The sequence below is a fragment of the Podarcis tiliguerta genome (assembly GCF_965153285.1).
Source record: "Podarcis tiliguerta genome assembly, chromosome: 6".
Classification (NCBI taxonomy): domain Eukaryota; kingdom Metazoa; phylum Chordata; class Lepidosauria; order Squamata; family Lacertidae; genus Podarcis; species Podarcis tiliguerta.
The window spans coordinates 64,664,067-64,808,245 of NC_139539.1; the positions used below are offsets into that span (position 1 = coordinate 64,664,067).

General features: G+C 40.6%; 4 protein-coding genes and 1 long non-coding RNA gene across 59 annotated transcripts; 3 read left to right on the forward strand and 2 right to left on the reverse strand.

Annotated features, from left to right (window-relative positions):
* The first annotated feature begins 2,975 nt into the window (after positions 1–2,975).
* Positions 2,976–31,039, forward strand: NEXN (nexilin F-actin binding protein). Of its 14 annotated transcripts, none has more exons than XM_083444718.1 (14): positions 3,054–3,192; positions 14,090–14,175; positions 14,937–15,128; positions 15,345–15,420; positions 16,050–16,198; positions 19,331–19,375; positions 21,961–22,158; positions 22,353–22,532; positions 22,934–23,122; positions 25,297–25,494; positions 26,163–26,384; positions 27,927–28,112; positions 29,375–29,735; positions 29,831–31,039. In XM_083444718.1, the coding sequence occupies exons 2-14, from the start codon at positions 14,149–14,151 to the stop codon at positions 29,842–29,844; spliced, it is 2,037 nt and encodes a 678-aa protein (XP_083300844.1). In that variant the 5' UTR covers positions 3,054–3,192; positions 14,090–14,148; the 3' UTR covers positions 29,845–31,039. The 14 variants fall into 14 exon arrangements, with proteins under 14 accessions (XP_083300852.1, XP_083300844.1, XP_083300857.1 ...); XM_083444728.1 differs by lacking the exon at positions 3,054–3,192 and adding an exon at positions 3,852–4,163; XM_083444724.1 differs by lacking the exon at positions 3,054–3,192 and adding an exon at positions 4,500–4,988.
* A 125-nt stretch (positions 31,040–31,164) lies between these two features.
* FUBP1 (far upstream element binding protein 1) lies at positions 31,165–66,281 on the reverse strand. 37 transcript variants are annotated; one of them, XR_014512298.1, is made up of 24 exons: positions 65,871–66,281; positions 61,990–62,080; positions 61,162–61,224; positions 60,313–60,354; positions 49,780–49,819; positions 48,382–48,431; positions 48,222–48,293; positions 47,903–47,960; positions 47,256–47,418; positions 47,071–47,169; positions 46,877–46,978; positions 46,087–46,189; positions 45,894–45,994; positions 44,378–44,519; positions 43,805–43,965; positions 43,150–43,301; positions 42,530–42,609; positions 41,959–42,084; positions 39,949–40,023; positions 36,146–36,205; positions 35,915–36,060; positions 34,364–34,456; positions 33,487–33,532; positions 31,165–32,665 (listed from the first exon to the last, which is right to left on the reverse strand). XR_014512298.1 is itself a non-coding variant. In XM_083444699.1 (23 exons), exons 1-23 carry the CDS (start codon positions 66,159–66,161, stop codon positions 32,628–32,630), a joined length of 2,301 nt encoding a protein of 766 aa, XP_083300825.1. In that variant the 5' UTR covers positions 66,162–66,281; the 3' UTR covers positions 31,165–32,627. The 37 variants fall into 37 exon arrangements, 22 of the variants coding, with proteins under 22 accessions (XP_083300825.1, XP_083300820.1, XP_083300837.1 ...); XR_014512299.1 differs by having other exon boundaries at positions 34,364–34,461; XR_014512303.1 differs by having other exon boundaries at positions 65,967–66,110.
* A 164-nt stretch (positions 66,282–66,445) lies between these two features.
* DNAJB4 (DnaJ heat shock protein family (Hsp40) member B4) lies at positions 66,446–83,801 on the forward strand. Of its 5 annotated transcripts, XM_083444736.1 has the most exons (5): positions 66,533–66,576; positions 67,220–67,314; positions 75,472–75,748; positions 78,265–78,839; positions 81,427–83,801. In XM_083444736.1, the coding sequence occupies exons 3-5, from the start codon at positions 75,538–75,540 to the stop codon at positions 81,658–81,660; spliced, it is 1,020 nt and encodes a 339-aa protein (XP_083300862.1). In that variant the 5' UTR covers positions 66,533–66,576; positions 67,220–67,314; positions 75,472–75,537; the 3' UTR covers positions 81,661–83,801. The 5 variants fall into 5 exon arrangements, with proteins under 5 accessions (XP_083300861.1, XP_083300862.1, XP_083300864.1 ...); XM_083444735.1 differs by lacking the exon at positions 67,220–67,314 and having other exon boundaries at positions 66,446–66,576; XM_083444738.1 differs by lacking the exons at positions 66,533–66,576; positions 67,220–67,314 and adding an exon at positions 66,673–66,788.
* LOC310679489 lies at positions 72,921–90,918 on the reverse strand. Its single transcript, XR_014512305.1, has 4 exons — positions 90,819–90,918; positions 79,717–79,786; positions 73,190–73,257; positions 72,921–72,987 (listed from the first exon to the last, which is right to left on the reverse strand). It is a non-coding gene; the product is annotated as an uncharacterized lncRNA (long non-coding RNA).
* Positions 90,919–90,932: 14 nt separating this feature from the next.
* GIPC2 (GIPC PDZ domain containing family member 2) lies at positions 90,933–111,708 on the forward strand. Of its 2 annotated transcripts, none has more exons than XM_083444732.1 (6): positions 90,933–91,530; positions 99,650–99,835; positions 101,812–101,992; positions 104,741–104,850; positions 105,513–105,594; positions 110,077–111,708. In XM_083444732.1, exons 1-6 carry the CDS (start codon positions 91,207–91,209, stop codon positions 110,226–110,228), a joined length of 1,035 nt encoding a protein of 344 aa, XP_083300858.1. In that variant the 5' UTR covers positions 90,933–91,206; the 3' UTR covers positions 110,229–111,708. The 2 variants fall into 2 exon arrangements, with proteins under 2 accessions (XP_083300858.1, XP_083300859.1); XM_083444733.1 differs by lacking the exon at positions 90,933–91,530 and adding an exon at positions 91,682–91,800.
* The last annotated feature ends 32,471 nt before the right edge of the window (positions 111,709–144,179 follow it).

Genomic DNA, 144,179 nt, shown 5'->3' on the forward strand with positions numbered 1-144,179 from the left:
ATCATGAATAGCTTCCCTTTTAATTTTAATTTGGATTTTTAAAAAATTATTGTACACTACGTCATGGGCCCCTTTTGGGAAAATGTAGGGCTGGTATTATACAGTATTGAGATTCCACTTTTTCTCTATTCAGGCTGCCTGAATAATCAATTTCTCGTTCCGTCAAGGAGGAAACCTAGAGGATTTGTAGTCACTGTTCTGAAATAAGAGTTGTGACAGACTTTCTGCATCAACATTCTTATGTTTAGGTTGATTCCAGTTACAAGCTGGTTAACTTACAGTGTGCATGTATGCAGCATGGCATGGTCATCTGTATTCATCTTAATAAATGGCTTGGATGTATCATGGAAGTTGAGGCCAGTAGTGACAGTCAAGGGGCGAGGAAGTCAACATGATACAGAATTAGCTGGCAGCTGTTTCTCTGAACTGCCTAGTTCATGCTGCTACTAATATGTGGGGAACTATATCTGCATACAGCAAGGGGGAAACAAGACCGTTTTTCAATCTAGGGGCCATGTTTCATCATGAGGACTTTGCTGGGGGCTGCCTATCAGTGGTGATTGTGGCAAAACAGCATCTGTGGAGCAATGGTTGTGATCCTTGCCTTTGTACAGCAGGCTACATTCAAGCTATGCTCAATTCGTGTGTGTTTTTACACAGGTACATCTCCATCCAAGCAAGTAAATGTGATGTAACCGCCCCCCCCCCCCGTAAAGGTAAAGGGACCCCTAACCATTAGGTACGGTTTTGGCTGACTCTGGGGTTGTGGCGCTCATCTCACTTTATTGGCCGAGGGAGCCGGCGTACAGCTTCCGGGTCATGTGGCCAGCATGACTAAGCTGCTTCTAGTGAACCAGAGCATTGCACGGAAACACCGTTTACCTTCCCGCTGGAGCAGTACCTATTTATCTACTTGCACTGTGTGCTTTCGAACTGCTAGGTTGGCAGGAGCAGGGACTGAGCAACGGGAGCTCACCCCATCGCGGGGATTCGAACCACCGACCTTCTGATAGGCAAGTCCTAGGCTCTGTTGTTTAACCCACAGCACCGCCCCCCCCCCTTACAGGGGCACAATTCCAGCCAGGCAAAAGTATACATGGGGACGGGGATGGAACCAGAGTCAGCAAGGGGAGCAGCATGGCCTGGATATGGACTGCATGTGTGGACTCAAGGGTCAGATAGGCTTGGAGGGCTGCATTCGGCCCCCAGACCTAAGGTTCCCCACCCCCCAGCACACATGAATCAAATAGGTTTATCCATCTCCCTGTCCAATGTTTCATGAGTGAGGACGGGAAAGTGCACCAGTGCCGGTACGATGAGCCGACAGCAGTAGGCAACACATAGGTGAACATTGGAAGTTGCCTTATACAGTATTGAGTCAGACCACTGGTTCATCTAGCTCGGTCTTGCTTCCACTGAATGGCAGACGCTGTCCAAGGTTTCAGCCAAAGAGTTGCTCTCAGCCCTACCTGAGATGCTGTCTCAGCCCTACCTTGACGCTCTTACCACTGAGCTACTTCCTTCTCTACAGCCGCACCCTCATTCCATTCACAAAAACTGGCGCTGCAGAATGCTATCTGTGACTGACAACAGCTATAAAGTGGGAGTCAGAAGTCAGTGAACAGAGGTAATGATGGATGGAAGAAAGCAAGTACAGTAATCCTCCAACTTACGCACATATAACTTGTGTGCATTCAGCTTTACATGCTTGGCAAAAAAAAAAAAAAGGATTCAAAAAAGTAAAATGGGTTTGGTGGGTGTCAAGGGGAAAAAAGGCCTTGGCGATCCCACCCACCACTGAACCCAATGTGTTTTGGCTATACGCAATTTTGACTTCAGGCGCAATCCCCAGAATGTAGCTCCCCTTGTTAAGTTGCAGGGTTACTGTGGTCTAAACAAAAGATAAGGAGGGAGGAAGGGAGGGACAAGGGAAAGAAGGAGAAAGCAAGGGACCAAGGAGAAAATAGAACTCGTGGAAGCTGAGGTCGATGGAGAGGAAGATGGGTCAAAGTCAGCTTGCAGCAGGAAAGGGAAGCGGAGGTTGTTAATTTCAACTATAGCACATTTATGGCACTGCTGCTGTTCAGTCAGCATCTCTCAGCTGGGAATTGGTTAGAAGTGTGGAATATGCAGTGGAATCAGGGTTAAATGCCACAATCAGTAATGCAACACACAGAAGGTTCCTCCTCCTCTTTTCATACAGATAAAGGAGCAAGAGTCGTGGATGTGCCCCACTACAGTTTAGTAGTTTTCACTGCAGCCTGGAGTTATGCTTTTAACCTTGTGTTTAGCCCTGCCCACATAGTAACTGGAAGAATATTGACTATTTTTTTGTCCATCTTGCATTCTCAAGGAATCAAATATTATTGAACAAATAAGTAAATAAAATTCCTCTTTATTTCTATAGAATAAGATATTCATAGCTGCCCCCAGTGTATTGTCTTGTGTGAGAAAAACAGAATGGAAAGGAAGGGAAAGAACAGCAGAGTCCCATTATGTGTCCAGGAAAAAAAGCAATCAAATCTCTCTGCTGCCATCTACTCTGCAAAGTAACTCAGGAACAGAAGTAACTGGCTCTGGGTGTTCAAGCATTAATTTTAACAATTGCATTTTTGCAAGTGTGAAAGGATTTAAAATGTGCCTGTGGGAGGAGGGGTTTATTGGTTTGTTTTGCTTTTGTTTTATTACAAATTTTGTGTTTTCATTTTGTTTTTTTATGCTGTGAACTACTCTGTGATCTTCAGATGAAGAGTGACATTCAAATTTAACCAATAAATAAATAAATGCTGATGTTTATAGTGGGCTGATCCTATATTCTGAACACTAGCAAAATATTCAGAACACACAAATACTTTAGTCATAAAGACCCATTGAAAAGAAACATATTTATTTCAGTGGGTCTACTCTGAGTATGAGTAATGCTGGCTATCACCCATATAGATAGGGTACTGAGTGGACTTCAGGCTGCTACAATTATCTGGTAAGTTACTATTATTAGTTACTTGCTCTCAGTCAGTTTAGAGCTATAAAAAAGCCACCAGGATCTCAGAGTCAGAACAGTTTTTTTCTAATATACAAAAGTGAAGCTTGTCAGGAGTTGATCCACTGCCCTAAAGTACTGTCATCAACTGGACCAGAAATACTTGTGTGCGTGAAGGGAGAAGGGGGAAAATACATTTTCAAGTCTTGATAGTAAGTATTTTTCTAACTGCTAAGTAATGACTGCATGAATGCCTTTTAGTTCTAACTGATCTGTTTTGAATGACACACTGAAATTTTTGGGGGCGGGATGCCTGTTTACGTGGACTTCTTTGTTGAAGGATGGTGGTGACCCTACGGAGTCTAGTATATAGGGCATGGTGGAAACTGAGAGTTAATTGGGTCTGTGTTTTTGGAGAATAAACGAGTTTTCCATGTTGGACCTCAGCAGAGGAACTCCCCCCCCCCCAAAAAAAATCGATGGGCATTGCCATTCAAATAGTGTGTGTGGTGTCGTGTCATGTGATCGATAGTGCGGGTTGGGACTTACCTGCCCCCTCCCAGTATTTTATTCCGGAGCAACCAGTCCTTGGAGGAAATGCACTCTGCACCTGCTCAAGGACACTTTTGCAGCGCAGAATGAGCGCCGGCAGGGATGCCGGCTCAGAATGAGAGCCTGGTCTCTTCCCCTCATCTCCATTACCCCCGCTTTTCATTTTGCCAGAGCCCCCCCACCCCTCCAGGACGGCCGGGGAATTCTCCAGTTTCCCCGAGTCCCTGGGTGTATTTATAGCTTGACGGCGCTTCCAGCCTAAAATAACCCGGCTGGGCCAGAGAGAGGGGCCCAGGCGGCGCGGCCAGGGCGCTGAGAGAGGAGAAGGAGGAGGGGGCGGCCAGGGCGCGCGTGTGCTGCGTCGGGACAGCTGCAGCCGGGCCGGGGCTCGCTTGGAATGCGGGAGCGGGCTGCGCACCGGGACTTTTATGGAAACTTGCAGAGCCCGGCGCTGCTGAAGCCGCAGCCAAGGGGCGCGCGGCGGCGGCGGCGGCAACAGCAGCAGCAGCACCACCAGCAGACGGTAGCAGCAGCAGCAGCAGAAGCAGAGCAGCTTCCCAGCTTCCCTCCCGCCCACCCAGCCGCTGGGATTATCTGGAGACGCAGAGCGAAGCGCGCAGAGGGCTCTCAGGTACGGGAGGCTGCCTTCGGGGGCACGAGAGAGTGTTTGGTTTTGTTTTGGCGCGAAGGTCGGCCTGAGAGGCGGGCGTTTTGGCGCGCAATGAGGCGAGGGAGCCCCAGGGGGGACGGTCGCGAGGGACAGCTCTCTCCCTCTACAAACAAGAGGTTCCCTTTGGCTTGACCTTGTCCAACTTGACTTGTGTTTTGTCCTTAATTCGGTCTTCCTGTGACAGGAGAGAGGGAGGGCTAGCAACCCCTCTCCGTCCCCCATGGATTTAAAAAAAAAATAAAAAAAATTGGGCACAGTGAAAATTCCTTTTTCTACCCCCTCTTCTCTCCACCAGTCAGCGCGATCTGTTTCATGTCTCCTCAGACGGTCGAATTTCTCTGTCGTTCTTCTCTCGCTCCCCCCACCCAGCCACCCGTCGCAGGGCTTTAGTTTCCCTTGACGTCCGAAGAGCAACAGTTGGCGCACATTCGTGTCTAGACTAGAAACGGGTTTTATTTGGAAGAACATTCTGGGGGCTTCGCTGTGGGTCCCTTTGCAGCTTCTGAGTTGGTCGGGCTTGTTGTGCATTTGCAGCCCTGAAGAAGTAGGCTGTTGCTTGTGTGGCACCGCTGGAACAGCCTAATAAATCCATTTCCAACGAGGGCCCTCTTCTATTCTGAAACAAAACTCCCTTGGACGTACCGCAAGCGCTGAAAATTCAGAGCCAACAGCTCTCACTTTTTTTTTTAATGGAATGGCAATTGAATGCAACTTTCCCAGGGCGAGGGGTGGGTTGTGGAAGGGAGTTGAACTAAGTCCTGGAGAGAACATCTTGGATTAATGCAGGTGCCTTTTCTGCTTTCCAGAGGTCAGAAACCTTTTGCTGAAAGGTGTGGAACTGATCAGTGGCTAAGGAGATGACAACTAGGAATAAGGTGCTGAGCTAATATTAGAGCAAGGGGGTGGCGGCAGCAGCAGCAGTAGCAGCGATAGTGTCGCCAGATAAGTGGGTGGGTGATCTCTAAACCCGGCTCAGCAAACCTTTCTTGCTCTTGACATTTGTTCGTCTTGTAGTAGTGATTTCACCTTGCTTTGTGCTTATGAGATGTGAGAAAGCTGGTCTGGGTGACATTGATAATCTTCATAATTCATTAAAAGTTGCTCCTCAAAGTTTCAATTGTTTTAGCTGCTTGTATCCGCTGCATAGCCTTATTCCATGCTGAAATGTACAGAGAAAGATATAACAATAAATGGAGAGGCAAAAGGTTAATTGGTCAGTGTAACCAAAGGAAACCTAAACTACAAAGCCCCAAGCTTCTTGTTTAGGAGATATATCTTTTACAAGTGAATCAGGAGTGTGAGGTTTGTGCATAAAATGTCAGCTGATTTTAGGTAGAATATTTTGAATTTAAGACTTTTTGAATAAGAGGGGTGTGCTACGAGTGTATGCACCTTTATGAATGCTTAACAGACTGCTTTCAGAAATATTTTTTGTAGTTGCATTAAAAAATATACTAGATGTGGTGCTAAATAGAAATATTCATTTTGTTTTGTGTGCCGAGATATCTTCAACCATACGTTCTATTAAACGAGGTGGGGGAGCAAGCGTGGTTGCCTTTTATTTTATATCATGTAGCTGATCTATTTTACTAAATGAAACCTATTTTTCATTGTGACACTTCTCAAAGCTCTGGTGGTATTTTATCGCAAGGAGGTCTGTGTGAATGCCAGCCCAACTGGAGCAGTTTCTCTGTAAAACCCTAAATGTATATACCGTATATGCAAGTAATGGTCAGTACTATTATGTGAATGGCAAAGTGCACAATCAGATCTGACCTCTGCAATGAACCTACTAGATTAGCCTTTCCCAACCAGCTGCCCTCTAGATGTTTTGGACTACAATTCCCATCATGTAGGGTTCACCTGAGACATTTTGACATCAGAGGCGAATCACAAATTGGCATGAGAAGGAGTGAGTTGAAATCTACGTCAAGAACAAGGAAGGAATAAAGATCTACATCAGGATCTGATGCCCCTGTGGATCCTGCCACCTGAGGCAGTTGCCTCATCTTTCCTCTTGGGTGGAACAGCCCTGCCACCATTGGCTGTTCTGTCTGGGACTGGTGGAAACAGTGGTCTAAAACATCTGCACTGTATTTCAGTACTGTCCATGCTGACTAGAGATGACTTTCCAGGGTTTCAGACAGGGTTTTCTCCCAGCTCTACCTAGAGACCCTGAGGATTGAATTTGAGACCTTTTGCACATAAATAACATGTTCTGCCACTGAGCTATGGCTCTCCCTCATGTAGCCTGCCTGATATCTGGTTTCTGTGCAGGCCCAACTGTCATCGACATCTTACACACTTACAGGTTCCTGATAGGCAGTTTTGGGATTTAAAGGAAAATGCCATTTTATTTTAATTAGTGTGTTTTTATGTGTACCTAGAATATCTTCCAAGTATGTAGAAGCCATTACCTTATTTTTGGCTTCCCCATTTCAGTTCCACACTGATAAGTGCTCAACCACATAAGGGAACCTGCAACAAAATGTTTCAGTGTACAGTGGTACCTCGGGTTAAGTACTTAATTTGTTCCGTAGCTCCGTACTTAACCTGAAACTGTTCTTAACCTGAAGCACTACTTTAGCTAATGGGGCCTCCTGCTTTAGCCGCGCCGCCGGAGCACAATTTCTGTTCTCATCCTGAAGCAAAGTTCTTAACCTGAAGCACTATTTCTGGGTTAGCAGAGTCTGTAACCTGAAGCGTATGTAACCCGAGGTACCACTGTATCTTCACCTCCATGTCACCAAGGTTAGCTGGCCCTCAAGTGACAAAGCTGGATCCAGGACTCCCCAAAGACCTCATCCAGAACAGACTGCATACTCACTTCCTGAACATGGGAACCACCTACCTGCAGTACATCTGTCTTGTCAGGATTCAGTCTTGGTTTATTGACCTTCATTGAGCCCATTACCAAACCCAGGCACCAGTCCAGCACCTACGTAGCCTCACATGACTCAGATGACAAACAGACCTGTGTTTCAATGATACACTGATGACAGCTCACTCCAAATCTTCTGATGACCTTACTTAGCAGTTTCATCCACATGTTGAAGAGCATGGGAGTCACGATGAATAATACCTTGCAGGACTTCACAGCACAGCTGTTGGGGCCCAAGCAGAAGTCCCCCAATGTTACTTTCTAAAAATGACTCAGGAAGTAGGAATTATGGCATCATATCACCATGCCTGCAACTCCCATTCCACAGAATCGATCCAGCAAGATACCATGATTTATAGCATCAAAAACCTTGGAGAGATCCAGGAGAATCAGCAGATTTTGTTCTCCCTATCTCTCTCCATACACCATCAGAGGACCAAGGGTTGTTTCAGTTCCAGCCAGCCCTGAACATGGATGAAACAGGCCACCCTCTTCTCAGGCACCTTGTCCCTAAAAGGGGATATCAGTGACTAGGTGATAGTTGTTAGTCTCATGAATCCAAATAGGACTTCTTAAGGAACAGCTGTGCTACAGCTCCCGGTACCTTCAAAGAAGAACCCATGACCACATGAACCCATCCAGTCAATTCCCTCCAGATATAGTTCTGATCAAGAGCAATCCTGTTTTGAACTAGGTAAAATAGTTTATTATAACAGTTTATTTGCAGTTGTTATGTGAATGTTTAAATTGAATGTATTCTGGTTTAACTGCAATAAGGCACCAGGACTAGGGTGGTAATCTGAAATCCAAGTTTCGAGGAGGGACTGAAAAGGAAATCAAGAATAGTAGTTGCATTCCAAGAATAAGGGGCAACAAGGAAAAATGGCTAGCATCACTTAAGGGAAATGGAGACCTTTGGACAGCTGCTGGTGGGTATAAATGTATAGGACTGCTTGTACTATTTATTTTATTTTTAAGAAAGCAGTGCTCCCATGCCATATGCCATATTGCTTTTTAAACTGAAGGGAATGATAACAACCAGCTTTTTTATTATGATGCAGAGTTCAAAGGCAAAAAAGAGAGTATAACATTCTTCTGACTGCAGAAACTCTCTTGTATGACCCAAGCAGCTCTTTGAATCCTGGCCTAAGATTTATTTTTTTAATAGGACTACTCAAAGCAGATACGAAGTGGTGTTTCTAAAAATGTTATAAAGTGACCCAGAAATTTAGGGTGGGGGTGCCGAGGAAGTTAATGTTGTTCTTCAGTACCTTGGAGCACGTTGTTTCCGACGCCTGTTCCAAATTGTTGGTATCCTGGGAATCATCCTTTGATCCCAGTGGTGGCAGCTATTGGTTAACTTGACATCTGCAAATCACTACTGGAACGAAAACTGCTAGGCTTTGGACATTCATATTTTGTTCATATGCTAGGCAATGAAGCTGGTTTCATTGTTTTCTGTGTTTGCGGTTTTACTGGTAGCAGTGGATGAGCATTTTTGTCCTTTGTGCAGCCTCCTCTTCTTGCCATCATAAAATAATGCAACATCACTGTTTGTAGATTTTGATGGGAAAATAAAAAGAGGTAAGATGATGTGGTGTATGTGTGATGACTTCCACATATGGATGTGGAAAAAGTAATTCAGTTAACAAGATCAAGGAAGATGTTTTGGAACAATGTGCTCCTTTTTCTAATTTATGTGCTGCAAGTTGCAGTGAAATGGAAACTGGCAGCTATTGTCCAGGACATGCTGTTAAGGACTTTTTTTCTTTCTTTTTTTAAAAAGTAGACATATGTATAATGACTGGACAATTACCACAAAACCCTAAAACCCTGAAATAAAGCAAAACTCATTGAGAAATGTAATGTTGAATATAAAATTCAGCTCTGCGAAGCCTTTGAAAAGTTCAAGAGAGCACATGGGAATTGTATAAAGCAGCTAGCAAGCTTTAAAAAAAAAAGTGACCAGAGTGGTGGAGTGATGGGGAATTAATGATTTTGAGGCAACTTTGTCTACTTGCTGACAGAAGCTTTATTTCTACAGCCTTGCATGGTATAATGCAAGGATCAGGAACATGTGGTCCTCCAGATGTTGCTGGATTAAATTTTCCAGCATCCTTGATCATTAGGCTGAGGACTGGATTCCAACAGGTTCCCCTTCAACAAAATGTCAGTCACGCTCAGTAACTCCCTAGTCTACCCTGTCTGGTGGTTTTCTTCTTAGATGTATCTTTGACTGTTTGTCTAAAATGCCATTTTCTCGTTGGTTCATATGGATCTGCCATATTTATGGCTTGAAGATAATACCTGGTGTCCAAGGTCTTTGTTCTAGAGCAGGCATGCCCAACATGTAGATCGTGATCTACTGGTAGATTGCGGGGTGTTCTTGGTAGATCCTGGCAGATCTTTGGCCCCCTCAGTGATCTCCTCCCTCCCCCCAAGAAGGGGGAAAACAACAACTGTGGGTTTCTAAAAAGCTCAGCAACTTTGGTCCATTCAACGACAATGGATAGATCACTGCCAGTTTTTTTATACTGTAAGTAGATTGCAGCCTATTGGGAGTTGGACGTCCCTGCTCTAGAGAATATCCCCCCCCCCCCCAATATATTTTGATCCCATCCCTATTCCCACATAAGATCAACAACATTCTGTAGCTTGACTGTGGATTAGACATGAGCTACTCGTGAATTGTGGAGGATTACAACTTTTTACTCTGGTCAACAGAGTGTTGTTTGCCTGACTATAATATGTGTGTGTGTGTGAGAGAGAGAGAGAGAGAGAGAGGGAGAGAGAGAGAGAGAGAGAGAGAGAGAGATTTAAAAAGAGCCAGCAGGCTGAACTTCAATGTGCTTTAAGAATAAAGTGATTTTGAAAAGTGAAAGAAAGAAATGAGGAAACGGGGTAGGGTTCCTAATTAAGTAACTATCCTTGCCTTTTTTTTTACAAACTTGTAATTCAGGTCTTGTTATATCTGCACATGTTGCCAGGTGTTCAGGCAGTATTATTTGCCAGAAGTGCTTGTTTTCACTTGTGTTGAAACAAGTATACCGGTACGTTTTGTTTCGCATGTCGATCCTTTCTGTGAAGATCTATTTCTGTTATTGGTGTGCTATTGAACTGTTGCAATAGGCTTCAAGTTAACATTACTTCCTACAGGATGACCATTTGACTGCATCTTGATGTTATTATGTATAGCTGACATGTCCTCTTCCCCCTGAAGTACTATGCAAGCTATAGCTTGAGAAACAACCCACAAGAAGGGTTAAAATGGTAAATCAAGAGAAGGAGAGCACCCAAGGCATGCATTTTGCAAATGTCAGAGCACCTAGTCGCTTACTTTTTAAAGACTGTGCAGAAAAATAGCTTATGATTATTAAGTTTATGATTAAAATAATATATATTTGGTTATATCCTTCATGTGCACACATGCAGAATGTTATGATTTTATTTTCCTTTTTTTTTAAAAAAGGTTATGATTAAAATAATATATATTTGGTTATATCCTCCATGTGCACACATGCAGAATGTTATGTTTTTATTTTCCTGTCAAAATCTTCAGCAAGAAGTATGTAGCCCTGTTTTTTGTTTTTGTTTTACAATAAACTGCATTAGCACAATGATGTGTTTATGTGCATGCAAACACATCCATGCAAGGGCACCCAACTAGCACCCAACAGCAGCAATTGTATTAGTGTTGCCTCTGTCCCTCTAGTTGTACATACAGGCATTACATCAGCACACCTGTTCTGTAAGGGGAAGTTTTGCCAGCTGTCCTCTCATCACTTAGAACAGGGGTCAGCAATTTTTTTCAGCAGGGGGCGGGTCCACTGTCCCTCAGACCTTGTGGGGGTCCGGACCATATTTTGAAAGGGGGGGGGGGAATGAACACATTCCTATGCCCCACAAATAACCCAGAGATGCATTTTAAATAGAAGGGCATATTCTATTCATGTAAAAACACGCTGATTTTCGGACCATCCACGGGCCAGATTTAGAAGGCGATTGGGCAGGATCCGGCCCCCGGGCCTTAGTTTGCCTACCCATGACTTAGAATCTCTAAGTATTAATCTTACTGAGTCTGGCAGAGGGGGCAAGAGCAGCCTCAGCTGCTGAGAGACCTTCTGCTATTGTATGGTAAATGATAGCTCCATTAGCTTATTGAGCTGCCATAAGTCTTTTTAGCAGCTAGAAGACCCTACATCTATTTGTCACCTATGTAACATATACATGACAAATTTGAAATGTTGGATCAAATAATAGACTCTTCATAAATCAGATTATTAATGTCTAGTGAATCTACCATCTCCTATACTGAAGGGGTTATCCATATTGTCAAATTGCCCCTGCCTTCTTTCAGGCATGTACTATTTGGACAGGCCTTCACAATATGAATTTCCCCCAGCTATTATTTAAAAGCAAAGTTGCTATCATAGAAATGGCTGTCAGCACCTTACATGCATAGCCTGCTCATATATCATGTTGAGTAGTTGAGATGTATGGCCAGAAAATGGTGAAGAGGTTATTCCAGCAAAACATATAAAATTCAAATACTCCCCTCCTTTTTTTTTGGAAAAAAGAAGAAGTATGTGCTATAGAATTGTCAGAAAAGAGATAAATGTTCAAAATGCTTCTATTGTATAGAAAAGATATATTTGGAGACAGTGCGAATAGAGAACAAATGTTAACTTTGAATAGTAAAATAATGCAACAGCTCGCATGTGGCACTTCTTAAACTCTGACTCCTGGCTACTTATCTGTTTAAGAGTGGAACTCATCATGTGCCCCTTTTCCAATGGGTAATGATGTTAACAAAATAATAGTGCTTAAATGCCATAAACATTGCTTCTGGACTTTTTATGGTTGCCATGACAGTGCAATTGGAATGCTAGTCCTTACCCCCAATTTTCTTCCAAAATGGGTTTTGATGGAGTATACTCTCCATAGTACTCTGGCTGCAGCCCATATAAAGCTGTTTCTGTATATTACTGGCATAAAACTGTGGTCATGTACCTTGGCCTAGGAAGCAAGACAGGATTGGAAAAACTTGTTTTCTACATAGGGTTGGATTAAGGGAGTGCCTGCCTGCATACCTGCCTTCAAACTTCTGTCCCTTTAAGAGAAGCAAACTGCATATGTATAAATATGCATTATTTAAAATCCAATGGATAGTTTCCTAATGGATAAACAACTTTGGGGGCTGGCAATGGAGTGGGGGAAAGATGAAAGGAGTTTAACTCCTTCTATCCCTACCCACTATTATCTTCCCAAGCAGCTTGTATCTCACATCACCACCTGTATTTTGGACCAGCAGCATTTTCTGGATGGTCTTCATGGGCAGCCCCATGTTGACCACACCATAGCAGCCTAATCTGGAGCATGAAATGCTGGTCTGGTTTCTCCTCCCATGTGTGCAGCTAGTGTATAAGGCAAAACTGGTAAAAAGCGTTCCTTGGCAACTGTTGCAATCTAGCCATTTAGAACTTGGGCTGGATCCAGATTGCAAACAGGCTGTTGCAGGAAGTCCAACCCTGCCCAGAACATGCTGTACACATGCTGTACACCTTATTCCTGTCCAAAAGAGTCTCTCTCTTGTCTGGATTTAGCTTCTTAGTAAGTGAAATGATAAATAATTGCAAGCCACCATGTGCTAACACTCCACATCTGCTAGCAAGTGACTCTCCCAAGGCAAAATTACTTCATTCAAGCCAGGGAAGTAATTTCAACTACAAGAATGTGGGAATCAGAGGCCATTAGCTTGGTCCCTTGTAGCAGATATTAGGCTTCTTTGAAGCTTTTGCAGATGACCAATCTCTTCGCATTTTCCCTCTTTACAGTTTATGTGAAGGCTTAATCAGGACGCAGATTTTACTGTGGTGATATAATGGGCTAGAAGGAGGAATGGGGGAAATATTAGAAGAATCTGAGATTGAGCTCATCTGCATATGCGTGGTTCGTTCCAGAGCTAATGTGGTTTAGTGGTTAGAGGTTTGAACAGGACTGAACAGGCCAAGCCACTTCATATCTCTCAGCCTAACTTACATAGCAGGTTTGTTGTGGGGATAAAACAGGGAAATGTATCATGCATGATGCCTTGTTTTCCTTGGAGGAAAGATGTGATATACCGTATTTTTCGCCCTATAGGACGCACCGTCCCATAAGGCGCACCTAGTTTTTTGGGGGGGAAATAAAGGAAAAAAATTATTTCCCCCCCAGGCGCGGGGTTGGGGAAGCCCGAGCTTCCCCCGACCCCAGCCCCCAAACAGGCAGCTCTCTGCAAGCCGTGGGAGCCCAGTGCTGGCTCCCGCTGCTAGCGGAGAGGTCCGCGAAGCCTGGACGCGCTGAGCTCAGCGCGCGCAGGCTTCAGCATGCAGGCACCCCTCCGCCAGCAGCGGGAGCGCTCCCGCTGCTGGCGGAGAGGTCCGCGAAGCCTGGACGCGCTGAGCTCAGCGCGCGCAGGCTTCAGCATGCAGGCACCCCTCCGCCAGCAGCGGGAGCGCTCCCGCTGCTAGCGGAGAGGTCCGCGAAGCCTGGACGCGCTGAGCTCAGCGCGCGCAGGCTTCAGCATGCAGGCACCTCTCCGCAAGCAGCGGGAGCGCTCCTGCTGTTTGCGGAGAGGTCCGCGATGCCTGCATTCGCCCCATAGGACGCACCCAGATTTCCCCTTCATTTTTGGAGGGGAAAAAGTGCGTCCTATAGGACGAAAAATACGGTAACCATAATAACACTTCTATGTGGATATGAGGCCTTAATGTTTTATAAGACATGTTTACAGGCCTCCAACCTCACTGGAAATGTAAATGCACAGTTTGAATTTACTGAGAGGCAAGGGACTCAAGGACCCCACTTTATTCTCTACTGGGATAGATACTGCAGGGACTTGGTTCTTGAGTACTCAGAGAGGGAGAAGGAGGGGGGGGGAGAGAGAGAGAACCACCACCACTCTCCTTAGTAATGTTTTTATATATATCAAGCAAGTGACATCATATCTCTTTTTTTCCTTACAAAGGTAAACCCTGGACACATCCATTTTTGCACACTGCTGCTACTAGGTCACAGAAAGTAGCCATGAATGACGTTGCACAGAAGGCAGAGGTATGTATGGTGGTATGAAGGGGGAAGTACAAACAATAAACTCTGGCTTTATTATAGTAGCCTAAATTAAATAATATAATATAACCAAGAGTCTTAGATCCTTGATTCTCAACATGTGAAGTGGTGACGGGATGGTTGTCAGGGAATGCACACGTCTTAGGGCTCTGCATATTTTCACTCTGTCCAGAAAACAGTGTGAGTTCACATGCGCAAGGGAAAAAGGCATGCACAGATCATTATCTACTGCTACTGAACTGTCCCTAAGATGTACATTTGACTTCTAGCCCAATAATCATGTGTGTGTGTGTGTGTGTGTGTGTAATCCTGAAGCAAAAATTGTAGAGTATTTCAGTTTAAAACAGTACAATTGTCAAACTGTGAAGTTGTTCTGTGGCATTAAAATAAATGGAAAGTAAAGAGAGGGAAAATCTACACTATCCAGGCAAAAAGTCTGGTTCAATTAGCAATTGTGTTGTTTTTTAAATAACAAGTTTTTCTAGACATGACTGTGATCCATCTGTTACTGGAAGCTTTAAGTTTAGGTTTAATACAAAAGCAACTTCACGAGAGCTTCCTATACCTGTGCAAAAGAAAGAGTCTGTTTTTCTCTTTAAAAACAAACATTGTAAATGCAGCTCAGGTTCCAATTTATTGCCTGTCTCTTCAAAAGTCTCACATTCTGTCTAATATTCCATGCAATTTCTCTTCATCTGCTTCTACCATCTTTCTCTTGTCTTTGCCTTCTCCCTGTCTTCACAAAGATTCTGCTTTCTTCGTCTAAACCTGTCCCAAAGTCCTATGTGCCCAAACTTCGAAAGGGTGATGTAAAGGATAAATTCGAAGCCATGCAGAAAGCAAGGGAAGAAAGAAATCAAAGGCGATCTAGAGATGAGAAGCAAAGAAGAAAAGAACAGTATGTTAGAGAAAGAGAATGGAACAGGCGGAAGCAGGAGGTCAATTCCTTTGCAAAAATTCATTTCTGTTACTTTTATTTCCTTTCAAGCTTTTAAAAATAACTTGCCAACTTCTACACTGCAGTACAAATAAATATACTTTGATCCAGCTATATAAAATATATTATAACCTTGCAGAAACTCTCTAGATTTATTTACGTTTTAAATCCTTCAAAAAACCAAGTGAAAATTGATGTTTCTCATTCATTATTTCAGATGATAGAACTGCTTGCTTCTGATGACGAGGAAGAAAAGTCTAAAGTTGAGAAAGCTTATGTTCCAAAACTAACAGGTAAGAATTAAGAGTTAAAGTCTATTTTGCAAGAGATTGGACCTCTGTCACCTATCCTTTGGTAACAGCTCATGTTGATTACTGCAACACTCTGTGGGGCTGCCAAATTTTAAGAAGTTTGGCAATTGTGGTTAGTACAGAATGCTGTGGCTTACCTCCTGACAGGGATAGGAGGGCACAAAGAATGTATCTGACCAACTGCATTGGCTGTCTTCATGCTTCCTTCCAGGACCAATAAGAAAATGCTGGCGATCATCTCTAAAGCTTTCTATAGTCTACGGCCTTGAGGAACTCCATTAAGCCCCCAGTCAACACATTACTGCCTCCTTCCTTAGGAGGTGTTTTGCTCTGCATTCTATCTCTTAGATAAATCTACAAAAGCAAGTGGTGCTTTCTGTGTGCCATCCCATTTCTCAACCACATGAAAATTAGGCCAAGGGCAGTAGCATGTCCCCCACAAGCTGCAAGCTCCCTATCCAAGCTCTAGACTATGCTTCTGTTCAACTTGCTACCTCCTCCTTCGCATTTCTAAACAAATATATTTATGCTAATGAAAACTAGTGTTTTACGAATGATGGATTGTCAGGTGATAAACTGAGCTGTTCGTTTTTCCCTTTTGTTTTTCATAGGGACTGTCAAAGGGAAGTTTGCAGAAATGGAAAAGCAGAGGCAGGAGGAAGAAAGGAAAAGAATGGAAGAGGAAAGGAAGCGGAGGATTGAACAAGACATGATAGAGAAAAGGAAAATTCAGAGAGAACTAGCAAAGAAAGCACAAGAGGTAGGCTTATAGTAATTTACAATATCCCATTCAAATGTTAAAATAAAAAACCCTAGCCATTTAAATTATAAACAGTAGTCTTCCACTTCTTACTTCCAAGACAAACAGTGCATTTGAAGCATCAGGTGGTATATGGAGCTTTTCCTACCACATCAGTATTTTATTTACTATAACTATGTATTCTTCCATTCAATTACGTTGGGCATTTGAAACATTTTGTTTGTTTCCCTATATAGTCACAGAGTGTCATATTCCGCAATGAAGGAGATACAATGTTCTGATGTTTTAAATTGCTGAAAATACAATTTGACTGCAGCAACAAATGTTTATTTGCAAAATGGAAGAGTTGCATTTGAATGTTAAGAGACTAACTGAACCTGGCTTGGCTGCACTTGGTCCTCTCTGCAGAAAATGGGTAAAACCAGGGCAAGTTATAAAGTCTCTTACCTACTGTACTGACACTGAATATCAATTCTGTAGCCATTTGTGAATGCAACATAGCCACATTCTTCCTTGGGGAGTGTCATATTTGGTGTGTTGCCTGCATTCTTGGCATTCAGTATTAAAGCGCCATTTTCTTTATGAGAATTGGGTGCTAGGATCAGGTGTCTCATGCTTTAATTTCCAAATGTGTGTATATGTATGAATGACTGGTTGCTGTCAATAGAAAGATGTCCTGTGCTGTGCCGGTACAACCACACTAATCAAGTCAATTTGCCAGTAATGCTCATATACCTTTCAGGCTTATAAGATGCAACATGTCGCAAGATGTTGAAATATATGTTTTCTGATATTTGAAGAATGAGAGAAATAGAGAAAAGGTTATATAAGGCAGTTTTTTACTGGTTTGAATAAGCTAAGAAATAAAATGCTCTTCTATTTGCATACGGAGGGAGAACAGTATGGTATGTTATAAGGTGAATTGCACTCGGAGTTTCTGTAAAGGATCTGTATGACTTATTAAAGTGTTTTTGTATTTTGAAATTGATAATCGATCAGTTCAAAAGCAGTTCTGAGGCCGGTATTTTGTATGAAAAATGATTTGCTTGTTTCATGGGATGAAATGTACAGAAGCAATTAAGATGCTTGTGATCTAACACTAATTTTGGGACACGGCTGTTGTCCAGATCTTGTACTACAAGCCACTGCTCACAACTAGAAAGTAAATACCATTAGAAGTCCCAGTGTTCCTCAAAGCCACCCTTTACAGTATTGAGGAAGGTTGGGGATTTTTTGCCCCATGGGCCCAAATAGCTGCTTGGGTTAACTTGTCTACTGTGCTACTGAAAGCTTCTTGCAAACAGGATAATTTGTGCAGCCATGCTTTCTTTAAAGCATTCCTTTCCAGCTTAACTCCTAAGAGCTGCTTTAAACATTATGGTCAGAAGCCACCAGAAAGCCCATGCAGTGTTCCCTGCTGATTGCATGCTTCACCTTTATACTTCTGTGGAGCTGGCAGTTCCAGAAGTACAGATACTACATATGACAGGAGAGGCAAGATGTTAGCTTTACATGCTGCAGAGCCGTAGCTGCAGGGGGGTGGCTAGCTAGGCTTTTTGCCCCAGGTGAAGCCTCCATTGGGGTGCCATTGAGGTTACCTGCCTGTGTGTGTGTATGCAAATACACATGAGGAGTGCCAAACTGGGTCTTTGACCTGGGTAAAATAAAGCCTAGTTTTGCCTCTGCTTGCTGTGCGTTGTGTTGGATGTTGACCTCCACACTGTGTGGGTGACCTCCACACAGACACTGTAGCATTTAAATTTACCCATAACTTTTGATCACCAGAAAGGTGGCCTTTTAGAGTTCTTTCTCTTGTTTTACAATGCAACAAACATTCATTGTTGCTGTAGACAGTAACTAAGCCACCCTCAGCCTGCCAGAAATTCCGGTATTCTCAGTATCATAATGAAAGGTGAAGCACGAGTAATAAAGGTCTAACTGAACAGTTAGCCTTACGGACTGTGGCAATAGTGGTTGCCAAATATTTAATTGAATCAGAGAATGCATGTCTACTGTGGGAACTAATATGTAAAGGATGGTTTTACACATTAGGTATTCACACTAGATGTTATAGGCACCCTTAAGTAACAATGTACTCCACACCCTGTCAAATGAATACAGTGGGTGAAATTCAGGAAAGCTACCATGCACTGCTCTGGTTTCGCCAGAAGCAGCTTAGTCATGCTGGCCACATGACCCAGAAAAACTGTCTGCAGACAAACGTTAGCTCCCTCAGCCAGTAAAGCGAGATGAGCGCCGCAACCCAGTCATTCGTGACTGGACTTAACTGTCAGGGGTCCTTTACCTTTACCTTTAATTGTTATAATTATATTTATATTTATATCCTGCCTTTCCCCCCAGTCCTAACCCAATCTCATTCCCGGACATTAACCAGGAAGCAAGAGCTTGATCCACTCTGATCACATTTGAGTATTTTTAAAGGGATATATGCAAAATTTTACATGTGGCTCATAGCTGAAGGACCTATGTATCCATAAACGAGCACAAAATAGGGTTGTGTGAAGGAATCGCCACATAGATTAAGGCCTTGGACAGACATTGTTCTCCAGGGAAAAATCTCAACCCAGTAAGCATGTTAGGCTGTGGAGAAAGATACAAAATTAAGTGCGCTGTTCTGTGCATAGGTGAATGCAGGATATCCCTGCAGCAGTAGCAAGGATTTTAAAGGCTTTCCAGATCACAGGGACAGGGAGACTGTGCTTTTCCAGTGAATGTGCTTCAGCTCAGTTCACTTGTTACCAACCCTTCACCAGCCATCTACTCCAGGTCTCCTGGGGCCTGCTGGTTTTGCTGCTTGTCCAGCACATCACAGGCCATGGTACAAAATTAGTGGGTTGTGTTCAGCGTGGGAGCTTTCTAGCTGCTGAACATGGTGTACGATGGAGGAGGTCATGCTAAAGTCTGAACCTCTTGCGCAGTTGAGGTAAATACATCTGGAGAGCAATGTCTGACCAGCGGCAGCTTAGATCAGATGTACACACTGGAAGTGCACCTTTTAATGCCACATTTCGATTTGTTATTCGGCACAATATTTTCATTTTTTAAAATGTTTTTGCAAGGGGGAGCCAAAGAGTCAAAGTAACATTATTGTGTGAAATTCTTATTTAATAGATTGATGAGCAGTTAAACAATTCGGGAAGCGAATCGGCATCGGAGGTAATCAGACTTCTTTACCATGAAACATTCACCTATTTGTGACTCACTGTTTATTACATATCTAGTAATGGCCGGGTTAAACAAAAACACTTGGGAAAGACACGAAAGCACACTTTGCTAGCAGAGACAGTATACTATCAGACTGATCAGTGCTTTCGGCACTCGCCATGAGGTAAATGTGACCAGAATTACAATGACTTTTGCTTCTTTACACTGTGACTTTTCTGGGCTCTTTGCCATTTGCCAGTAATCGTTGATGACATGGACGCCTGCACATTATTTTACAATGCTGTTTCTTAATGTTTACTTAATCTGCTTCTGGCCAGGGCTGAAGAGAATGGTAGCATAATACAATTGGAAGGCACCATGTTGCTTAGCTCTATTCTTACAGTAATGTGAAGTGCATTCTGAAATGAGGTCAGTAGCCCCAAGGTAAATGTTGAGGTCTCATAAACCCTAAGGCGGCTACTATATTTACTGATTGAATTGATGTAATGCCATTACAGACACATTGTATGTGGCCTGTGGGCTATCTGCAGACAGCGCTATCTTGATTCCACTATGGCAGTTGCAATACATCTACATACAGTAATTAACAGAATTAGGATTTTTTTCCAAAAGTTGTGGAACAAGTTAATAGCCAAATGATTAACTAGACACAAGAGTGTCTTAATTAAAGCCAGCTTAGGCTTTCAGAGGTGTTCACTTTCCAAGATTGTCTTTATGAAGTCCTTTGAATTTTTTATGTTATTTGCCTTGGCAATATCTTTTAAAATTTAAGATCCCTCAAGAAACTGGCTACATTTTAAATGACTAAGATTTAGGTAGTCCCAGATGGGAAAGGACTCTTGCTTGAAGCTAAGCCGATCTGCATCTGGTCAGTACTTGAGTGTGGGATTGCTTGAGAATCCTAGTCTTAAATTCTATAATGGGAGAAAACATTAGGCAAGTCCCTCTTAGCTTCTCCATGAGCAATCTAGTGAATAAGAATGACATTGCTGTGGTTTCTGAACTCCCCACACCCCATGGACCACTTGAAAATTTCTGATGGACTTGGCAGGCCACTTAATGGTTTTCCTGCCTGTTGTAGCAATTTTAACAGCTGTGGTAGATGCTGTGTGATTTTTCATTGTATTTTAATTGCTATTTGTTGTGTTGTATTTTAACGCTGCAATCTGAATTTTATAGATGGTAGTAGAATAAAATACAAGAAACAAAAGAAGCAATGAAAAGCAATATGAGTATTTAATATCAACATGCCTTGGACCACCTCAACAAAAGTTAATGGGTCATTGAAAGTCTATGAATCATAGTTTGGGTACTCCTGTTCTAATGTATTTACCAGAAATTAGGCTAACCAAACGTTTTCAGATATCCTACCATGATTTCATGGAGTGTAACTACCACCTACTGACATTCATCAAAATAGCTGTTCCTGCATGAAAGTGAATTCTTTTGCATAGTGGATGAGGAGCATAGAATCTGACACAAGGATTACTACACTGCTGCATGGTCCCACAATTTTACGATGCCCTTTGTGTGGTACCATCAGTTCGTAACATCATGGTGTTTTTCTGTATTGTTTTGGTTTTTTTGGCGTGGAAAGTAGGTTTGAGGACAGAAGAGGGTGCCATCCCAGGGCTGTGTGTATGTGTGTGTGTGATCTTCTTTTCTTAGCAAGTGTTGTAATCGGAATTTTAATACTGATGTGTGGTAGATCTGTGCCTGTATTAGTAGCACTGCACTTCCCACATATTCATTTATATCACATTCACTGAAGTGGCACAAATAGGAGTGCCCTGCCCGCTAGATATGGTCCAGATAAACATGGACCTTCTATAGTTTTATTTGAGCATATGCCCCAGGCATTTAATAACCATATCTGCTCTATTTATTCAAGAGCATCCTTTCACACCTCACAACATCTACCTATATCAGATTAGAAAATGGTATTTACTACATTTGGAGCTAATCTCCTGTACCCCCCACCCATCGTTTAATGCTTGAAAAGTACAAGCAAAGCTCAGTTTAATAGATGTAGTTGTCTTGAGATAACTCTTATCAACTTAAGGACCTGGTAAAGCAGGATATCAGTGTCAAATTAGGTGCTCATCTTCTATCCGGACTGGGTTTTTACCTGAATGACCTGAACTTTTGAGAAAAAGATAAATGGAGTTACAATACGTTGGAGTCTCTCATTTGTCACGGACTTACTAGCTGGTTTAGGCAAGTCCCTCTTAGCTTCTCCATGAGCAATATAGAAATAATACTGACCTACCTTACAGGGTTGTTGTAAGGACTACAAACAGCTTCATAGATATATATTATTCTGCTGAATGTTCAGAAGTGCTAAACTGATGGCACGATTCAAGTATTCACAAATGATTGACAGCAGCTGTGCCCAGAGCTGGAGCAGCATCTCCTCCTGATGCCATTTTGCTACCCTAAAGACAGTCAGCTGTGGCCACAGATTTTGTCCAGACATCCTCCAAGAAATTGAACATTTTGGCAGAAGCGTAATTCTTCACAGGCAGTGGTAGTTGCACAGTCCAAATGTTCACGGTGACATTTGTTTTTAACAACAGGAAGGTGATGATTCTTTGCTAGTGACAGTAGTTCCCGTAAAACCTAGCAAAACACCTGGGAAGATGAAAATAAGTTTTGAGGACCTAGAGAGAGAGAGAGAAGAACAAGAAAGGCGAAAGCTTGAAGAAGAAAAGCGATTGAGATACGAGCAAGAAAAGCAAGCTCTCAGGGAAGTCAAATATTTCTCACCAGATGTGGTAAGCAAGATTGCGGGGGGAACCCCTTGCATGTTGACCCTAAGCATGCTTCATTGGAAAAAGGCTCCCGCTATTACAGCAAAACTTGCTTCCAACTAAGTGGATTCAGGAGTGCAGGGAAACCTGGGATTTTAAGACTGCATGCATTAAGTATCATGAGGATTTAAGTCGGAATAACAAACTTTTGTATACAGGATGAAGATGAAATGCTTGACAGCGAAAGAAAAGAATCACCCAGCCCTGGCAAGGTGAAACTAACATTTGAAGAATTGGAAAGACAGAGACAAGAAAATCAGAAAAGGCAAGCAGAGGAAGAGGCAAGGCAACGTCTGGAAGAGGAAAAACGTGCATTTGAGGAGGCAAGGCAGCAAATGGTAAGCATATGGAGCAAAATATGGTCTTAGTGGAGGATGGATGGACTTGGGAGACATGTATGCCTGACCATAAAATTCAAAGCAGGGGGACACATGCAACCCTACCTCAATATTCTCTCACCCACATCATGTCCTGCGTGAATCCTTATGTTGTGCAGCGTACTTCCACTTGCATTTGCTTGAATATTACTTGAATTACTGTGCTATTTAATTATATCTATTTTAGCTTCCATGCATGACCTTTGGTATATTTTAGTGGGAAGGGGGTGGGAATCTATATACATTATTTTAATACTAAAACTTTTTCTTGGTTATTTTTAAAAGTTCAATACCTCCCAAATTTGCTGCACCTTTCATCATCATTATTACTATTTACATGGTTTTTCTCTCTCTCCTGAAAGCTAAATGAAGATTATGATGATCAGGAAAATGAAAATTCCGTCAAGGAGTTCCGTCCTGGGAAACTGATACTTACCTTTGAAGAAATAGAAAGGCAGAGGCAAGAAGAAGAAAAGAAGAGAACAGAAGAGGAAGCCAGAAGGCGCATAGAAGAAGAGAAAAAGGCATTCGCTGAAGCAAGAAAAAGCATGGTGGGTCATTTATTTATTCATAAAAATACTTGTATACCACTATTTCACACAAAAATACAGAGTAGTTTGCCAGTTATATCTATACAATAAAAACTATGTAAGACTTTTAAACCACAGAGCATCAACAAACTATCCCCGAAGTATTCCTAGTTGCTTGGATAAGCCTGGCAGCATAGAAACATTTTTAGCAAACGCTTTAAGGTCAAGGTCAAGGGGAGGTGCCTACTAAATCTCTCTTGGAAGAGCATCACATAGGACTGGGCTGATGACACTATATGCACCATTTCATGTCAATGTCAAATGAGCCTCAACAACTTGCACATCTTAGTCACTTTGGTGGCATCTCTCTTTCTCTGTACACACAAGAGAAGGAATCCAACAGCTTAGTGGGTCACAGATAGTTCAAGGCAAACTGTAGCAGGAAAACCAACTAGTCCATAGGCTTCAACCAACTTTCTCTTCCATGGACTTAGATCCAGCAGTCTCTACAACAGGCATTTCCCACCAAATTTCCCTTGCAGTGCCCATGTCTTCCTCTTTCTGTTGCAAGAGCTCCCCCACCATATTTGCAGAGGCACCCAAGGGTCCAAGCGTAAATCACCTCCCTCTCATCTCCTATGGGTGCAAGTTATGCTCATGGGATTATACAGTGGTACCTCGGGTTAAGAACTTAATTCGTTCTGGAGGTCTGTTCTTAACCTGAAGCAGCACTTTAGCTAATGGGGCCTCCTCCTGCTGCTGCTGCGACGCCGCTGCACGATTTCTGTTCTCATCCTGAAGCAAAGTTCTTAACCCGAGGTACTATTTCTGGGTTAGTGGAGTCTGTAACCTGAAGCATATGTAACCTGAAGAGTATGTAACCTGGGGTATCACTGTAATGTGCAGAAGATCGGAAACACACTGTTCTGTTTCAATTTACTGAAATTAACACATGTAAATACAAAGCATGTCCTTCAAGAACTTGTTTCCATTAACTGGTCCCTGTGCCATAACTCTGTTTCATGTGAGCTTGGCAAAGGAAAAGGCTAGCAGTTTAAGAAGTTAGGATAAAAATTGCAATCCTCTAATTTAGCACAGAGAAAGAGCACTTCCCATTATGGTCTTGGAGCAACTAGTAAGTAAATAGGGATTGCAACCATTGTGCAGAGGGTAAGGATTGCATCTGGTGAGGAAATGGAGCATGTGGTGTTTTGTTTTAAATGTGGGAACATCACGGAGCATTTGGTTTCAATTTCCTATTTGGAAGAACTGATTAGTGCCCAGATCCTGTGTCAGTGTTCTGCTGGCAGTGTTTGTAGGGTTGGTTTTATTTAGTATTTCACTTTTCACAATCCTTTAATACATTAATGTGCTTTCGTACATTAACATCTTACCTTTCCCCGTCAAGCTGTAACTTCCATATACATAACTGCCCTGTAGAGTGAAGGTATAGGTCTCTGTGTGTGTGTGTGTGTGAGAGAGAGAGAGAGAGAGAGAGAGAGAGAGAAAGAGAGAGAGAGATTATCATTGTTCATTATGAGAAAGTTGATCACCTTAATTTCAATGGAGATTTTATCCAAGTAAGAAGTGATGTTTTATATCAAACCCTTAGTGTAGAGTTACAAATAAGCAAACATATCACAACTATCATTAAGCATAGCTGCACCTTAGACCAAAAAAACCCTGTACATATAAATATTATAGTTTTGGAGCAAGAGAAAAGCCTGCAAAGAATGCCTAGCTGAAGCTGATTTTCTTAGTTCTTTCTTCCAAAAAGGCCCTGGCGTCACCCCTGAAAAGCTTTTCCAAAGGCTTTTGTTGAATTGAGAAGGGGGGATAACATGGGCGTAGCCAGGATTTTTTTTGGGGGGGCAGGATTTTTGTTAGGGGGGCAGAACTGATGTGATTGGTCAGTTAGTTAAGTATTTCTATTGTTTTACTTGATCTGGGGGAGAAACTGCCCCCCCTGGCTACGCCCATGGGGGTAAAGAAGGGATACTCAAAAATCATATAGAAGCACTTTTTGTGAGTGCCAGAGGTTTGTTGGGGGCTCTCTCCTTCTCTCTTGAGGAGGAGAGACTCTTTCAGGGTCTCTCTAGATCCAAATCATTTTGTGGATCTAAATTATAATATAATGGGATGCTCAACACAAATGTAATCTTTCATCAGTGCAATGATAAAACTATTTCAAACAGAGTCCAGATGATGAGCTTTCGCCAATGTCTAAAACTGTATCCCAAGAATCTCTCACACCTGGAAAACTGGAAATTAACTTTGAGGAGCTACTGAGACAAAAAATGGAAGAAGAAAAGAGGCGTACAGAAGAGGAGCGCCGACAAAAACTGGAAATGGAAAAGCAGGAATTTGAGCAACTCAGACAAGAAATGGGAGAGGTCTGTCAATTCTTAACATGAATTGCTGTGACAAGTGCATGCAGAATTTTCTGCTTCTTGAATTAATATGAGGGGCGAGAAAAGCATGCAGTTTAAAAGCTTGTTGTGAAAATTATAGTAAGGTAAAGGGACCCTGACCATTAGGTCCAGTCGTGACTGACTCTGGGGTTGCGGCGCTCATCTTGCTTTATTGACCGAGGGAGCTGGCGTACAGCTTCCGGGTCATGTGGCCAGCATGACCAAGCCGCTTCTGGCGAACCAGAGCAGCGCACGGAAACGCCGTTTACCTTCCCGCCGGAGCGGTCCCTATTTATCTACTTGCACTTTTGACGTGCTTTCAAACTGCTAGGTTGGCAGGAGCTGGGACTGAGCAGCGGGAGCTCACCCCGTCGCAGGGATTCGAACCACCAACCTTCTGATCGGCAAGTCCTAGGCTCTGCGGTTTAACCCACAGCGCCACCCGCGTCCCATGAAAATTATAGTTAGTAGCTAACTGGACTTCAAAATAAGCAGCAGGCAGGGTGTTGCGGACCCAGGCAATTCAATGCCACTGCTCAAAGCAATGTAAATTACATAATTAGCAGTGCGTTATTTAAGCACTGCACATTTAGGGTTTTTTTGTGTTATTTGATTGTCAATAACCTTGTGGCATATTTTCCTTTAAATAGGAAGAGGAGGAGTGTGAAACCTTTGAGCTAAGCAGGGAATATGAGGAGCTAATAAGGTTAAAAAGAAGTGGTTCTATTCAAGCGAAGAGCTTGAAGAAAAAGTTTGAGAAAATTGGGCAGCTCTCCGAAGAAGAAATACAGAAAAAAATTGAAGAAGAGAGAGCAAGGAGAAGAGCTATGGATCAGGAAATAAAAGAAAGGGAAGCAGAGAAATTCCAAGAGGTAGGTCCCATTTTCAATTCAGTGGCTGCCTTGCACTAGCTTCTGCGAGGGATTGTGTGACTGCCACAAGACTTGAAGACTTACTGATAGTACTGTTTGTGTAAACCTGTCTCCACATGGTTACTACTTTGCATAACTGGATCCTCTGGGACGGTGGGAATGTTTCAATCTAGTAACTGCAGGTAGGAAGGTCACATATGGTTACGAAATTTATACGTTGCTGCATTGTGTGATCCACCCATGGGAAACTTGCAACCACAATACAGACAAGTACTGTTATCAACCAAAGGAACAGTATTCTGAATCTGCCTCGTGATAACGTATGAGCACCACTGGCTTGGCTGAACAGGTCTTGTGTTTTTTTAAAACCATTTTGAAAAAATGTGAAAGTGCTTTTTTAAAAAAAAAATCGCATAGTGTGCACAGGACAATATATATAATAATTATCAACAATATACAGATAAAAATCAGAAAAATTTAAAAGCAAATGCTTATCTGGATAGGCTTGTTGGAAGTAAAAATGTTTTTGCAGTCATCCAAATGGTGGATTCACATCCACTTCTTGGGCTACTAGCTGATACCTATAACTAGTTGTGTAAAATTACAGCTTGATTAAATCTGTAGTATGTCAATTTCGCAGTGTCTGTGTGGCTAAATAGAAACTATGATGATCCCGTTCAGGCATGACTCTGTTCTCCAGATATTTTGGGACTACAACTCCCATCATCCCTGATCACTGGTCCTGTTAGCTAGAGATTATGGGACTTGTAGTCCCAAAACATCTGGAGGGCTGAGTTTGCCTATGCCTGCAGCAGTTATTTAACCAGTTTTTCCAAAGATCTACTCAATTTAAGAGGACAAAGAGAGTCCTCTGTGGTCAAAACGACCACATTCTGTCTTCTTTCCCTGCCTTCTGAAATGGATTTGGGCAAAAAGGAAGATCTAACTCCAGGAACTTATTAAATATGACGCTTATCTTCAGCATGCCATGTCTAGTCTGAGTCCTACCATATGTCACAGTGCTAATGCCGTATGTCTGATTGCTACTGCATAGTGACAATGATGAAATTTTGTTTGCCCTGCATCTTGTTTTGATCATGAGCTGTGCTATTTTACCTCTAGCGAGGTAGATGAAAATTCCTTTCCAGATTTCATACGTATTATTTATCTTCACAAAATGGAAAAATCAAGTAGGTTTAAAGGCAGTAGTATTTATGATCCAAGTTTCCTGTAAATCATGTAGCAAACACCACCCTCTCAGGATTATAAAGCTTAGAATTATGTTTAATTGTGACAGCGCACTGTAATTTCTTCTCCTTGAAGCATTAAATTATGGCGATACTACAGGATATGCTTTATGTCACTAGAAGAAACTTGTTTTTTTGCCTACAGCTTAACATCTTGTGGTAACAAACTATATATATTCAATTTATGGAGTAGTGAGCTTTCTGCCTGTTTTCCATATCCAGTAATAACAGCTCTCCCCCCCCCCCACTTTTTCCAAAAACTTGGTGCCATCTCATAATGTTTTTATTATTCCAGGAAGATGAAGTAGATGTAAAGCCAGCCACAAAATCTGAAGCTCCATTTACACACAAGATAGACATGAAGGCCCGATTTGAACAAATGGCAAAGGCAAGAGAAGAGGAGGAGCAGAGAAGAATTGAAGAACAAAAAATGCTACGCATGCAATTTGAACAGAAGGAAATTGATGCTGCATTGCAAAAGGTGATGCAGGTGGTTTTCGCATGCCCAAACTAGTTTGAGCCATTACCAAAGTGTCAAGTGAGATCAGGGATTTGCTCCGTGGAGTCAGGAACCCCCAAAAGTGACTGGGTTTAGTTGGGGCGGGGAAGGGAAAGTAAAACAAAGGAAATGCCCTAATCTTGAAGGGGTGGGAAAGTGGGGCTCCACCCCCCCCGGGTGCAAGAGAGAATGCCCAGGGAGAAACTGCATCCTTTCTCTTTTGTTAGGATAAGAGAATCCTTGCTGTGTGACATTTCCCCTACCCCAGTCCTCCTTTGGGGCTCATTCTTCTTTTCCCACCTTAAAATTCATGTTAGCCACCCCAAAGTAATTAACTCTTCCCTTGCAGCAGAACCCCTGCAGCCATAACACCAACATTGGGGAGGCCTCATCCCCTCAAAACGGGAGATCATGCCTGCAAGTGCGCCCACGTCTGTCAGGCAGTAATATACTTTTAAGGTGCTCTGCATGAAAAGCCTTGGGTGCAACTGCTTACAATTTGGCAGGGTTTATCAATTCTGGAGGGGCTCCTATGCCTGCAAATGTTATCTACCGCTGTGAAAACAGAAAGCGTATTCTCGTTTAGTGAATAGAAGGAAAGCAGAGGTTTTAAGAGGAAAAAAAAAAGCTTCTAAATACGTCAATTGGAAAGAGTGCTTCGATAAGGCTGAAGCCTGTTGCTACATCCGCAAATTTAATCTTTGAGTCAATGCACATCCCTAAAAAGTTGAGCTCTTAAAAATTGAAAGCCTATCCACGTGGTTCGTTAGAGTAAGAGATGATCTATTATCTAGCAGAAGCTCTAGGTACATGCAGTGGAACCAAGGCTTGAGCGGGCAAGGATTACTATTGCATTTTTCTACAAGGCCTAGAAATCACAAAACAAAGGCTAAAAAGACAATCTCCTGGTTATCCCACTGACTTGTTTTTGAGACTTAGGCCTGCTTTGCTTTGCAGAACTCCATCCTTGCATTGTTTCAGTTGTCACATTAGTGTGGTTAGACTAGTGTGAGGATAGATCTTGAGAACAGCTGTACCTATAATAGAAAAAATAGAAGGGACCCAGAGGATATTTGTCCAAACCTCTGCAATGGAGGAATACGTAGGGATCAAACCTGCAATCTTGAGCGTTATCAGCGCCACACACTAACTAACTGAGCTATCCAAGCTGACCATACTGGTACTGTTCAATGTGATGTATAATGTTCAGCATTTGTTGTTGCAATTTATATTTCCAAATGCAGAAAAAGGAAGAGGAGGAGGAAGAGGATGGCAGCATTGTTAACGGCTCAGTCTATGAGGATGAAGAACAGCAAGCACGGTCTGGTGCTCCATGGTTCAAAAAGCCTCTTAAAAATGTGTCTGTTGTGGATAGCGAACCAGTAAGGTTTACTGTTAAAATAACTGGAGAACCCAAGCCAGAGGTTACATGGTGGTTTGAAGGCGAAATGTTGCAGGACTGCGAGGACTATCAATATATTGAGAGAGGAGAAACCTACTGCCTTTACTTACCAGAAACTTTCCCGGAAGATGAAGGAGAATATATGTGTAAAGCAGTAAACAGCAGAGGAACAGCAGCTAGCACCTGTATTCTCACTATTGAGAGTAAGAGTTAGCATTCTTTAAAAGTTCTCAGATCTTTAGTTCTTGTTCATGTCTGTTGATCTTTTCTTAACTTTCTTTTCTTTTCTCTTCTCTAGCTGATGACTATTAATATCCTACTTTTTCTGGAGCCTTCCTTCCCTAAATTCACTACATCCATCTTTCTTTCTCTCTCCTGTGGTGGGGCCAACAAGAAGTTGTCTATCATTCCTCAAATAAGATACCCAATTGCCAGATTTATCTCTTGGTTTCAGACTGAAGTTTGGCAACAGAAGTTTGGTTCATTTGACAAACAATGGCTCAATTTCCACTTGTAAACAGCACTGTGGCTGCTTGTTAATGCCACTGAATTGCTTCTGTGACAAGGAGATTCTTATCAGGAAAGCCAAGCTGTTCATATGAAACAGCTTGTCATATGATCCCATCAAGTCTTCACCATGTTAATCAAAATGCACGATTGTCTTGAATGTGATCGGCTACTTCATGTAAGGTTACCCTAAGTAGCAGACTACTTAATGTTTGTTTTCATATAGAAAATTCAGCCAAAACCATATACAAACACAGTATTAAATTAAATCAAATCCAAAGACCACTTAATTCGTACTACATAAAAAATGATCTTTATTTCTTTGGTCCTGGAAGCTTTGAGAGCAAAAAGTATATTTTTTTGGTTAAACTATTAAGTAGCCAAAAATAATGTAGTGGTTTATTTAAGTTATGCCTTTGTTTAATGCAACTTTTCCTTTAATATGCTTTAATAAAATTAAACCAAGATTATATTGGCTTGAAAGCAGGATTATGTAACTAAATGTGTACACACAGTTGTATGTCATGTTCTTTGAAATAAAACATTTGCATTTGTTTTGTATTAGATGGTAGGCATTGTCCAGCATCTTGCTTGGAATACTGAACCAAATTTGTATCTTTCAGGTTGGAAGTGTTAGAATCATAGTGAATGATGTTTCAACTTACATCTCATATTGTATAATTATTTACTGAATCATCTCACTCAGTATATACCAGACACAATACAGAAATATGTATGTATAACAAGATATTACAGCCATGCTTTTTGCTACATGAGAAACAACCAACAGAACTCCAATATAGACTAAAATGTGTGCTGGAATGGAGAGATATGGAAGAAATTTGCATAATCTTCCATGGGATTTTGGCTTGCTTTTATTGATCAGGACAACTGATTTACATTTTATGCAGGAGTTAACTGGGTCTCTTCCTTATGTTGTACCAAATGACTTATTCTGTACCTGAACTGGAAGGTTAATAAATATGTTCAGTTCCTAAAATTGAGTATGTTCTTTATTTAATACTTGCACAGCTGCAAATACTGGAAGAAACGGTAACACTTCATCTTCCACTTGAAAGCTTTAAGTACCTGCCCCTTACCCCCAAAAAACCCACAGGAGACAAATTACCCATTAGTTTACATTTATTGAGAACTTATACAAAAACATTACAATTAATGTGTATTCATGAGTACATACAGTGTCAATATTGCAAGCTCAACACAACATACTGTAAAGCATTTGATTTACCTCACGTCCAAGCTGCATGTCCCTAAGATACTTCCCATCACAGTAGCCTTTAAAAGACAATCTTCTTTTTTTTACACGGGTAGTTTCTGTAGAGAACACTATCTTAGGACGAAAATGCATCTTGCATGCATATAAGATAAAGGTTGCATAAACACAGGACTTTCATAGGGTACTACCAGTAGGAAAGGAGTAGCTACTGTTTGCATTGTGTAGGGCCGAATGTTTTGCCTTATGAACTGCTAGTACACACAACAAAAATCGAAAAGTTCTTTCTACTGCCTAGATTATGAAAAGAAAGATTTCTCAGCAGCTGATGTAATATTTTCAGAAAGATGAATGATATAGCCTACCTAGTTACTAAAAATAACTGCAATTTACACGAATCTAAAGATCACTTTTTTAAACTAGCAAAGCATATCCTATACAGCACACATACTGAAGGGTGATCTGTAAACATTGTTATTAGTTGAAATTAAGATCATCTTTCCAAACATTCATTACTCTCACTGCCTAACATTCTGTGACTGGGAAATTTGCACTTATTTTCCCCCTGCCATAGCACAAGAACTGCTCAAGGAAAACGAGGCAACTATGTATATAAAGGTTCGAACTCAATGAATGGAATGGAACCTTTTGATTCAATGCAAGGTTTCTGACAGAAATCAGACAAAACTGAATACCAAAACTACACTTGGTGCAAGAAGATGCCTGTAGGTCCACCAGCAAATTGATAATGAAAATAAAAAAATGCTTAGTATAAAGGTTATCAAAGCAAATGCATAATCCCCTATGCCAACAATTTCATTCTAGTTTCTATTACATCCCTTGCCTTGAAATTTGAAGCTATGTTTATATTAAAAACTGAGCAGTGAAAACAAGCTGTTTTAAAATGGGGAAACAAAATCCAACAGAGATGAAGCTCTTCAGCACGTATCTAGTTCTCATATAATAATGAAATCTGACATGTTGAACTACAACAAAATATGAAGTGGCTCGAGGGAATTCAAGTACAACTATTAATTTAGTTGTGAAATGCAAAACATTATCTATGCTTGACTATTCAGCAAAGTGTAACTTGATAGATGGTTTGTATTATTACCACATAACAAATTATGGAACATTTATGGTCAAGCAAATAGCACTTTAAAGAATGAGAAGCGATTAAAACAGGCAAATTATACCCTACACCATTAAGTATGGGATACATTTAAAATCGGTATTGTTTTGCCAATTTTACCTTCTACATGGAGCCCTTCTATGGTCCATGCTCATCGGCTCATCATGGCCATACACTCAAAGGAATCCTCTTTATTGGAAGTAACTATCTCAGGACCTGATTTTATGAGCTATGATTTGGTGCTTGCAGCATCTTCAGCACTGTGTGTGAAAATGAAGGCAGGGTTTTTTGAATATTTTTCTTTGATGCAGAGAAAAGCAGGACTTTTGATAAAATCAAAGCATTTTATTAAGTGACAAACAAAAAACTGATGGTACTGCCTTAGCATCGTCTATCTAAACTGAAAAAAATGCACCAGTTAAGCTATCTAAATAAGCCATATACAAAACATTTAAACTGGCAAAAATATACAGCGATTCAGCTGAAATAGCAAAGTAGGAAGGAGTTTCCTATAAAAAGGAAAGATTTGCTGAACTGTTAACATTTCACTGGTAATACATGCTTTCTACAACTATTCTGCAAAATTCAAGTCTAAATTTCCCTTCTTTATCAAATAAGCAAGCTAGGTTATGTTTTATGGTGTATAACTTAAAATTCGTTATTGCCTTGGGAATGAAATACACAGTATGCTTGAATAAGTAGTATTGGGTATAACATCCTTTGAACATTATAAAAGCATTTGTGAAGGCTGTTGAAATTCTGACCAATATTTCCTGTATCTTGAAAAAATATTTTATATTCATTTGTAACAACTCTGTTATTGAGGGAAAAATAGTAAAAGTGACTTACTCAAAAATTATTGCAGCAATCCACTTATCTTTTAAAAATAAAGATACACATTTACCCAGAAATGTAAATAATTGTTTCAGACTTTCCATTGGAATGAAACCATGAAGAGCAGAATACATTTGGGGAAGATACTGGCAGATTGCTTTTGAATACACAAGCACAAAAAATTCTCACAGGGACAACATTAATAAACTGAAATATGTATTTATACACTTCCTTAGGTTGTGCTTACCTGTGCTTTTTGCAGCAGAACCTAAGGTGGAAGGTCTGGGAAGGCACTGTGAAGTATAAATAATTGCACTGTTTGCAATTAATAAAGATTTTATACTTTAAATGAATCAAAATCAACAGCCTCCATTTGGTGAATGATAAAAGAATCTGGTGAATTGTTGCTCTGTTTAGTTAGTAACTACACCATTTTCGAATAAGCTACAGACTAATCATGCAAAATATTTGATCTAGAGACTTTACAGCCTACACTAAATATATTTAATAACTTCCTAGTAGTCTTTTCAAAATTTAAATCCTAACCTAAATTGGGATAAAAATAATTCCCTCCTGATTCTACAGTACAACAAAATGCATTTCTAATTATCTGTGCAGTAAAACTACTTCATTTCTGATCTCATTTTGTTCTTTTCTTGCAGCCATCCTAAGAGTATACTCCAAAACAACAAAATAGTTTCCCAAAAATAAGGCTAATAAAGGTTTAGAAATTAACATATACTTCTATCACCAAATAAATGCAGACAACTGAAGACAATACAACCTCTTCCTGACAAGCATTTCAAACTTTTGTTTTTAACAATGCACAAGTTTTTATCTGAATATATCTCATGTTTGAACCCTAATGAACAATTATTACTCAGGTAAATGACAATTTCTTTTGCTAAAGCTAAATAGCTCAAGAATACTTACCATTAAGCTCATACACATACATTTATGAACACCTAGGTTTCTGAATTAAGAAGCAATTATGATTTGCTAAAATATCAGCACTGTCTTTTATTCCAACATAATATTCACACAGGTATGGCATTTGCATTATGTGGAACAGTGACAAAAAGATACTGTTGCAGTTCATCATTTTGTCATTCTGATGTACTTACAGTGCAATGCTCCTTGAAGGAACAATCAAGGATGATACACAGCACAGTCCTCCTCACCCCTACAGAGCTAGTTCTATACTGGCTGGATCAAACCTGCACTTCAACAGACAATGGCAAGACAGACTGTATTGCATGTAATCTAATAGATGCAAAAAAAGCAAACAGTGGATTTTAACAGTATACCAATTTTCAGTATGAATTAGTAAAAGTAAAAAAGTTTTATGGAGATTTTTCAAAATATAACTTAATGACTAGTCTTCAGCATTTTAAAACAGAGCTCATCTGCAAGACGTTTTTCTGTTAAGCACTCCCAGACTCCAAATGGCATATTTCTAACACAAATGCAGTTTTAGTAACTAAAAAGCATATAATCCTTACTACACTGAATTCTTAAGCAAAGTGCTGCAAACCGATTGCTTAGCACATATTGCCTTTTAGAACGATTCAATAACAAGCCTGAAAAAATATACTAAAGAATTAAACCATGTATAAAAACAAATGTTAACTATAGCAGCTATATGGGTCTGAGACAGTGGTCATGGATAAAAAAGAAAATGCAACTGTTAATGCAGTAGAAGTATGTCAAGGAACATCTTCATGTACATGCAATTTTAAATCAAGTAGAAAGAGGAGGATATCAAGATGCTAAACAGCAAAATACAGTAATGAAAAAGATCCTTCTATAACTATTCTGCAAAGGGAGAATACCAATGTAAAGCTCAAACTTTCAAGGAAAAAAACCTTAATTGTGTACATGTACAGCATTACTAAGAAACCCTTGAATTCTCCGAGTACCCACATATCCAACTTACCGACACAGGAGGTTTCATATTATTTATTGTAAAGCACAAAACAGGCATTTAAAAGTGATCAAGTATACATTGAAAAAGTACATTTATATCACAAAGCATTGACCACATAATAGTTGCAAATACATTTGCTGGAATGTGTACATCTACACTAATGTACTAAAAACAAACCAATTTCCATTTCTACACAGAAATATTACCTCCTATCAGTAGTGATAGATATTTTGTACATTTTCAAAAACACTATTTTTAAACCAAACAAAATTATGATCTTCAAGAAGGCGTCTGCATCCATACATTTAACAAAGGTTTTTTTCCCCCACATAATGAAGCAAATACTGTATTGTCCACTTCTTATTATTGGCCCTGTGCGAAGAAATACATAAGAGATACACAAAAAGTTAAAGAAAATCATTTTTAAATGGTGCTAACTCAGGAGTGAAGCCTTTAAGAAAGAAAAATTGGTTAATGTAATGGTGGTGGCTTCCTGCATGGCTTCAAAAACCCTGGGAGGAGAAATTTTTTGATCAAAAACATCGAATGTATGCAAAGAAAGACACAGAACTCCAGTTAACAGAGCATAAATCAATTTACGGATTATCTTTTACCAGGATAAATAATGCATACTCCAGGTAAGATATCAAAGTGGGAGACATGCAAAAAAACAAAAAACACCCCACAAGATAAAGGTTAAAAAAAAATATAACTAAAATATCAGCCAAATAAGTCAAGATTGTTATACCTGTGGTGCTGGAGGATGTTGTGGCATTCCTTGTGGACTTGTCTGGGCATAATAGGCTGCCTGCTGTCTATAGTATTCAGCCCACGCTGCACTATAATCTGGCTGACCCGCTGGTGGGGCTCCGGCTGGAGCTGGAACTGCCTGACCTAGAACAAACATACATTACACAACTCTGGTGCCATAAAAGGGACAAAAGAAGCTCAAAATAATCTCGTTTCTAACAAACATTACCTTGCTTCTTGTAATATTCCTCCCAAGCCTTTGAATAATCTTGTGGCTGCCCTTGTTGACCTGCAAAACCCCCCACATTTTAATGTAAACACAGCTCCCAGGTACACCAAAATTACAGACAAGAATACAGTGGAAGAGTTCTTTGCTGTTTTATTTGAAGTTTAGTGCAAACAAAGAGAGAGATAATATTAAATCTCTAATTTGTATATTTTCTTCTACACATTGTTCCACAGTTTAAAATTAAGATTTAAGCACTGTATGCCTACATTTGAGCTCAGCATTTGTAGAATGGCTCATAGCCTCACCCCTCAAAAGTTTACGGCAGAAGTGTGTGTGTGGGAAATCTATAGCTGAGATGCCCCACTCCATATTAAGTATATTGTTACATACATAAACTATCCCACCCGATCCATGTTATTGCCCCCTCTGTGAGAATTGTATTGCTGGGGGGCGGGGGGATGTACAGCACGTATACACAATATTCTACAAAGTGGGCACACAGGAGTCACTGCCGTGTTCCTACAAGGTGAACCAGCCCTGAAGTGTATCAAACTGAGAAAGTTTGAACATTACTTCTCCCAACACTGCTTCAAAAATTAAGAATGCATTTCCTGTCAAATCACGTTTAACACACATTTAACGACATTAGATTTTTCAATTGCTGCCTATGCAGAACATAGAGGAGTCAGGCTGGTCAATTCCTAGTGACCACATGGGTTCCTTTAAATTAGCTCACTGATTAATTGTGAATGTTTTAATTAATTAATAAAAAATAGATTTTCAAAGCATATTATATATTTATACTGAATGAAGCAAGATCATTAGTCTTAAAGTTGCAAGTGTCAGCAATTTTGAAACAGGAAAGGGTCACAATAAAAACTAAAAGAAATCAAGCCTGTCCTTGATGTTTTCCCCACGCCTTCTGAGTGAGTTGGCATGTAATGGTGGGAGAAGGAACTCAAGGGATTTAGAAGCACCACATCCTGTCATTCCTCCAAAGAATTATCAGATATATGGAGTTAAACTTTTAGCATCACAAGGAATCTTATGAAGTTGCTTAACCTATGAGATAGAGGTCATCTACTGAGCTTCATATATAGTATCATGAGCCCCCAATTTCAGGTAATAACATACATATTAAATTACAAGTTCTGTAACTGGCTCATATATTACTTTGGAATCAGACAATTCCAACTATAAGGACATCCATACTGATAAAAATGGCTGAAGGTAAAGTACTGCTCTACTGATGTGACTTTTCCGCAAGTTGTAATTTATCAGACCAAAAAGTGGCCTCCAGGTGTCTACTGTTAATTCTATTTCTGAAATAATCAAGGTGGCTCAGACAGGATAATGTTCAGGAATCTTTTAAGTACTTAACACCTTAGGAAAATGGCAGAATAGAAATATTGAAGTAATGTTTAACATTAATGTGATATTTAAAGTATAGAATCTTGTTTCAATTTATTGATGCATGCTTTAATATCTTACTATAAACAAGATATTAACTTGATCCATGAAAGGATTAATTCTACATAATTTTTAAATACATCACTGTATAGTCAAAGGGAGTTGAGGGGACTCGTGAACAAGAAATGCACGCAAAAAACTAGTGCCAAGTTGTAGTAAAACTTTTGCCAAAATGGAAATTGTTATACCAACAGAACAACTTGCTTGGATACTGCTCTTAGTGCACAGTAGCAAATGTATTATTTTTTATTTTCTGACATTTAACTTAAGGTGATATACATGGTTCCCAGATAGTTGCCCATATAAACACCATAGCTGCTTAGCTTCAGCAAGATGCTGACATTGTTAGACGCATACACTGGGACTTAAAAGTCTTTGACTCTGAAGCTATGCAACATTCAGGAGTGGAGGACATAGATATTTCCTGCAGTGATGCTAGTAAGTTACTTTTACAAATATGTCACAGTCATAAAATAATAGCCTTGGATATGATTACCAGAATCTTTGAATGGATCCAAAGATCCCACTGCACCATGTAAAGCATTTCTGCTTGTTCACAGGAGTCTATTATTGACTCAACCACCCTCTGTTCTCAAGAGCCATTCTAGAGAGTCTAACTACCTGAAACCAGGTTATAGGGGTGAAATACTTCTTTCAATATGCCCCTCCACCTGAGGGAAGCACTTTCTACTCAAACAGTTGGGTCTCTGGATCCAAACTTCTATTTTGCTCTAGCAAGGTTTGAATCAATTTGTAGCAGAGTAAGCAGTAGAAAACCACAAACAAGGGTGTTACTGTGAATTAATTCATACTAGAACTACTGGTAAAGTTGTAAATATTGAGAAAGCAGTACTAGGGTCTTAGCAGTTTCTTAAGAGAATCATCATATGGAATTGCTGTAGAAGAAGAAGAGGAGTTTGGATTTGATATCCCGCCTTTCACTCCCTTTAAGGAGTCTCAAAGCGGCTAACATTCTCCTTTCCCTTCCTCCCCCACAACAAACACTCTGTGAGGTGAGTTGGGCTGAGAGACTTCAAAGAAGTGTGACTAGCCCAAGGTCACCCAGCAGCTGCATGTGGAGGAGCAGAGACGCGAACCCGGTTCCCCAGATTACGAGACTACCACTCTTAACCACCACACCACACTGGCTCTCAATTTTGTATTGTATTTGAACTACTCTGTAGATCACATATACCAGGCTGATTAAAAACATTTGGAAGAACTCTAAACTCAAGAAAATGCCTACCTTTATCTGCTAACAAGGCTATTATGCCCTCAAGAGCTAATTTGGCATTCCTTGAAATCTAACTGAAAAAACTAGTCCTGCATATACTCTATTTTAAAATCTCTGCTCCACAACTCAGATTCAGTCATGCTTTTAATGAAAAACATGGCAATACCAAGAGAAGGGCAGAATAGTCGTGACAATCACTATTCTCTTCCCCCCGCTCTGCCACACACACAATCAAATGAATCCAGGAGTAATGATTAACATAATTTTAATTTATGGGCACACCCAAGCAAAAATACCAGAATGAGGCTGGTCTATGTTAAGAGATTTAGCATCCTGTCAGACCTGCATATATTTCCCTGATTAAGAATACCTGGCTAACCTTATGTCTGAAATACATGGGATTTATTGTAAATTTCTGAATTATGCTCATTAAAAACAACAACCAAGATGTGATAATTCTATAAGAATGGTTAATGTCCCTTGAAATTCCAAAAGGGCTCAAGTCTCTCTCAATCACATTTTTGTTGTTCCTGCCTCAACCTAACTCACATGGTACAGCTTCACCTTTCCTCTCTGCTCTTTGCAGGCACAGTGACACTGAATTCTGGTGTGTCCCTACATTAGAGGAGAAAGAACTACATGGGTCTTGTCATGACACACATCTGGCATGAATGGAAATGATAGAACTGTGAGATGGTGTCTATTAAGTGTGGCAGACTTTTCCATTTAGCTAGCTAGAGATATGCTCGTTACTGGCAGCATACATCATCTGATATGATGATGGTCATTAAGTGTAATGGCTGTTGTTATCAAGCACTGATAACTCCACAAGGTAGGGAGAAAGATGGTGAGATGTTTTAGGTTACAAAATCTAAGTTACTCTACACTTCATGCAAAATAGCTATCCTTGCAATTCCCTGAGAACCCACTTTTCTTGATACATAATGAAGAGGTATTCATAAGACTCCCAATTCTTAATTTCAGGAGCAACCGAGTAAATTGTCTTGCTACTTAAAAAAAGCATATGAAACAGCAAAGCTTTTTAGAGAAGTAAATAATAAAAGCCTCCTTTTTACATAAATAAAAATGTAAAACATACCCATTTTTTTATAGTACTCTTCCCATGCCTTGGTGTAATCTACCTGCCCTGCTGGTGCTGGATTTGGCTGATCTCCTACATGAAAAGAAAGTTGAAAGAAAAAGTTTTTTTGTGCGAACATGGATAGAAATACTGGCAGAGATAGTTCTGCATTTAAATTTACACACATTATGCGAAGTCAACAGCTGACAAGAGACCAAAAAACCCAAAGGTCAACTGGAAGGTATCTCACAGCACAATGAGCAAAATTACATTATGGGTGAGTGTCAGTCACTTATTTAGGAACTGCAGAGGATACCAACACTGAAATGTAGAAGCATACAGCTGATGCAAAATACAACATACACATTTTCCAAGTAGTTTAAAGCAATGATTCTGAAACTGGTATTTTTTACAGTCAAAGACTCAAGGCATAGGACATACATGATGACTGTTGGTGGGCACCCCACATCCATCAATGTCCTTTCTTCAAAAAGTCAGTAACAAAAAATCCCTTCCACTGATTATTATTTGTACCCCGCCCATCTGGCTGGGTTTCCCCAGCCACTCCTTTGCTCTACCAAGGCTCCCTCAGATTCCAATTTGACAAAGTCTGGTCTATATACCATGATGGCCACATGTGTCTGAAAATGTGTATGCATTGCAGGTTTTTTTTTTGCAAGAGTTGTTTGATAGTTGGCTGTAGTACCAGATAAAAGCACTACAGTAGAATATATTATGTATATCAAAAGGCTAGTATTTTGATCTATTAACGGTATCAACAAGCACACCAGTGATGAAATCTAGACAAAATTTGGGCACCCTACAGTTGTCATGCACCAAGTTGTTCAGGCCAAATTTCTACCCAAATGCACAGATTAGTATATGGTATCTGGAGCACTGGCTTCTTTTCTATTTGGCACTTCCAAGCAGGAGCTGAGTATGTATGGCTGTGTGTGACACTAGCCTTATCCTATCTCTGTATAGAAGGAACAGTGGAAGAAACAGGTGTGTGATTCACACAATGCCACATCAATGCTCTGGCACTATAGGAATAAGCCATGAACAGTTTCAGGCTCACGTTATTCTTCTTGCTGCTTATCCAGAGATCTAGGAATTTCAATCCAGGACTTGCCAACACATGATTTGCATTTGCCAAGCTTAATGCAGCTGTCTGAATAATATGACAAACTATAGTTTATTGCCAAATCAGGACTAGAATCCTGAACTGCAATGGTGAACAGGTGACAGCATGTCAGCCTCTGACATAATGTTCGCCACACTATCATAGTGAAAAGAATGAGAAAAAAGGATAAGAGATCAAATGCAAAGGAAACTGGATGGAGAAGGGTAGAAAGAAAGGTGACAGATAGAGCAGCAATCCAGTGGTAGCCAAGACCTTGACAATGCCCTGGGCACTTTTGCTGAAGTAAGATGATAGGGCCAGAAAAAGGAAAAACTCGAGGTAGAGATGGCCACTGACTTGGAAAACAAAGACGATTGGACATGATTCAGCAGGCACTTCCTAGGTTATGCTGATTCCCCTTGCAGAAGCTGGTAATCTCTAGTCTCAATGCACCAGCATGCCACATAGTGCTCAACACAATTTTCAATTCTAGTCTTAGAAAACCAACATTCATTTTTGCAACAGATCATTTTTGTTATACCATCAGAATTTCAGGTGGAATTTGTGAGGCAAGACTGTGTGTCTCAGATTATATGAGACTGTCTGGTCAAAACAATGCCCTGGATTCGAAGTTTGAAGGAACTCAAGGAAGTTCATGAAATGAAATTTTGCCCTCCCACCGACTTGTGCCTCCCTGAAAAGCCTCTTCTGCGGACTGGAGATTCTTTAATGGACAATGTGGGATGGGATAATCACTCCAAATTGAGCAGACCTTTCCCCACATTATTCAGGAGAGGTCCCTGAAGAGCTTTTTCGAAGAGTCAAACCTTCCTTCAGTGAACCTCCTTAAAGTTCTTAGGATCCAAGCCTCCAAATACAATGATCTTACAAAACTGATTGGGTACCTTGTCCATTGGTCTGAGTGGCTGGTGGTGCACTAGGCGGAGCTGCAGGTGGTGGCTGTGCTTGCTGCTGATAGTAGTGAGCATAATAAGCTGCCCATGCTGCTGAATTAGGGTCTGTTGGCTTACCTAGGAAATTAAACATTACTTTAGGTTCAACATATCTTTGGTAGGCTTCCTTTATTTTCCATATAGGCTATAGTTTAGTCACACAGTTCCTGTCTAATTGGCCGTATACAAACCATATTTTGGTTCAAGGCTGCAATCCTAAATACACATATCTTTTAACATTATGGCATGCACAGGATTTTGCTTTAAGTCAAAGTAGCCCAGGTCAATTTCTTAAACTTTCAACAATATTTAGTCACGTAACTCAAATTGCAATCCTATGCAAACATCCTTGGGAGTGAATGTCAATAAATCAGTAGGATTTGTTTCAGAGTCAACATATTTAGGAATTTTAAAAATAATGTACCATGTTATCTCTCATTTTAAACATGGAACTCAATGCAATCGAACACTATCTTGGCTGGACACGACAATACATGTAGTTTCTTAAACTGTTTCTCCTTACCAGGATCTGGAGGATTCGGTGGCTGCCAGTGTGGATAAGCATTACCCCATCCTTGCGGAGCATATGGTGCTGGAGGGCCACTAAGGAGGAAGCGTATGTGCAATCATTATTAATTAGAAATGGAAAGCAACAAAACACAGCAGCTGCAGCTACTTCAGACTTCTAAACAAGTCACGTGCTTGCCACTGGTGCTTGGAGGGGCAGAATCCCCAATTTACAGCACTTTCCCCACCCAGTGCTGGAACACCCTATTTCTGGGGAAAGCTCTAATTAGCTATTTGAAGCTGCAACTACTGTAGCAAATGCATTAAAAGCAATCCTGGAAATGGGTTGAAACCAAAGGATTATGCAATAATGTTTCTGGTTACTTGGTGAATAAAAATGTTAATTTACTAGCACTTAGAAAATGTGTTATTAGGCAGCAAAAACAAGTTCTGGCCTGTGTTCTACTGATGTAGCCCAGTGGTCAGGGGTGGGGAGAGTGAAGGTGGAGAAGGGGTCTGCTCAGTTTTGTGGTTAAGTAGTTATCAAAACAAAACAAAACCCATCCCAGTAGCAAAAGGGTTTGTGATTTCTATAGGATACCTTTGCCAATTTATTTATAAGAGTAAGTTACTTACTGAGGTGCAGGACCAGGAGGGCCAGGTGTATAGGGAGCTGGATTGTAAGGTCCCATTGGAGCCCCAGGAGGCGGCCCAGGGGGCCCATGTGGCCCAGGGACAACACCATGAGGTCCATGTGGCACAGGTGGCCCCAAAGGATTTACTGGACCCTGAAAGCAAAGAGAAATGACACGGATGACGTTGCTATCAACCAACTGTAAGAACAAGCTTGTTCCAATATCCAACTAATGCTCCTCTTCTCTAAATATTTCCTTCAGGGAAGGAATTCCAGCTCTCCATCCCTCCAGAAATCCTTTGCTCTAAAAAGATTCTGCAGCCACACTAATTTTTACAGAACTCACATTATTTGGTTCTCATGTAGCTTCTTGCAGTAATCAGTGGACTAAGAAGACATTCAAACTTAGAAGTACTAGCTCCTTGACTGCTAACAACTCACGGGGTAAACAGCAATTGTACTAAGGCAAACAGCTTGACATATTCGCTACTCAAATAGTTCTATGATGTGTGAGACAATGCATCAAGAATGCAAGGTATATTTTGTGTATTTCCCCCCAAAAGCTGCCAATTACTACTAGAATCATGAGGCAACTTGCACTGGTTTCCTCTTACTTTACATAACAATTAAAGCAATATAGTTTTCCAGAATACTTACTCCAATCTTTTCTTCTATGAGCTGCCGAGCATAGTCAATCTGCTGTGGTGTCCCCCGGATGGTAAACAATTTCATATTTGGATCTGCATTTGGTGGTGGGTTTCTTTGCAGTTCTATTCTAGCACCAGATTGCTGGCTAATGCTCTTGATAGTTTCACCACCTGAAATTTTAAGTACAAATTATTGCACTGAATTTGTTGCTAGTTCCTAAAGAAACAGAGTAGGGAAATTTTAAAGAAGTCTCTGCTCCTCTGCCTGAAGAAATATTATCAGTCTAAAACAGAGCAAGACATCTTGAACAGATTCACTTCAGGCTACATTTGAATTTGTGGTGGGAAACCTTTTTGTTCCATTGTTTTACTGGCCCTATTCAGGAGGAGGAGGAGTAACACATTCTTTAGCCCCTCAAGGAAAAGTGACACTTCCACCACCTTAGTCCCAGTGCCTAATCGATGACAGTAAGATGTTGTCACACATTACTCAGCACTGAATACAGCTACCCCATTTAGAAAATCTCAGTTTAAATGTAACAGAAGATAGAAAGCAATCTGCCAAATAAATCAAGTTTATTACCTTTCCCAATAATTAATCCAGTTTTTCCAGTCGGGACAATGAAATTAAATTCTTGCAATCCACCAGGTGGTCCCATATTCCAATTGCCCTGACCTCTACCTCGCCCACGACCACCAGGTCCTGGACCACCAGGATTGCCAGCCTAGATTGAGATGAATAAAACAAAACAAAATCAGAAATAAGTCAAGATTACTGCAACCTAAAATGACTAGCAATTTTCCCTGTCAAAATTACAAAAATACGATGCATATTGTATATATGCCAATGTCTTAAAAAAGAGGAACAATATTTTTGCAGACGTTGGAGAATCTATTTTACCTTTTTCTGATCCTTCCGATGCATCAAAGTCAGCTGAATGAAAAGCATTTGGGCCAAGGAACCATGAGGATGGGTAAGGAAGGGATAGGGGTTTAGCTAAAACATGGCATACATTTTATGTGCACCTGGGGCAGAGATGTGAAACAAAAATCACAGCTACCACTAGCAAATGTCTGCCCAGGGTATACTGTTTTTCAAACTGACATGACATGAGTATTGCTCTATATAGTGAGGTAGGAGAGCTGAAAGAAATGCTGATATATTTCACAACTGGCAACCAAAGGAGTGCATTTACCTCCATACCAAATAAATGGCATGGAATAGGGTCCACACTTAGCCCTTCTTTGAAATGCTATTTTTCTATATACAGTCTTTTTTTTTTTTTTTTTGTATGAGCCTCTACCTGCAATCTGAAGTAACTCAGTGCAGACATAGTTTTAGGGATACAAGAGGCACCCTGATGGACTAGACCAATGGCCCATCTTATTAAGCATCCTGTTCTCCCAAGGATCAACCAGATGCCTATGGGAAGATAGCAAGCAGGATGAGCACAACCACTTAGTGAAAACCATGTCTTTAACAAACAACCTTACCTATCAATGTTGTCTGTATTTCCCCAGAATGACAGCTTTCAGTCAACAATCTTTCTATGTACGCTGCTAATCAGCAACACCATGCTTGGCAAACACAGTGTTGGCTAACCCACACTGAGGTGAGGCTCAGCATTTATCTTTCCCACTGAAAACCATCATTTGCCACAAAGCTTAGAAGGACAAAGTTCCATTAATCCTAGAATCAAAGTGTCTCATGCCAGCAGTTTTACATATGAAAGCACACCCCAGAAACTGATGAGAACTTATTTCATACCATTAAATTATTTTGCAAAATATTTTTTCCTGAACTGCGGGTTTCTGTAGCCTTGCAGTGAACAAGAATCACAAACAGGGACTGACAATTTGCAGAGTTGAGGTCTTCTTTTAACCCAGAATGACTATCATAGGTAGGCTGGTGGATATTTTTGGTTTCAAGGCTAGAAATTTGTTAACACAGCTATTTAAGTAACTATCACATACTAAAGCTCCCATTAGCCCACGTCCTTTGAAGTTGAGAAATGTATTCAAATACATTTTAAAAGAAACCCAGTAATATTTTATAAACCACTTGATTTCATAAACATTCCTAGCAGCTATGAACCAACCTGAACACTTCGAAGAAGATCCGTAATTATTTCTGCTGCATGTTGGCATCTGTCTGGAGGTCCTGTGATTTGGGCTATTCTGTCTGGAGTTGTTCCATCATCTGGAAGAGGAATGGAATATTAAAACAAATTTCCTTTAAAAATTAAGGAGAAAACCTCTGAATTTTATGTCATGTACATATAGGCATTTCACCTGGTTTGAACTGTATCCTCACACCAGCATCATTCTGTATCTTTTTAATCATTTCTCCATTTCTTCCAATTACAATACCAACTGCAAATCTTGGAATTGGTACCTGAAGAAACAAAACAAATTTTCAGCAAATGTTTCAAAGCAATCAAAAGTATTTATCTAGGTTTAGGTCACTACTTTTGACACATCTCAAACATACAAGCAACCCACAATAAAGCTGCCGTGAAGAGGATTAAGTTAACAAAAGGTCAGAGAACAGTAGGAAAATTAATAGCTGTACACCAGGCTTCCTCAACCTCGGCCCTCCAAATGTTTTTGGCCTACAACTCCCATCAGCAGGACTAGTGGTAAGGGATGATGGGAACTGTAGTCTCAAAACATCTGGAGGGCCAAGGTTGAGGAAGCCTGCTGTAAACCTTTCCAAGCTATTTTTCTAACAAAATATTTAATACAACCCGTAAGTATAATAACCATTACATTTTAGAGAAAGGGTTCAATAATTGCCAAGAAGTTCATCACTAAGTTTATAAGGGCCAAAAAACGAAATTAAAATCTTTTATTATTCTTTTTATTTATATCCTGTCCTTTCTCCTGGAAGAATCAAGGCTGCTTACAGCTAAAACAGAAACAGCTAAAAACATAGGGGGGAAAGCAATAACTAAAAAACAACAATACATTAATAGTATATACAAGAATACCATTATATACGTTCCTGCCCTTTATTCTCATTTGAAGAAAAAGAAGTGCTCTGAAAAAACCACATTTCATAAAATGTTCTCATTATACTCACATCTAATCCTTCATTTCCTCCTATTCTTGAGCCATATTCATTGCGCACCTCTCTAAAACCACCTTGATCACGAATTAGGTCCAAAACCATTTCCTTGGCTTGCTAGAAAGAATGAGGTACAATTCAGATGCAACAATCTTAAAATTAATTCATATAAAGGAACATTATTTTTTAAAATTAAAATATCATCTTACTTGAACTTTATAAGGATCTCCTGTGATTCTAAGAGGTTTGTCTGCTCCAGTGTTCTGTGGTCCATCTTGAATCATTACCATTTTTACACCAGCTCTCTCCTATATTCAACAAAATTAAGCTGTACAGATCATGCAAATTTAGTACTTTAATGCATTTGCCCACAAATTAATTTTTTCCAGCTTACCTGAAGTTGCTTTATTGTCTCTCCACCTTTTCCAATAACTAATCCTGCTTTGCTAGCTGGAATCATAATTTCCTGGACTGCATTTCCTGGACCATCCCCATGATGGAATCCTGGCGTAGGCCTTCCTTTTTCAACTATCTGATCAAGTAATCTCTTTGCAGACCTTGAAAAATATACAATTTATAATAGTGGCAAGACTGGGGGAAAACATAACAGGAACAAACAGCAGAGTCAAATGGGTGATGGCTAACTAGAAAAGCAAGTAATCTGCTTAACAGCAAATGAAAATCTGTGACTCTTTACAGTGCCCACAGCCCTTCCATTTAGGAAGGAGGACAAGAAAAATGTCACTGAGTATAAGCAGCATGGATGTGAAAAGAAAAAGGCAGGGCATGCAGACGATCGAAAACACAGAACATGAAGATCTGCAGAATAGTGCAGATAAGAGAAAGGTAGGTTAAAATGTACTGGATATACCTGGGGGGAAACCTCAAACTATACAAAAGTTTTGTCATGCCTAAACAATGATCATTCTTCACCTAGGACACCAGAAAGTAATTTCTGACATAGTACACTATGTTCTTTAACATACAGAACCATCATTAAAAACACATCAGCCTATTTGAAAATTTTAAGCGAACACTTACTGTACTGACTCTGGGGTTCCAGTTAACATGCAAGATCTTTCAGGCATGCCACCACTATCTATAAAATGGAAATAGTACAGAATTAATACTATTAAAGAAAGAAATCAGTAGCTAACAGTTATGCATTAAAACTGAATTACACATTCAAAAGGTACTCAAAATCAATTGTCCAAAATGTATCCAAATTTTAACCCATTACTTGTTCCCAAAATAGTTTCTCCTAAAGAGTGGAAAATAATTAAAAACATTGGTTTGGTTGTAACATTACTTGCTTGTGTTCCATACTTTTCATTAATAGAACAGGAAATGAAATAGTTACCAGGTGCAATCTGTATTTTGCATCCAGATTCTTGCTGTATGCGAGAAATCTGTTCTCCTCCTCTGCCAATTACTTGAAAAATGGACAAACAAACCAGAATTATTGCATGAATTGCATTCAGTATATTTTAATTACTTTATAGCAAGGTTACACTACTTACTGAATCCAACCATTCCATCAGGAACTTTGTATTCTTCTGTCATTACAGACCTGAAAAAAATAACAAAAACTATATTGCACCTTGTTTGGAATTCTCTAAATAAACTTCAGAATTATATTGTATTATCTAGTTCCTATTAGTTTTTTTTCTTTGCCAGATTTGTAGTTTTGCAATCCTACAAATAAATGATAGTAATTTTATCAGGAGCCAATTATTTTAAATGAATAGGTACAATAATATCAATACTTTGAATAGATTTGAATTTCATAATCACTACATGTGATTTAAGGCAGAGGTTTGCACAAGAGAACTTCCACTTATGCAACAGGATTTTACCTTGATCTTCTCCATCCTGCATCCCCCTACATGCCTCTAAAATTTACTCTGGTTTCCCCCAACATGCAAGAGCAGATTTGGGGGCATGTAGGAGGAAGGAGAGGTTAAACCCCACTGTGCTATTCTGCTCACACAAGAACAGCAACAGACAATTTGCGACCATTTGCTGGGGATGCAGGAAAAAACATGGTCAGGCGGAGATGCCTCCGAGTCCACATAAATAGAAAATAGCCCTGTCTACTTTTAATTTAAATACAGAAGTCACAAATAACAGCAAATATATGAAAAACATATGTAAAGAGAAATAAATCTATCCTACAATGAAGGAGGAAATTCACTAATGAAAAGGTTCTTTTTATTTACCTTATCAAGCTGATTTAAGCCTTATTTCTTGTCCTTAAACATAGTAACACCCTTACTGGTCCAAGCTATTTTGAAAGAGGCAATGGTTTCTCTGTCATGCTGAACTGACTGGCATCTTATTTTCAAAGAGATTTGAGTAGCAATGATAGATTTGCTTACATTGCCATCAAATTAATGAATAACATCCTGATTCAATTTTAGCTGAAGGCAGTAAGAGAACATTGCTTTAATATGGATGGCATATTTGTAAAAATACTTTTTGGAAAGTGGCATGGTTACTCTAAGAAACCACACACACATGCTACATTATTAATCAGTTGCCTGTTTCTAAAATGTGCCTTGAAGGCTCAGATTTGTAGCTCACACAGCTAGGCATCCATGCCTGTACAATGCTTGCTTAGAGGTATGTAATAAGCACAAATATACCAACTGTAAGTGAGTAATACTATACAGATTAGCTGAAGTAAAGCAAGCTGATGAAAGTTAAACCGGTGTAAAGTTACACCAGATCCAAATTTCCTGGCAGTTTTAAGGTCTATTCACAAGGGACAAATTAAAATTGCCAAGTAGATGAATTAACATACTGGAGTCATTCCTGCTTGGGATTGTTATATGCAATTTTGAAGTACTTTTATAAATTCTTGGGAGAAGTCAATATGAACAGTTACATCTTAGAAGAATCAGAAAAAAGTATCCTACCTCTGTTGCTGATGCATGGGTGGCATCTGATTTCCAAAGGCTAAAATAAATATATATGGTAAATATTTTAATTCCATTAAATGCTCTGGAATAAATGACAATGGGTGCAACACAGCCTACCATATGAACAATTTGCATATATATTAACTTTTTTCATCTCTCCCATTCAACCCAAAGTATCACAACTACAATTACAATCCTAAACCCATGTACTGGGAGTAATCCTCACTGAACTCAATGGATAGAGGTGGATAAGACTGCACTATAATTATCTCACACGGGGAAAGACAGAACTGGGTACAATAAACTGAGGTCAGACAGAGCACCAAACCATGAATTGATGATTGAACAAGCCTAGAATGAGACATAGGCTTAGATTTTTGTCCTGTCGTATGCCCAGTGTAACCATTTCCTTCCAACTTTGCTGATAGCTCAGAACAAGCAAACTATGACTGAGGCTTCACAAGGTATATCTGGATTGCTAATCAATATCAAACCCTGGTATGCATGGAAAATAGACATAATCTGCCAGCCAGAAAGACAAGACAAATTATAGATTGCTGAAAACTGAGAAGAAATGAATTAGGTCAAGAATACAAGGATAGGAAAGCAAGGACCAAGCTCACTGTTTTTCCTACTCTTATGCACAACTTCCTCTTTCTCTCCCTACCCTTATACAGTGAATTATTATGAAGTAATATCAATGGAACTTGACTCTTCAGTGGGCAGAACATTTTTGCCTTCACCTTTAATGTGATTACCTCTCAGATTTCTTCTCCTATCCCAATGAATAAATAAATAGTCAGTAAACACGCATTAGGATTTTCTTTGTGTTGGGATAGCACACTGTATGTACAGTACTTAGGTATGAACAATCACCAACCCAAAGTCCTATCTCCCACTCTCTTTTGAAGCAAGGGGTAGGATTTGCATGTGGCTTCCCATTTTAGTAACAGAGTATCACTGGCTCTATCCAACACTGCAGCTTCACTAGCACAAGATATTGCAGTGTTAGCAAGAAAACCTCCCTCTCCTGTTCCCTTCCACAAAATCAGCTCCAGAGTTTGGGGGACCCACTAGAGCAGATGGATGGGGCAGGAGAGAGAAAACCTAAGTTGTGTTATGCCAGTGGAACCCTGATGCCACTGCATTGGATAGAATTACCTTCCCTCTTTTTTTTCTTTACAGCAGCTGATACCTCCTGTAATAGCAGCATTGGATTTAATCTGTTATTGTTAGCCTTTCCAACTGTAATACTTTGGCTTGTATTTAATGCTGCTAGTTCACTCTCACAATGGCACTCCTCCCTTGTAGTCCACAATGCACCCTAAAAACCTTCTTCAGAAGGTTGGAGAACACTCCAGAACAGATTGTAGGGCACAGGTGGGAGAAGAGGCAGGGGAAGTCAGTTGCGCAAGCAGAACTCTGCTGGCGTAGTGTTGGATACAAACCATTATTATTTTGTATTTTGCTCCTTACCAATAGTAACTTTTTTTGTTAAGCATATTATTGATAGGGTCCATATTCAGCTGTTTAAAATGTAGGGCTCCAAAAAAGGTAAAATGAGATCCTATATGCCTTGAAAGATAACAGCAAACATTCAGTATATCGAGTTTTCAATTATTTCCCTTCCTGACTCCCAAAATCTGTTCTAGAGGATTGTGGCACCTGTCCACTACTGTATGGAAGGTGAATTTCTGAGGAATAAATGGGATGGTTCTATAAAGTGTGGTCTCCCAAGGATGAATCCTGGGACTTGCACTTTATACTTGTTCATAAATGACCTGGAGAAGTGAGGTGGCCAGGTTTGCATGATATCAAATTGTTGACCCCAGTCTGTGAAAAAGGCAAGCTCCATTCTAGAAATCATTACCAGTCCACATCGTAATGCCTTCAATTCAAATGCACTTGGAATAATGTGTACCTGTGCACCTTTCTTGATGCCAGAGGTGAGATGCACTGTGGGGTTTTTATTGTTCCTGCTGCTGTTTGTATGTTTTTATGACAATCTAAAGTGTTAACTGTTTTGTTTTTATATGCTTGTTGTGGTAATAATGCATATGTATGCCATATATCATTTGGCTGAAAGGCAGGCTATAAAATTTCAAAAGAAAGTTCTGATCATCACAACTACAAAGGGGTATTGTAGAGCTGGAAGTTTCAAGAAAGGGCAACCAAGATGATCATGGGGCCGAAACAACTGTCTTATGAGGGAACTTACAACATTTGAGAATTTATAGCAGGCATAGGGATGATGGGAGTTGTAGTTCCAAAACATCTGGAGGGCTGAGTTTGCCTATGCCTGATTTATAGTTTTGAATGCCCTGCCCTTGCCTCTCTCCACCTGGCTTGGACGGGGCCTGACAGGCTTCACAAGGACTGTGGCTGTGTTGCTTTAAATAAGACCACCTTGGCTGTCAGCCCTGGAAGACCTGCACCCTGCCTTGCTGGCCTTTTCCCATCTGGCCTGGGAGAGTGGAGTGCTGACTGACTCCAGCTACAAAAACTGAGGCTCTTGAACAGATTCTGGGCTGGAATATCACTGTTGTGTCTTTAGTTTTAGATCTTATGATTTACGTGCAAACTGTTTCCATTTGATTGTATAGTTTTTGATGTGTTTTATTTATTGTTTATGACTTCTGTGATGCTTGTACTTATGTAAATCTTGTTTTGTTGTAAGCAGCCTTGAGCATAGTTTGAACTATGGAAAGGAGGCATACAAATAAAATGATGATGATGAAAGATGGTAAGTGGTTCATAAAATGGATGAGATTCCCCCCCCCCCCAGGTACTTTCGAAGATTCTGAACAGAAAGAATTTCTTCACATAGCACATAACTAAACTATGAAATTCACAACCACAAGATATAGTATTTGCCACCAACTTCTACGGCCTGAAAAGGTTTTAGACAAATTCTTGGAGAATAAGGCTATCAATTACTAGTAGCTATTATCTCTAGCTTGCAGAACCAGTGGTCAGGGCTGACACCAGTTGGGGACCCAAGTATGAGTAACACTGTACTAAAAGCAAGTTTCTCAACACTTTTACATTAGGCTGCTTTTACTTCTGTGTATTTCACAATATTAACCAACAGATAGAGACGCCTTGATGAATGACTAATTAATGTGCTTATCAGGCTTCCAGACTGTGTTTCTCACACAGCAAAAGATGTGCTGCTCTAGACAATAATTGCAACTATGGGTTGGAACAATGAACTATTAACAATAGGAAAATATAAACTAATGCCTTTCCACCAATACGTCTGTAAATGCTAGCTTAAGAGTTTGCACAAGATATAAATTAAGGGTTTATATGAGTTATCACTGCTTGTGTAAGAACAGTTGTTTCACTTTTCTTACAGAGCTCTTTGGAACGACGTATAAAACAGTCCTCCAGTGAGCAAAAGACATCTTCCACACAAGGAAGGAAGCCTTTGGATCTAACAAAATATTTCCAAAGTCACTATCTGGTCTTTCAGAAGGCAAAAATAGAAGGAAAAATGGTTTTTAGTAAATTCACCACAACCCTCTCCTTCATAATGCTACACATATGAGAAACCAGCTCTAAATTCCACAGCACAGTGGCAAATCAAAGACCTACTGTGCATACACAAATTCAAACTGATGCAAACCATACTCTGAACCTATGTCCTGCCCCAACTAGATACTGTGCTCAATCCTTTTATGCTGCAGCTATATATTGCTACCTGTCTCCCAAGTACCATTATAGAACCTAGCTGCTCAATAAGCTTTAATATCTCTATTCTCCATTATAAGAAGCAGACAACAAGGCAAGGCATGGGATTATACTACAATGCATTTTAACAACTTGTCTCATTGGGTACATTGCTACTTAAGTTCAGCATAGTGTTAACCAATTAATATGGGAGGTATTTCTAAACATGATGGGAAGCACACATTTCAAATGCATTGAAAGAACATGCTGCAGTATCCACAACATTAAAAATGTAACCTTACTTAACCAGTTCAGATTTTTATAACAGAACTCTAAACAAGTCTGCGGACTTATAATGAATCCAATTATGCAGTAAGAAATTTCCTGTTGAAATTTTTACACATTTTTCTATTTTGGGTTTTCCATTAAAAGCAGTAGCATATTTAAAAACAGAACTCAGATAGTCTCCTTCCAAATCCATGTAAGTAGCCAACCCACTGCTTTTGACCAAACATTGCAGAAGCTGCCCACAAAAAAGGGCTTTCAATCCCTTCCCTCTTACAGGTCCCTGCATCTCCTCAAAAAAACCTTTCCTAGGAGAAAAGTGTGATGTGAGAATATGTGAAAATCATGCAGAGGCACCTTGTGCAAACAAACTTCTGATGCAACACTGAATCCAACCTGCTGTCTAATTTTACTTTTAACCTTTTTACACTGGATATTTGGGCCCAACAAGATATAAAACATGATTAGAAGATAGGATTGAGCAAGAAAATATCCTCAAGAGGGATAACAGAAAACTATAGAATGTCCTTTGTACACTTTGGAACTCCCTGTCTATTGAGATCAAGAAGGCGTCTTCATTGTATTCTTTTCATAAGTTCCTTACTCATAAGTTTAAGGCATTGATTTAAGAAGAATCTGCAATGAGAAGAGCCAAAAGACTCAGGTGTCTTGATACAGAAACTGACGCAGAGCCCTCTGGTTTTAAACAGAGTAATCTAGATAATTATCTGCTACCTCAAAAACAGCACATATCTCCTCCCAAAACCTTCCTCAACTCTTTACATGGAAAGACAGTTGAAGAGATATCCCTAGGAATAAACGAGGATAAGGCTACTACTCCCATAACCGAGGCACAAGTACTAATTGATAGAAAGGTGGAGCTGCTGGAGGAATGCTGCCTACTGACTGCTCAAACAATTCAAAAAATCTTTGAACAATTACAAAACATCTTCAAGAAACTGGATAACCCAGATGAAAGGAGGCAACTCATTCCCCTTTTGCCATCCTTAACAAGCCCTGGAGATAAACAGAATAAACACAAATTTATACCTCTAAACCAGCCAAAAATCAGAGGAAGCCCCCCTCACTCAGTCAACCTGATACTGAGGCCATGTGAGATTGTTCTCCACATCTTTCCATACAGAGGGCCCCTACCTTACTGGGAGTCATCCTTTTGGGCCAGACATCATCTAAATCTGCTCCTAGGCCTTGAGGGGGGAAGGACTGACTTAAAAGCAGTCAAGAGGCTCACTAATGATGGATATTCCAAAAAAGTACTACTAAGATTTGGTAGTCATAGAATTCCAACCAAAATCCTAAGGGAAAAGGCTCATTTAGCCCAGAAAGGAATTATTCCACGTCGACACTTTGAAGATATATCACTCAGACCATTGATTGCATCCAAAAGACAGAACAAGATGAACAAGGCCATTCCACCAGAAGCCGATATCTGCCCTACTCCCGTGGAAGAACCCAGTAGATGGGAGAAACCGCAGCCAGCTACCCGGGAAATCACGCAAGAAAAATCCAAGCTCCCAAACCATGCGATTGTAGCATCAAATAACAGCCTCGCCCTTGACACAACAGACTGGACAGTCCCAGAAGAAGAAGATCTGCTGAGTAACTTTACCAACCTACCAGATAAAGAACAAATAAACATACTCAGTAAACTGACGAAACTACAGGCCAGATTGACCGAAATTCACCAACAAGGTCAACAAAATGCAGTAGAAACAATACACAATCAAACTCCACACTTACCAGCCCTCTCCCCAAAATGCATAGTCAAAAAGAGAGCTACTAATGGAACTTTCAGATGCATAGATGCAGAGCTTCAAATCCAGCCTCCTTTAAAATATGAAATGACAAGGAAAAACTCCAGCAATGAGACTACAAATTCCTGGCTGAGATATCAAATACTAGCTCCAAACGAAATAGGTACCCCTTATTTAAGTACTACAAAGGATTCTAATATTGTCGAACAAAAGATGACCTCTAACAGACCTGACACACTGAGCTCAACATCAAATGAGACTAAAGAAATGGAAGTAGAGACTGAAAACAGTCCTACTGTCCATAATAGTCCACCAGCCACAGAAATTTCTCAGGAACAAGGAACAGCTAAGGAAGAAAATCAAGAAAGGGAGGAAATTTTAATTTCCCGCACTCCAAAAAAGAATCTAAAAGATCCACCATTATGTCCCCCACCGAAAGCAACGACAAATGGCTGTATTGGCACAAGACAAAATCCCTCGCTGGACTCAATAACAGAACTAGAATGACTAAATGCCATCAACCAGCCACCAACTCAAAAACGGATCCTACGTTTGCTGTCCTGGAATATTGCAGGGTGGGGAAACAAAGATGGAGACCCAGACCTAATGAACTTCTTTAAAGATTTTGAATTAATACTTCTACAAGAAACATGGTCAACTAGAGATATTAAAATCAATGGATTCTCCTCCTATACGAAACCCGCATTGAAAACAAACATGAAGGGCCGGCCGAAAGCAGGGTTCTGTTGTATGATCAAAGATAACTTAGGGTTTGAAATCAAGCAGCTAGAAAAATGCTTACCACTTGCACAAGCTCTACTTTTAACCCAAAAAGACGATACTTTGCTACTTGTAAATGTCTATATCCCCCCATCCAAAAACAACAGCAACAGTGATAATTGGTCACAACTAACCTTTTATATAGAAAATTTGACCGACAAATACCCAAATGCCTCATTGATAATAGCAGGTGATTTTAATGCCAGAGTGGGAACCAACAATGAACAACTATGTAGCAAACTAAACTGGAACACTGATAATGATATCGCACATGCCCTGAAAATAGGACGATTCTCCAGAGATAGGGTTGTAAACAACGAAGGCTTACGCCTACTAGAATTATGTAACAACTTTAATTTGCAGATTGTGAACGGTACAACAAAAGGCGATAGAAGCGGGGAGTTTACATACTTCTCCCCCCGAGGATGCAGTGTCACCGACTATATTCTTGTCCCTTATAATATTATAAATTCGATCATAGACCTCAAAATTGGAACGCGTACTGAAAGCGACCATCAGCCATTATTGTTGTCTATTAACTTAAAGGATGAAACCAAAATAACCAAGCACAATATCATAGAACCCTCTCAATACAAACAAATGACCCAATTAAAATGGTCCCAGGAAATGAGCGCAGCAGTGGGGCAAAAACTTACAGCCAACCTGAGAAAGCAAGTATTATCCAACTTAAAGACCGCTAATTCCTACAGCGATATTCCGAAAATTTATAATGAAATCTTCCAAATGTTCGTAGAACTCGGTACTCCACCTAAAGCTTGGGTACTTAAATATAGCGCTAGCCCTTGGTTTGATGATGAATGTTTCCAGCTAAAAAGAAAACTGCGCCAAACATTTAAAAATAATCGCACTAAACTAGAGCCCTCTTATCTTGATGAAAAAAGAAAATATCATTACATTCTGGCCGAAAAGAAACAGAAATATGCAACCCAAAAATGGCTACAATTACTCGACTCAATTCAGAGTAAAAACAACAAAGCGCTCTGGAACCTAGTGTACGGAGGATTGAAAGCCGAAAATCAACTAACTCTACCACCAATTGCAGAATCCAAATGGTCCCAATATTTTACATCTGTATTTAACAATCTACACAGTGAACTTAAAGGAAATGAAACCACTAAAAATAAAATCAATAAACTCCAGGAGTGGCCAAGGGTAGAAGAAGAGGAAATTAGAGAGATAGTTAAAAATTTCAAATCGGGGAAATCTCCTGGGCCAGACGGTCTACCAATAGAATTATTTAAGACCTATATAGATTGGTGGGCAGAACCCTTAGCTCACTTGTTTACTCTCATAGATAAATATGGGATCATACCTGAGATATGGTTAAGATCAATAATTATCCCAATCTTTAAAAATGGCGACCCAAAAGAACCAGGGAATTATAGACCGATAAGCCTATTATCAGTGATAGGGAAAATCTACGCTAAGCACCTTTTATCTAAACTCCTCACCTGGATGAAAAATCTAAATTTACCAGGGAAAGAACAAATAGGTTTCTCCAAAGGTTGCTCTACATTAGACCACTGTCTTATACTTATGCATTTGGTTGAAAAATACAGATCTCAAAGGCAATCTAAGATATATGCTGCTTTTGTAGATTTTCGTGGTGCATTCGACTCAATTGACCGCCCAAAGCTGTGGAGGAAACTCGCAGAATTAAAAATTGACCAGCGCTTATTGATTCTAATACAAAATTTATACTCTTCCAATATCTGTCAAGTCAAACTTAACACCAAAGGTCACCTTTCATCAGACATCCCAAACTCGAAAGGGGTAAAACAAGGGTGTATTCTTGCCCCCTTTCTATTTAATTTATTTTTATCAGACTTGCCAGATCACCTTCAAAAAATAGAATCACATGCCCCTAAACTTAATCAGAAACCAGTTCCTCTGTTATTATACGCAGACGATGCTGTTCTACTATCATTAACGAGCTTGGGTCTGAAACGTCTTATATCTTCTCTGATCCTTTACTGCGAATGTAACAAACTCTCTATAAATTACGAGAAGACAAAAATTTTGGTCTTCTCGAATGGTTGGAAATTAGAGAAATGGAAAATAAGAGGGCAAGAAATCCAACAAGTGAAAATCTATAGGTATCTGGGAATCTTATTCCAGAGCAATTTAGGGTGGGCAAATCATCGCACAAATGCCATAAAACAGGCAAAGTGCACCTCATCAGCAGTTGCCCGTTTTTATTATCAGAAAGGCAATCAATTTATTCCTGCGGCCAATCAGATATTCCAAGCAAAAGTGCAATCCCAGATATTCTATGGAATCCCGCTATGGGTCCAAGCATATAATAGTGATTTAAAAAAGATTCACTCCAGCTTTTTGAGACGTATTCTTGGACTCCCAGCTGCGATTAAATATGAAACAATGTGTGCAGAAATAGGCATACACACAATGGAATACTGGGCCTGGTCCACCTCAATAAAGTACTGGGTACGCTGCCATTTTCGCTGCCCTCCATCAAGTCTGCTCGCAGATTTGCTCAAAGACTCCTACAAATCAAGATGGTATCAGTACCTCGAAAAAAAGATTGAATCTTTAGGCATCGAGCTGGAGCCCCTGTACAATTCTAATGAGCAATACATTTTCCATAATATCCTAACTAGACTAAAGGATGTCGAGAGGCAAAATATTATGGCAGCTGTAAACAAAATTTGCTCTCCCATATTCTATGGTTTAAATATCTTAGCTGGCAGAGCCAATTACGTCACTAAATTAATAATCCCAGCCCAACGTAGGGCTTTTATGCTGGCCCGTTTGAATGTTTTTCCCTCAGCATTTGTCAGGGGAAGATATCAAAACATTCCCAGAAACAAGAGATTCTGCAGATGTTCTATGAATGTCCCGGACACCGTAGAGCATATTCTCTTTCATTGCCCATTGTACCGTACGCTCCGTCAACGCGTGCTGTCCCCTCTTTTGGGTGGTCTGGAACCCCAGCAAGGTGAATGTGTGGGATTCTGCCTATCCGACGTTGACCAAAGGGTAACGGCGGGGGTAGCCGAGTTTTTGGTAGCAGTTCTCCAAGGAGCAGGTTAACAAGGAAAACCACTGACTCTATATGCATATATATATATATGTATGTAGCCAACTGCTGCCTTTTTATATATATTTCAAGGCTTTTATATCTTATTTTCTCTTTTATGGTTTTATTTGTATAATGCCTAATAAAGGTTTGATAAGTGTATTCTTTTCAGTGCTTGCTAAAAACATTCCTGTTTAGAGACGTTCACCCAGATGCTTAGAAATCTGAGGTAGTTTTATTCTGTTTCAGTATTTTAACTTTCATATGTTTTAAAGTAAGGTGGTATATTTTTCTTGATTTTACTGTTTTAGCTTTTGTAAACTGTTTTTACGAGTTTTCTAAACAATCAAATGGTGTATAGATTTTATTAAATAAATACATAGTGATATATATATATATATAAAAATAAAAGAGAGGTAAGGGCCAAAGCTCAGCAGCAGACCCAAGGTATCTCATAGTAGGAAAAAACCCCTGCCTAAAGCCTTGGGGGCAGCCACTGACAGTTACTAAAGACAATACTGCTCTGTGGATACATGTTCTGACTCAATACAGCATATCTTCCTGAATAAAAAACCCTGCCAACTACCACTTTTAAACTATCTAACTTTTGGCTCATTTCAAAACTATATTCCTTTTATTAATATGAATATTCTGTTTTAAAAAAGCAAATACTGACTGATTCTGAAAGACTCCTTCCACTCCTATTTAAGATAGCCCTCCCACAAACAGAATCCCTACATACAACACATGTGGTGCAGTTTCAAAAGTGGTTTGTATTGCAGATCTAATTACTGTTTCTAGGGATAGAGGCACAAGACCACCCAGCAACTCTGCCACATGCACTCAACTACTATGTGCACATAAACACTGGTATATCATAATTATGTACAGAATAGAATACTAAACACTTGCTTTGACAAGTACACTTAAGAGCTGACCACAAGGTAAAAACATACTTACAATCATTATTTGGAGGAGCAACTTTCTTAGGCTCTGGTTGATCTGCAAAAGTAAGATTTTTTTAAATGTTTTTTGTCACAAAGATAGGCAATTTAAATAAATGGTTGTTCCAGAAGTGCAAAATGCAACTTGTCCAATGCATTTTAGCATGTTTTTGAAATTTCAGGGAATAGGTCATCTAAACAAGGAAAAATCTTATATGTTTAACACTTGGTTAGTATAGTCAGGTGGGAAAAATGCAAAGTACTTCCATTTATCAGATAAACTGTTCAAGGTTTAATAAGGCACGCAGGTTTAAACACACTATTACGGATGTCCAGGTCACTAAAACATAACTAATAAACATTTAGCTGTATTATTAGTAATTTGACACTAAAGCTAATGATGCTTCTGTAACAAAAACTGAAAAGACCACCATTGTGAGAAATAATCATTTTACAATTATATCTGACAACGACCACAATACTAAATAGAAAATCAAAATTTAAGATTCAACCAACACATAGCAATACAATCTCAATCTGGGAACTGTCATACAGACTTCCTAACCAAATACTGAAAATTTCACGGCATAAGACGTCAAAACAGCAGATTCAAAGCCACTACCATCACTACCATCCAAATTCGTTTAGTATGAGTGAAAGTCGTAGATAACTGATATCTGATAAAAATTACCTCAAATGTTTCCGTCCCACCCCATATTCAGGAATATATGATGAACCACCATTATTAAGTGCAGTAAAAGTCAGACACATATTCCAAGAAATATTTGTGTCATCCATTTCAAAAGATCCACTAGTTCATTTCACGTTTACATACTAAACACAGGTAATAAATAAAAATTCCTGCCTTTAAAAGGAGAGGGCATTCCCTCCCAGTGTGTTGTACTGCTCGGACTTGTCCAAGAGCCATCTACACATAAAATAAAAAGAATACATTACATACATCATTTGAAGCATCATTAGCTCATTTTTGAATATTAAAAACCTCACTAATAATAAAAGGCACTTTAATAAAGTACACAAGTACTCCTTGTCAAGAGCCTTAGAAATTTTCTGTAAACAAAATAATAATCCTTCAAAACCTACATTCTCCTCAAAGGTCAGAAACTGTCTACATGAATTAAAAAAAATATTACACAATGCTTTGCTTTTAGAAGATAAACATATTAAACCCTGTTAAGCCCACAAAAGCTTTTTAAAATTAAAAAATGCTACACATTTCAGTAACATGTTTTAAAAACAAAAGGTTCAAGCAAGTTAGAGGAAGACATTTCTCCAAATATTTCAATGCTTGTCTTTTTAATGAAATAACTACATATTAAAATGTTGTGCCTGCACAATGCAACTTATATACCAAACCACCAGGTTTGAAAAAGATTAACAAACGAGCATTCTCCGTATAAATTAGAGGAGCTGTTAATCCTCTGTCACAAATATTTCAACACTGTGCTTCTGATGCATTTTAAATAATACATATTTTACCTACCTTAGGCTTTTAGTTATGTCTAAAAGATCATATCCATGTTGAAGATGGACTACTCTATCTTCTAACCAATAACCATGATTAAAGTAATGCAGAAAAGCTAAACTAACTCATGCACTCACACACACACTATCAGTTTATAATTTTTAGAATTGAATATATTAGCGTCTTATATACTGATTGACAGCATACCTCCATCTTCAAGAGGTCTTTTTTGTCCTCCATAACTGTAATCATTTGAATTCACAGATGTTCCAGATTCATTTCCAATTTTTGCTGCAATCTGAAAGAAAAGCAAAGGCAAGCATATCAAGTCTTTTATTTTTTTTTACTATGTTGTAAAAAGTAATGTGTCAAAGAATCATTTTTTTACACTTCCTGTAACACATACCTTACATCATACAATATGTTGTCAAGCATTAATTACACTAAACACAAGTTGTCTAACTATGATTTTTGCTCTGGGAGACCACCACTTGAAGATAAGGGCAAACCTTTATATTAAGATGTCATCTTAACTGGAAGAATCAGACATGCAAGTGTTGAAATACAACAGCAACCAATTATGGTATCAGAAGTTAGTGTGCTTGCTTGTGACAGGCACAGACACGCAAGCAATTTCTTATAAAACCTCATACCATATAGAAACTAACAATGAATTGCTTGCTATTTTGCCCAAATGATTAATTTTAAAGCAATATAGTGAGGGTGTCTGCCTAAAGTCAAAGTCCTCCAAGGTGTAAACTGGCCCCAAGCCAGTGTATAGATACTTCATATAGTAACTGCAGTAAATTTCCCAAAGGTTAATGTCAGTGAAGATCATTTTGAAATCTCAAGCAGTGCATGTGCTTAGACCAGTGCTTGGATTTAGTATGGGATTGGTGGCAGCTAATAAACCGCAGCTGAACACTGACAAGATAAAACTCTGATTTGTACATGCCCATGTGTGGAGACTTGGGTATACAGCCTGTGCTACATTCTCCTTGAAAGAAGGGGTGCAATTTCAGGGTATTCTTTGATCTAGCGTTGTCATGAGGCACAGGTAGCATGAGTGACACAAAGTGTTTTTTGAAAAGCTATAACTGTTCCTGGACATGGATGACCATAGTGACCCATGCTCAGGTGACCTACTGACTGGGTTACTGTAATGTGCCATGCATGATTCTATCCCTTGAAGACAATCCAGAAACTTAAGTTAGGGCAGAATGTAGCTGCTCTCTCTCTCTTTACTGGGCAGACGGAATGGCATCACAGTGATTCTAAGAGTTACATTAGCGGTTTATTCACTTCAAAACACAATTCAAAGTGCTGATGCCTATCTTTTCAACTCTAAGCAGCTCACCACCAAAATACCTAAAGGAACATATCCGCCAATGCCACGCTGCCAGGGTGTTTAGATCCTCCAAGGTGGGTTTTCAGTTCCATAACCAGGGGAATTTCCACTATGTGGTGCCATACCTTAATTGTGCTGCGGTAAAGCCTTTGCTGTGGTGGCACTGCATACGTGGAATGCTCTCCTAAGACTTATGATTGGAGCCCAAGCAATCATGATTTCAGCACCTGGTCAAAACATACCTATTTGCGTCCAGGTATTTTAATAAGTTGGTAATTGATCATCTCACCCTATTTTAACTGCCTTTATTTGGTTTGCCGTTTTATTGTTGTATGGTGGATTGTTTATTTTTTGTTCTCTACTCTACCTGAGAATCAATAGATAAAAGGTAGATAATTAGCATTTTTAATGACTAAAATTAAATTAATTTATGATCCTGTAAATTTGGGTTCTCCTGTTTTAAAAACAAGAGCCTACATCATATTTATTCACAAGTAAATGTGTTCAGTGGAACTTTCCCCCCATCTAGTAGACCCCATTTCAGGAGAACTTACTTTTGAGTGTGTTTAGAATTGCATTATTTAATATCACAGCCGAAATGAACTACAACCTAATTGGCTCAGGCTTACATTTGAATGTTCCCTTCATCTCCCTCTTCCCTATGATTCTCTTTTTTTTAGTTTGAAAAAAACAACAACCAAAAACAAGCCTGACAGTTCAAATCCTGTCTCAAAGCAGAAAGAAATTACAGTACAAGGTGAAAGACAAGCAGGGAGTGTGCAAACCCAAGAGTTTTGACAGTCATTTATGTAACTCTGAATTATGGCATGTTGCTGTATCTGAGCCACCTCAGTGTGGCAGATTTGGAATAGGAATGAGTTACAGATTATACTACTCCTAGCTGCCCTTAGTCAAGAATTTTGTTGTTGTTGTAAGCATGTATTAAAAGCACCCCCACAACCTTATTTGTTCTTAAAATGTACCAACACCTCATTTTCAAGATTTTCTCTTCAGCCACTAAGAATGGAAACTAATTTAAAATTATTTCCCCTTGTTCAATGTTCAAACAGCCATTCTGCATCTAAAAAAAAAGGTGTAGAATGGTTCATCTATTAGTGTATGTGAAAGAGTGCAGCTATAAAGAATCCACGTCTTTCTCTTTTTATAGACGAGTATATTCAGTCATCTATGAGGTAAGGTGGTAGTGTTGGGCCTTGAAAATTTAGCTTTATACTACAGTTTATAAATTATTTTGCCACTTCCTCTCCATTTACAAAACTACAACAATTTACTGGATTCTGTACTATCCTCCTTGCCTTACCTCACCCACTTGCAAGGAAGAGGACTGTGATCCTGTCTTGCTGGAGCTTTCAGTTTGTATGAAACGTTTGAACAAAGATATTGGCAACTGCTGAAGGCAAAGAACTCTTAACCAAATGCTTTCTTAATTCTCTTTGCTTTTATAAATTAATAAGAGATGTGGTTCCTAGATCAAACTTTTCTGAATTTGGGCTGGTTGTTACATCTAACGTCTAAGTAAGTTGCTAGGAAACAAGAAAGCTTAAGGCAACTAAATAAATGGAAGGGAAGCATTACTGCTAAAAATGGCGGCAATTATCTTCAACAGTAGGAAGCCAATTCTTTTTCCCGACTGCCCCAAACCACACAACCAGGACAGAGACACTTCGGTCAGGACTAGTTGACAACTACAGTATTTCCTATAACCTCTTACAGAATCGAACGGGAGTCTTTTTCTGATTTAGAAAATGCTCTTATCTCACCTATACAGCAGGCGACTGAAAAAAATTAATCTAAAAACTTACGGGGTCTTATAAAGTGATATAGAAACAACACCTTCTAATTATTATGTGAACAAGAGAAAAGGAAAGATTGGACCAGCTACCTTATAAGACAACAATTTCTATTTTATAAAAGCGGTGTTTCGGATTTCTCCGTGTTGTGCGACTGTGTAAAAAAAATTAGGGAAACCCTGAACTGTGAGTAAAAGGCAGGGAAAAAATATCCCAAGTAAGGAGGCGGAAACTCAAATAAAGGGTGCCTCGGCCATACAAGAGGCTAACCCCCCCCCCCCCCGCCTTGAGGACGAGCGCTAATTCCTCCCTCATCTTGTGCAGTGGAAACTATTCACCAAACGACGAAAATCGCTACAAGTACAGGTATTGTATGTGGGGAAGGGAGGAGACGGTCCTCGTGGACGAAGAGCGAGCGAGGTGGAAGTTGGGGGAAAGCAGAAATGCCGACCCACCCGCCTCTTTCTCTCTGGGCTGGTGGTGCACGTAGAGAGGACGCCGCCATTACGGGAAGGCGGCTTGAGAGGGGGGAACAGGACCCCAAGGAAGAAATTCCCTCCTAATCCGAGGGATGGTGTCTCTCGAATCTCACTTCCCTCCCTCGGTCCCGTGAGGAGCGAATGTAACCGAGGCGCCACAGGACTTTCTCTTTCCACCCCCCATTTTCTAGTCACGGAGGGAACTACGGCGCCCCTGCCCGAAAAGTCCTCCCAAAGGCCCACGGAACAAAAAACCGCCTCAGCTCCTAACGGAGGGAGCGCCTCTGGCGGCCTACGGGACGGCGGTGGTGGTGGTGGGGCGTGCCCCGCTCGCCCTTGCGCAGGACGCCGAGCGACGGAGGGGCGAATTGGGCGGCCTGCTTGAAAAAGCCTGCCGGGCCAGGCCGGCCTGGGAAGCGGCACCCATTGCCCGGTGCCGACGATACACACCTGCCTAGCCCGTTGCAGCGCGTCTTTAAAAGCATCATTGACTGCCCCGCCACCTCCTCCGCCTCCCCCGGGCGCGCCCGAAGAAGGAGGGGGTACCGTAGAGTAATCCGCCATGTCCGCTTCGCCGCTTCCTACCGCGCTCTCTGCCTGCCAAGAAAGAAAGAAAATGGCGGCGGGCGGGAGCCTTTCACATTCCTGCGTCGCATCGTGTTCCACGAGAGGAGGGCGGGGGGTTGGGGAGGGGGAGGAGGCGCGCGGCAAGAGCTCGCGAGACGTCCATGAAAAGGGCATGAGATTTCAAGGCGGGAAGGTAAAAAAAGGGAGGGGGGGAAAGCTTTTGAAGAGGGAAAAGGGAGGAGATTATCGCGAGATGGGACGAATTACAGGCCGAGATTTGCAAATGTGGAAAGGGGAGGGGTTGCGTACTCCCTTAGGGGGCGTGAGAGGCTCGCGCGATTTCTTCGCGAGCGAGCTGGCGTGGTGACGTTTTAAGCGGGGTGGGCGGCATTACATCTCGCGATAGGTTATCCCCAAAAGCCCTCCCTCTCGCGCTCTTTTTTTAAAACCCCCTCCCCCGGGCGTTTTGACGTTTCTCCAGAGCCGGCGTGTTCGGACAATAGCGGAGGGGAGGAGGCGCCTCTGAGGGAGTTGCCGTCGTGTCTCTCGAGGAGCGCCGTCGTCGCGGCCTTAGCCTCTGGGCCTGCGAGTGAGTCTGTCAGGGCGGGTGGAGTGAGCGCGACGAGGGCCTGCCTCTCTCAGGGGGCAAGGCGCGTAAAGTAACCGTCTCGGGCCGCCGTTCGCGGTCGCCTTATATATAGCGACAAACCCAAGCAAAATTGGTGGGCCTGCGAAGCGCAGCTAAAGTTTTGATAAACGTTGTTAAAACGAAAGAGAAGCACACGCCCCTGAAACAAGCATGTAAGGTCCCGGAGAAAACCATGAATGCTGATTTCGTATCTGCCCATAACGTTTATATTAAAGCTTTTCCACCTGCTGTTCCCAAAAAACAAACACGTGTTTTTTTCCTCCAGGCGGTGATGTCTTAAATTTGGATGTGGCGGGGAGGGGAGGGGCAAATGTCTCGTGGGTTTCTGGTATTGATGCATAGGCCTCAGAAACACTCCAGGGACTAGATGCTATCTGTAAGTAATAACATGCCCTAAGGGGCTTGCATCCGATTCCCACCCCCAAATTCTGGGAACAGTAGCCTGTGGGTGCTAGAAACCGTAGTTCTGCAAGAGGGTGAACTGCAGTTCCCAGGATTCTTAAGAGGTGGGGATGTGCTTTTAAGTATATGGTGTGTATTTTCCATGCACCATCTAATCTAATCCTTTCTAAATGCATTACAGTTATAGCATCTTGGACATTTTGGATCAGACAAACTCCTTGGGCTGTATCCAACTGGAATCCATACTCTCCCCCCCCCCTTTGTGCTGGACTGAGGGTGGGGAACACATGTTTTGGGCGTGGTTTCTGCCTGCACAGTGATGCTGTGAAACTCCACTTTCAGGCTTTCAAATGTGCAGGTGGATTGAAGTGCCACTGGCAGAATCTCAGCAGTACCGAGCCCACACAAGCTGACCCTATCGCTGCCACATAACAGCAAGCCCAATTTTGGCTTGAGCAGCTCCAGGCCAGTGCAGCAATCTGCCTGACTCGCTACCCTGGCTACCAAGTGTGTAGCAGGGCTGCAGGTACAACAGGGTTCTTGCTGCTCTGTAAAGTCCCACACTTACCTTTGTTCCACATTTCTTACCACACTTACTACTACTACTACTACTACTAATCATAATAATAACCTTTGTTCCACATTTCTAGGCACAGGTCCAGGCTTTCTAGGTCTTTTTTTCTTTTTGCTCCAGTGCCTACTCCAAAACTCCCTGCTCTTTGCTGCTAAATCAGATCAAACAGCAATCTGCAGAAAACTCATATTGCCATTTACTCCAATTTGGCAGTAAAGATCAGCTTTTCCTGGGGAAAGTGGCAGGTGGACCTGTGCCTAGAAAGTATGGAGCAAAAGGTAAGTGTGGATGAGCTCATACTTGGAAGTAAATTTAAAGGTAAAGGTAAAGGTACCCCTGCCCGTATGGGCCAGTCTTGACAGACTCTAGGGTTGTGCGCTCATCTCACTCTATAGGCCGGGAGCGAGCGCTGTCCGCAGACACTTCCGGGTCACGTGGCCAGCGTGACAAGCTGCATCTGGCAAGCCAGGGCAGCACATGGAATGCCGTTTACCTTCCCGCTAGTAAGCGGTCCCTATTTATCTACTTGCACCCGGGGGTGCTTTCGAACTGCTAGGTTGGCAGGCGCTGGGACCGAGCGACGGGAGCACACCCCGCCGCGGGGATTCAAACCACCAACCTATCGATCGGCAAGTCCTAGGCGCTGAGGCTTTTACCCACAGCGCCACACAAGGGCTCTATTCTGAGTATGACTTAATTGGAGACAATCCTTTATCTTAATCTGTGATCTTAAACTTGCATGTAGTTTAGTGTAGTGTTTTTAGACTGTTCTGTAGAATCTTGAGGTTGATTGGAAACTTAATGATTCCTCAATAAGTTCAGTAATTGTGTACAACCTTTGCTGAAACACAGCTTGTCTGCTGTTGTTGATGTTCCTTTGCAATGTATGACTGCAGGGAAGTGTGACACTGGTTCACAGATGACAACTGTGGGTCCCAAAGATACTGCTATGTGGAAAGTGCTTCTTCAGGATAGAAAAGTTTGAAAACCAAAATCCCATTGGCGTCAAAAACTTTCCAAAAAAGTCTATATAGGATTAGGTTATATTATGTGTTAAGCAGGGAGAAATATATCCCAAAGTGCAGGGTCCATAGAAGAAGCGGTAACTTGCATGTTAGATTTATATTTTTTTGTAAGACATACAGATATGCTGCTTTCCTTTTTATCTGAAAGATTTACGTAGGGTTCACTAGGCAAGATTTAGCAAGTTAAGGGACTTAGTGTTGACACTTTAGCCTTGATATACGGTAAGTTGCACAATTCTCTCTTAATTCCTTGAACATAGTGATTGGTGGAAACAATGATATGGGGGTATTGTGCAGCTTTTTCTGCCTTCAAGCAGAGGAGACAGGCTCAATGCAACAGACATCCTAAAAATAATTCATAATGTGTTTTTTCTGGAATCCACTGCTCATCATAACATCTATTTTGAAGCTGTGAGCTTGCGGCGGGGGGCAAGAAATAGGAATGATCATGGGACAGTCAGAGAAGTTTCATTATCAGGAGTACGCCACAAATTGAAATTTGTAAGCTAGTCATTGACCTAGGTTTAAATTGCTGCTTGATATGAAAATAACATTGACCCTGGGCCAACCACTACCTCAGCTGTATACCTACAACACATGATTAAGACTAAAGAGCAAGTGGCAAAGAAACTACACTGGACAAATGGCGAGTTTAATGTAACAAAAACAACTACAGTACTTATTTTCCATAATGTTTCTAAACTGAAAACCTTGGGATGGTAAGATTTCTAGTATCTGTAAAGATTAATATTTGTTTAGTGACCTCTAGTGGGCATAGTCAGATGGTGCTCATATAAAACATCCAAAGAGTTTAAAACACAGTTTTTCAAAATGTACTAATAAAATAGCTTGCAAGCGTTTATCCACAATAAGAAGTTGATTACATTTCATGCAATTTTCCCTGAAGCATAAACATGCTGGCAGTAACTGATGAGAGTTGTAATTCAGCAACATCTAGAGTTCCATGCGTTCTTGATCCTGCTTTACAGCTTAACTTAGAGGAGGAGGAGCACTAGATTGCGCACTAACTCATGAACTGCATGTAATCACATGAAGTTCATTATTTCGTGAAAGTGTTCTTGCCCCCCAACAAAGGGGACTAGACTCTTGGAGTGGAGAGCTGCTTGGCTTTTTCCCTGCTATAACAACATAACCCATGCTAGGCCTTCGTTTAATATTCCTGCATTCCACAGGAGGTTTTTTCGGGGGGAAGAATGAGAAGAAAAGCCTTTTGGAAAGAGCAACCATTGAATTATTTATAGTCGGATCTAGGCAGGATTTTGTGGTAGCTGAACGGATGTTTCTGAGGCGAATCATCGGCAGTGCTTAAATCATTCTCTATTTTTGTAAATAGATTTAACCAAGGTAAAATCTTGAGGGAAGCAATATAGTTGTACAATTTGTAAATCTTTTTGAGGATTTGCAGTCAGGTGTGGTACAACTTGCAGTACCTTGGGCAAAGGGCTTCTTGCTGACTGTATCTAAATGGCTCATTTAATAAGCTGCTGTCAAGTAGAATGGGGGTAGGCAACACCCCTCACTACTTGTTTGCAAGGGAAAACACATTCTTGAGTTATGAATACAAATACTGAATATGGTAGTTCTGGGTTGTTATTTGTAACATGCCATATTATTTGTAACAGGTTCGAAGAAGGGCCTCTTGTGAGATAGGAGTGGCACAGGAATATTAAAACTCAAAGACTTAAGCAACCACCTTTAGTTGTTTCTGATCTGAATAGACAAATTATACTCAGAGCTATGCAGCTTTCTCTTTCTGTAGAGCTCCTAATGTGTGACATCATCTGGGAATTTTAGTTCAAAACATTTGTCGCTTCTGTCACCCAATTACCTGCCATGGATCTTCCTGCTGGTTAGGTTTAAGGAATCAAATCCAGTCTTTTCTTACTGGATTTCACAGCGCAAGAGAATTGGACTTCTAAGTCTTCTGTAAACTTTAACTTTAGCACTGTGAGTCATACTCCAATGTGTGGGTGGAGAAAAGCCCTTGAGAGTAAGTCTCTGGCATGGATACTTGGAAACACACTCCACCCCCCTGAAATACATTGCATGTCTACAGCTGAAATTTGTGCTGTTCCTTTTTTGGTAAAGTTTTGATAGGAATAATTTTCTTATGCTCTACTTGGGATTAAATAGTGGGATAGACACTAAGTCATGTTTTAAAGTACTTCTAGAAAGTAAATGAGAAGAGCTCTAATTATTCACTGGTATATTTTTGAGGATGTTTACCTTTTTCTCAACCCCATTACCCATGACATATTTTAATCTGCTGGACATGCATTGGCTGAATTTTGATGAAATGCTAAACTGGTTCAGTACTTGTAGTATGGCTATAAGGTGGAGTTTTTGAGCTTTCATTCCAGATTAAAGCAGAGTTTAGTGTCGCCGCCCCTTAGATACTGGTTAATCTTAACTATGATTAGTTGAAACAAGTCAGCTTCATAAACTACTGTATGAAGCTGGCTTGTTTCAACAAACCATAATTAGGATAACTATGGTTTGCCTGTGTTCAGATGACATGGGTAGCTGGAGGAAAAGTGTGGGAGCCTGAAGGCTGATGAGGCTTGTTCTCATAATGCTAAATGAAGTAGTTTCAAAATGTTGGTTTGCTTCCTTAAAAGTACCTGGCAAAAGATAGGCCAGGAAGAGGAAACTTTCTTAGAAGTATTTTACAGTATGTCAAGCAGGAACCTGGAGAAAATGAGAGGAAATTCTTTGCTTTCAGAACAGAACCCTTGCACTCTGATCATGGATTCCATGCAGTTGTTGTGTCATGTTAATTTTCAGCTGCTTAGTGTTCAATATCCTTTGTGTGACATTGAACTGAGTGTCTGAGTAAAATTCTCCACTGATGTACAGTACACAAATAGCATGAGCAACAGCAGAACAGACACTTTTTCTATAAGCTTCAGTGCTCTTCTGTCTTTGCTCTCTATTAAGCCCATCACAAAAGTTGGTTTCTATGTTGGTCTTGCCAAAAACAAAGCCAGTGAAAGAATCTGACTAGAGCTTTTACTTGGCAACTGAAAGACAAGGAGAGGATGTTTACACAAAATATTCCCTGCTCAGTTCCAGAACATGATATCCTGAGTTCCTTTCTCACAAAAATAAACTGAGCAGATCAGGATCAGAGGAAACTTCACGTATTGCTGTGTGTAAGGATTGTGGTCAGGTAAGGTCCTGTTTTCCTTTACGAGAGTTATTTACCTTTTAAGTTAGGTGGACACAACATAGCCCCAGAAACAGCTGTCCAATATGTATCCGTTTCTGCCATAACCTTAAAATTGCCAGACTGTATGTAGGATGACAACAGCCACCATTTGTGCTGTGGAAGCTGCTCATCCCAACTCCTTCCTGCTCTGGTCATGCAGAGAAGTGTATAGGAAGAAGACTGTACTAGGATATGTTGAAGGCAGAAGAATGGGGCAGGATGATAGAACAGAGGGAAGCACCCATTAACTTTTATTTACATAGATTGGCAAAGTAAGATAATAGTTTTTTTGTAAAATAAGTTCTTGTTGCCTCTCTCTTTGCATACAAAAGCTATTCCTATCAATTCTTTACAGCAAGTTACAGCATGCTATATGATGCCTCACTATATACACCTCACCTTGCTTCCAATAAAACCACCAGCCTTGGTTTTAAAGGCTAGATGTCCATCTAGACCAGGGACGTCTAACTCCCAATAGACTTCGATCTACTCACAGTATAAAAAAACTGGCAGTGATCTACCCATTGTCGTTGGATGAACCAAAGTTGTTGAGCTTATTTTAGGAAACCACAGTTCCCCCCTTTTTTTTGGGGGGGGGAGATCACTGAGGGGCCAAATACCTACCAGGAACACCCTGTGATCTATCAGCAGATCACGATCTACCTGGACATGACTGATCTAGACCAATAGATAACTCAAATTCCATGTTGGAAATAAAAAGGAAAAAAAGGCTTTACAAATAGAAATGTGTTTTTTTTATTTAGATTGACCTGTTATTTACTTTGAATTGTTCACGCTACTTGAACTGTTTCGGTTAATAGAATAGATCACATCATTTTGAAGCCATGTTGTAGAAAATGGAATAAGCTCTTCCCTAGGTCTTACCTTGCTATTAACAGGAATATATTATTCAAACAAGCTATAAATACACTTTCTGAAGAAAAGACCAGCTGTATTTTCATCTCATTTTATGGTTATATAACGTGTCAGAAACAGCAGCACAAATACCACCTCGCATGTAAAAAAAGAAATATACACATTACTAATTTTAACTGCAAAAATGTTTTTGATGAATATGTGTGTTTTCTATTGGTAAACTGGTTTGACATAGGGACTTGAATCTATAAAAGAAAAAGAAAGCCAAAATGTCATTTAATAAGTCACACACAGTTTCATGCCCACCCCCTTTCCCACGTATGCTCGACTTACGGTGGCAGCACTGCTTTTTGTTTTGCTTCACTCACATCTCTGTGGACTAAGTCAAGCAGAATTGTGAAATGGCTCGTGAAATATTTCAGAGTTGGTGTGAGGATAAGGACTCACCAACATGTAATGAGAATTGCTCCCTGTTTATTTCCATGAAGAATCTTCTGGTGTAGTGAGAAGTGATACTAGTGAAAGAAGAGGAATGTGTTATTTGGTTGCTTGTGTGTCCAAATTAACTACTAGAGTATGCTGTGTTCCAGAGTAAGTCAAAGGTTTTTGTGCACACATCTATGCCCTTTCCATTCATATCTGACACACAGAGGACACAAGTGTCATTGTTGGCATGCCTGTTTTATTTTTGGTAAAAGGTTTCTAGGCCATCTTTCAGACAAAAGTTTCAAGGTAGCTAACAAAAAGATCAGTTGGCTTTGGTAGGATGATGTGGAGTAGGCAATCTACGAGGTATGAGAACTAAACAATTCAGAGGAAAACTATCTTGAGTTGCTCCTGAAGGCTATAGAAAATGCTGCAACACAAGTGTAATTTTGCTGGTGGTAGCCTATTCTACTTCCTCCCAATGTCTCTTGGCAGGCTTTCTCCCATCCTCATTCTTCCCCACCCGCTTCAAACATCCATCCATTCCCTTATCTGGACAGCTGTATATGAGAAACTTCATATAATTTCAGCTGTTGCACTTCAGTAGAATTTATCGGGAATGGAATGCTGACTGTCTGTTGGGGTGTGTGGAAGAAAAGTGGGAGGGAAGAGAAATGCAATGGGGAGTGCTGAACAGGATCACTCTACACTGCATCTCTTTGTTGCATACCTTACATGCATTTCTTCAAATTATAAGAAAGCTGCAAGGGAGATGGGCAAAGGGAGGGATAAATTCCCCCAAGGACACCCCCCCCAGGCCCTTTGTAATCAGGACTGAATGAGCAAACTGTCTCTTGGCATGGAGCAGCTGTTGAGGGCAGGTTCCAAACTCTCTCTTGGAATTCCGAACATTGGTAGAAAGAAATTCTAGTCTTGATGTCAATGGCAGTTCTATTATGAGAAATTTAAAGGCAAAAAGATAATGCCTTCATGGATGTTCCAAGGCTCTCCTACCCTGAGACTTGGAAAATGATTGATTGTACTGTGCTATTCACCATGTCGCCTATAATGCGTAGGTTCTGAGAATACACACTGGCTTCAAAGGTATCAGAATCCACTGCTTACTGGAATAAGCAAACAAACATAAACTAGAATGCTTGAATTTCACTCCAGTGTGAAATCAATGTAACAAACGGATGATTTTAACTGCTTGGGTTAGGAAGTCAAAAAAGCCTGGATAGAGAACATGTGGTTGGGTTCTCTCTTAATAGGCGTGCAAACTGGCTCTTTGGGAAAGAGAAGAGTGAAACTATAATACATAATTTAAGTCATGGTCTTTTGTAAGTCATACTGCGATCTAAGGTTAACTGAAAAGCAACTATTAGCCCCTATTTACTTTTATATTTTCCCTGAAACAATTGAAATTGGTTCTTGTTGCTTCTGCTGTTTCAGCTACCTGATTGTACTGTCCACCTATATATTGGTGCCACCTGCAACTAAAATGACTGCAAAAAACTGACAGGTTGCTTTTTGTACCCTACTCTGTGCTAGGCTTTTTTTTCCCAACATTTGACATTCCATGAGGAAAGCAAATTCACGCAAAGGCTTAATCTATTTTGTATCTGTCACTCGTGCCTAGAGGGTAGCATGGAAAGTGACTGGTGCAGCGAGGCAATCAATCAGTTGTGTTGCTGCTAGTGAAGCACTTGCATTTTGCTTTTATAGGCTGAATGTGAAGAAATCAAAACCAATGTACTGGGAGCAGGAGACATGGCCTGTGCTTTATAAGATCTTTACTTTCCCATAATTTTTGTTGTTAATTGCATGCCATCTCTATCCTGTTAACCAATTCCTCACAACTAAGAAATCAGGGTGGTGGTGGTGTTTTTTATCTAACAGTTTCGTTTTTCACACTTATTACTTTATCACAGTGTGCAAAATTTGACCAGTGTCTGAAATACATAGGTCCATATACAAAAGGAAAGTGGGGGTTAAGGTTTTTCCTCCCCTATCAGCATTTCATTCAGATTCAGAGGGAGAAGGACATTGAACAGTTAACTGCAGAAAGGGAACACTGCAGAGTTTTGGCTGTAGTTAGCTTGGGAAGTGACGTCTTACAGCATTTGCTGTTCTAGAAAGAGCACAGACACGTAGTATAATTGGGAGGGCTCTGGGTGGCAGTGTCTCTACCACTGTGTATATTTATCTGTATGAAACGACCAAGGAGGGGAGAATGTAATAAGCAGTCTGCCCGCTGCTTACTAAAACTGCTGCTCTTGTGACTTCTGTTAACGCTTTTCCAGCAACATCGCAAGCTGAGAAACTGGACGCTGTTATATAGAAGGAAATAAACTTTGTGAACGTTCAGTATGGGAAAGGATTATTATTCCGTTCTTGGGATCGAGAAGGGAGCATCTGATGAAGACATAAAGAAAGCTTACAGAAAACAAGCCCTTAAATGGCATCCAGATAAGAACAAATCTCCCCACGCAGAAGAAAAATTCAAAGAGATTGCAGAAGCTTATGAGGTGCTGAGTGATCCCCAAAAAAGAGAAATTTATGATCAGTATGGAGAAGAAGGTAAAAGAATTTTATGTACAGTAGTTTTAGCTTAAAATAGAAAGCTTTTTTTTAAATGTCAGATGCAGTGAGGCAGTTTTTAAGAAGCAGGTTTCAGCAATTAGATGTAGTAACATAGTTTGAGGATTCAAGTCTTGCTTGAGAGTAATACTTCTATGGAAGGTTCTCATTTAGGTTATTTTCTAGGTGAATCTATTTGATTCATCTGTCAAACATGTTAGTAGATACTATTTAATTTATGTTACAAAAACTTTGCAATAGTGTGCTGAGTTTGTCTCACTCTTCCAAGGTAGCATAAAATATACGGGTATAGTTTTATTAAAATAAGCTTTTATTAAAAATGGCCCTTCTCAGCCAGGGTCCAGGTGTCCAGACTCCAGCCAATATTGGCATCTTGCCTGGAAAGGAAAGAATTTGTCTGATGTCATGAAATACTAGGACAAGTTTTCAGCTTAATTGTAAACAGTGCTAAAGTGTCAAGGGAATGAGGCCCAGAAGCAGTGTGTTTAGCTTAAAACGATTATGTTAAAATAATTTAGTTTAGATGGATTCTTCGAACTTTTGGAATTGGGTTGCTACCTTTATGGTTCAAAATCTTGTTCAAATGCGGACCTAAGTTGGCTTCATTACAATAACATACTCCCTCACTGAAACAAGACTTTTCACTTTATGATGGTCTATTGAAAACATGTGAACACTTAATTGATGAGCTCTTGATGATGATTGCTCTGAGAAGTTTGAATTCATCACAAATCCATATATTTCTATAAATGCTGGTTCTACTTGAAGTTTTCTTACTGCAGCTCCAGGATCACTGTTTCTCTTGTAGTCATTGGACTTCTGTGAGGCCTTGAAACAAATGGGTTCCTTATTCTTAGTCAAGGATCAGCATTCTTTAGGCATTCACATGTTCTTTAGTTCCCTTTTCATTCCTACCTTCTTTTCCTAATTATACCAGTGTGTGTGTGTCTGCTTCTTTCCCAGCCAATATTAGCATGGATTTTCTACTCGTCCTGTGAGAAATTAAAATGAAAGGAATAGAAGTAGCTGTCACCAGACATAAAATCATGCCTAATATTTCTGTGTAACACATTAGATATTTAATAAGCTTATAAAGCTTTAAATCTTGGTGAATGCAGCAGCTTTACTGTTGCCCAGGACATGGGCAGACTGTGGGTCCAGAGCCCCTTTTTATAGCCATGGGACCCGGTGTCCTTTCAGCAAAACCTATCCATTATCTATTCTAGGAAGTGTCATTCCGCTAAGCACATGGTATGGTTTGTCAGCCCGCTTGGCATTAGTACTACATCTGTATATGATCATCATGCTCATCATAGTTAAGAGACTAGGTTTAGCCTGAAAAGCCATTTTAGCAACCTATTTTTATTTACTGAATATTTTCTCAGCTTGGAGAAAAGACTTGATTTTTGTTTTCATGGTTCTAAGTCAACGCAAATAAGATTTTTGAAAGTAGAGTTTTAAAACCTTTCTAGAGATTTGTATTCTTGCATTTCTGAATCCCATCCTAATGTAAATTTGATTAAAATCCATGACAGCATAATTTCTCTCCTAACTTTGGGTACTACATCCCCAACTTGCAAACATTCATGTTCTTTTCTATTCATTCTCTCTCTCTCTCTCTCTCTCTCTCTCTCTCTCTCTCTCACACACACACACACACACACACACACTCTCACTCTCTCTCTACCAAGCAGCAGATGACATTTAGAACCAAAGACTATAGAGTTATGGCCCACAGCCTTCTCATGCAGAGTCTGCTTAGGTGTTTTGAAGATAGACTAGGAAGCTAAGAAACTGTTTAAATTTAGGATGGTTGCGTAGGTGTAATTAATCACAGAGTGTAGGTGGGTGCCATAACGTTGGAAGAAATGGCAGGCTTGAAATAACTGAGGTAACTGTCAGCATGAGTGTGATAGCATAACTTCATAAGATCTCTTTATAAATATCACTTTGCGTAGCTTGCAGTACTTTAGCATTTTCTAATTTCTTGGGCTGTAGTCTATTCAAAACTTAGAAGTAGGTCCAATTAAACTCAGCTGGGCTTCCAAATAAATGCATGTAAGATTGGGCTGTGTTATATTTGATGTGTGGCCCAATCCAATGGTTGCTTCCTCAAAGTAGATCCTACTTAATACTCTAAAGTAAGTCCCATCATTAAATGTATACATGATTATAGTTGGAGATTGTGCCTTGCATTTCTAAACCAGTATAATAATAATAATTTTATTATTGTACCCCACCCATCTGACTGTGTTGCCCCAGCCACTCTGGGTGGCTTCCAACATGTATAAAAACATAATAAAACATTACACATTAAAAGGCTTGCCTATAATGGGCTACCTTTCAATATTTTCTAAGGGTTATATAGTTACTCATCTCCTTGGCAACTGATGGGAGGGTGTTCCACAGGGTGGGTGCCACTACAGAGAAGGCCCTCTGCCTGGTTCCCTGTATTTAAGGTTGGCATTGTTAAACTTATTCGTACCCTTTTGTAGGACTGAAAGGAGGAGCTGGAGGGCCAGATGGGCAAGGTGGTACTTTCCGGTACTCCTTTCATGGAGACCCACATGCCACATTTGCAGCATTTTTTGGTGGTGCGAATCCTTTTGAGATCTTCTTTGGAAGAAGGATGCCTGGTGGCAGAGACACTGAAGACATGGAAGTGGATGGAGATCCGTTTGGTTCCTTTACTTCTTTCAATATGAATGGATTCCCAAGGGAAAGAAACACCGTTGGTAGCCAACCCCGTCGTAAGCAAGATCCCCCTATTGTTCATGAACTCAAGGTATCACTGGAAGAGATTTATCATGGATGCACAAAAAGAATGAGAATTTCCCGAAAACGGCTCAACCCAGATGGTAGAAGTGTCAGAACGGAGGATAAAATCCTCACTATTGATATCAAGAGAGGATGGAAAGAGGGCACCAAAATTACATTCCCCAAGGAAGGCGATGAAACACCTAGCACCATACCAGCTGATATTGTGTTTGTTATTAAAGATAAAATACATCCTCACTTCAAGAGGGATGGTTCAAATATTGTCTATCCTGTCAAGATCAGCTTACGAGAGGTAAGTACCTTGTTATGCTTTGGAATGGTATTGTTAAAACTTCATGCCATCTGTGCTTCAAACTTGTTCACATTGTTTTACAGTCAAAGCTGAGTCGAATCTGGTAATAGTCCATAGATCAGGCTTCCTAAAACTCGGCCTGCCAGATGTTTTTGGCCTACAACTCCCATGATCCCTAGCTAGTCGGACCAGTGGTCAGGGATGATGGGAATTATAGTATCATAACATCTGGAGGGCCGAGTTTGAGGAAGCCTGCCATAGATGATGTTGTTTGATAAATATGTAAACACCCAAATAATGGGCGTGATTCACCTAACAAGTCCTGTTAGCGCAAGCCCTGCAGAAGAACTTCCACTTGCACAATGGGGCTTTCCCCTCTCCTCACCCCAGTGCCCTCTCCAACCAGCATGCCCCAAAATTGACTCTGGGAGAGTGTTGGGAGAACTCCCAGAGCAGCACCCAGGGAGGAGGAGAGGGGGATAGTTCCATCTTGCAAGCTGCAGTGCTTGCATTGACCATGGTGTAACACTGGATTCCACCCACTGTGTTGAATAGTTCAGCACCGTTTGGAAGAAGGATGACTGCTATTCTTTGTAGCATGTCATAACAGAGTGTGGGATAAAATATCCAAAGCTAACACTGTACTTCATAATTCTGGTTGTTGCTTGTGCCATCTCTTGCTTCCCCCTCATTGCCATTTTCTGTTCAATTCTGGGTTGAATCCAATGCTAGTCCAACTTGGAGTAGACCCACTGAAGTTAATGGATCTGGCTAACTCAGGTTCATTTACTTCAATGGATCTACTCTGAGTAGGGCTAGTAATGGGTACAACTCTCTGCCTGCAACAAAAGTTAGTCATGTACTCAGTTGAGCCTACCTTTTAACTGGCTGGGGTGTTTTCTGATTCTATTCAGTGGCTCTTTGCAGTATGAGGATGTGGCATCGCTCTGCAGCGTGATAGAAAATGTGTTGGTCTAAAAGGTTATTGGAACACAAAAGCAGAAACCCAAAACAGACTCATGAGCAAAACTCCCACCAGAATGCCTCTGGGGGGTGGGGGAAGCACTCACCTACACTCTAATAAAGTTGCAGATTTTTAAAACAGCAGAGAAATCAGTGCTGTGCGGACAACAAGATCTGCTTTGGTTCTAATTTTGTAGCAATTGAGTAGTTGGATACAAAATGGTGCAATTATGCAAACCAACCCTTGGCCAATGTAAGCAACAGTAAACTTAGCTGAGATGGCATGGGTTTAATTTTAAACCAATGCTTTTATATAAACGGGTGTTAAATTGATGTATATGCACATTATGTTGCAGTTAGAACTAAACAAGCAAAATAAAGTAGAACAAAACAAAACTAAAAAGCTCTATGAGCTATGCCTTATAATAATATTACAGATACCGTGTAAATACCTCTCTATAGTGAATCTAAGCAACTAATATTTTGCTAATTTTATTTTGAATACAGCTTATGCCAGGCTTTGGTTTTGTTTTGTTTCAAGTACAATTAGTTAGAGAGTCTGGCATTCCTAATAGGTTGGCTGACAGTGGTTTACTGGGATTCTTACATAAACACTGAATTCCGTGTGTGTAGGACTCCTTCATTTTTGTCCATGGGTTGCAAAACGAGTGTAGTGCACTTATGCTTTGCATGAATAGATCAGGGATAGGCAACATGATGCCCTCTGTATTTGGAACTAAAACTCCCACCCACCGTAACCACTGATAACGAATGAACCAAGTTGTAGACAGCATTATCTGAAGGGTACCATGTTACCTACATCTGGCATAGATGGTTCCTACCTCAAGGAGAAGATGGATGGTGTCCAGTTGTGACCAGTGGGTCTACATTGCTAACCTGACTTGCCAACACCATGAAGTCACTGCTGGTTAGCAAGAGGAGGAGTGGCAAAGCAGCACGGAGCTTGGTTTGGGTGCAGCCAATCTGATGCCTTTGCACTACATAGAGGTCCCCATTGCCTTGCCCCTCTCCCTCTTGGTATTGGGCAGCAGTGCATGACATTGGGAAACTAGGTCAGCAAAGCAGCTCCCCCAGCCACTGCCCTGCCAACCATTACTGGTAGTACTTATATGCGCAAGAAGCTCCATGTAAAGCAGGGATGGAGAGCCTGTAACCCTCCAGATGTTGTTGGATGCCAACTCTCATAAACCTGAGCCAGCAATGTCATTGGTCATATGGGAGTGGTCACAGGTTAGCCACTTCTGCTCTATGTAGTGGGAACTGTTCAGCTATGTTTGCTTATTGTTTTCCATTTACAAAACCCTTTATAGTTATGAACTGCATACATAGGATTGTGCTGTAAGAATTTGGGCTACACAGTAATTATTTGTATAAGATTCAATCTCTGCTTCTGAAAACTACACCCTAGGCTTTACTTGAAAATAAGTTTACTTGTAGTGTTTCTAGCATTACCAATACACCCAACATAGAGTAACAGTATAGGATGTATAATACTGTAACTGTATTTCTAAGTTATATTTCATAGATACTGATCTTTCTTTAAGTGCTTTACAAAAAAAATGTCCTGCTGCTTCTGATTTGGCTTTTTAAACTTTTTTTTTAGGCCTTGTGTGGCACCTCAATCAATGTACCAACAATAGAAGGTCGAACCATACCTATGACAGTAAATGAAGTTGTAAAACCTGGAATGAGAAGAAGAATTATAGGATATGGCTTGCCATTTCCCAAAAATCCCGACCAACGAGGTGACTTGATTATAGAATTTGAAGTAACCTTTCCAGACAGTATAGCTCCAGCATCAAAAGAAGTACTCAGGAGAAATCTTCCTGTTTCATAAAACAACGTACATTTTTTGAACTTGTTCCAAAAGGACACTGAAAATTGAAGAGTTGAGGTTTATGCTGTAAAAGTGCAATCTATAACTGTGGAACTTAACTTTTTTGTGTGTGGATTGGGGAGAGAGTTATGCAGTGCTGCATGAGAATAGGAGGCAAAAGTACAAAATACTTGCAATCAAGTATGAAGCTAAAACCATTTGCTGTTTATTGGATTTTCCTTTTCAAAAAGTTTTATCCAGTATTTGCTTATAAGTAAGATGTATTTTTGTGTGTGAGAGGGGGGCACTTCTGTGCATATGCACAGAATCATGAAGTGCTTGAGTTTTAAAGCACTTAATTTCAGATATTTCTTTATCATCTATGTGAGATTATTATATTGCAGGATCAGAAATCAGAATTCGTAGTATGAATCTATGTATCGTTTGCAATATTTATGTTGTGTATATGCCAATTCGCTATGTTTACATTGCACACAGCAGAAGGCAGGAAATCTCACTTGAAATGTTCATGAGCCCGAAGGGTAAGTTTTTTTTCTGCATTGTTGTATGTTTTTGGATTCCTTTCCTCAGTATTCTACAGATGCTCGCCTAACAGAAAATTATATGTGCCATTCCACAGTCATACATATATGTACCATGTCATGAACATGCTCCAAACCAGAACACACAGTGGGTGACTCAGTAGTTGCCAAATATTCAGGGTCTAACCCCTACCCTACATTTACGCAGCCTCCACTCCTATCCAGCCCAGGCCAAGAGACTCCCAGACTTCACCTGATGTTCCTAAGATTCCAAGGGAACAAGGGTCAAAACAATACCCTCTGCTGTCTGAACTTATTCTAAAAACACAGTACCTGGTAGGGAACTAAGCAGTCAAGTATTGGATTTAGTACCAAGGCATTACCTAAATAAAGCTCGCGCACGCACACAAAATTCCAAAAGGAGGTACATTTATTTGATAAAAGAAAACATTAGTGAGAACAAATATATTTGGGCAATTATGTCAGATCAAACAAACTGTGCTAAACCAACCAGTTCTGTACATATCAATAAAATCATTGGCTTCGCAGGGACAAAAGCATACAACACAGTGCAAGGTAATCCAAATATGATCCGAAGGTGGGATGTTCCCTGTCAAAAGTAAGAGCCTGCTTTCTTCTAAAAGGCATAGCGACCTAGGTAAATCTTGTTAACCTGTAAAAAGGCCTCAAGACTTTCTGGCACTTTAGGCTACATGCTTTCCCACCAAACCCAGCTCAAGCAACCATTCCAGTCAACAAGCTCACAGCTGATTTACCACATTTCCATATGGAAAAAATGTGACAGCAGTTGCTTTAATGTCCATTAAAACATATGTGCAAATTGTGGAACCTGCCTGCTGAGAGAGTGAGTCTATATAGAAGGCTTATCTGAACAAATGTCAAGGGAATGGGCCTATTTCAAGCACACTAACGTCACAATCTTTCACAGTTTAAGCCCCTTGAAACTTCTGTGGTCAGTAAATTAGTAGTACTCAGTCCCACTTAAGAAGTTGTAAGCTTGTTCTGAATTACCTAAAGGAAGGGAAGAAAATGCCCTCAATTATAGTTTTCTAAAAGAAAAGAAAAAGAATCTATAGGGCTGGTACCCTTGGATGGCAAAAATTAACAAGTAAACATCCTTTTAGCATTTGTCTTTAAACTTGCTGCAATATGTTAACATCTGAAAGTCATATTCTTTAAAGAAAACAAATGATTTTATGTACATACAAATGTGCTAGGTAGCTGCACTGTTAACCAACAGGGTAATTAACAATTTTGTATGCTTTTATGTAGAAAATTAATTATGACACCCATTCTCTAAGCAGTAGCCATCTATAATGCAGAATAGTTATAATGGGGGTGGGAACCATTCTAGAAACTACCCATTTGAATGAATTGGCAACATTTAATAAGATTTTATACATGGGATATGAAGAAATATGAGCATTCTGAAAGTAGGAGGATCCAGAACTTGCACTCGTGACACTAGCACTCATGACACTAAAAGTGAGAAAGTAGAAAATGGCTGCTTCATCCTTATGCATATTGTTTATGCATTTACATATCATTTATGATCTGTATTGCATTTATATGTTTCTTAATTAAATATATTGTTTCTAACTTGTGTTTTCTATTTTTGTAATTTCAACTGAGTTGGGTGTGTGAGAGCAAATGCATGTAATTGTTATTTATCTATGACTTTATTGAATTTATATCCTGCTCTTGCTTCCCAAGGTAGGAGACAACAAGGGATAAATAATCTTTAAAACAATTCCAATATAGATGCAGACTGGGAAGGAAATCAACTTAAATGACTTTTTGAAAAAAGGAATGTGTTTCTTATGTGCCAAAAACCAACAAGGATGACATCGGGTTAATACTTAAAGGGATGGAATTCAGAAGGGTAGATGCCACAATGATAAAGGTCCGATTCCTATTGTGTGGAACAGAGCTCCTGTTTGATGGTATCTGCAGGAGGCTCTCACCTGCTAAGCACAGTGACTGACTGTGTGTACAAGGGGTGAGATGGCCTGTCAGGTATCCTAGTCCCGAGCTTTATACAGCAAAACCCAGCATCTTGTACTTAGACCAGAGCTTAATTGGCAGCTGCTACAATTCTTTCAACAGTGGAGTGACGTTTTAGCAGTACCTTGCCCCAACGTGCAGCCAATCTGCCACCTTTTGCAACAGCTGAACCTTCTGGGCTAACCTCAAGGGCAGCCCCACATCAAGCACATTGCAGTAATCATGCCAGGAGATTACCAGCACACAGACCATGGTGGTCAGGCTACTGCAGTCCAGGAACAGCAGGAGCTGTCTTAATAGCTGAAGCTGGTGAAAGGTACCCCTAGCCACAAGGCCACCTAGGTCTCTAAGCATCCAAGATGGATCCAGAAACACCCCCAGACTATGAACCTCCTTCAGGGGAAGTACAACCCCATCAAAAGCAGGCAATCACCCAATTATCTAGACCCAGAAACCGCTTCCTCACAGGACCTCCATTTTGTCAGGATTAAGGTCAGTTGGTCGGTCTTCAGCCAGCTCAGTAGAGTCCAGGCACTGGTCCAGGGCTCTCAGGTGGGTATCATTGCCATCCTAAGAGAACAAGGTGAGCTCCAGCACCTCTTTTTATAGAAAAATAGCACTGCCTGTAGTACAACTGCCAGGGGCCTGGAAGAATAACCTAGTGCTATTATCTGAAAGCAGCTTTGAAAATGGGATCTGAACCACTGTAAAACAGTGCCTCTAATAGCCATCTCACAAAGTCAGCTCAGAAAGATACCAAGATCAATGGTGTCAAAAGCCGCTGAAAGATCAAGTAAGAATAGGCTTTTGATACATTGACCATGGTATCTTAAGCCAACTTTGAAAGATAGGTTATAGGGTTGTACTCCCCTGTCCTCTTCCTGATAAAAATGATCCATCGGGGAAGCCAAAGCTGATTGAGTCCCATAACCAATCCTGCACCCAGACTGAAATGGGTCAAGATAATCTGTTTCACCCAAAAGTACTTACAACTGGTGCACAACGACTCTCTGAATCATCTTTTCTAAGAAGAGGATGGACAGCATGCAACTGGATGTGAGTTGTCAAAAACCAATGGCTATTTAAGAGTTTGTTTAGTAACAAACTATAGCTGCAATATTAGGACTGCAATCTTATGTACACTTGAGAGTAAATACGCTTTTCAACATTCAGTAGTAACTCCCCTCCCCTTTTTATATGTTAAAGTTTAACAATAAAATAGTTCAGAATCCAAGAGAAAAGTAGATATAAGTAATAGTACAATCTCTAGAACACATGAAGACTAGTGTGCATTCAAGGTTTAATCCTAGGTAAGATGATCCTTTAGATATGTGGAATGCTGGCTGTTTAAGGGCTGTAAATGTCAAAAAGAATACTAATAGGCAGCGGAGTCAAGATCAGAGTTACATGCTTTGTGTGGTCTGCTCCTGTCAGAATAGGCTGCAGCAGTAGCTTCCAAACAATCTTCAAGGGCAGCCCAATGCAGATCACATTACAGTATCCAAAATGAGATGTTACTAAAGAATGGCTAAAATTCTGATATGAGAGAAAGGGATATAACTTGCTTGCCAGCTTAAAATGGCAAAAGGTGTACTCCTTGCCACAACTGTCACCCGAGAAGCACCAAATCAGAGTTGAGAGTCACTCTCTGAATAAGAAGTTGCTTCTTGAGTGGGAATTCAACTTCTGGAAGAACAGGGAAATTCAGTCTTCCTGCATTGCTGGTCTCTGTCTTATCTGGATTCAGAGAATCTTGCTGTTTTTTATTTGATATAAATAGATGTCAACAGCATATAATGCTGCTGTCTACACTTATGTAATACATCCCTTTGGTAAATGTACAATAATGTTAAATATAATGTTAAAAAGCAGAGAGGCTAAGATAGAACTGTCTGGAATCAAACAGGAAGGAAGGAACAGAGCCACTGCAAATTGGTTTATCCACTGTTGGTTTTCGGAATTCAAACGCTCAGCAGAAATTGAACTTACTGAATCCCTGCTGGAGGAGCACACTTTTGCCCTGGGTATAATCACAATGAGGCTATAAGTTTAGCAAAATAAAAAGCTATGTTTATTACAAGAAATGCATGATAGGAAAGATCCCAGTTCTATGTGACTTTGGTAGAGATACCTTGAGCCATGCTTGCTTTTGCAACTCAGCAGGACAGATGCAGAAAATATTTCCTTGCTGAAGGTAAGGATAAAGAAGGAAGTAGGAAATTTGTTAAATTTGGTTAAAAAGTGTGACACTTACTTTAACAACTTCATGGTGAGTACTGGCACCTATTTTTCTAGAAAAGAAGCACTGCTTAAGAGTATCATTTTAGCACCCAAGGGAAGGACAACACAGGTTAGGTCAGAAAGGACCGTCTAGGAAATTTGGAGGTTCCTATTTCTATGTACTCTTTCCCACGCAGACACATTAGCCTCCAGTGCAAGCTGAGTTGTATCTCAATACTTCCTATACTCCCAATTGTCTTAGCTGGTAAAAGTGTGTCAGATGCTTCTGAGTTTATAAGTTAATTAAGAAGAGCAAGCAGGTTCGCATTCTCTTACAGGAAGAGGCACAGACAGTTCATTAGGGTAACTAATTGAAGAATATTTTACATTCTGACTGGTATGAATCTAGAAAACCTGATCCAAGAGTTTCTCGGAACTACGTAGGTCTCAGCATTCCAGGTGCCAGGGATTGGCTGAGCTGAGAAAAAGTGAAGGCAGAGAAAGATCTCTTTTCCTCCCAGTCATAATGACATAGCTGTCACCACTATTGCAGCCCCCACAGCTGCGTACGAAGGAGTTGGAGGGCTCACATGTGAGGTGCTGACAGTAGAAATCTCAGAGAGAAATATGCATATATTTCTACAAGCTTTCTGCAATGTTGCTCATAACTATTATCCCCAATCTGAATTGAGGCTTGGATGTTTACTCATCACATAGACCAACAGCTGCTGGATGCTTTCCAAACTTTTCATGTTGGTGACAGACTTTTTAAACATGCATTATTTTGTGATACAGCAATTCAGTTTTACCAGAAAACCGGAGGTTCAACTAACTCCTTTCCAGTCCCAGGAGGAGCGTGAAGAGCTTTCGCATGACATTGTAGCAGACACGCTAACATGTGACGACACACATTTGGGAAAGCTCTGCTGTAGACTTTCCAGGCATAGATAGCCAGGAAACAAGATACCATTGTGTCTAACTATTCCCCATCACCTGCACATAGCATCCAGTGTGTTGGATTAGGGGGCTGTGTTTGTAGGGAAATGTGTAACGTCACGACAGTGTCTCATGCATTTGTTTTATTGGATGTTAGCTAGGGAAATGCGTGGGTCGGCAACGCTCATTTATTTAGCTAGGTCTTTAATTAATGTTTACTTGGGTCTTTAAAGCTGCCAGCAGTGTAGTAGCTTGGACAGGGCTCAACCAGGGGATGCTGTCTGTGAAAGTCTGAGGAACCTTCAGTACCCATCAGTTGTCTCTCAAGGGAATAATATTTATTTCTTTCTGCTACCACAAAGAGTTTTTCCTGTCCATTACGTGGTGACAAAGCTGGGCTCCTTACTCAATTAGCCTGCAATTAAGCTTAGTACCAACTAACTGAAACAACTGCATATTCTTTCCTTCCCCTTTTTTTGTTTTCCCTCCATCAAACATTAGAATGTAAGCTCAATGGGGCAGGGAGTGGGGCTCTTGCACTCTGTATAACACTATGCACAGTGATTTGTTTCCTGCAGATAAATCACTGTCCCTTGTAACACACAATGAACTGTAAATCTGGGCCTGATTAATTGTTTGCAGAGTTTATGTAAACATTAAAGTGGGAGAATGCAAAATACTGAAATTTGTAAAGTAGTCCTGTTGACCTCTAGTATCATTTATACCAATGTCCTGAACAGTCAGTGTAAATAATTTATATAAATGAAGTTTGGCAAGAATCCTTGTCTCCATAATCTTATATACTTAATAGCATTTTCTATTGTGATCATCTTGATCAATATTTATTAGTCACCATGATGTGGTTTAAAAGTGTGTTTCATTTTATTGCTTCTAAATGAAAACCTAGGAGAGAGCAGACCACAAGTCTAAAGTTCTTCCATTTCCAAATGTAGGTGCATGCTTTTTTTGAGCACTTCACTTCTTTTTTAAAATGACCTAATACATTTCCTTTAAATAGTTTTCCATTAAGAGAGATATTACAGTTAGTGTATATTATACATATTGTATATTATATGAAATCAAGTTTCAACCTGGCTATTGCCTGGATTGATTTACCCGTTTCTCTGTTTACCTTACCTCAGCCATTAGGTGAGTTGCTGTGATTTGTTCATATAATTTCACTACAGTACTGTCTGACAACTTTCCATTATTCCATTATTTTGCATACAATCCTTCAGGATGTTTGTGTATGAAGGATGGGTGCATGGTGGAAGTAGGTCTGAAGGAAAGGGAAAAATAACAAACCTGTAACAGAACTGTAAGACAATAAGTGGCCTGTGTGGTTAATTGTGAAACGGGTGCCAGAGGCAAGGAGTCTAAGAGATGGGAGTCAAGAAGATCTAGATGCAGAGTTTTGGGCTGAAAGCGGGAATATATTAGTACAACCTAATTGGCCACTACTGTGGTCCGCTCCTATGCAGAATTTGTTTGAAATAAACCCTACTGATACCCGTAGACAGGATGTAAGCTTCATGCTCAACCCTATGCGTGTTTTCCTTGGAAGTTCCAAATGGAATGGTTGTGCAGTGGCAATTTTAGACTCTGGACTTAAATCACCTTATGATTCCTTGTGACACACACAATTTAATTGCAATTTAAGTGTTCATTTATTTCTAATTGTGGAAAGCCAACCAGTGGGGTTTTGACCTTCAACTGCAGATTGACATCCTAGGCTCTTCTAAAATGTGGCTCTTTTGGGTGAGGGCGGGGATGTGTTATTGGGTTGTTGTTTTTATTTTGATTATATATATTGTGGTTTTTATGTTGATCTTTTCTGTGAACTGCCCTGAGGCCTCCGGTTATATGGCAGTATATAAATTCAATAAATACTACTACTACTACTAACAACCCGTGCTGATGGCACCCCTGAAGTGGCCTCTGGTCCACAAAGCAATATGCAGCACCAATCCTTCTTGGTGCTACCAAGGACTTGTGTTGTTGTTTCATTTCATTGCTGAAATTTATTTATGAAGGACATCTTGTCTGCTGCCTAGCCTGCCAAGCAGTAAATGTTTGCCCACGTTGGGCGAAAAATTGCTGCATTGCAAGGGATCGGACTAGATTCTCATCATGGTCATAGGAGCCAAGTCCTAGAAGACCTCCCCAAATAAAATATTTGAAGTGGCTAGGCCCTCTCAAAGTTGATGGGAATTGCCATTCAAATGATGTGCAAGTGCTGTGTCATATGATCAATTATGTGGGGCGGGGCTTATCTGGGTACCCCCGAATATTTTATTCAAGTTGGTAACCCTGCTCATGGTCCCTTCCAACTCTACGATTCAGGTTACCTGGGCGGGCGCTGCCATCCGAAGCACAAGCTGCAGAGAACAGAGGAAAAATGTATAAATCTAAATTAAATGCTGGAAATGTAAAGAGAAAGAAGGTTCTTTTTATCATATGTGGTGGTCTTGTAGTACAGTTAGGGCTTACTGGGAAATGATATATAATGAAATGAAAAGGATGTTTAAAATAATGTTTATAAAAAAACCAGAAGCCTTGGGGGGGGGGAATTATAGGGACAGAATTAAAGGGGCACAGGTGGCACTGTGGTCTAAACCACTGAGCCTAGGGTTTGCCGATCGGAAGGTTGGCACCTGGAATCTCTGTGCAAGTAGATAAATGAGGAAAAGAGAGCAAAAAAATTCATATAAGTAAGATAAAATCTAATGGCAAAATCATACGTGGTGGGATTGCAAGATTATCAAAAAATTGGGGGAAATGATAGCGGCTTAGTCATGCTGGCCACATGACCCAGAAAAACTGTCTGTGGACAAACGTTGGCTCCCTTGGCCAGTAAAGCGAGATGAGCGCTGCAGTCATTTGCAACTGGACTTAACTGTCAGGGGTCCTTTACCTTTACCTTTTTTTATAGGGACAGAACTACCTAAACTGTATAGAAACTTATTTGTGTATGCAACTACAGCGGCAAGAATGTTACTTGCCCCAAAACGGAAAGAAGCAGAAGTCCCAGCAAAGGAAGAATGGATACAAATACTTATGGAATATGCAGAAATGGCGAAACTTGCCGGAAGAGTAAGAAATCAAGATAACAACCTTTTTTTAAAAAAATAAAAGAATGGAAATGGTTTATTGAATATTTACAGATAAATTGCAAACAGATAAGAACATTGGCAGGATTACTGTGATAACCTGCAGTTTCGTAAGAGTATATATTTAAAGAAGTCGAATAAATGAGCAAATTAAGTTATTTTGGATATGCAGAAGATATTAAAAATAAATTTAAGGAACCGCAGGAAGGGGGGGAGGAAGTCAAGTTTTGAAATGGGATTGTAAAAATCAGTGAAATGAAGGATTGTAAAATCAGTGAAATGTACCAACCTGAAAAAGTATAAATAAATAAATAAAAGAGAGACGTGAGCTGCTCCCGGAGCTTACCCTGCTTGACTTCGGATGGTTTAGGGTTGCAGTGCTTTGGTGAGGACTGCAGCCTTAAAGGGGCAGGTACTCTTGTGTGCTTAGCGTCCATCCATCCATCCCCGGCGCGGCTCTAAAGCCAGGGCAGCGGGGGGGAAAAAAGGTCCGGTGCTGCGAAAGCGCGCGCAGGACGCGCGCGGTTGCTCGCCGCTGCCCATTGGCTGCCGGGTGCCATCACCTGCCCGCCGGGTGGGTGAGCCGCGAGGAGATGAGCGCACAGTCCTGAAGGGGCAGAGTCCAGGCAGCAGGGCGAGGAAAGAGCAGCAGCAGCAGCAGGTGGTGGCGGCGGCGGCGGTTCTGCATCTCCCCCCCTCGCCCTCTCTGTGGCTGCGTGCAGGCGCGCGGGAAAATGCCTCTGGGGCTGAGGGGCAAGAAGAAAGGCAAGTCCAGGGAGACGTCCACGCTGGTGGAGGGCGAAGCCCCCCTGGCGCGGGGCAGGGGCGACGGGGGCGACGACGACGACGCCAGCGGCGGCAGCGCCGTCGGTGGGGCTGGCGTCGGAGGAGGCGCCGCCGCCTCGTCCTCCTCCTCCTCGGCGCGCCAGGGCCCCATCCGGCTGGTGTTCCACACGCAGCTGGCGCACGGCAGCCCCACGGGGCGCGTGGAGGGCTTCGCCAGCGTCAGGGAGCTTTACGCCAAGATAGCCGAGGCGTTCCACATCGCCCCCAGCGAGGTACGTGCCCAGAGGGGACTGGGCGGTATCCCCCCCCGCCTCCCTCGTGAACGGAAGCCCCCCGCTACGGGGGATTTGTTCCAAATCTGGCGCCCCCCTTCGGCAGGGGGACAAAAGCCCCAAAGCCGACTGGTCGGTCTCTCTTTCTCGGGGCACCGGCTCTTTGGTTTGGCTCGGCTGTTCACCTCCGACGCTCTTCCATCACCCCGAGCGTCGTTCATGGCTCAATGTTTGGGCGAAATGTTGGGCTTGGTTGCCAATTCTCGCGCGGTAAGAATCAGCATCAAGGGGGTGGTGGGTTAGTCCATAGACAGAGCTTTTGGGTGGGTGGTGCTTTTTTTTTTTTTTAAGGGTCTTAGCAAGGAAGTGTTTCTGGAAATTGAGATAATGGAGGGTGGATGGATGCCTTGCTGCCTATAAGAGTAGGCTGTAGTTAAAACGCACTCCTCACATGCTCAGAGGCCCTCTTCCCCACCAATACTTCAGGAGTTTCTAGGCCACACTTTTCTTCCCCTTTTTCTGCTGACTCCTGAAACAACAAAAAAGTGTCCAGAATTGCCTTTGTGGGCATTTCATCTGCTCTTAATTCTGGGCCAACCATGTATTTCAAAGCTCCTTAAGGTATTTTTTGGCAAGAGGGACTGAGTTAACTGAGTGTGGATCAGCCGATGGTGCTGATCTCTCCTGGTTCAAACAACAGTGAAACATTGATTGATTGATTGATTGATTGATATATGATGCCAGGAGATACATAGGGCCAAGCACTGAAGAGCACAGAAAAACACACTCCCCCTATACTCTGAGGCATCTTATTAAAAAGATGCCTCAGAGTATAGGGGGAGTGTGTTTTTCTGTGCTCTTCAGTGCTTGGCCCTATATATCTCCTGGCATCATATATGTAACACCTTGGCTTACATGATGAAAGAAAGTTGAGGAAACTGCTCCTGCCACCACAATGCATCCATATGATAGCTGAAGTGCAGCTCAGGCCGTTATTAGGAGTCAACACAGAAATCATATCCCCAAGACCATTGCACAAACCCACTGCAACTGTCTGAGCTATCCTAGACTTGTTTACGGAGAAGTTTTTTCTGAGTTCAATGAGACTATCCTGAGGAATATCTGTTTAGGATTGCAGCCTGTATCTCTATTTTTCTGACATGCGGTGGAGCTTTAAGATAGGGGTGAAGAATCCACAAACCTCTAGATCCAGGGGTAGCCAACATGGTGCCCTATGGATGTTTTTGGACTACAACTTCATTCAACCCCAGCTGGCCTGGCCACAATAGCCAGTGATGATGGGGGCTGTAGTCCAGCTGCACCACATTGGCGACGTCAGCTCTAGATCTCGTTGGACTCCCATTGACCCTGACCTTTGGCCATGCTGGCTAGAGCAGACGGGTGTTGGAGCCCAGTGGCATCAGGAACATCTCTGTTTCTCTACTCTTGCAGTAAGGCAATGAGGAGTGTGGAAAGGTGCATTCTATACTTCTACATGTGAGTCGGGTGTCACTTTTCTGCTTCAATCACCTTGTTTTTTTAAAAAATGTTTAATTTTGGAGGAAGGAGATCATGAAAGTGGTAAAAGTGTGGATTTTCTCGCACCCTTTTAGTATAAGCACATGGTGATGTGAGGATTCTGATTCGAACTGGAAGTCAGTACAGAACTGTAGATTGTAACTGCGTATTCATTAAAAGCACAATATATGGGCGCAATGTTATGCTTGTGTCATGAGACTTCATAGCTTTTAAGGGCAAAGTCTTGATCCACTGAACAGTTTGGCTGTCGTTTGCAGTCATTATGGTACCTAAAGCAGAAAAATGTTATTGCCCTGAAAGTAATAATAATTTTAAAAAACTGTAAGAAACTATATAATCAATAATTTGTCCTTTAATGGCACCTGAAGACCTGCCACTTGAGACAGATTGTCTCACTGTGCCTAATGGCTAGGCAGGGGCTCTGCAGCTATTGTTCTGAAGAGAATGCATTTAAATCGTTTGATGGCATCTATCAAACCTCTTAGGTTGGTCAGGTTCCATTGTGGTTTGTATAATTGCTTCTGTAAAGGTTGCTAACCTTAAACCAAAGGCAACATTTTTATTCATTATCCAAGTTGTAATTGTCCTATATGTGTAGCTTTGAGCACCGAAAAAGAAGCAAGCCTGAACACATGTAATTATACTCCTGGCTACATGGATCATTTTACCTTGGCATTGCAGCTTGTCACAATAGTATCTCTTCTTTATTATCATGAAGAACAATAAGGTCTTTGAAAGACAGTGAAGTTTTCCCCAGTGACGAAGAACTGCCAAAGTTATTTCACACCAGACATGGTCCTCAGACTGGCACACTATCATACTAGCAGCTTGCAGTACATAGAAATGGGGCAACTCTTATTCTTTTTATTCCTGTGCAAATAAATCCTGTAACTAGGAGTTGCTTGGAGTTCTGTACCTGGTCATCCATTACTTAGTTTATCTTGAAGTATGATGGTTTTTACCTCTGGCCTTGTTTAAAATTGATGCACTCTATTTAACATGCCTTATGCAAATCAGGGAAAATATGCTAGTGATATGCACTATTGCTTGGGAGTAGGTCATTTTATAAAAAACCTGGAAATGGCAGTAGCTTGTTTGCTTCTTGCATCAGTGCAGTAAACTTTGTTCAGAGGATCATGAGAGAGCTGGCTATATGATACATAAAATAAAATAAAATTGTACATAAGCATTGTAAACTGTTGTAAACTGTCGTGAGATCTTTGAATGAATGAAGGTATGGGAATTTAATAAACAGAAAGTCTTCTTGAAGTAAGTGCAAAATATACAAATCATTCCATCAGAATGCTGCATGAGACTTGGACATACAATCTCTGTTTACCATCTTTCTTCTAAAATTTGGAACATGCATGGAAGAATTCTAATTCCTAAGTTGGTTTTTGCAAACTATGTGAAGGAAATGTTTAGACTATTTGGCTTTCATCTACTAGGAACTGTGAATTATAATGAAGCAGAATTTGTAACAAATGGTATACAGATGAAATGTCGTATTGTAACATCAATCATAAATTTTTTTCTGCATTGTGTCCAATTGTCATTGTCAATGATTGCAACATGGGCTCAAGTATTAGTTCTGTGTTTATGGAACTTCTGAATGGTGCTGACAGCTCAATTTCCAGTAAAATAAACACATTCCTCCTTTTTGAGCATGGAGGATTACAGCAAGCTACATGGTTTAATTAACATAACTCCTTTTAGTAGCTCAGATTTCAAAAAGATTTCTTCTTAGTGTGCTTTGCATCCATTATATCTATGGCGGTTCTGTGCAGTTTTCTTGCACACTTTATTACTGTATTTTTGTTTCTAGGCAAAGTACAAATTACTTGATTGCTTCTTGCTGTAGCTCAGAGGGAGTTGACTTTGAGGGGATCTCTCCATTTGCTAGCATGTCACTACGCTTTATAAAGGTGAGAGTGGACATATTGTGGAAAACAATCTACCTAGTTACTCAGTTCCATTAGATAATTAAGTAGTATTGTTTCCATTCCTCTACACACCAGTCTGTGCCGTCTCCATTTCTTGTTGAACTTATGCCTGTTTCATCTCCCTCTACTGATTATCTGTCTATATTTTATGAAATTTATTTCTGAATTTATATCAGAAAAGGATTGTGCAACCTGCATTTCATCCTGTGTCCAGTTCAATCAGCACTTAGCATCTGGGTTTTTTTAAGGGCTGAAAGTTATGTACTGCATTGCTAACATTAACACAAAAAGTATAAAAGCAAAGCCCCTTTTTGTGTCAGCAGTGAGTGCTAAATTCTACTATACATTGTGGCAACATGTAACTTGAATGTATTTGGATATAACTGAAAACAAAGGTGCATTTAAGACTCACACAGGAAACATTCTACTTCAAGTAATGGATGTAGAATTCTCTTGCTCTAGGAATAGTTATTTCAGTGCTGGTTACTGTAAATTATTGAACAGTGAGTTAAACTTGTTGGTGAAGTGAAACTCCAATACAGCTAAAAATAAATCCAGGGCTTTCTTGATGTTATGTCATTCCTTGTGTGGATTTCCCATTGAATCAGTTGTTTTTAAGGACTGTAGATTTATCACTGTATTACTATGCAATTTGTTCTACTAGTCTATCCCTTGCTGTTTCACCCCGATTGGACCTTTTTCCAAACTAGTATCCTCCTTTGGGAGGCTGCACTAGGGATAGCAGCAAAGGGAGGAAACAGTGTTGAGTCAGCAAAAATTCTTTTTTGAGGCATGTGTGTGCTCCACTTCCACAACCTTTTCATAAAGCCTGAAAGGAGGGCATAGACGAAACCAGAGGAAGTGGAGTTTGTTTGCTTTCTATTAAGAGAAGTATGAGCCAAGTTCCCCCAAACCTTTGCTAGAATATGAACACTTAAGCTCTGGAATTTCAGCAACAGCGTTATTATTTTTTTAAAACCAAAAACAAACAAACTGAGTTTGATATGAAATGAAAAAGAACACTCGGTAAATGTTACAAAATGCTGTAGTATTAAAATGTCTCCTTGTTGGGAGCATATAACACCAGTAGTAGCTCAACTCCACTGGCTACCTAATTGCTTCCAAATTCGTCAGTGTTGACGAACTTGGAAGCAAAGAAGTGAGTGCCTTTTACAGACCTGAATGGCATGGGTTTGGTAGCCTTCTAGAAAAATCTTCTCCCATACATTCCCCCTGCCTGCCCCCCTGTTCCCTGAGGTCTGGGGTAGAGACTCTATTTCCTGCAAAATATTGTTGCATGCCACCTCAGTCTCTGAGCGGTGCAAAATTCCAGGGGTGACAGGCACTTACCCAGGGTTCATTGTTCCCTTTGGATTGAGGTACAGTGCTGACTGCGGTATCTTTATGATATGTGGTTTGTTTACAAATACATACAATCTGAGCCTACAGTGGAGGGGCTTTAACACCCCAAGAAGGTGTTTTATTATATCGGGTTCATTTAGCGCTTTGTTTTTGTACAAATATTCTTTTACAATATTTCACATTTTTTTTGTATTGCTGTTGAAACATGTAAGTCACCTTGAGAGATTTCTATTAAGAAAAGTGATCTATATAGATTATAAATAAATAAAATGTTCATGTTACTATTTTACATTTTTCTCTTGTGCTTTTTTTGCCATGTTTATTTGAAACTTGAGTTACTCCTTTAAGAGTTCAGGGGGTGGAAACATTTTGTTCTGCCATTACTCTCTTGTATCAATCAATCAATCAATCAATCAATCTTCAATATTACAATCACAGATCAGGCGTAAATTACAGTCAAACAAATGCAGTTAACAGTTCAGAGGCCAGCAAAAGGCTGTTAGGAATTAACAGCACCTCAAGGTACTAAGAAATGGGCGTGCTTTGTTGCACGTTCACAGTCACTTTTGGAATGGATTGCTGAGTGCTAGTATGGTTGGTAAAAAGATTTAACCACCAATTTCCTAACAATGCATGCTGATGCACAGAATTTTGTCACTTTGTCTTATAAAAATGAATTCTCGCTAGAAAAATGCAGAGTGTAATAAATACTCAAAATTCTAGTTTGGCTGACATTTCTTCCCCAACGGAGGTGGAATAAAATTGGTTCATGAAGAGGCGGCAGTCTGTTTGTGCTGCCCAGTTGCAGTTCTAAATTGAGTTAGATCATCTCATGTTTCTAAATATCACATTTCTTTTCTGCTGCCAGTTGTATCTAGTCAAAGGTGTGAAACCAGTTATGAGATTATAGCTGTATGTTGACAAGGTCGAAGTAACAAGAATATTTTTTTTAAAATGGCAAATGCCCTTGATTATTTTTTTTTAAAAGAAAAACAACAGGAATGCAGTGATTTTGTTAATGCGAATCACAAGGGCTAGCAATGCTAATATCTGAGGAGCTTGGAAATTGCTATATGGAGGCACTACAATTATTTCCTGAATGTTTTATCAGGGCTGAACCATATTTTTAGTACCGCTTCAGAGTGTTAATTAGCTGAAAGTTTTAGTTGATCTGCAGACTGATTGCAAGTTAAAATTTGTTGAGAATGAAAAAGCACTTTCTAGATGCAAGTCACCTAGAAATAATGGGTCTTTTCTCATTGGCAAACCTAGCAAAAACAAGGGTTATGAGGGCTTTTCTTTTCTGTTTGTATCTAAAGCTAGTGGAAATTTTGTATTTCAATACAAATTCATAATGGGATAATTAAAAAACCCCACAGGAAACTCAAACTGAAAATGTTTATTCGAATATTGAATTAACCATTTCTTAATCTTCCACAGTGATTATGGATTTTGAAATTGTTCATGTTTGAAGGCTCTGCTGTATTAATGTGACAGGTATATTAGAGAAACCCAAATTAATGAAATGTAAAATAGCAAAGATGGCATTTCCTTCTAACAACTCATGGTAACTTTTGTTTATTGAATTGCAATTTTGTGCACTTAGGATAAATTTAAGTGTTCTCTCCCCCCGCCCCCAGTTATTCTCAAAGTCACCTATACTAAACTTTTGGTAATATGCAAATTCCTTTTATCTTGAATTGTTTGGGAGACATTCAGATAAACAAATGTATCCTGAACTTGCCTCTTGTTATAGGGTTCATTATTATTGCAACTTGTTAGCTCACCTGGGTTGCTGGGTAGACAGTGCCATATCTTCCCAGGCTCTGTAAAAGCGAAATACTTTGAATCGGTTAAGGCTGCAATCCTATACACATTTATTTATACCTTTTATATGCTACCCAACAACAAAAATCTTTTTTAACCTGGGAGTAAACCCTATTGAACTCAATGGGACTTACTTCTGAGTAGAAATGTATAATCAGGACTACTACTTGCACTTAAGGGGGGGGGGGGGCAAAACCATTAGCTGATCTGATGGTTACTATTGAGCCCAGGCTGTACTTGGCTGTGAAACAGCACACAGCATGCATGTAACCAAACTGTAACAGAGTGTAGGTTGTACAGTGCAGTTGTGCTTTGGCATACAGCTGATGTCAGGCTTGCCTGAACATTTGTGTGGGGAAAACCAGCCTGTGCAAAACTTTATTCTTATTTAGATGAATTTTAATATTACTGGTTTCTGGCATTAGGGAAAAAGGAAGTCTCAAGAAAGACCCAGCATTTATGATTTGCTCCAGGAAGTACAAAGTTCAATGCCGGTGAATTGCCCTAGTTGAAGGATTACTTCCATGGCCAGTAACAACTTGTTTTTAAGTTGAACAAATTCATGCAATGTAGCATAACTTTTTAGCAACATCTAAATACATCTCTATTGTGTTCCTTTTTTCTTCTTCTACTCAGATCCTAATGCTTATGCCCCTCTTATAGATCCACATCTTAGGATACCTAAGGAAACACTTCTTTTGCAAAACTCTAAACACCATGTTCCTTCAGTCTTAAATTCTTGAGTTTTTATGTTAGTGTTGCACATCACCCCCATCTCCAAGTGTTACAAGATTCCAGGGATTTCCAGGCGGCTTACAAAGGGTTTCGTAGAAGCTTGGATAAAGAGGGGATGATAAGTGCTGAAACAGGGTAGGCCAGACACAGTTTCCTTCACTCTTTTCTACCCCTCTGTCTCCGTAACTTTCACTTTTGAGCACCTTCATGCCAGCTTCTACAAACCGACTCATCTAACTGCAGTTATTAGGCTCCTACCAACCTTCTCAAGCATTGGTTATCTTCCCGCAAGACCCATCTTGTAGTACTTAGTGGAATGTTACTTTCCCATGGGATATTTTATGTTTACTTCATACGGCAAATATTTATGTAATGTAATTATTGCAGAGACTTCAGGAGATCATTGTGTGTAAAAGCCACAGCTGCATAATTTCAAGGTTCTGCTTCTATGGAATATGTCCTACAGTAATCCATAGGTGACACAGGCTTTCTCCATGGAAAAGCCTCTGGGATCAACCTACACATAGACAAAGGCACCACATGCTTCAGACTACAGGAGCACTTTGAAGAGTGTAGAAGCTTTCACAGGGTACAGCAGCTTGTACCACCTGCATTCATGGGTCAGTTTTTTTGGCCATCATATGATGTTAGTCATGGGTGTATGCCAGGTGTCTCAGATAAAATGCATTTGTTTCCTCTTTTTTTTCTTATAGATTATGTTTTGTACTTTGAACACACACAAAATTGATATGGACAAGCTCTTAGGAGTGCAGATTGGTCTCGAAGACTTTATATTTGCTCATGTAAAAGGAGTCAAAAAGGAAGTGGAGGTTTTCAAATCAGAGGAGTCACTTGGGCTTACCATTACTGACAATGGAAACGGATGCGCCTTCATAAAGGTAAGAATAATGCCATGAGTTGTGAGGGATCCGAGCAGAAATGGAGTTGCAAATTGTTACAAATACTTCTTTGTGTTAGCAAGAATGGTGTAGTGTTGGCACTATGGAAGTAAGTTAGCAAACATCCAAAAGCAATAATTTGAATGGGGGTGTTGAAGAATTATACTCAATGGATGTTCCCACTTGGAGAGAGGTCTTTTTCACTGATTTCTTCTTTCCCCTTCAGCCCTCAGAAAAGCTTTTTCAGACACCTCTCCTCTCAAACTTCCACTGGGCTTCAGTTCCTTTCACAAACCAAAGGAACCCTTCTGTTCATGGAAGGACAGTTTTGGATGCAACTCGTTGTTAGAATACACGTAACTTAAACAGAGTCAGCAACATTTTATTGACTATTATACGGTTATTGGTAGTGGTAGGCATGAAGCAGTATGCTGGCTTGTTTAGGGACATGTCATTAGCATACATGTGTACTGGTCAAGAGATGTGTTTTCCAAACTCAGTGCAAAAGTAGATCTGATAGTAGGAGAGCCATTACAGGCAACAACTGATTGATGCACATTCAACTGGTGCACGCACACGTGCACACCGCTGAACCCAGGCGTGACCCCCAAAGTCACTAAAAGGGTGGAATGGGTGCGAGGTAGAACAGAACATTTACACGGACCCTGCTGACATGCACAGATGTCCGGAGCATAACCCCCACGCAAAATGACAATTGCCTGTATTAGATTTTCCAACTAAAATGTAAAAAGCCACAGGGAGGAAAAACTGGGTCGGGGCAACCCTGACATTAAAAAACAATATAAAAACCACCTGGCCAATTTATAGAGATTTAGCAGAACACATACAGTATATTTTAGTCTGCTATGGGTTGGTATGCCCTGTGCTTTCCGAATGGAAGTGTCTCATTCATGGAGGAACTGAGGTCCAGCAGTAGACCAGGTATAGGCAAACTCAGCCCTCCAGATGTTTTGGGACTACAACTCCCATGATCCCTAGCTAACAGGACCAGTGGTTGGGGTGATGGGGATTGTAGTCCCAAAGCATCTGGAGGGCTGAGTTTGCCTATGCCTGCAGTAGAGGCTGCCTCTGAAGAAAGGAGGGGGGCAGTGATTTTTGCCAATTCTTCCTTCTGCCTGCAGCCTGTTATGTCACCCCCATGCTGTTCCAGAGGGTCCCACAATCCTCTCTAGCAGCTTTTTTTTGGGGGGGGGACTGCAGGGGGAAGGTGGAACTGGTGGAAATTATATTTGCCCCCTTTCCACAGCAGAGTGCCCTTGTTGATGGAGTTTCGCCCATGGGTTTGTCTGGATGCAGCATTATAAGTGTATTTAATCATCCTAATGATCTAATATCTTACTGGGAGTGATAATCACTTTGTTCCCAGAAACTGCTGGGTGACCAGAAATGTATTATCCCTAAGAATTAAGTCGCACAATATTATAACTCAGCAGTATCATGTACATTTTATGAACATGTACATGGAGTCTGAGTTCTTGATTGCACAGCATACTTGCCTTCCTTAAGTATTGATTTTGATAAGTATGAAATGTTATTTGTTGCATGTCTAGCCTGAGTTGCATTGTCTGCACTGAAGGTACAGTATCTAGCAATCTGCCTGTGCAAGCACTGTTCCATGCTTACCAATTATTTATTTTTGTTAACAAATTTTATATGAAACTTTATTGTAAAAAAAGGCAAAAAACTAACCTATTTCAAAAGTGGTAGGGTTATAAGCAGCAAATCAATTCAATCGAACAATAAGATTTTAAATTATATTGGGTATCCTAGTTTGGGTAACTGGGCTCTTTGTATCCTTTTACAGTGCTTCCTTGTTTACTCCCTCTAGCTCAAAAGGTGAGCTTTGTGGTTTGTATTTTGTGTGTGTCATACTATGCACATCATAGCCCTTTTGGCCCAGGCTGTTTGTTTACTGCATTCATCGCAACTAACAATAATGCCTTTTTATCCAACAGAGAATTAAAGCAGGCAGTCTTATTGACCAAATAAAACTGGTATGTGTTGGTGATCACATAGAATCTATAAATGGAAAAAGCGTAGTGGGCTATCGCCATTATGAAGTTGCTAAGAATTTAAAGGACTTGGAGAAGGGTCAGACATTTACGCTAAAATTGATAGAGCCTATGAAATCATTTGGTGAGTGACATGTATCCGCCATAAATTATACCTGTAGTTTCCTTTTGTATTTGATTCCAAATTGGGTAAAACTTGGCCTGTTTGATTAGTCAGAGGAAGCTTAAGCAATTAGAAGGGTGAGACATAAAACGAACATTGTCTTATTAAGCTAATTGCAGCCACCAGTCATATATGATGCTCCGCTTGGGGTTCCATAAACTTGCTTTTATCTTTGTGTGTGGGATCGTAACAGGGGAAGCCTAAATGCAGGTTGCGGGGGGTGGTGGTATTTTTTGGCATTAAGTCTCCCACCAGAATCACACACCCCCTGCCTTAGTTAGGCATGAAAGAAGCCTTCTGCTGTTTCAGGTGTAATTCAGCAGGGAAACAGACTGAGCATGGGACCTAGACCTTTGTGTTTGTGTTCTGGGTGCTGTGTAGCAGGCTCAAGCTATGGGGATGTAAGCAAGAAGGCTGGACACTGAACTGCTGGTGAACTGGGATGAGTTGAAATCAATGGCTTTATTACTAGATCTTGTAGGGAAACAGTCCTTTTAAAATAGTATTTTGATATTCTAATTACTGATTCTATGATTCTTACAGATAACTATTTTAAAATCCGCTTTTACTATGTTTTAACTTTTCAAAACCTGCAGTAGATGCTACATTTATTCTTGCTTTAAGATGGTTCCGATGCCTTGATTTTCACCCCATGCCCAATTGCCTTCCCATACTGCCTGGTACAGTAGTCTGCTGGGTCAGTAAGGAAGTTCACAGAGGATAAAGGGCTGTTTGGGTAGAAGCAGCCAGGAAAATGAAATACTTCCACTTGGTGGCAGCAGCAAAAGACCACAGGAGGGAGCTAAGATAGTAGGTTGGCTCATCTCTTCTTTCCCTCTCACAGTGCAGTCTGTGCTGTCACAATGACAGTAATTATTGGGTAGGTTAATGCAGAAGAAGCTAGTCCTTCAGATGCCATGGATCCAGACTGTTTAGGACTTTATAGGGCAAAAGCAGCACTTTGTCCTTATGTAGAAACCAGCTGCAACTACAATATAGCACATTTGTACTGATAATGGTTCGAACACAAGATTCATTTGTCTGAAAGTGTGATGTCAAACAAAGCATGGTGGACCCTGTGCTGATCCTGATTTCATTTTTTTAAAAATCAATTCAATCAGCTGATGTGGCTACATTCTTCAGATAGATGACCAAACAAATCCTAGGGTCTCTGAATGATCTGAGGCAGTTTTCAGGAGTGATGCCCAGTGATAATATTTTGTTTCTGCTGGCAAGTCATACAGTATTACAGCCTTTGGAAGACAGACAGTGATAAGTAATTTCTGAAACTTGATTTTGTAAAAGAAAAGAGGGGTAGGGAATAGAGAGAGGTCCAGACTTTTTTTTTTTTGAAGGGGAAAAGCCTTCTCTCCTTTTTAAAATACATTTTTAAAAACATTTAAAATTTTATTTTTATTTGCTTAAATACGTTAGAAACCTGTCTGAGTGGGACAGGGTGGGATAACAATGCAAATATTGTTTTTAGCCCTGTAACACTGTTGTGGGCGACTTTTGGATGGCTGAAACATCATCGTCATTATTAATATGCCTGCCCTTCAAGGCTGATTACAACAATTAAAACACAATGTGAAAAACAGTTTAACACAACTTAGAATCATAAAACATAAGGTGGGCCCTCAAAATATGTATTCCAGGTTCCAAAAGGTAGGGCAAAGAGTTGTAAAGGAGGTAAACATATATTGCAGTTGTTCTTGGCAGGTTTATTCTGTGTCTGCCCTTCAGTCCACAGGTATGTAGTCCATTTGAGTTATGAGGAATTTCGTTCCTTACTTTTAATGGGATGTAGTGTTGCCCTCTCACCTTAGAGAAGGTAATACAGAGCATTTGATTGCAGAGCACTTGCCTACCTCATTTTATTATTAGCTGCCCTAGTATAATTCCAGAAAATTCCCAATTTTAGTGGTATCTCAGGTGATTGAACTTGGGGCTAGTGGAAGGTAAGGAAAGGTATAAAATAATCAGCAGAGCTGTTGTGCATCCTAGTGGACACTTGGTGTCAGAATGCATACATTTAAAAAGAGGCATTTAAAAACTGGTAATGCTGGTAATGTCTGCAATAGCATTGCAAGAACATATTTATTTCACAAAAATTATCTGCTGCTTCATTGTAATAAAACCTCAAAGCGTTTGCAGAAAGAATAAAACAATAAAATTATCTGTACAAAACAGTTACAAACAACGGCTCAAAATAATAATAAAGACAATCAATAATAAACTAAAAGCAAAGTTAAAGCACATGTCAACATTCTATAAGGCTTGCCAAAACACACGAAATATTTCTGAAAAATAATTTACATAATGTTTTGAAAGTATTTTGCAGATAAACACTCAGTAGCTTAGAGTAAGGCTCTAGGCAGCACTAAACTGTTAGTAAAGAAACTTTTTCTAAAAACAACAAGCTGTCATTGCTGGATCTTGTCTATTTACTAAGTTTTTCCAGCTTTTGCTGTATGGATAGTTAGTGTTCCTGCCAGAGCTCCTAAGAAAGTGTTGTTTGAAACATTGACTTTCCCCAGCAGTTTAACAGCCCTGCAGAATTCAGTTTAGATGTTTGTGTTGATTGATTGCCAATCTCCATCACATTGCAGAATGCGACCCTAATTTTGACTTGCCATTTTATAATCTAAAAGAACAACTATTATTTTTGGATCGCAATCCCAAATTGCCTAATTAATATGTCTGCTTCAGAAATGATTGAACCACGGTCGAAAGGTGGAGGTTTTGCAGAGGGAAAAATCTCCCGTGGGAGAGAGACTCTTCGACTGAGATCCAAAGGCCCTGCAACAGTGGAAGAAATGGTGAGCTCCAACATCAAAACTTAAGTAGCCACAGTTGAACAGATTATAACAATAACAAAACACTGGGGTTTCTGTTTTCCTTCTTAAACGTTACATAAGGGAAAATCCTAGGAATTTAAATGAGGGTTACTTCCAGCCAAGACCCAATTGTGGCATTCCTTCATTAGTACAACAAATGCAGGTTCTCCTCCTTTTCTTCTTTTATTGGAAAGTGCTGTTGATTAAAGAACCACCCTGATTGTGAGGTATTGTTTTTTGAAAGCAGGTTATATACCTTTCAGCTGTCCCAATTTTTCTGATTTGTGTTAGACTACAGCTGCACAAACTACCAAAAGTCTACCTTAGTTTAATTGAAACATCTTTCTGAGACAATCCTACTCCTGCCCCACCCCAGACAAATTCCCCTCCTTCCTTACTTGCCTCTAATCGGTGGTGCTGGGATGAGCTAGAGAGGTGAGCACTGAGAACAGGGAAGTTTTTCTTCCTTCTCCCCCACTCTCTGTCACCCGGGTATCTGGGCAACTGCATGTTACAATAATCCAGGGGACCATAGCGGATGTAGTTCTCCTGCTTCTGCAGAAGAAGGGGGAGGGAAGGGGTCGGAAAACCCCTCCTCTGGTCTGATCACTGCTTCTCACCTTTGTGTCTTTGTTTTGTCAAAGCCTTCAGATGTTGAAGAAAAAGCTACTAAGAAGGTTGATGATCTTCTTGAAATGTACATGGGAATAAGAGACCTCGAACTAGGTAAGGGTGTTTATGGAACAGCGAGTAAAGTAGTATCCCTTGCACAAGCCTACACAAACTTACACGGGACTAAGCCCAGTGAGCTCAGTGGGGCTTAACTTCCGATGCGACATGTATGAGATTGCGCTGAAAGATTCATTTCTAGTTCAGCTGGAGAGCTGCCAAATCTGAGTCTGAGCGTCTTCTGTAAGTGTTGTAAAACGTCTCTCCTGCATCCTACATTTTGTTTGCAGTTTTCAAAGTGTGAGGAGTTCTAATATGGGTCCAGATTTCCGGTTCATTTACATTTTGCATTGCATTGTAACAAGCAGTTTAACATATTAGCCATATTCAGGCATTTGGAATGCAGCCGGGTAGCAGAGGCTTCACCCTCCCATCCTCGCCAACGTTGTCCTCTGTGTTTTCTGAAGCTACTCTGTGTTTTCCGAAGCTACTCTATGAAGTGGGGAATCCTCCTCAGCATGTGGAGGCTCCGATGCGTTTTGGAACTCCGATTTTCCAGATGTATGCCTCCCCTGTGTACAGAGGATGGCTTCCTCGATGCAAGCAGTCGCCCTGGAAAATGGGAAGGGCGATAGCGAACAAGACGAGAGGTTGATGCTTGTGTGCAAACTCTGCTCCTCACACGCTGCTGTAAGCCATATTCAGAATGACCTGGATATAGAGCTATTATGTTCCCAGAGCCACTGCCGTGGTAGGCTAGGAATCCAATTAATTGACCACATTAACATATGACTCTCCAGTCTCTCTGCTCGCAGCAGTTTCCAACATAACACCAGAACCATTGTAAGCTCTTGAAGATAAGCTGTCCAAAACATATAAATGACTGCTTTCATGCACAGATCCCATTGCAAAAGAGATGCGTGGTGTTGAAACGTGTGTGCTGCATTAGATCTCACATATATATCTTTAACGGATGATGATGATAATTTATTATTATTATTATTATTATTATTATTTATATGTCACCCATCTGACTGGTGGCTGGCGTGGTTAACTTTTGAAAACACAAATCTCCTATTTGGGACTTGATCACACTGAACACAATTATATATATGCCTGCTCAGAAGTAAATCCTGCTGAGCTCAACTGGGCATTCTCTGAGGTAAACGGATAGAGGATTGCAGACTGAATGTGTATTCCATCTCTCCCAAACAATGAATTGGTGCTGCTGGAGCTTAAAGGTAAAGGTAAAGGACCCCTGACAGTTAAGTCTAGTCGTGGACGACTCTGGGGTTGCGGCTCTCATCTTGCTTTACTGGCTGAGGGAGCTGACGTTTGTCTGCAGACAGTTTTTCTGGGTCATGTGGCCAGCATGACTAAGCTGCTTCTGGCGAAGCCAGAGCAGCACACAGAAATGCCGCTGGGACCGAGCAACAGGAGCTAACCCCGTCGTGGGGATTCGAACCGCCAACCTTCTGATTGGCAAGCCCTAGGCTCAGTGGTTTAGACCACAGCGCCACCTGCTGTACTGATAATGTAGATGATGAATATATGCAATCATATCTAAAAAATTTTTTGGGGGGATGCATTGCATATTCCACACACTGTTCCACATGCATTGGATCAGGGCCAAGGTTTCAAAACGGGGTTGTTGCTTTTTGTCGCAATCAAAGCATACACCGGTTGTCAATGTATATTGTGTGTGGAGCCGCTGTATCATCTCTGCGTATCTGAGAGTGCAAAGTAAGGCAACGAAATGAGCACATCTTGTTGTGTCTAATGGTTCTTATGTCAGTGTTCTGTTTATATATAACAATTAGCTATCACAAATCTGTTAAATGACATGATGCCAGTTAATTTCATACCATGGTGGCATCCAGTGGTGATTGACAGAAGAGACACTCTCAGTGGAACTGGGATGGATGGTTTTTTTGCCAATTCCTCTTTTCCCCTTCACCACCAAACCTGTTTTTGAGGACCCCTCCCAACCCTCTAGAGCATATTTAGATGTGGGGGGCAGAGGGCACTACCATGGGGAGTGCCAAAAATGGACTACCTCCCCCTTCCGCTGATGAATTTCCCCCCCGTTAGCAGGATTCCTTTCACTGTTGGATACAAGCCCATGACGGCAGATATGATCAATCACTCAGCGAAATGAAAAGTGAAAAGTGGATTCGTTCCAATAACACCGATTACTGTTCAGTTAGGAATTTCATTTGTATTCCTCATGCTAAATTAGCCTAATCGCTAGGACTGTGAAATGCACTCAATAGGGAAAAGATTAACGCTTCCCCATCCCCACTGTGCTCATTTCAGAAAAGGAGTTTACTCTTAGGTAACATAGGCTTTCAATGTCCACTAAATGATGATCCCTGCAAAGTCATTTGAGGCATAGAAGTTTACAATATAGCTGAATGAGAACTCTTTGCTATTTGAGTGACATGCAGATCAATTACAAATTTAAAAATGCACATATTTTTTGATATTACACTAGATACTCAGCGGCTGCAAATGTTTAAAACATGTGGCATCTTCTTTTGAACTGTGAACCCACTGGCTCAACCAGCCGGGATCTAAAGGTGACATGTGTACCTTTCTGAAAATGGACCTTAACACTGTAATTAATTAAAAAAGTTTTTAGTAAAAGGTGCCTGTTTGGGGCACGTTTTGCATGTAACTTCCTTGCAACTACTCTAGGCACACTTTGCTTGGAAGTAAATCCCACTGAAACCCATGGGATTATAGTTAAAGTACTTAGGACTGTGCTATAAGCAAATGCAACTTAGCTTTTGCGCTTGGGATGTTGAAAAGAATTTCTTGTGAAAAAATGCAGACGGCAACTCTATAACTAGATCAGAAGAACTGGTGATGTTTGACACTGTAATGGTGAATCTGTTGCATGGGTTTGGGCCCACAGATGGAGTGTGTGGTTTTTTTAAAAAAGTATCTTAACTTTATGGAAGGTTTTCTAAGAGGGCCTTGGATCTCTTGAAAGTCTCTCCCTTTGATGTTCACACAGGTAGGTTACTTGTGTGAGCAGAGGTTTTTCCTGAAGAACCAGCTCCTGCTCTCATCAAATGCACCCATGATCCTGTAAATGTGTGTAGAATTGCACTTGAAACATCACAATATTTGTACAGTACTAGAAAATATATATTTTTAAAATATAAAGGTTAACATGTAAAAGCTTATAACATTATACAATATAGCAGTCCTTTGCAGTGAGCACTAGGGGTCAGTACATGATCACTGAATACCAGCAAACTTTTGATGCTATATAAATGTGACTCTCAAAATATAGAAGTGTAACTAGAAAAACCTCTTAAAAACAATTTATTCACTACTAAAAATGTGGTGGTCACTAGAACTGTGGGCTTTTTTGGGTCAAAATCTGAGCTGAACTCTAATGTTTTTGTTCTGACAAACGTAATACAGTATGTTTGACTCAAATGCAATGGTTTCTAAGATTTCTTTCTAATGATACTTCAATACTAGACATATTACCTTAAGCTTTTTAATTCACCGCACAGTTCATTCTCTTGCACACATTGATTTGGATCCAGAGAACCGCAAGCAGAAGAAGAAGAAGAATGTTTTAATGAGGTTTCACCAACTTTTCTGCAAGTGCTCGTGAAAGACCTTTTCTGGTGCAGCTCCAGTCCAGGGTTGGGTTACAGTGCCAGGAGCATAAGGAAGTTACAGGTGTTAGCATATAAACTCCAGTGAGCATTAATAATAAAAAAAGGCTTTAAAAGAGCTAGAGCAGAATTTGTGTAACAGCTTATGCTAATGGAAGAACTTCCCTGCACTTTCCTTACATGTCCTGGTTTCTGGCCAGGAACATTCCCTCTGTTAGTGAAGGGCTGTTTCTGGCCAGAGTGAAAGGGCACCTTTGAATCTAAACTATTTTGTGTGTATGTGTGTCATTTGATGTGTGTCGAATTGTAGAGCTGGAAGGGACCCTGAGGCTTATCTAGCCCAACCCTCTACAATGCAGGATTTTTTTGCCCAATGAGCTATGCCCTTCCTTAAAACACTTTCCAGCCTGATCCTATACAAGTTTACTCTGAGCATTGGCATGGGTATGTAGGAAGTCAGTTACCACATCTTAAGAAAGCATGCCCTTAAGACATGTTTCATGGACTTCCACCAGAACTTGTCCTTCTAAACTATTAGAAACTTGATGAATGTTCTCCCTTAATTTTTTTAAAATTTGCATTTTCCACCAGGTTGCAATTCCCCCCCCCAAGCAGGTCATCTATAAGCAGTGGCGTAGCGTGGGGGGTGCAGGGGGGGCCGGCCGCACCGGGCGCAACATCTGGGGGTTAGGGTTAGGGGGCACAAATCCACAGGTTAGGGGGCACAAATCCACGGGTTAGGGGGCGCAAATCCACGGGTTAGGGGGCGCAAATTACTTGCCTTGCCCGGGGTGCTGACAACCCACGCTACGCCACTGTCTATAAGTAATCACTCTATTTCATATTTGTGTCTCTGAAAAATGCAGTAGGTAACTAACTGCTCCCCCTTTTTTCCTTTTAGCTGCAACGATGGTAGAAGCTGGGAAAGGCAAGAACAACCCAGATGAGTTCGCCATTGCCCTCGATGAAGCTTTAGGAGACTTTGCATTTCCAGATGAGTTCGTCTTTGATGTGTGGGGAGCCATTGGTGACGCGATGCAAGGACGCCTTTAATGAGCATCAGAAAACTTTGTTGGAGCACAGTATCAGCTTGTGCAAAGCATATATCTATAGACATGGCATGGAATACGGAAAGCATCTGAATGTTCAGAAATCTGGATGAAGTAAGCTGTTATTTAATGCCGATACAAATTCCTTTAAAATAAAGTTGAGTTCAAGACTGCACTCATGAAGCTTTAGGCTCATATGAGCGCTTAATCTGAAATACTTTGCAAAGCAGTTTTCTCTGCATATTTACATATATAAATGAATATGGCTAGTGGTTAAAGAAGAGGGCAGGTTGACTATCCCATGAAAATGGAGTGTGTCGGAAGGCATGGTGCCAGTACCTGGTGAACCTGAGCAAAATTTCATTGAAAAACAACAACACCTTGTGTCTATTATTCTTTCCCAATTACTCCAGTGGGTACAATGCTGCATATCCAGCATTTTCTTCCTCAAAACAGTACTTTGAGACTGTGAGGGTAGAGGAAAGGCCATCATTGGTGGAGTGTATGTTTTGCACTTCGTAAGCCCTTGGGACTTAATTGGGATTTTGGGAAAGCTGGGAATGTCTAAGAAACTGACAGCTGCTACCGGTACTGAGATATATGGACTATTAGTCTGACTCAGGATAAGACAACTTCGTATTTATGCTACTGTATAAGCAGGCAGATGAATTCTTTCACCATGTTTTATGGTGGTGTTATTATGGATACGAGTCTCAGAACTTTGGCACTTTCACAAATGATTTTTAAAGCAGTTTTGGCATTTCCCACTTCTGTAAATCAAATGGAAAAAAACAACAACTATGGATGGAATGTACTTCTCGTTTTACAATGCCTTCTAGATTCCCTTTCTGTATCAATGCCATTCGAAGTGACACATCCCAAATTAAAGTTCAGTTTTAGTGTCACTTAGGAGAAAGAAATCTTTTTTCCATTTGTTAGTCCTGTGGATGAGTGAGCTCAGATGAATGTATTAGTACAAAATGCTCTGGGAACAGTGCGGAAACCCCCCCCGGCCTTAAATTTGAATCTTTTTTGTTGTTCTTGCGTGTTAGAAAAGTAAAGAAAACCTTATGCTTTTGGGAAGCTTCACAGATGTTTTGAGGCTTTACTAGTGAAGGGTATCAAAGCGAAATATCTAAGCCAGGTGTGGTATGCTCTACCATAGAGTTCCACAAAACAACCTGTTTTGTGCTATGCCCATTTATTTTGGACAAGTCGGATACAGGGGAGGTTCCTAGGAAATGGGTGGGACTGCTCTGTAGGTGATTTTGATTATTCGAGTTGCACTGTTGCATGGAAGATACGTTGGTCGCTTTAAAAAAGCAGAAGTAATTTGTAACTATTTGTTCATGTGATGATGCTGCAATAATGGTGTAAATATCCTTAAGATTAACCTTTGGTTTTTTTAATATAGATGTATATGTAGTTTTTGTAAATCTTGGAATATTGAGGAATTGCTAATGTGCCAATGATTGAAAAAGAAAGAAGATGAGAGAAATGATACAAGATGCTGAGCTTTAATTAGAATGCATCTCTTTGAGTCTACACAAACCTTTGAGCAGCACACATCTCTTGTTCGGCAAAATAAAGGTAAAGGTAAAGGTACCCCTGCCCATACGGGCCAGTCTTGACAGTCTTGACTCTAGGGTTGTGCGCCCATCTCACTCAAGAGGCCGGGGGCCAGCGCTGTCCGGAGACACTTCCGGGTCACGTGGCCAGCGTGACATCGCTGCTCTGGCGAGCCAGAGCCACACACGGAAACGCCGTTTACCTTCCCGCTAGTAAGCGGTCCCTATTTATCTACTCGCACCCGAGAGTGCTTTCGGACTGCTAGGTTGGCAGGCGCTGGGACCGAACAACGGGAGCGCACCCCGCCGCAGGGATTCGAACCGCCGACCTTTCGATCGGCAAGCCCTAGGCGCCGAGGCTTTAACCCACAGCGCCATCCGCGTCCCTGTTTGGCAAAATGAAATATTGCTAATCCTGAGCATATAGAGAAAAGGCTGTTTACTAATAAAGGATGTTTAGTCACATAAGAGATGAATCTTGCAAATAAAACTTTGCTACTAGTGAACAGGCTTCTTGGAATGATGGAAAGAGATTGGAAGTAGAAAACTTCTTCCGCCCCCCACCCCTGAAGCTGTTAAGGTGGTTGTCTTATGTCAGAAGCTTAACCTGTTTTTGACACCGCAGAAATGAAACAGAAGTGTGAAGCCAGTAAACTGAGACTCTGGGTGCTCCCAGAGGGGGGCTTAATATTGCAAATGGGTGTTTGGCAGCAGGTTTAAAATAATAATTATTATTGGATTTCCTTCAAACGGATGAATCCAAATTAACAGAAAAAAAGAGCCGGCATTTGATGCTGGAAAAGTTGTGTGGACACTCCAAAAAAACTTGGATAAATGAACAGCAAATTCCCGTGAAGGCAGAGACTCTAAAAATGAAAATACTGAAATGATTTAAACAAGATGCTTTTTATCACAACAGTGCCTAGAACAGGGAAGGACAACTGATTTAATGTTATACAGAGATTTATCTGTGTGATTTATGCAAGAAATCAAACAATTTGAGGAGGGTCCACAGCATGGAGATGAAGTCCACTTGAATACATTATAAAAACTGTTAAAAATCACTACAAAGCTATAGTCCTATAGATCTGACACAAGGGGAAGGCGAATATGCAATTTAATATGTTTTGCATAAAACATGATTAGAATTAAAGTTGGTAGGACTTCTGCTTATATGGATGAGTCCAGCCAACTTCAATTCCAGCCTCTCCTGCTCCCTCCTCTCTCTCATAATATGCTGAGTTTGTTATGCAGTGCTTCACTTTAAGTTCACATAATTCTGTTAATTACTTTTGTTTCGTGTGTGTTGTGTTCCATAAAGTTGGGCTGTGCTTTTTATTGTTTTCTGCCCTTCAGGTTGAGTTCTAAGCAGTCCAGAAGGATGACTGGAGCCAATAATTAAAATTTGTTTCACAAGCAGTAACTTCATATGAGCCAAATGTCTCACTTGAGCAAAACCGAAAAGAGTTTCAACTTAACTTGTGTAAATGCTGTATCTTTGCAATGTTCTTTTGTATTTGGATGCTAAATAAACAAACCATATTTTCTAAATGACTTCCGAGGTTTGCTTTTTATGATCTGAGGTGTACATTTGTAAGAATCCTAGGTCAGAAAGAGAGATAAATGAGCAGAATTACACGGGGAGTCACCGGCACACAAACCCCCTGCTCTATGACTGAATTTTGAAATAGTTACTGTGCCAGGAATCTACATTGCAGGAATCTAGAGAGGCCAGAGGGCAAAAAATGCTTAAAATGGCAGTAGCAATCAGTTACTAGAGAATACCAAGCCTTATGAATACCAACTTTTCGGACTCTCCTGTTAGGCTTCTAACCATTTGGGAGAACCAGCATTGTGTCTTCAAATGCAGTATGGATTGTGCGAGTCTTACCTACACGACACTTTCACTTGCGACTATGTTTTATGCAGAAGTATATCTTCACCAGAAGTCTACAGTTATAGTGGTCAGGTTGCTGGAGAGGAGCAGGCAGGCATTTTAATTCTGGTGGCATTCTCTGCCACAGAAGTGTACTAAAATTGTAAAAAGCTGCCAGCAACTTTTGGAGTGCCTCTTTCAAAATAGCACCAAACTCACACATGTCCTTTTCACATGCTCCCCTATGAACTCCACCATCCTGCAAGGCAGAAGGTACAACAGGGGAGGACTTATTGTGCCTCAGTGGAGGAGGAAGTCATAGTCAGAGCTCGCTGGCTGCTAGAAACGATGGCTGTCTACTAAACCCACCTAAAATATATAAACTCCACCGTGCTCTGCCCCAGGCCTTTGCCACTTCAAGTATTACTGTGTGAACATATCTGTCAGGCTCCCATCTCAAAACACAGCACCAGTGACTCTTTCTTGCAAGTATTAATTCAGGCTAATAGCATTACAGGCTCAGCAGCAGCCCTACTCCCAATATGTTATTCAAATTGACACCCTTGAAAACGAACAATTTTTGTTGTTGTTCTCTCTCTTTCTGTGGTGTGCTCATTTATATGTTACAGACTATAAAACTTTTTATTTATTTTTGCTTCTCACCCACCTCCCTTTCCCTGGTTTGGAAAAATAGTGTTTATTCATTCTAGTCTGCTGTGGAATTGGATCCCATTGGTTTTTATATAAGCATGAACATGTACATGCATCCTGCGTTCAGTTCCTGCTTTCTGTCTCTCAGTGTTTTCTAATTTACGTCGATCCACATTTCTTTGTTTTAATGTAATCCTTATAAGTCTGAGGTCCTCACAGTTGTTTTTTTATTGCCCTAGACTCTTATTGCCTGTCAGCCGCAGTTTCCTATTGTCAGCAAGTGACATCACTTTATTGGTGCTGTTTGCGTCTTCTGGGTCAAGGAGATGAAGAAAGCAGGATTGTAATCTGACCTTCATTATGTCTGTGGCTCAGAACTTTGAATGCTTCAGCTTTCAAAATGGTGCACTCCAGAGAAGAGGTTACCAGCTTGTCTCTGTCTCTCTTAGGCCATAACAAATAAATTTTAATGCATTGCCAGGATTAGGTCCCTTTTCAGTGCATTTCTAATCTCAGCTATCATTAAATTTTAATATGTCAAAGGAGTTTCAGACTATCTAAAAGAGTGATGGGATAATAAGCAATATTTAGTTGCCTAGTACAGATCACATGTTACCTTTTTCACTTTGTCTGCTGCTGAGTGCAAGCCTTTTCTTCCATTCACTTCAATGGCAGCTCCCTGCTGTAAATTGCAGGTGCATGGGACACGATGCAGAGGAGGGCAAGAAGTTCCCCTATGCCCCACTGGGTTTTCAGTCCAGAATACATCTCACCCCAGCTAGCATTTTATGAAAGCAAAGGCTTTTGTTCAAGGGAAAGTATATGGTTAACACCTCCATAATTTCCCCCTAACAGTCATAATTTGAAAGTTTAGGGAAATATGCAAGTAGATTGTTGCATTACTGAAAACATAAAACCGTCAGTGCATCAACTGATTCATTTATATGTTCTCTTAATTATACAAAGAGGTACTTTTATTGCCCAAAGAGTGGAAGCATTTGCAATTGTAATGAACTAATAATATTGCCCAAGTTAAAAGATGAACAGGGCTTCTTCATAATAATCAATCAAGAGCATGCCTAAAACAGAACAAAATTATGCCATGTCAACGCATGCTGATGAAATATTAAGATTGCCAGGTTGTTAGGTACCCTCAACCGTCAGCTTGGCTTTTTCATCTTATCTGTGCCCATGAAACCAAATTTTTACTACAGTCTTTGAAAGACACTTTTCGGGTGACTATGGGAATAGCTTATAAGGTATGATGAACAGTTTACAATATTAGCAGTTACTATTCCATCTGTGATTTAATTGATTAAAGTATTGCAGAAAAAATAATTTGAAGATGAACCTAGTTTTTTTTGGGGGGGAGGGGACCTGTTTTCATATGCAAGAGAGATTTGAAGGGGCTATTGAATGGTTTGTGGATTTAAATGAATTCTCTGGAGTCTAGTTGTATCCAAGCAACCAAGCATATGAATAGTTTAAGCATGGGCCAGGCAGTTACAATTAGCACCACGTACAGAACAGTTGCATACTGTCTAACTGACCTGCAGCCAACCTATAGCATTTACAGGAGGAAAGTGTCATTTGAAGCCAAACTGACACATGTACAGTTACAAGAGGGCGAACTATACACATCTGTTGCAGCACAACTGAAATTGCCATTCCTACCTTTCCAGAAATGATCCTTGCAGTCATGGCATGGCGGTGGGAGATAGGGAATTCTCCAGAGTCTTCTGTGTGGTGCAAAACATCATGCTACCTCGTGTGTGGGATGTGGAAACTCTGCGCTTGTGGGAAGCCAACCAGCTTCATTGGTGTGCTCCCAGAGGCGGTGGGGCTCCATAGGTGGACCAGAGTGAAGACTACTGAGGTCTGGCCCGCCTCTGCAGCACAAAAGGCAGGTGTGCCAAACCACCCTACCCCAGGCTTCAGCAGAGCTTCCCACTCACCCACCCTCTATTTCAGGGTTTCCCAAACTTGGATATCCAGCTGTTTTTAGACTACAATTCCCATCATCCCTGACCTCTGGTCCTGCTAGCTAGGGATGATGGGAGTTGTAGTCCAACAGCAGCTGGAGACCCAAGTTTGGGAAACCCTGATCTATTGCATACATACGTTACATGTATGTAACCAGCAGGCACATGGAATCACATGGATTCATGCCCAGTATCATTGGGCCAAACCTGTTGCACTGTAATCAATAAAGTTGTGGCTTTATTCTATCCAAACCACAGTTTGTGTCTGTCATTATTTACTTGCTGCTCTTGCATTCCCGGGGTAGGCCAAGGCATTTTGTCACTTGAGGCAAAATGACTCACCCCACCTATACTGGGCAGTCATACCCCGGATGTCACAGGCAGAGGCGGAGGGGGCGGGGAAGGTAGAGAGCACAGCAGTGGCAGCGGCCTGGAGGGATTTATCGCCTGAGGCAATGGCCTCAACCCACCTCGTGGTTGGGCCGGCCCTGTGCATCCCCAATGCTCCACTGCAAAATGATTTCTGGTCCACAGAATGCCACAAAAGTCTTTTCTGTATGGCTTGATGTGCATCACACATTCTGCCTGCTATCCTTTAGAAGTTTGAAAGTTTCAGTTAAGGAAGATGTTTTATACCATTGTTTCCCTCTAGACTTTCCAGAAGAGGTAGTTGGGAAAAGGTTTGCTAATGTCTAGGATACAAAAGCCAAATACGAAAACACAAATATCTTTGGATCTGGGTTATTGAGAAAATCTGTTGCTGTTGTTTTATTATGTGAAAACTCCCAGGTTTTATCAAGGCTTATTAACTGTTGGGGTTTTTTTTTGGATGAAGTGGGGCCCAGAATTACATCGACGTGTCTGTAGCCAGAGAGAGACAGTGCACAAAAGAAAGAGAAACAACCATGGCAAATGCAAGAGAAAACCATGCTAGCATAATAAATAAACCAGAAAAATCAAAGTGTAACTGGAGAAGTACACTGTGGAAAAAGGACACTTCTGCCAAGTGTATGGAGCAGAACCTCTTGCAAATTAATAGCAGAACTGGATAAGGCGAAAAAAAAAGGGGAAAGCCATAATGCAGGAATATTATAGCTGGGTCAGCCAAAGAGAATGATCATAGGAAGGCTGTCATTTTAAGAAAATACTGTGAACACTGGAAGCAGTGACAGGGCAATCGTATACATGTTTCCTGAGATGCGAGCTTTGTTGAATTAAATGGGAGTATCTCCCAGACAACTGTGTACAGGATTGCAGGTTAAAATCATTACAAGGAAAAATATGATATCCAGCTGGTTTAAACTGTGAGGATTATTACGGTAATCACTTCAGGGCATTGTAGGTCAGACTCAGATTTTCTGCAGTGCCACTGCATCGTTGCCAAATGTGTTTTGTTACTTTCTATTATTTGGACCCATGCGAAGGTTAATTGCATCTGAAACATGCATAATTTTTAAAAGGCAATTCTTTGTGAATTTGGGATCCTCAGAGTACAAACAATGAATTCAATAACAGGGCACAAATGCAGCAACAGCATACCAGCAAAAATAATTTTTTTGGAAAGGGCAGTAAAAAAATCTTTAGCTGGCACTGAAAAGATATCCAGTGAACCTTAGTAGGCTATATGGTGGCCACCAAAAAGCCAGAGGCTTCCTATATCTCAACAGCCTCTCCAGCTTCCATCCACCCAAGCAAGAATTCAAGAACACATTCTAGAGAGGCAAACGCACTGGCTTGCATTTAAATTTATTGGTCCACACCTAGTTCATTCCTGATTTGCAGGCACCTGCCTTCACCATTTCAACCAGAGGCGGTGAGAGTAGCAAAAAAATTGTGGGGGAATGAGCCAAAAGGTGGTGGGAAGGTTAAGCAGCAGACTATCAAGCCGTTTGGAAGGCTGCATTAAAAAGAGAGCCGGTGTGGGGAGAAGTATTATGAGGAATTACCTACTGCAGCCATTTGCTTTCTGGTTTAGAGTATTTTCAAGTAGCATCCATCAATTTAGAGTTAACATGGATGAAGGTGGAATTGGTCTACCCCCTTGGACTGCTCCTTGCAACCTCAAATTTGTAGACAATTGTTTCTGAATTGGTTAAAGTACTTCAGCTGAGGTCTGGATAAAAGAAAGAATATTATGACCTATATTCTATTGAGAAAGATGTTCAAGGTTCTGTGAAGAAAAACCATTTAAATGAAAATAATAATGTTTTTCTCTTGTCAAATAACAGACAAATGTTTTACACAGAGAAATTTCAACCATTGCTTTCTTTCACTTCTCAAGAGAGCATGATTCACTATCAATAAGTGCTGGTAAAATACTAAGGGGGGCTATAACCTTCAAATAAAAGATCTTGGTGTACTGTAAAAGTTGGAGAAGACATTGTTCATGAAGGCAGCTGTTGCAGTTGAATCATGTGGGATTAACTGGTTTCATGTGGTTGAATCCTGAAATCAAGGAATGCCCGAGCCATCACTTGATCCTGTACTATGATAGGTGGTGAGACTTTTGCAACAATGGACATCTCCTTTCAGCCAAAGGAATAATATAGTGGGGGAAGATAATTATGTTTCCTTTTATTAGTTTTAACTTATCTTAAAAAGAAGAGCAGGTGTGCAAGAAAAGACTTTATTACTGCCCTTGTAGATTTTTCCCAAACAGCAACTCTTCGGCCCTGATCTAAAAGAAAATTTCTGCAGAAGAGGGAAAAAGAAGGGAGATCCTGTCAGCGTATCACACTTCTGCTCAAAGATCAGCACTAAAGAAAATCCTGTGTTGCAAAACACTCTGAACAACAACAAGCAACACGTCAGCTAATAATATAGTGACAATATTTTACTCTACTGTTTCAAAATTCATAAACAGAAGACATATAATTTGTGCATGGAGTCACAGATTAATAAGGATCAGATAAATGTTCCATGAACAGGAATGGTAGGAGTGGTAAGTCACTGTCAAAGATCACTGAAATGGAGGCAGAATGCCTTTCCACAGTCAATATTTTGAAACAGTATAGTAAAATATTGTCAGTATATTATTAGCCGACGTGTTGCTTGCTGTTGTTGAAGGATCAGCACCGGCTGTTGATTTAGGACCAGGCCCAATTCAAGGTATTAATGTTTGTATTCAAAGCCCTCAACGGTTTGGGATGGGTTGATTTGAAAGATTGCTTTTGCACATACATGCCTGCTTGAAAGTTTGAACCTTGAACTTGCATTTTTACAAGTGCCGTGCAATGTGCAGAGCCCAACCAGATATTTATTTATTTCTATTTATTTCATAAAATTTATTCATCTCTTGATTGTACAAAACAACAAAAAACCCTCGAAGCAAAGGTAAAACAAGGATATCAAGGAAAAAACCCCCACAGCTATACTTTAAAACAGACAAAAGTTAAAACACTGAAACAGATTTAAACAATTAAGCATTCTCTGATACAGAGATGAGGGTGTCCAGATCTTCTGAAAAACATGTGCACGTGATTTTCTTGAGCTGGTATTAATTTTCTTATTTACAAAGTACATCAATTGGCCCTAAGAGGAATGTAGCTGTTAGTTTGGGATGTTTTCAGCTAATGAATCCTGCCAGTATACGATGTTTGGTTAGACAACCGCCACGGCAGTAACAAGACCAGGACTGTACTAAGGATGGCCCACCTCTGAAAAATAACTGGACTGTGGCAGGAAATGTTATGTACACAGAGCTTTAACTTTTGGGAAAATATCATTCCAGCATTACAAAACAACAACCAGACCTGCAGTATTTAGTCCAAGGCATTCCTTTGAAAACTAGTTTTTTTTAAATAAGCTAAGATGTTCATTTTTATTTTCTTTAAAAAGAGACATGCTTCATAAAAGTGATTGTACAGGAAAAACTGCATCTTTTGCTGCACATAAAATATATTCTGGAATTCCCATTTGAGACGTTAAGATTTTGACAAAAGTAATTTTATTAGCTGTTATTGAAGTATCGCAGGGTTTACATCCTGTAACACATTGACACTTTTCAGAAATGCTTGCTTTTGGAGCTCCTGTACTATTCAGGGCAGGAAATTAGCAATTTCTTTTAAGGAGGGGAAAAAACATATCTGAAAAGTATGAAATCCCAGTGCTGCATACGGGATGAAATGTTGAACTCTGCTTTGGCAGACTTTGGTTTGTAAATCTCTGTCCAGCCATAAATGTGCTGAGTGTACTTGGATAACATCTCAAGTCTAGGCTTCTCATTTGCAAAAAGGGAACAATAATAAAAAAAAAAAGACCGGATTGCGTGTTTGTTGGTTGTGAGCCTGAAAAATGCCAGTAAAGCACTTTCAATGTAAAAGAATAATAATACTGTACTTCAGAGACAATATGGAGGCACCTGAACAAAGAGGCGGATTTAGAGGAGAGCGACCGGTTTGATCATACTGGGGGCGGAACCCCAGGGGAACGCCACAACTATTATTTAGAATAGAGTGCAAGAGGCAGGGGGGCATGCCAAATTTTGGCGTTGCGCAGGTTTGATCTGCCTTGCCAGATGCAAGAAGGATCCCAGTTGCAGGAGCTAATGCGTCTACCAGTTCTCTCCTATTAACTGGTTTTATTTCATGGCACAGCATAGACTGCCAAGCGACCTGTAATTGCTTAAAAAGAAAAATAAAACTTCTTGCTTCATCCCCTTAGTTTAATTCCACTTGCTTGTCCTTTTTTATTTTCAAGTGAGGCACATTTCGGCTTTAAAACTTGCTGGAGACTTTCCTACAAGAACATATGGTAGGTGTGCCCTTTTTGATACTTTTGGCAGTAAAAATCTTTTATCACATCATTATTCTAACCAATACAGCACTTTTATGTTTTATGTAGAGTATTTTTTTTTTGGGGGGGGGTGTTTCATATAAAGCAAATGCTGAATTCATCATGTTGCACCATTAACATTTCTTGTACCTTTGTTTACATTTATTGCCTTGAGGTTCTTAGATTTTGCTGGCAGAGCACTGAAGCTGGCTTGAACCAAAAGCATACTTTTAAAGCACCCAATCCCTTCAGATCAACACATGCAGGTGCTTTTTACCAAATCTGGTTCCAAAGACATCTGCAGTGGCTGATGGGAAAAAACTGCCCTGCCTTGCCCACAGTGGTGCTTCGACCTCCATGGCTAACGTCTTGTTTCATTTTATTTGCTCATTTCAGGGATATTTCCCATGCTTCTGACTCTTGTTGGGTTGAAATAAATGACAGACGAGTGACAAGTGTCATATGGGAGGCATCTGCCGAGCATGTCTCGGGGAGTCCCTTTTATTGAATATTACAGCATTGCCACATATGTGCTTGTTGCTGATTGGTTAACACAAATCATATGCAAGGGTTGCATATAGGCATTAATCATCAATAGATTAAAGGTTGGGAAAGGGAACACAGAATTGGACAGGTATGAAAACCTCCTTATTAAACTATTACTAGTGATTGATATAGCAAAACTTAAAAGGGCATAACTATCGCATTCCATAGATGTGGTCAACCATGCATTAAGAACAGGTCAGGGTACGATGTTTCATGAACTCAATGTGAACTAAACAATCTAGGGTGGGTGAGGAAGGAATGCTTCGGCTCAGAGCGGTTTGACAGACTCATGTGCAGAAGCAGAACCTCCCATCAGACTCTAAACTAGTGTGTGAAGCTGAGAAGAGTGGGGCTGTCACGTCTTCCTTTTGGCAGGTTTGCAGTACCATGGAAACAATAAAATGTGATGGATGTGCAATTTTAAGTGTCCATAGACAAAGCAGATTAGCTTAGAATCATAGAACAGCAGCAAGAACCTTCTGAGGGAGACCGTTCCACTGTTGAAAAACTCTTACTGTCAGAAGGTTTTCCCTGATGCTTAGTCAGAATCTCCTTTCTTGTAACCTGAAGCTACTGGTTCAGGTTCTACCCTCCAGAATAGGAGAAAACAAGCTTGTTCCCTCTTCCATGCCACAGCCTTTGAGATATTTGAAGACGGCTATCATATCTCCTCACAGTCTAAACATACCCAGCTCCTTCAACCGTTCTTCATAAGGCTTGGTTTCCAGACCTTTGATCATCTTGGATGCCCTCCTCTGCTCACACGTTCCAGTTTGTCAACATCCTTCTTAAATTGTGGTGCCCAGAATTCCAGGTGTGGTCTCACCAACGCAGAATAGAGTGGCACTATTACTTCCCTTGATCTGTACACTATACTTCTGTTATTTCAGCCTAGAATAGCACTTGGCCCATTTGAATTTGGCTTTGGGCGCAGTTTCAGCATTCAGACAGCTTTGATTGCTTTGGTTGACAACCTATACTGGGAGAGAGAGAGAACGAGAGATCGACCCTGTTGGTTCTTCCTGATTCCTCAGTGACTTTTGACACCATCAATCATGGTATTCTTCTGGAGTGGTTTTGTGGGCTGGGGCTGGCACCAGGGCTATTTCCAGAGACTGACATTGGGGTGTGTGTGTCTCCAGCACAGCTCTCTTATGCTGTGGTGTTCTACTTCTATTACTGAGTGGCTATCTTATGTTCTACAAATATCCAAGCCCTGATAATTATTTCAAGCCTCAGCTGATTGCCTCAAGTGACATAATTTGTTCATTCTCAAGGAAGAGCAGAATTATGGGCCAGCTCCAAAAGCCTTCTGGAGCTTCCCTCACTGCGAGATGAGAAGCTACAGGGAACCAAGAAGAGGGCCTTCATGGTAGTGGCGCCCGCCCCCTGAAACGCACTCCCAGCAGATGTCAATGAGATCAGTAACTATACAGTGGTACTTTGGTTCTCAAACTTAATCCGTTCTGGTAGTCCGTTCAACTCCCGAAACCATTTGAAAACCAAGACGTGGCTTCTGATTGGCTGCAGGAGCTTCCTGCACTCAATCGGAAGCTGCGGAAGCTACGTCGGATGTTCAGCTTCCGAAAAACATTTGCAAGCCGGAACACTCACTTACGGGTTTGCGGTGTTTGGGAGCCGATTTGTTCTGGAGCCAAGCCGTTCGACTACCACGGTACCACTGTACAACCATTAGAAGATATCTGAAGGGAAGTTTTTAATGGTTGATGTTTTATTGTGTTTTTAATATTTTGTTGGGTGCTGTCTAGTGCCATATAAATACTGTAAAATAAAATAGTAGTAGTAGTAGTAGTAGTAGTAGTAGTAGTATGTGACACTCAAAAGCCCTTACTCTTAAATATAAAGAGCATCCTACAAGTCCTCAAAAGGTCTACATTATCCTTCTTTAAAGCCTTTCTTAAAGACACATTCAATCCCTGCCAAGTCCACTAGCGCTGAGAGAGAATTCTATCTGAGACCCTGGAGAGTACTGCTAGTCAGTGTAGACAAAGCTGAGCTACATGTACCAATGTATAAACGTAGATTCCTATATTCTCATGTTCCATTGCTGATCCCCATGTGTCAGAGTGTTCTATTATTTGCCAAGCCATTTGTTTTTTGGTCCTAAACCACGAACGCTAAACACCAGAGGTTCTAACTGTATGTATCTGGACCAGTGCAGAGGTAAGGACATTGCTTGATTTAAAAACAACGTGATGCTTGATGTTTCTGCCAGGCAAATAAATTGTATGAGGACATGGGTGGCTTCCCAAGTGTCCTGAGAAATGTTTTATCTCTAATGTTTTATCCCTTGACATTTTCTCACTTCTCTGTGTCCAGCACCATCAGGAGAGCGATTATCCTTCTTGTTTTGTTTCCAGCTACAGCCACTTGGGGTTTAATTGGTGCCTCTGCTGCTACTTTTAATGACAGTGTTCCCAGAAAGTAACAATGACTAATTATTTTGAACGGCCTGATAATAATCAAGTCCCACTGTTATTTGAAATAAGCAGCAGTAAATGCATGACTCGACCCCTTACCAAATCACGTCTTTGTAATCTCTGAATACAAATGTTTCATGCAAATGTACAAAAATACAAATCAATCTACCACTTGCTCAGTTTTTCTCATTACACTTTCAACACTGGGGTAAGTAGAAAAGTGTCTGAAAATTGGAGATTCACAGACAGTGTTTTTTAAATTTCCTGAGGGAGACTTTTGTTCTGTTGGAATAGCTCAGAAAACTACCAAATAAAAAAATATTGTTTTTAAGCTGCCAGCAAAGAGTGTGATTGAACAAGGAAAATTATATAGTGCACAATTAAAGTGGATTTGTCACTCTTGTGCAACAAACTCACTTCAAAAAACAACCAGACTTTGGATGGTAAGGAAAGTGGCAAGAAAATGCACTGGAAAGTATGGGGTCACAATTGTTCAACAGAATGTCATCTAGCCTCCCTACAAACAAACCGGAATGAATTCTCAGTAAGCAGTGCATGTCATGTAACATCCCTGCAAGTATTGTGCAAACAAATCAGGATGAATACTCTCAGGTTATTGGGGAATGACTGTAGGGACCCACAAAATAATAAGTGACAGCTTCTCCTCACCTGTGCCATTATGTAAACTTTTGAAAAGTGTATTTCTTTTATTGTCATTTTAAAAATCACTTATAGGTAAGAACAGTCTTCTGCATCACCACTGACTACAGAAGCATGCATATAGTGCTCTGGTGGGAAAAAAACAATCTGGCAGATGCTAGCTAGACTGTTCTCTCAACAAGTCCCACCCCCACTCTGTAATATCCTGTCATTTCAGGAACCTTTTATGTTGCTGGTTTTAAAAACCTTGTTCCTTAACGGTTGTCTGCTCTCTGTCTCTACTGTTGCAGTGCACATCTCTTTGGATTAAATAAGGAAACAGGGACATAGCTAGCCATTCACCGCGGCAAAGTGCTCCTTTAATTATAGGTGTACATGGACTGCTGCACAGCTGGCACAGAATGGAAGGATAACATGACTGCAGCATTAAAATGATTAAGACTCTTTCATGAGTATCTGCTGAGACTCCCCAGTATAGTACTGATTCCTCTAACAAGAATTAACTGGGTTCTTCTGTGAGGAGGGAGGAGATGATGTTCAAAGAGGGGGAGGAAAATATTTGTTGTTGTTTAACAAAAGCAACTAGAATTTTTTCAAAGTTACTTTATGAAAGTCATGGAAACAACGCAGAGGAAGTTAGAAGAGACAATTTTAGCTGCCTCAATCCAGTGCTCCTCCTTGCACCTGGACCTCCTATGCGCGCCAAAGGAGTGGCAGCTCTGTGCGCAGAACAGCACACATTGTAGTGAGTGGCAGTTGCCCACATGCGTGTGGCAGTTTGGATCTTTCTGAGTTTTGAAGGCAGCAGAACGTTATGCCATGCCATGTGATTCTATCATTCATCCAGCAAGTGGCTGTCTGGCCCTCTTCAGACATTCCCCTCCAGGCGTAGAACAAAATCTGCAGACCTTGCACGTAGACACTCCATGGAAATTCTGCTCCACCAATTTGAATAGCTACTAAACCAGATGGACCTGCTCTACCATATTAGTTGCACCAGTGTACCTTTCCCATCCAAGTATGTAGCAATGGGGCTGTGCTTGGGGTGGTGGCTCCAAGGCTCTGCCTCAGCCCATGAACGGTTATTGCTCTAGAGAACCACCTTTTCACGTTTGTTGATAGCGGATAGCTTAGTCCGTAGACTCTTAATCTCAGGGTTCAAGCCCCAAGTTTGGCAAAAATTGCACTGCAAGGGCTTGGACTAGATGCCTACAACTCTACCACCCTACGATTATATGATATCTTCAAGCCCCACATGTTGTCTTAGAAGCAGCAGAATGTCATTCAGTACCAATAGTTCTTTATGCTAATGGAAAGTAACCAGGAAGTGCCAGGAGCTACAGATCTTGATCTCAGGAACCTGACCTAACGAGGCCACTCTGGTACTCCATGTGCCACCAGAGTACTGAGAGGCCACTTACATTCAAGCCTCCATTATGCCTCTTCCTAGCACATCTGCGTCAGTCAGTCATGGTTCCTGTCTCTATACCAAGCACTGTTAAATACAGCTTCCTTTGTTTCATGCCACTCAGCTATTGAATACAGGGGCATAATTGCTGGGTTGAGTTGGGGGAAGCTAGAGTCATATGTAGGTGTGGGCAGAAATAGAAATCCCAAATCTATCTTAAAAATGGAGCAAGAACAAGAAGTTGCTGTTCCATCATGAAATCCATTTAGCTTGACTGAGAAACACTTGTGAAAATGCCTCTGAGGTATGCTCCTTTAAACCTGTCAATATTCTGCAAATGTGGATGACAGAGAATTGTGGATGGAAAAATCAATGGTGCCGTTTATGTGCCTTCTCTGGATTGTTGAGGGAAGGAGTTGTAACATGGGTCTTTATAACGTCAAGAAAGTATAGTACTTCTTTCAGAAGTGATTCACCAAGTCACCCCAAGCATTATCTGATAGCAGGCCTGCTAAGCACTTAAGAGAGAAAATTGGAGAGGTCAGAAGAAATTGTCCGTTCTTCCAAAAGTACATAAATTTGTCATCAGCTTCTCCAAAAATGGAACTTCGTTTCTTCAAGAAAATGTAGTCCAGAGGATTCTGGTGTATCTTGGAAAAATATGGATCTATAGGGTAGGAAGGGTTTTGATCAGCTATGTAGGCTTCGTGAAACCACTCTGCCACATTTCAAGTGGGTGTAATAACTATTTCACAAACTGGGATGTTGTTTATTCACTATCTTTCTAAGGCTGCTAGGGCGTCTACTCTTAATAAATCTTACTTCTCACCTCCCAACACAATGCCCCCCCCCCCCATGTTTTAGATCAAGTGGGATTGTTCCTTAGGATCACATATCTTTGGCTATGATGAAGTGTAAAAGAAGAAGAAAATGCTCCAAAATGGATTGGTTTTTGCAATTTAATCTAAAATTAACAGGCATATGTATGTTGTAGTTAATGTATTTAACTTCTTCTGCTTGAAATCTCACCCAGAACCCAAATAGCATCCCTGTCTGGGACTTTGCCAATACTTTACCAACACTTTACCACCAGAGTAGCCTTTTTTCTCCTAATTATTAGCTTACACAATCTTTTTCATGCATTCAAGTGAATGTGCTGATTTTGGGTTGTGTGGGCTCATGGATAGTTAGAATGGTCCTATTTCCCTTCATGCATAAAATGAACAATTTGTGAAAAACCTGCATTTAAATAACTAAAATGTATCAGGAAATGGATCAGAGGATAACATCTGGGGGATTAGATGTAGCTTGTGGTCCTTATATGGGTCTGGTTCAGATATACAAACCTCAGCTTTGCTTGCTCCTGTGCCATCTGTTCTATCCTCCCTTCTTGGCATGCCATTGTTAAATCAAGCATTGTTTCCTTTTATGTATGAACCAGGAAACTATGGTTATCAAGTGTGGTGCAAGCCAGGATCTTTATCACTACCCTAAGGGGTCTCAAAGTGGCTAACAATCTCCTTTCCCTTCCTCCCCCACAACAAACACTCTGTGAGGTGAGTGAGGCTGAGAGACTTCAGAGACTAGCCCAAGGTCACCCAGCAGCTGCATGTGGAGGAGTGGGGAAGCAAACCCAGTTCACCAGATTACGAGTCCACCACTCTTAAACACTGTACCACACTGGAGCCATTGTAGGTGCACTGGACTGTAGACGTTTCACACAGCTGGGCAAATACATAGGCAAAAGAACAATTAAGTTATCATTTAATGCTTTTTGGCTGCAACAAGCCCACAGGAGAAGAAATGCTCACAATAAGAGCACTTCCAGATGACGTGTTTATTCATCCTGATTGGTTTGCAGGAAGATGAGACAATGTTGGCTATTTAATGAACATTTATTCTGCCTTGTTTTTTTTCTCCTCAAGAATACACACACTCCACATTAATTTCTTACACTGCCACATTATTTTACTTATCTTCTGAAGAAATTCATTTTAGAATTGGCATGGAAACTTTGGCTAAATTTTTAGAGTGTGTTGCTTGCTGGCCGACAATCTTTGAAGTCAAGGTATTCCTCTGTTCAGCAACTCAATACAAAGTCCGAAAGATCTGAAGCAGAATGTGTCTTATTTGACTCTTTAGCTGGTTTTGGCTCAACTTCATTGCCTCCCTTAATCAGAAACGGCTGTTCTTGGTAACCAGTGCGGTTGATGAAAAACGCATTGTGTGGATAACAGCTTTTGGTGATGTAAAAGCATGGGCTGAAAACGAGGCACGAGCACATGTTTCTGTTGGCAAATTTCCATGCTTTGCATGCAGTTTTGAAAAATGAGTTGAAAAATGAGGAATTAGGCAACATGATTTTTGATGAAGTATGGTTAGATAAGACAATCAAAATCTTGAAATTTTGCACCTCACAATGCCCCTTTGTAACTTACAAAGTTGATTCTGTGAAGGAGCAAAGGAGCAATGCAGCCTATTTGATACAGTCAAACAGAACATAACCTTTTTAAAAAAGGAAGTGCTTTAGAACAAAAGTGAAAGAATAGAATGGGATACATTTTTTAAAAAGTATTTCATACAGGGGTGGCTAATCCCCCAGTTTGGGGGCCCTCTCAAGCAAATATTTCTCTCAAAACCCTATTGATTTTTGGAGCAGGACCCCAGTGCCCTGATAAGGAAGTAAATCTTTCCCTTCCTGGTCATCAGAGTGATAATTTGATGAGCAGAGAGACAACCCTCCTCCTCAACTGCTCTATATAGAGGAAGAGTTGTGTGGCTGTGTGTGTGTTTGTGTGCCTATATGTTTGTGCACATGAAAGAGTATCGGGTAGCCATTTATCTGTTGCAGAGCTGGCCATTGATGAATGTGGCCCTTGAGCGAATCTTTTTTTTTAGCCAACCTTTACTTACCGTAAGCTATTTTCACTATAGGGCACATCATTAGGGAGAGAATTGGGAGTCTTGAGCCCTGAACCTTCACACCAAGCTCTGAATATCTTGCCCCTTGTCCCCCATTTAAACTGGAAAAAAAATCTTTTAAAAACTTTGTTTACAGGGTGACTTCCCCTAAGAAAGTTGGTCTAAACTTGCACCTATGCATAGAAATCGGCATATGAAAGCTGCATGCAAATTTACCTCATCAACATGTTCTCCAAGGCTTTTAAGGATTTAGTAGTGCTTCAGTGCTTGTTATTGGAACAACGGATTCTCCGGACCACCCAATGCCAATTTTGGGGGGTACGGGGGGGCACACGGGAGGATAACAGAATGCTAGTGCAACTGTTCAGTTGAATCCACAACCAGTCAAAGGGTACAATCCTGCATCTGTTGGTAGTACAAATCAGAACTGTACCAGTGTGGTAGTGTTGCTGTTTTAATGACATGGACCATAGTTTGTAATGAATTCTTGGCTTCCTGTGCAATTTTTGGAAGGCTATTCATCACAGTTGCCAAATAAAACCTGCTTCCCCAGTCTAATTGGTTTATGGTAGATATATCCTGCTCTTAAATGAATTCAACTAGCAGGGGACTAAAAAGCAGCAGTGAAAAATTACCAAGCTTCAGAAGAATGGTTTGCAAAAGGGATTACATAATCAAATCCATATGGCCATTTAAGAAGAAAAAAACCCCATCTTTTATTGTGGGAGATACAGAGAATGAAGTAGAGGAGCACAATTCTCAATTGTGCAAAAATGAAATTCAGCTTCAATGTGCTTCAGAAAATAATCAGGGGCTCTCATGGAAAAGAAAATCTAGCCGAGTTAGTGTGACAGATCCACACTGCGCTTTCATTTGCTGTGATGCCAAATGAGTGGAGGGAAAACTGTCTGTTTTAATTTTACTGGTTCCAACTTAAATGCAAAATGTCTTTGGGCACTTAGTGCTAAATTGCGAGATGACAATTGCAATATGCAATCTATTTAAATTGAGAGCTCTAATTTATTTATAGAATATGCTTCTTTTCAAGTGCGGTTTTCTAGAACTTCTTTTCATTTCACTTTAGAACAACTGCTGGCATCAGCGAGAGTCACTCCTGGGATCAAACTTGTCACATCCTGCTTATCATCTGGCATTGCGAAGCATGCCAGTTTCTTTTTGTCGGTTCAATAATAAAATGTTGGAGGAAGCATAAGCCGCACAGGAAGTGGGAGTCATTCATGCAGTTGAAACGATGGCTATAAGACTGCCATTGTGGACAAACAAACATGTGAAATTCACCCACATGCATTTAATTTTAAGGCAAATCATTTTCATTTTTATTCCAGAGGGATTATGGATTTTCAACAGTTGGGTTAGAATAACAAAAAAAGAGACTGTGACATTATGGGAAAGGTCCCTAAAGTGTGAACAAATCACAATGGATTTAACAGCAGAAACTAGCATTGAAGCCTATTGGAAGCCTCTATGTATGGAGGCAACATCATCTGAACATGCTTAGAATCCTTTTTCAGACCTTCATGTGAAGCCCTTGCAAAGATGGCACTAGGAATAATGTGCAAGCATGTGTTCCCTACTCAAGGTGAGACCTTATTATTTTTTATGCTTAAAAAGGGCTAGTACGGGAGAAATGATATCCTTACAACTGGGTAGGGATAAGGTAGGGTGGCTAGAACAGGATCTGTCTGTCTGTCTGAAAGAACCATCTCATTCTCAGGATGGTTCACTTCCTGGTTCACACATATTTTTGAAACGTGCCCAGAGACAGAAGAGATGTCCTGCCCATTGATGTAAAAAAAGGGAAATGAAAGAATTTAATATAGCTGTAATTGTACAGAAATGTGCCCATCCTTCCCTTTCCAAACCTAAAAGGAATGCCCCTCTCCTCCAAAAGTACAACCCAATGAAAACTGAGGCTGTCCAGTGAACACAGAATGCTAAGTGACTGTTGTTGGGGGGGGGGGGGATGAAAAATCAGGAGAAAAGAAAGGAATGGCAGGGATCCAGAACAGGGAAAGGTTTCTGCTTGTATTTCTACTATGTTGCTGAGACACAGAGGACAGTTACTTTCACGTATTGCCTGCAGGCTTCCTAGAAGCATCTAGCTGATTACTGTCAGAAATGGATTTGTAGACTCCGATCCAACTCTTCTTAAGTTCTTATGAAGGCCATGTATGGAGATTGCTGAAGAGGTAGACACACCAGCAACATGGCCTGTGTCATATCAGCCCTGAAATTGAAGTTTTTAGTCTTAGGATTTCTGGAGTCTTGAGAGTTTCGGTAAAAGGAGTTGTGACAAATGTATTCAGACTGATCTGATACTAGGGTTGAATGAACCAGGGTGGCAATCTTTTATTTATACAGTGGTACCTTGATCTAAGAACAGATTAGTTTATGAACAACTTGGATTAAGAGTGCTGCAAACCCGGAAGTAGGTGTTTTGGTTTGTGAACTTTGCCTTGGAAGCAGAGCATGTTTCGCTTCCTGTTGAGTGTGTTCCATTTGTAAATTGAGTCCTCCGCTGCTAGGGGAAAGCACGCCTTGGTTTAAGAACACTTTGGTTTAAGAACGGACTTCTAGAACGGATTAAGTTCGTAAACCAAGGTACCACTGTATTATTCTTATTTTGTTTTGAATGCCATCAGCGCAGGATAAGCATGCCATTCTAAAACATTGTCCAAACTGTCTTAATTCAAAACTTACCACTATTGGAGACTTACCCTTCTATTATTATTTTATTATTATTATTATTATTAATTTAGCCAGTTGATAACTAGAAAGGGACATACCTGCCAATTTGGCTTTCGTTCACTTTCTCATTTTTCCAATATTAAATTCATAATGCAACATTTCTGCATCATTTTGATATTTTTTTTTTGAAAGTTCTATCCATATTTACATTTCTGTATGCAATTTTGCCTAATGTACACATTTTTGCAAGCAATTTCCCCAAATATAATAATAACGCACTGTTATTTTCGCTAATAGTGAGGGGTGGGGTGAGGGGAGAGATTCCACCAGGCAAGGCCTTCTTCCACCTGCCTTGCCCCACCCCCCTCCAGCCCTGGGACTCCTCATAAGGAAGCTGTGCCTGGAGGAAGAACAGTGAGGGGAGAGACTTCATCAGGCAAGGCCTCTTTCCACCTGCCTTGCCCCACCCTCCAGTCTCTGCTTCTCATTTTGTATTGTATTATGTTGTGCACTGGCTTGCTGTTGTTTTATTCACTGGAGTTTAGAAATCACTTATTGCAACTGTTAAGAGTGGATTTCTGTTTAATCTTGAAATGCTGATATTTAATATTATGGTGGCGCTGTGGGTTAAATCACAGAGCCTAGAACTTGCTGATCAGAAGGTCGGCTGTTCGAATCACCGCACCGGGGTGAGCTCCCGTTGCTTGGTCCCTGCTCCTGCCAACCTAGCAGTTCAAAAGCACGTCAAAGTGCAAGTAGATAAATAGGTACCGCTCCAGCGGGAAGGTAAACGGCGTTTCCGTGCGCTGCTCTGGTTTGCCAGAAGCGGCTTAGTCATGCTGGCCCGATGACCCGGAAGCTGTCTGCGGACAAACGCCAGCTTCCTTGGCATATAGAGCGAGATGAGCGCCGCAACCCCAGAGTTGGTCACGACTGGACCTAATGGTCAGGGGCCCCTTTATCTTTATATTATTTTAATGAATGTTGAATGTTATTTTATTTGCATATTGCATATTGTATGATGCATATTGTCTTATTTATATGATGTTAGCCGCTCTGAGCCCGGCTTTGGCCAGGGAGGGCGGGATACAAATAAATTATTATTATTATTATTATTATTATTATTATTATTTACATTTTACTCACACTTTTATCTAATTGGTCACAGTTTGGTTTGCTATACATTTTAGGGGTTAGAGGGTTGCACCATAAAATTCAGAGAAGTTCACGTATTTAGTTCATGTATTGTTTGTTTGGTAGGTTCACATTAAAATGCAAAGTGAATCCAATTCCTCTCCCATCCCTACTGACAACCTGAGGCATTAATCTGATATTCAACTGGCGAATTCAAGCCTTTCTTGTTGTAACACTGGACTGGCTGCCTGGAGACCACCCAGCTTGCAAATCAGTGCCTGATGCCATCGGTTGGGGAGAAAGTCAACATGTGGATGGATTTGAAAAATATTCCCTTTGTGATGCCGGCAAGAGAAATGACCCTCTTTAATATAAAACACCACATCGTATAGCTCAAGGCTGGCTTTCTGTCAGTCATCTTTGATTCGATTTGGCACTTCTTTCTGCCGGGATATTGTTTTCAGAGAAATGATTGAACAGTGATTGGAGTAGGAGCACAAATCTAAGCACACAACTTTGTGTTCGGCTTGATTTATACATGAACTTATTTCCACATAAAGCACTTTGCCTGCACTGCACTCCATGCAGTTAGCTTCTCAATTCAATCAAGTCACTGGCCTTTACTTTTATCGCTCTGGGGATTCTCGTGCTGCATATGTAAGGACTGGCAACTTGATTTAAATGGGAAGCTGCCTGCATAAGAGATTTTCTCAGGTAATGGCTTCCTCTCTCCCAGTCGCTTTTATGTTTTGATCAGCCCTTGGATTGCCTAGAGAAAAGGGCAGTTAAGTTTCAGTGAAATATATGTGGCAGCTCTGTCCCCATACCTGGACTGGGGTTTTAGAATTGTTGTTGTTTAGTCGTGTCCGACTCTTCGTGACCCCATGGACCAGAGCACGCCAGGCACTCCTGTCTTCTACTGCCTCCCGCAGCTTTGTCAAACTCATGTTAGTAGCTTCAAGAACACTGTCCAACCATCTTGTCCTCTGTCGTCCCCTTCTCCTTGTGCCCTCAATCTTTCCCAACATTAGGGTCTTTTCCAGGAAGTCTTCTCTTCTCATGAGGTGGCCAAAGTATTGGAACCTCAGCTTCAGGATCTGTCCTTCCAGTGAGCACTCAGGGCTGATTTCCTTAAGAATGGATAGGTTTGATCTTCTTGCAGTCCATGGGACTCTCAAGAGTCTCCTTCAGCACCGTAATTCAAAAGCATCAATTCTTCAGCAATCAGCCTTCTTTATGGTTTTAGAATGCTCTGTGTTAAACCAAGACAAGTCAACTCCAATCTAGACTTCTACCAGACTGGCAGGGTGAATTGGTTCTGGAAAGAAGGACACTGATCTGCATTGTTGCTGTACGCATGAAAAGATTTTTAACAGGTAGGTTAAGGCAAAGGACCCCTAAATGGTTAAGTCCAGTCAAAGGCGACTATGGCGTTGTGGCGTTCATCTCACTTTTCAGGCTGAGGGAGCCGTCATTTGTCCAGAGACCGCTTTCCTGGTCATGTGGCCAGCATGACTAAACTGCTACTAGTGCAACGGGACACCATGACATGTGCCAGAGCACATGGAAATGCCATTTACCTTCCTGCCGCAGCGGTACCTATTTATCTACTTGCACCGGTGTGTTTCGAACTGCTAGGTTGGCAGAAGCTGGGACAGAGCAACGGGAGCTCGCCACCATTGCGTGGCTTTGAACTGCTGACCTTCCAATCGGCAAGCCCTAGAGGCTCAGTGGTTTAGACCACAGCGCCACCCACATCCATACTTTTAACAGGTATGCTACAATGAACTAAATATACTGTTGCTAAAAGGAGGCTGGCTCAATGCTACTAGCCCAGAGATGGAAGGAAGGAGAAGTACCAACAAAAGAAGAATGGCAGATGAAACTGATGGAGTATGCAGAGATGGTGAAACTGATGGGGAAGATCCGAAACCAGGAAGATCAAGTATTTCTAAAAGACTGGAGTAATTTTTTTATTTATTTAAAAGGCCACTGTAAACAGTTAAAATCACTGGCAGGGATGTAATGACACTTGTAATGTGGATTTAACTATGGTAATTATGGATATATAACAGATGGACAATGGTAAAATATGCAGCAAATTTAATCTTACAAATGGAACCCATGGAGGGAGGGAAGGAGGTCCAAAGGTTCAAAAGAACCTTTTATTTTAATGTTTGAAATGGTTAAAGTTAAAATGTATAAAATTGTGAAAAACCTCCCTCCCTCCCTCTCTCTCTCTCCCTCTCTCTCTCTAAAAGGATGCTGGCTCACCCCACTTCGCTGAGTGGTAGCGAGTCCCAAGGTCTATTTTCTCTTGCAATTAGAGAGCTAAAGACCTGTATTATCCTTGTATTATACCTGCAAATGTATGAGCAGAGCATTTTGATTCTGCTAATCAGATTCCCCCAAGGCAAATGTGTATTCAATACCAGCCAACTCAAGCGAAACTGCCAGCTCTAACTTTCTCTGCATCCAAATTCAAAACATGAGCAACTGCAGTCTTCTCTGCCATACAAAGACTGATCCCAGATCCCAACCTGAAGCTGAACAGCCCATTAGGAAGCATTCCCAGTCTGTGAGGATAGATCAACTGATTAACGCTGACTATTAGAAAGCAATCAGCTTAACTGATGGACACTAAACAACTAATGTAATATATAAGTATTTGTTTCATCAGACATTCATTTCTCAGCAAAAATTCACCCTGTGTCAGCTAAGCTTTCTAAAGAAATAAACAAACAAACCATAACAGATTGAAAGATACTTTCCCTCTACCGCAATCAGCTTGTGGCTAGAATGCTTTGTATATGCTCTGATGTGCTGAGCTTTCTCACTAACATTTGGTGTGTAATTCAGTGAAAGAAAATATCTCTGATGATGTTTTGGAAAGAGGTTTATTATAAGCAGTGTAAAAGATCTGATTGCGCAGAGATTTCTTCCCTGCTCTTTGCTAATGAAAATAAGCTGCGTAGGGTAACTTCCATTCTCACATGTAATATCATTTTGATGATGTCAAGGGGAGGGGGCTACGTGTGCTAGGAAATTAGGGTGGCCCTCTACACATTAGTTTGAGTTCACTTGCCTCCTTCTTTTATTGACATAATAAAATTATACATGGTATGTGAATGTGGTTAATGTATATTCAGGGATATATGCAAAAATGCATATGTTTCCATATGCTGGACTCCTTTTCAACATGGCTGTTTGCCATTGTTGCAGTGCCCCCTGTGGTGCCCTCTCGGCTCAGCACCTAGGGTGGGTGAACCGGCCACACTCCCCTAAATCCGCCTCTGCTTACAGTGTTATCCTGCTGGGTTCAAGAGAGTTTACATCTATGTGCATGAGATTGCTGGCTTATCTTACCTTAGCTACTAGGTCACCTTTATTGTGACCTTTGATTCCTTACCCAAGCAGACATCCCAGTTGCGACAAAGGTACTCTTCATATTTCCCATAAAATATCACTTATAATGAAGGAGGTGGTGGTATTGCAGGCAGAAAACTCCGCTCCCCACCTCAGATTAGAATGCAAGTGAAGAATTCCTTTCTGGCACCATCACTCATGAGCGACATTAAGGCTGTAGCAACCTCTCATCTTCTCCATTGACCCTGAAGGCTGCTGCATAAAATAACCTTTCTCAGTGTACTGATAATCTCTGCAATAAAATATGTGTGCGTACTCTAGTGTATGAATTCCATTGTATCTGCGTTATTTCCTGTCACAAACACCATGAATTGTGAGCTAACCCTGGCTTATGGATCTGGTGTGCCATTTTTATTATTGTCTCTAATAGCATTTTCTACTTATACCATTGTTTCCCCCCCTTAACCTAGATGTTATCTTTTTATATTCTGTCCAAGCCTGTAATTTTATATCTCTAAAATGGTATTCTCTGGGAGAACAGATTTCTATAGCGGTCAATCTAGCCTCTTCATCAGGGCTCTATGCAAACGTGTTGAACGCCTCTTTGCATGACTAAAGAGCACTGGTTGCCACAGAAACTACTACCTGTAGATACTTTCAGAAGGCAGGTTAAAAGGGGTAGACTGGAGGTGAGGTCATTGGTGAGTGTAAGAGAACAATAGAACAGGCCAGTCTTGTCTTGGACTGGGATGGAATGGAAAGGGAAGAGACACAGAGCTTTGACTTGCTTACTTGCTTTCTGTGCTAAATCTAAAGTTGTGGCTTTGACCCCCAGCCAAAACCTAATGAGGAAGCAAGACCTATTAGAGTGCTAAAGTCGTGACCCCTTCCATCTTATGTTCAGCCTGTGTATATGTATGTAAATGAAGCCATAAATCACAAAGACACCAATCTTCAGTGCCCTTCATGCCAAGGAAATGAAGCCGACGGTATGTGTTAGCGGTCCCAAAATATCTCAGGGACTGAGGTGCATGTAACAATATATGGGCAGGTTCCTAGTGTCAGGTTCCAATGTTTATTTTCCATTGGGACTTTGAACAGTAGTTATCACTGTTTTGTAAGGTAAAGGGACTCATGTGTCAATATGCATTGTTGTTTGTATTGTACTCAGCTTATTATAACCCTTTCTTATGGAGATAGGCAGGAGAGGAATCTCTTAAATAAATAAATAAAATCCAATAGCATCTGTCTTCATCTTATGGATGATGTTATCTAATGATGGGCACTCCGAAATTCCAGATGTACCCATTTGTTTTCTGTTTATAGAAGTCTCCTAGGCAATTTCTGGGCATGGTTGGAACAGTTTTGTATCCTGGTCATGGTTTTTTTGTTATTAAATCTCCAAACATAGACATTTGGCAGCTCTTTAACATGGATTTCAGATCAGCGCAAAGGCATAAATGACATTTAATATTGCACAATTCATATTGATATACAGTAAATGCTTGTTCTAGTGCCCCAATACAAGAGTTTATATGTGCAGTTTCACTTCTGTCTATAGCAAAAAGTGCTAACCTTTCTGATTGTGACATATTATATGCAATATGGAGAGATGCAATAACATATTGCAAGTACATTAACAAAATGGATCTATAGTCTTAATTTGCTGACCTGGTATAATACTGACAGGATTGAAAATGTCGCAGAAAAGATTAAACTACCTGTCAGGGATTTTATTTTTGAAACGTTTCCCTTTTCATTTTGCAGATTTTTTAGAGGGTTTCATCTGAAGTTTTAATGTCACAATGAACTAGAAGTGAAGCCAGCCATCTATTTAGAATTGACTTCATCATTAAGGCTGCTGCTAAAACCAAAAGATAAAGTTATGTTGAGAATATTTTCTAGTCCACCATTCCCTATGGTATCATAGTGCAGCAAGTGTGATTTTACAGGCACCATAACAATTACAATGCTGTCTGGAGAACTGGGAGCTCACTTTACAATACTTCAACATTAGAAAACGGACAGGAAGCCTTTCCAAATAGATGAGACCGCATGATGCAAAATTCGACATTCACATTGCCATGTATTTGAACTTTGTTCTCTATCAGATACAATTTCCTTGGCTGTGTTATACAGCAATATGGCAGTTAGCAGAGCTCTCCATACCCTGTGCCATGAGAATATTGAAAGCCTTCGAGTATGACACAGTTTGGTGGAGTTCATTGAGAAAATTCAGCTGCCTGAGAAGTTATTTTTCAAAAATATGACAGGTCAAATTTGCTATTTGGCCTTTGAGGCACAAACCAAGAGTTTACATAGAATGGCATGGGCATGTACAGAGATATGCAGATATATTTCCTGTACTGAAAAATTAAGGCAGTGCATGGAAAACAAGGCCCTCTTTACATTGAGGCTGTGTACACACCATACATTTAAAACATATTTAAAGCACCCCCCTATTGAATACTGGGAACTGTTGTTTACCTGTTACAGAGTTTGAAGAACCTTTAACAAACTACAGTTCGAGTTAGTTTCTTTGATTCTTTGAGGTAGGGAAGTGCTTTTAATGTGCTTTAGATGGATGGTGTGTATGTCACTTCGGGACACATTCGCAACACACATTTAAAGCATTCTGATCCCATTTTAAACATTCACGGCTCCCCTCCTCCCCCAACTCTGGGAGCTGTTGTTTGTTAAAGACATGGAGAGTTATTAGGAGACCCCAAAGTGGCTTAGTCATGCTGGCCACATGATCCGGAAGCTGTACGCCGGCTCCCTCGACCAATAAAGCGAGATGAGTGCCGCAACCCCAGAGTCGGTCAACACTGGACCTAATGGTCAGGGGTCCCTTTACCTTTACCTTTTATTCCCACCACAGAGCTACAATTCCCAGAATTCCCTGGAAAGAGGACTTGTTTGTTAAACCACTCTGAGAACTTCAGTTCTGTGAGAAGACTAGATATCTCCCAGCATCCTTTTGTTCTACAGTTAAACCAATGCTGCATTAATTCTACCATTTTGAGCTATTTCAATGACAAGAGGCGCTGTGTTAGTGGCAGCCATGACAGAAACTGTCTGTGAACTAATTTTCTTCTTCACAGAATGCTGTGGGAAAAATAGTTATTTTCAGTTTTAACCCTCATAAATAACTATTTTTCTTTTGAGAGGGAGGATGCTGCTTTTGATGGAATGTATTTTGGGGGGGCAGGGAGGGGAGACAGGTAATTAGAACAAGCCCTAGGGCCATTTCCTCTACTGAAGGAGTTTGAAGTGAGAGCATGATTTCAGTAATGAAGGAAAACAGTTGTTGAGACTGGATGAGAAACTATCAGAGGAGCTAAATGATTCCTCTGCTTCCTTTTATTTTCTCATTTCTTTTAGACAATTTCCTGTGGCCTTTGAGACAAGGTGACAAGCTGCAGACAATGTGAGTGGTTAGCACTATGCAAGGGGTTTTAGTGAACCTATGAGAGACTATATTATATAAACACAATAATTGTGTTAAGCAGCAAATGCCTGTTCTCCTCCTTCCTATGCTTCAGCCCAGAGTATTAATTGTTCTCTGTGGAAGCATAAAACGGAAGGGGAAGCATTTAACATTCTCCACCAATTAGCCAGGAGAGCAGTAGTGAGCTCTGGACTGCAAAGCTTTGCCAGAGAATATTAGCTGTGCTTTGTGGTTATCTTTTTTTCTTTTCTCTTAGTGGTGATGCCGTTTGCGGTACGCATTCCCTAGAAAGGTCTGCCTGTCATCCTACTCATTTTAGTTGGACTTTTTATTTGCTGGAGGGTTTTATGAACAGTGACTCTCTGACAGGCACACCGACTCTAGAGGGCACAGGTCTCCTCAGTCTCCTCAGTATTTGTTTGAAGGGGGCCCGGCCCCACAATGCTGAAGGGGTATGGCGTGATGTCACAGAAGGCTACACCAGCCTGCGTGGTGTTGGGAGACATGTGTGACATCACAAATGTGCAATGTGCATTGGCCTTCTCAGTCTTGGGGGCAAACCAGCACCTCTGCTGTCTGATTTTATTTACTGAGAACTTTTTAAAAGCCTGTGTAACAGTTTTCCTTGCTGTTTTCCTCTGGCATTTTATCACTTTCATTTCTTTTTGTTGCTAGGATATATAGTTTGAAGTAGGGATGGATGGATCACTTTTGGTCCACTTCATTTTCACACAAGTTCATTCATAAATCTGCTCTGTTCAGTTTCCACATTAATTTGCATTTAAATTTTTTTTTAATTTATACATCATCACAAAGTACTATTCAAATTGTATTTTATTTTAATGTACACATTTCTAAGCATATTGGCCTGTTTACCACTTAATGCTAAATCATAGTTAATGTTAACCATAGTTAAAGCTGGTGTGTCTGACAAATGAATGTGTAAGCCTTACAGAATTACTAAGAAAGCATCTAAGCCTTAATAGCAGTTTGATTTTTTTGGCCACTCTTTATTCACAGCTCTTAACCATAGTTAAGGAGGTCCACGCTACCATATAATGCTTACCTAGGGTTAATCTGAACTAAGGTTTATAAACCAACTACAAACCTTGGTTAATGAGCAACCTTTAACCATAGTTAATGCACCATAGTTAAGCTGACAGGCTGAGTTGAAACATAGCATTAAGCCTTGCATTAATACACCATAGTTTAAAATACCATTGTCTTCTGCAGATCAAGGGTGGATCTACACACAGGAAAAAAACCCACTATAATTAAGTCAGAAATTAAATTGTTATAAGAAAAGAAAAGAAAAAACGCTATGAAAAATCACATAGAATTTTTTTATTTATTTTGCTCTCCAGAGCAATCTGGTGTTGCATGTTTATAACACATTCAAAATGCTGCTTTTTTTTTTTTTTTTTTTTTTGCTAATGTAGTTGAGTCCCAGGTCATTGTATTTCTAAAATGTATTGAAATGCATTTTGGTATGCTTTTTAGGCTGAGATCTATGAACTTAGATGAATTTGGCCAAGTGAGAAAGCCAAAGGATGTTTATGTTCTGATTAACATATTATTCCAGGAGATGCTTATCAGGTAGCATCCTTGCCTGAAGGAAAGGACAGCAGAAAGGTGTGTTTCAATTCTGTGCAAGAATTTTATGTAAATTCTGCTTTGTAATAAATTTTGCTTTCAGTATTTCTGTTACCTGACATAAGAGATGACGGGGAAGATTATCTTGAATTAAAACCATGAAACTGTCTAGAACCAACTATTTATTTGTACAGGGTGCCTTTTCAACACTTTTGCCGGCGGCTAATTGTACAGGAAAAAGTACCAATGACGCCTCAAGCTGATGAAGCAATAACTCCCTTTCCAGCATCATAAAAATGATTGGGCACCAGACTGAACAAAATAACAGGTATAAAAAAAAGGTTGTTCCGCAGAGGAATATTTAATCAGGCTGTGGAAATTATATGCCTAAATCACACAACAGAAATAGAGGAGTAACTATCTGGGCCATTAATTACAGCATCTGTTCCATAAGCATAATGAAGGTTTGTTTGTTCTTATCTGTTGCTATCTGTACATGTGAGACCATGGGAATTGCATTCATTCCCATGTCCTTCAACAACATTGCTGCATAGTGGGAGTTTTATTCTTTTTGCTGTTCTGAAAGATATCTAAGGCTAAATAAATCCACTTGGACTCTAGCTTCTGTTGCATGAACACAAGATTCAGCTTAGCACACCTGTGCTTATTGCCTAATGCAAATACTAGCTTTGCGTAGCTATAGATCTTTAATATTCCCAGCGCCATCTCCAATTGCACTATTTAGCAGAAATACCTTATGTATTCACAGAGAAGAGGGTCTTTTCTGTGGTGATGCCTTGACTTTGAAATGCGCTCCTCAATCACCACCACCACCATCATAATTTTATTTGTATGCCGTCTTTCCATAGTTAGAACAATGCTCAAGGCGGCTTACAGCATGACAAGATTTACATAATTACCAACATAACAAAAGTCATAGACAATAAATAAAACACATTAAAAGGTACACAAGCAAATGGAAAACAATTTCCACATAAATCATAAAATCTAAAACTAAAAATACAACATTACCATAAATTTGGATGTCCAGCGCTGACATTACAGCTTAAGTTTTTCCTGGTTCTCCTCTTCAGTTTTTTTGTTTTGAGTCTGCCTCTTATTTTTGTTGTACAGTGCTGTGCTGTTTTTATATGGTATTCATAGTTTTATTTCTAAGGCTTACTGCATTACAGGTCCAGGCAATGTATATAAGGCATCAGCTGGAGCTGAGTGGATGCAGAGCCAGCAGCTTGCAAAGCTCACTCAGCAAGGCCCTGGGAGCTCTCCAAGGTCCTGCAGGTGGTTGGGGTTCCTTGTATGCCTGGCTGGGCCTCTTGACACGATACCACTGGGTTTCTCCTGCAAGCCTTTTGCTCTTGTAGACCAGGGCACCACTCCTCTTCTTCAGTACATGCCATCTTCTTGCAATTAGGTCTTTAGGTTTGCCCCCAGTTTAGAGAGCAAAATCTGTATGGAGACGGTGTTAATTGAAAACTCACTCTGCTCTGCTCCCTTCACCATGCAATCAGTGAACCGACCAAAGGCATTTTGAAAGGAAAACTAGATATGCTCAAATGGTTATTTTTGCTCAGAATATTGTCCTTGATGCTGTTTAGGAAGTTAAGTTGTTGCACATATGTTCACTAGAGTTCAAGGGATACAGCAGGTAGCTGGTTGCAAGATTTTCCTGCAAGTCCCCTGGAGCATATGATTCTTGTTTTGCCATAGTTAAAATCAGAGAATATAAATCAGGGAAAAACATTTTTGGCCCAAGGGCTGCATTGACTCATGGATTGCATGCCAAAGTAAGTGGATCAAAGGGGTGGGTCTAAAGCAGGCATAGGCAAACTTGGCCCTCTAGATGTTTTGAGACTACAATTCCCATCATCCCTGACCACTAGTCCTATTAGCTAGGGATGATGGGAGTTGTAGTCCCAAAACATCTGGAGGGCCAAGTTTGCCTACGCCTGGTCTAAAGCAACCACTTGCTGGTTCTCTTTCAGTAGTACAGTCGTACCTTGGAAGTCGAATGGAATCTGTTCCGGAAGTCTGTTCAAAATGTTTGAAAACCAATGTGTGGCTTCTGATCCTGCAGCCAATCGGAAGCCAAGGAAGCCCCGTCGGACGTTCAACTTCCAAAAATCGTTTGAAAACTGGAACAATCACTTTCGGGTTTCAGTCGTTCAGGAGCCAATTTGTTCAGGAGCCAAGGCATTTGAGATCCAAGGTACGACTGTAATATCACTCAAGGCAACTTCATGTCATTCAGTGCCATTGGAACGTTTCTCAAAGATATCTTCACTTTTGCTAGTGTCCTTCATTGCTTGCATGGCAAAGCAACTCCTCTCTAAGCTGGAGATGTGATGAGATGTCATGGGCAACAGCAACTGTCTCATCAATTGTTAGTGAACAGAGCACAAATTCAGATGCACTAGCTTTCAGAGATCCTTGTGTCAGCAGTATTGCTAATTATCCAACACAATGTCAGAAAGTTTTGTCTGAGACTGGCATGATTGCGTTTGCATCAACATTCATTCCTTTACGAAATCTCCTTCTATACGTGAACTCAATGTCTTTTCAGTTATAACAGAGCACTGGCTGTGCCTTCATTTGGTTTGTGGGAAACAGTCACCAAATGCACCAATAGAATTGAAGAAGGGGCAATGCTAGAAGCAATTCATCACCTGGTGTGAGCCACACACTGTCAATCAACAATACACATCCATATAAATGAAAAGATGTTGCTGAATTGCAATCTGCTATAATAAGTTTCCTTGATGTTCAAAAGGAAATTGCTTCCTGACATCTAGATTTTACTTTTTATCTCAAGAGTAAGAAATTGGAGCAGGCTGACATACAAGCAAATAATTTTGGA

Excerpts from the sequence above, each read along its gene's own strand:
- NEXN (XM_083444718.1), top strand. The coding sequence starts at position 14,149 with ATGAATGACGTTGCACAGAAGGCAGAG. Across the intron at positions 15,129-15,344 it reads GGAACAGGCGGAAGCAGGAG|ATGATAGAACTGCTTGCTTC; the intron begins GTCAATTCCTTT and ends TCATTATTTCAG. Across the intron at positions 16,199-19,330 it reads TAGCAAAGAAAGCACAAGAG|ATTGATGAGCAGTTAAACAA; the intron begins GTAGGCTTATAG and ends CTTATTTAATAG.
- FUBP1 (XM_083444692.1), bottom strand. The coding sequence starts at position 66,161 with ATGCCCTTTTCATGGACGTCTCGCGAGCTCTTGCCGCGCGCCTCCTCC. Across the intron at positions 44,520-45,893 it reads ATCTTCTTCGAAGTGTTCAG|GCTGGCAATCCTGGTGGTCC; the intron begins GTTGGTTCATAG and ends ATCTCAATCTAG. Across the intron at positions 42,610-43,149 it reads CCTCCTGGTCCTGCACCTCA|TGGCCCTCCAGCACCATATG; the intron begins GTAAGTAACTTA and ends CTTCCTCCTTAG.
- DNAJB4 (XM_083444735.1), top strand. The coding sequence starts at position 75,538 with ATGGGAAAGGATTATTATTCCGTTCTTGGGATCGAGAAGGGAGCATCT. Across the intron at positions 75,749-78,264 it reads TGATCAGTATGGAGAAGAAG|GACTGAAAGGAGGAGCTGGA; the intron begins GTAAAAGAATTT and ends ACCCTTTTGTAG. Across the intron at positions 78,840-81,426 it reads TCAAGATCAGCTTACGAGAG|GCCTTGTGTGGCACCTCAAT; the intron begins GTAAGTACCTTG and ends CTTTTTTTTTAG.
- GIPC2 (XM_083444732.1), top strand. The coding sequence starts at position 91,207 with ATGCCTCTGGGGCTGAGGGGCAAGAAGAAAGGCAAGTCCAGGGAGACG. Across the intron at positions 99,836-101,811 it reads ACGGATGCGCCTTCATAAAG|AGAATTAAAGCAGGCAGTCT; the intron begins GTAAGAATAATG and ends TTTATCCAACAG. Across the intron at positions 101,993-104,740 it reads AGAGCCTATGAAATCATTTG|AAATGATTGAACCACGGTCG; the intron begins GTGAGTGACATG and ends TGTCTGCTTCAG.